The sequence below is a fragment of the Andrographis paniculata genome, unplaced genomic scaffold (genome assembly GCF_009805555.1).
Source record: "Andrographis paniculata isolate CXL003 unplaced genomic scaffold, ASM980555v1 Contig82END, whole genome shotgun sequence".
Taxonomy (NCBI): Eukaryota; Viridiplantae; Streptophyta; class Magnoliopsida; order Lamiales; family Acanthaceae; genus Andrographis; species Andrographis paniculata.
The window spans coordinates 1,652,691-1,796,869 of NW_026137620.1; the positions used below are offsets into that span (position 1 = coordinate 1,652,691).

General features: G+C 32.4%; 17 protein-coding genes, 2 long non-coding RNA genes and 1 pseudogene across 30 annotated transcripts; 12 read left to right on the top strand and 8 right to left on the bottom strand.

The window, feature by feature from the left end:
• Nucleotides 1–4,086: 4,086 nt before the first annotated feature.
• On the top strand, nt 4,087–7,539 carry LOC127241385 (alkaline/neutral invertase E, chloroplastic-like). 2 transcript variants are annotated; one of them, XM_051260406.1, is made up of 7 exons: nt 4,087–4,289; nt 4,820–5,529; nt 5,850–6,015; nt 6,096–6,307; nt 6,388–6,881; nt 6,981–7,029; nt 7,114–7,539. In XM_051260406.1, the coding sequence occupies exons 2-7, from the start codon at nt 4,831–4,833 to the stop codon at nt 7,438–7,440; spliced, it is 1,947 nt and encodes a 648-aa protein (XP_051116363.1). In that variant the 5' UTR covers nt 4,087–4,289; nt 4,820–4,830; the 3' UTR covers nt 7,441–7,539. The 2 variants fall into 2 exon arrangements, with proteins under 2 accessions (XP_051116363.1, XP_051116364.1); XM_051260407.1 differs by having other exon boundaries at nt 4,850–5,529.
• On the bottom strand, nt 7,305–9,688 carry LOC127241386 (pentatricopeptide repeat-containing protein At2g27610-like). The gene is made up of 2 exons (XM_051260408.1): nt 7,529–9,688; nt 7,305–7,436 (listed from the first exon to the last, which is right to left on the bottom strand). The coding sequence occupies exon 1, from the start codon at nt 9,482–9,484 to the stop codon at nt 7,550–7,552; it is 1,935 nt and encodes a 644-aa protein (XP_051116365.1). The 5' UTR covers nt 9,485–9,688; the 3' UTR covers nt 7,305–7,436; nt 7,529–7,549.
• A 1,404-nt stretch (nt 9,689–11,092) lies between these two features.
• Nucleotides 11,093–18,404, top strand: LOC127241214 (uncharacterized). Its single transcript, XM_051260145.1, has 3 exons — nt 11,093–11,334; nt 16,393–16,519; nt 16,860–18,404. Exons 1-3 carry the CDS (start codon nt 11,093–11,095, stop codon nt 18,402–18,404), a joined length of 1,914 nt encoding a protein of 637 aa, XP_051116102.1.
• A 2,935-nt stretch (nt 18,405–21,339) lies between these two features.
• On the bottom strand, nt 21,340–22,828 carry LOC127241215 (WRKY transcription factor WRKY62-like). Its single transcript, XM_051260146.1, has 3 exons — nt 22,533–22,828; nt 21,666–21,779; nt 21,340–21,475 (listed from the first exon to the last, which is right to left on the bottom strand). Exons 1-3 carry the CDS (start codon nt 22,826–22,828, stop codon nt 21,340–21,342), a joined length of 546 nt encoding a protein of 181 aa, XP_051116103.1.
• Nucleotides 22,829–24,281: 1,453 nt separating this feature from the next.
• On the top strand, nt 24,282–26,554 carry LOC127241216 (E3 ubiquitin-protein ligase WAV3-like). The gene is made up of 3 exons (XM_051260147.1): nt 24,282–24,292; nt 24,538–24,673; nt 25,013–26,554. The coding sequence occupies exons 1-3, from the start codon at nt 24,282–24,284 to the stop codon at nt 26,552–26,554; spliced, it is 1,689 nt and encodes a 562-aa protein (XP_051116104.1).
• Nucleotides 26,555–28,282: 1,728 nt separating this feature from the next.
• On the top strand, nt 28,283–32,393 carry LOC127241217 (probable E3 ubiquitin-protein ligase WAVH2). Its single transcript, XM_051260148.1, has 2 exons — nt 28,283–28,526; nt 30,874–32,393. The coding sequence occupies exons 1-2, from the start codon at nt 28,283–28,285 to the stop codon at nt 32,391–32,393; spliced, it is 1,764 nt and encodes a 587-aa protein (XP_051116105.1).
• A 2,649-nt stretch (nt 32,394–35,042) lies between these two features.
• LOC127241219 (probable E3 ubiquitin-protein ligase WAVH2) lies at nt 35,043–36,992 on the top strand. The gene is made up of 2 exons (XM_051260149.1): nt 35,043–35,093; nt 35,391–36,992. The coding sequence occupies exons 1-2, from the start codon at nt 35,043–35,045 to the stop codon at nt 36,990–36,992; spliced, it is 1,653 nt and encodes a 550-aa protein (XP_051116106.1).
• Nucleotides 36,993–49,427: 12,435 nt separating this feature from the next.
• On the top strand, nt 49,428–52,537 carry LOC127241194 (uncharacterized). Its single transcript, XM_051260125.1, has 4 exons — nt 49,428–49,827; nt 49,892–50,077; nt 50,473–50,598; nt 50,681–52,537. The coding sequence occupies exons 1-4, from the start codon at nt 49,687–49,689 to the stop codon at nt 52,535–52,537; spliced, it is 2,310 nt and encodes a 769-aa protein (XP_051116082.1). The 5' UTR covers nt 49,428–49,686.
• LOC127241197 (uncharacterized) lies at nt 50,298–53,334 on the bottom strand. 2 transcript variants are annotated; one of them, XR_007836489.1, is made up of 4 exons: nt 53,214–53,334; nt 52,922–53,083; nt 52,531–52,828; nt 50,298–52,443 (listed from the first exon to the last, which is right to left on the bottom strand). It is a non-coding gene; the product is annotated as an uncharacterized LOC127241197 (long non-coding RNA). The 2 variants fall into 2 exon arrangements; XR_007836490.1 differs by having other exon boundaries at nt 52,922–53,131; nt 53,214–53,283.
• On the top strand, nt 52,540–53,674 carry LOC127241195 (uncharacterized). Its single transcript, XM_051260126.1, has 2 exons — nt 52,540–53,067; nt 53,152–53,674. The coding sequence occupies exons 1-2, from the start codon at nt 52,540–52,542 to the stop codon at nt 53,458–53,460; spliced, it is 837 nt and encodes a 278-aa protein (XP_051116083.1). The 3' UTR covers nt 53,461–53,674.
• A 123-nt stretch (nt 53,675–53,797) lies between these two features.
• On the bottom strand, nt 53,798–59,103 carry LOC127241193 (uncharacterized). 4 transcript variants are annotated; one of them, XM_051260123.1, is made up of 8 exons: nt 58,828–59,103; nt 57,219–58,468; nt 56,338–56,456; nt 55,008–55,607; nt 54,622–54,928; nt 54,257–54,425; nt 54,078–54,177; nt 53,798–53,989 (listed from the first exon to the last, which is right to left on the bottom strand). In XM_051260123.1, the coding sequence occupies exons 2-8, from the start codon at nt 58,392–58,394 to the stop codon at nt 53,872–53,874; spliced, it is 2,589 nt and encodes an 862-aa protein (XP_051116080.1). In that variant the 5' UTR covers nt 58,395–58,468; nt 58,828–59,103; the 3' UTR covers nt 53,798–53,871. The 4 variants fall into 4 exon arrangements, with proteins under 4 accessions (XP_051116080.1, XP_051116081.1, XP_051116078.1 ...); XM_051260124.1 differs by having other exon boundaries at nt 54,257–54,422; nt 57,219–58,638; XM_051260121.1 differs by having other exon boundaries at nt 57,219–58,638.
• Nucleotides 59,104–72,432: 13,329 nt separating this feature from the next.
• On the bottom strand, nt 72,433–77,045 carry LOC127241544 (uncharacterized). Its single transcript, XM_051260664.1, has 6 exons — nt 76,676–77,045; nt 76,400–76,590; nt 75,930–75,975; nt 75,235–75,317; nt 75,035–75,151; nt 72,433–72,701 (listed from the first exon to the last, which is right to left on the bottom strand). Exons 1-6 carry the CDS (start codon nt 76,902–76,904, stop codon nt 72,630–72,632), a joined length of 738 nt encoding a protein of 245 aa, XP_051116621.1. The 5' UTR covers nt 76,905–77,045; the 3' UTR covers nt 72,433–72,629.
• Nucleotides 77,046–78,392: 1,347 nt separating this feature from the next.
• LOC127241155 (putative pentatricopeptide repeat-containing protein At5g37570) lies at nt 78,393–81,099 on the bottom strand. The gene has a single exon (XM_051260065.1). It carries the CDS (start codon nt 81,036–81,038, stop codon nt 79,368–79,370), a length of 1,671 nt encoding a protein of 556 aa, XP_051116022.1. The 5' UTR covers nt 81,039–81,099; the 3' UTR covers nt 78,393–79,367.
• A 3,980-nt stretch (nt 81,100–85,079) lies between these two features.
• LOC127241464 (uncharacterized) lies at nt 85,080–88,534 on the top strand. Of its 4 annotated transcripts, XR_007836535.1 has the most exons (5): nt 85,080–85,352; nt 85,533–85,574; nt 85,978–86,072; nt 86,160–87,725; nt 88,239–88,534. It is a non-coding gene; the product is annotated as an uncharacterized LOC127241464 (long non-coding RNA). The 4 variants fall into 4 exon arrangements; XR_007836533.1 differs by lacking the exon at nt 85,533–85,574 and having other exon boundaries at nt 85,081–85,352; XR_007836534.1 differs by lacking the exon at nt 85,978–86,072 and having other exon boundaries at nt 85,082–85,352.
• Nucleotides 88,535–95,080: 6,546 nt separating this feature from the next.
• On the top strand, nt 95,081–101,136 carry LOC127241314 (histone H2B-like). Its single transcript, XM_051260291.1, has 2 exons — nt 95,081–95,558; nt 100,528–101,136. Exons 1-2 carry the CDS (start codon nt 95,137–95,139, stop codon nt 100,955–100,957), a joined length of 852 nt encoding a protein of 283 aa, XP_051116248.1. The 5' UTR covers nt 95,081–95,136; the 3' UTR covers nt 100,958–101,136.
• Nucleotides 101,137–101,266: 130 nt separating this feature from the next.
• LOC127241313 (probable E3 ubiquitin-protein ligase WAVH2) lies at nt 101,267–105,801 on the top strand. Of its 2 annotated transcripts, none has more exons than XM_051260289.1 (3): nt 101,267–101,971; nt 103,171–103,284; nt 103,630–105,801. In XM_051260289.1, the coding sequence occupies exons 1-3, from the start codon at nt 101,969–101,971 to the stop codon at nt 105,196–105,198; spliced, it is 1,686 nt and encodes a 561-aa protein (XP_051116246.1). In that variant the 5' UTR covers nt 101,267–101,968; the 3' UTR covers nt 105,199–105,801. The 2 variants fall into 2 exon arrangements, with proteins under 2 accessions (XP_051116246.1, XP_051116247.1); XM_051260290.1 differs by having other exon boundaries at nt 103,179–103,284.
• Nucleotides 105,802–107,609: 1,808 nt separating this feature from the next.
• On the top strand, nt 107,610–109,678 carry LOC127241436 (uncharacterized). 3 transcript variants are annotated; one of them, XR_007836528.1, is made up of 4 exons: nt 107,610–108,073; nt 108,160–108,265; nt 108,410–108,628; nt 108,863–109,678. XR_007836528.1 is itself a non-coding variant. In XM_051260487.1 (3 exons), the coding sequence occupies exons 1-3, from the start codon at nt 108,040–108,042 to the stop codon at nt 108,617–108,619; spliced, it is 333 nt and encodes a 110-aa protein (XP_051116444.1). In that variant the 5' UTR covers nt 107,610–108,039; the 3' UTR covers nt 108,620–109,678. The 3 variants fall into 3 exon arrangements, 1 of the variants encoding a protein (XP_051116444.1); XR_007836527.1 differs by having other exon boundaries at nt 108,410–109,678; XM_051260487.1 differs by having other exon boundaries at nt 108,177–108,265; nt 108,410–109,678.
• Nucleotides 109,679–117,657: 7,979 nt separating this feature from the next.
• LOC127241220 (probable E3 ubiquitin-protein ligase WAVH2) lies at nt 117,658–119,406 on the bottom strand. Its single transcript, XM_051260150.1, has one exon. It carries the CDS (start codon nt 119,404–119,406, stop codon nt 117,658–117,660), a length of 1,749 nt encoding a protein of 582 aa, XP_051116107.1.
• A 16,182-nt stretch (nt 119,407–135,588) lies between these two features.
• On the top strand, nt 135,589–136,650 carry LOC127241221 (F-box/kelch-repeat protein At3g16580-like). Its single transcript, XM_051260151.1, has one exon. The coding sequence runs from the start codon at nt 135,589–135,591 to the stop codon at nt 136,648–136,650; it is 1,062 nt and encodes a 353-aa protein (XP_051116108.1).
• A 2,352-nt stretch (nt 136,651–139,002) lies between these two features.
• Nucleotides 139,003–140,627, bottom strand: LOC127241371 (protein ELC-like; annotated as a pseudogene).
• Nucleotides 140,628–144,179: the final 3,552 nt, after the last annotated feature.

The window sequence follows — 144,179 nt, forward strand, 5'->3', positions numbered from 1 at the left end:
AGATGTAATAAAATTGAAAATACTTTCAAACGGTTAAAATTACGCAAAAGTATATGCTTGCAAATATTACAGATATTTTCAGTTAATCGAAAATTTTTGTTCGAATACGACTCGCAGTTTCGGATATTTATTCGATTCGATTTGATTTGGATATCAAACACCAACATATTTGCAAATAAGTGAACTGTGTCCATCCGTAATTAATACGTACACGTATAACATTCTCATTACCGTATATATAATAAAAAAACCTGGGCAACAAACAAAAGACGCTTGTGTGCATATGAAAATAAGTAGGAAGTTACAATACGTTGAGCCATGTTCTAGAAATATGGTGCATACATCTTTAAAAATTCAGTAGTATTTTTTTTTTTAATTTTATTTTATTTTTATAAATATCACATCAAATATTAATTTATTTTTTTTTTACAATTTTTAATTTTTTCAAAAGTCCAAAATTTCTAAAACTATAGTCTTATTGTGTTGGGTACGAGATTTAAAAAATATTGATATTATATTGGTAGTTGATAAAAAGTAAGAATAAATGACTTTTTTGTCCTTGTGAGTATGTTAGTGTAAAAGTAGTGGCAATTGTGTAATAATGATGAAAAAAAGTAGGGATAGTTTTACGGTGATATGGTTATTTATGAAAATGAAACTATTGTTTTAGAACAAACAAAAATGGTAAATAAGACTATTGTATTAGGACGGATGGAGTATTATGTATTTGTAAGTTGTATTTTTTTTTTAATTTTTTTATATATATGTTGTAAATTTATATACAATGTGCTGTTTAATATTTTCTCCGTCCAATTTATGTTGTTTTAATGTATATTTGCATGATTGTTAATTAATTATTTTTTATTATAAATTGACAAATTTATTATTTATGGCAAGATATAAATTAAAAGTAATAAATAAATGAAATGTAAAAAAAAGTAAAATTTATGTTTTAAAAAAATAATACTAATGGTTGGACGACTCAAATAAAAAAATAAAATATTTCATCCATCTGCCTCTAAGGGTCACATTTACGTTTTGCTTAATTGTACTTCATATTAAAAATATTCTTATATTTGTGTATATATATATATTTTTTGTATAAATGACATTTTATTAGTATTATAAGACACTAATGAAAATATTTCTGTATTTTTTTTCTTAATTTATACTACTTTTTGATATAATAATTAATATTTAAAAATTTACATGCAAAAAGTAAATGAAACATTTATAATCGGCGAAGATAATATTAGTTTATGGACGAAAAAATATATGTACTATTGTACTATTATAACAATGTTGATTTTATTTAAACAGTTCCGTAACCGTCACATGATCACATTTATATTTTGCTTTATTATATTTAATATTAAAAATATTTTTATATTTTTATAATTTTTTTTACAAACGTTCTTCTATTAGTATTATAAGACATTGATAGAAATATTTTTGCAATTTTTCTTAATTTGTACTATATTTTGATATAATAATTAATATTTAAAGATTAATACACAAAATCTAAATGAGATCTTTAAAGCCGGACGAAGGTAGTATAAGTTTTATTTATTATCTAAATTTTCTAAAAAATATATTTTTGTAAGAGTATCGTTTATATTAAAAATAATACTTTCATATTAAATTATTTATTTTTTTAATGAATATATATTATATATTATGTGAATATATATATATGTATATATTTAATTGAAAAATATGTAAAAAATTTTTTTTTATGAAAACACACACTAATGTCTAAAACTTTTTATTTTTTTATTTTTTTACTTTTTATAATTATCATATTCAACATATATTTCATAAAAAAGATATCAAAATATATTTGTATTTTAATTTTGAGGTAATATAATTTTTTGAATGAGGGCATTAATATTTTCTACTTATACAAAATTGTGAAATTGTAAGTTAAATAAATTATTATTTTTAAGTAAATGTTATTATTTGTTTATGCAAAAGGATCATGTGTTGAATTTTTAATTTCAGCACTTGTGCTAAATGCTTTTAAAAATCTATCATCTCTAATTTATATAATTAAATAATATAATTAATATAAATATATATCAGTTGTTTTTAACTATTCAAAGTGTTGAAATTAGTAATTTAGCACATGAACCTTGTTGTTTACTGATATATTTTTACTGTCATAAAAAAATATTTATTTTTTTCATAAACAATATTATCAAATTTTTTAATAAAAATTATATTAAAAAATTATATTATTTTTAATATTTTTTATGAAAAGATAAAAATACAAGTTAAAAACTGTATCAAAACACTTGAGCCTATTTATTGGTAATAAAATAATTATTTATTTTTTCATATTTGAGTAATTTAGCTTTAAATACAAATTTGTTTAGTTGTAACAAAAATTTGTATTCATTCAATAATTATTTATTGATATGTTTTTCTTTTTTTTTTTTTTAGAAATATTACTAAAAATACAAAATATATATCTATATATACACAATGTATAATATATGTTAAAGAAATTAAGAATTTTATATAAAATATTATTTTTTAAATTACTTAACATAAAAATACATATATAAAATGTACTATTTAAATATTACTCCATCTGTTCTAAATAATTATGATATATATATTTTTGTTAGTTCAATAAATTTATACATAATTTATTTATAATAAATAATTTTATATATTTATAATTTTATTATTCCATATTATAATTTTATTGTTTAATGTTTAACAAATAATCCAATTTTCTAGTTATTTTTCTATTTATTATGTTGCTTATTTATTATTTTTAAAAATATTTTTTTATAATAATCTTTTTAATTTTTACCTATTTCACTCTTAAAATTAAAATACTACTTCCACTGTCAAAGTTCAAGACTAAATTTTTTATTTGCCATTTCAGTCCGAAGTCAAAACTTTTTATATATATTTTTTTAAATTATTAACTAAATACTAAAATACCTCTATTTTTTATTTTTTCACATTATTTTTATTTTAATATTAAAGGCCAAATAAATATTATACTACTTTATTAAATTTCATATCTATAAGATACTAATATTACTTAAATTCGCGCGCAAAAGTTGAATGCGAAACTTATCACCGGACAAAGAGAATATTATTCTTTAGTTTTCTTATCTAAACAATATGACATGAAGAGTTTCAACAAAAAGAATATTTAAGTATAATTGCTAATAAATAGTATAAAAAAAGAGTTTCTTTAGAGAAAAAAATTTGTGAATATTCTGAAGTAATGCAAATTTTAAAATAATAAAAAATTAATATTTAATATAATATTTTGTAAAAAAATATTATTTAATAAAATACTTTTGTTGCAATTCAATGTATTTGTTTTATTGTTTTTGTTTATTTCACGCAAAAGTATTATAGTCTATATATAAATATCAAAATAATTTTTTTTTTTTTAAAAATATATTTTTACTTATAAAAACAGAAATATAAATATAAAATTTATATTAATCAATAAAATACTACTCTCTCTCTCCGTTTTGCATAATTTGTCTATATTTTTTTATTTCGTCAGTCCACATTATTTATCCTTTCTATTTTCAAAAATATAATTATATACTATAATCATATTTAAACTTTGAATTTTATAATTTTTTTAATTTCAATTAAACTATTTAGTTATCTTAATATTAATTTATAATTATTTTTATTAATATATTTTTTAATTACTTATTAATTATATTTTACCTAAATTATCCTATTTACAAGGGTGTGTTTGTTTGGGGGATTGGATTGAATTTACATTATTCATTCAATTTTTTTCCCCAAAATCATCAAATTAAACACATATTTTTCATTTTTTATATTATACTAAAAATCAATTTTACATTCAAAATATCACGTCATCATCTATTTATATCACATCATACAGTTATTCAAATTAAAAATTTTTAATATTCAAACGAAACGGAGAAGATATTACTACAATAAAAGCAGTAATTTTTGAAAATATTGAAATAGTACCAAACAATAGAAGTAAATTTTAAAAATATATCGAAGTAGTACCTAACATTCGAAATTGTTTGTCTAAACCCGTTGCCGTATCGGAGCATTGGTGGACAAAAACAGAACCTTGGGATGGAAACTTCACGAATCTACTTTCGAAACGGCTTTTCTGTGATCGATGCATCACATGTCGTCGCATCGTATATGTACCGTCCACTGATCCCACCCACTTATTGGTCCTTTTCCTCAATCTTGACCGCCTTTCTTTCGATTATTTTGCATAATCCTCGTCTTCCCCAGGATCCCATCGCCATTGTTAGGTAAATTCTGATCTTGATTACGTCTCCCTCTCCGTTTTATGTATAATTCATTTATTGTTTGTTTTGATGACTTCGATGATATATCTGCTGTCTGAGAAATGGAATTCGCCGACGAAATTGTCTCTTAATTGCGATTAAAAGCTTCGGTGGATTGTGTGGTTGTGTTGGTGGATATGTTCCTCTAAGAATTTTGGTATTTCACAAACCCTAGAAGATATGATTGCGAAAAATTTGGGGAGTTTGTTCAATTGCAGGATAATTTGAGTGTTGTTCTGTGTATTCGTATGGGTCATTGTGTTCAAGTAACTCTAGACATCGATTTAATCCTTCCTAAACCTCGACGTCATTAATCTTCTCTCGATAGCTCCAATTTGATCAGTAGTTCAATTGCATCAGTTTATCGAATAGTTATATCATGTAGAAGTGTTGTTTTTGTTCATTTTCATCTCTACCCTATGATTTTCAAATTAGTCGAAAATCATTTCGAAGTGAGTTATTTTGAATTGCCTATGGTGCTGTTTGTAAAACAGGTATATTGCTAATGGCTGTTGCTGAAACAGTGATGCAAGTATGCAATGGGGCTGGACCCTGCCACATTAGTTGTAATCCTCGGCTAAAATTGCAGTCATCTTCTGTTTCGCGATCTTCTGTAATATGTAAAAGGAGACGAGCTGCGACTCGTTTCAAAGTTGTCGACAGATCATATCCTCAAAGTGATATTTATTGGTTTCCTAGAGCTTCCGGCATCAATTTTGACTCCGATCGCTATTTAGGAAGTTTCAAATGCAGCTGCCAAAGAGCCGAGAGCTCGAACAGGCTAGCTTCCGATGATGGGAGCCAGAATGAAAAATTATATGTGAATAAGGCGAAAGAGTACGGTACAGGAAATGGCGACATATTCAATGTTTTAGATTCGGAGGTCAGCAGAGAGTCCAGCTCAGGAAAGGAGGGGTGTTCGCCTAACGGTAATGTTGCAAAGCATGGAGCCAAACGAGAAACCAAGCAAAAGGACGGTTCCAAATCTGTCGAGGATGAAGCATGGGAGCTGCTGAAAGAATCCGTTGTATATTATTGCGGTAGTCCTGTGGGTACGATTGCTGCGCAGGACCTGACTAGTTCCAGTGTCCAGAACTACGATCAGGTCTTCATCCGCGATTTCATTCCTTCGGGAATTGCCTTTCTGCTTAAGGGGGAGTACGAGATCGTCCGTAACTTCATTCTTCACACTCTTCAGCTGCAGGTAAAACTCTCCCATTGTTTGTGCGTTTTAGTTTTTGGATTTGGATTTTTGAATAGTAAAAAGTTGAATTTGAATAGTTGCTTGATGTGAAATAAATATAGATTGATGTGATGTTTTGAATGTAAAATAAATTCGTAGTATAATATAAAAAAAAAAGTGATTGTTTGATATGATATTTTTTAAGGAAAAAAAAGAATTTGAATAGTAAAAACCTGTGGTAAAACCCACAAAAGAATACAACCTGATTGTTTAACAAAATGTGCCCGGGCATTGCAGCAATATGATCGCTGGAAAAGTTTTAACAATGGTTAGATTTGCAGAGCTGGGAGAAAACCATGGATTGCCATAGCCCCGGACAAGGGTTGATGCCGGCTAGTTTTAAGGTACGAACAGTGCCTCTTGATGGGGATGACTCGGCTACAGAGGAGGTACTCGACCCTGACTTTGGAGAAGCTGCGATTGGTCGTGTTGCGCCTGTTGATTCTGGTACCTTTGGATGTATTTTCATCGATCAAATATGATGCGTTGATCATTTTATATCGAATGTTTTTTGATGATAATTTCAGGGCTGTGGTGGATTATCTTGTTAAGGGCGTATGGAAAATGCTCGGGGGATCTGTCGGTTCAGGAACGAGTAGATGTTCAGACCGGAATCAAGATGATCCTTAGGCTATGCCTTGCCGATGGTTTCGATATGTTCCCTACGCTGCTCGTAACCGATGGCTCGTGCATGATAGATCGCCGGATGGGAATACACGGTCATCCTTTAGAGATTCAAGTAAGTCAGGACGAGTTATTTTACGTGACCTAATAACAAATTTATTACTTAGGTACTTGTTCGGGTGAATTTGACTGCAGGCACTGTTCTATTCTGCGTTACTATGTGCTCGGGAAATGCTTGCTCGGGAGGATGGATCAGCTGACCTTACCCGAGCATTGAACAATCGCCTCGTCGCGCTGTCATTTCATATCAGGGAATACTACTGGATTGACATGAAAAAACTCAACGAGATTTATCGTTACAAGACTGAAGAATACTCGTTCGATGCTGTTAACAAATTCAACATCTACCCCGACCAAATTCCTCCATGGTTAGTCGAATGGATGCCTAACAAAGGGGGCTATTTAATCGGAAACTTGCAGCCTGCGCATATGGACTTCCGGTTCTTCTCTCTCGGGAATTTGTGGTCCGTTGTCAGCAGCCTCGCGACGTTGGATCAGTCGCATGCCATATTGGATCTTGTCGAAGCGAAATGGCTCGATTTGGTAGCGGATATGCCGTTTAAACTTTGCTATCCGGCTCTCGAAGGCAAGGAGTGGCAGATCATAACCGGATTTGATCCCAAGAACACGTACGTTATTAAAAAGATCGATCATCCTTTAGCCATTCTTTAGCCCGTCAGTTGATCATTTGATACCGTGTTATAACTTTTTCGGATATCCTTCTGCAGGCCGTGGTCGTATCACAACGGGGGTTCCTGGCCGACTCTTCTTTGGCAGGTAAACATCGTTCCCGTATGATCTACCGAGCCATTGACATTGTCGAGTATTTTAAAATACGCGACCTCATTTGCTTCTGCGCAGCTCACCGTCGCTTGCATCAAGATGAACAGACCCGAGATCGCGGAAAAAGCTGTGGAGATTGCCGAGAAGCGAATATCAAAAGACAAATGGCCTGAATATTACGACTCCAAGAAGGCCCGATTCATCGGGAAGCAGTCTCGGCTATACCAGACCTGGTCTGTTGCGGGCTACCTCGTCGCGAAACTTCTCCTCGCCAACCAGAGTGCGGCCAATATGTTGATCACCGAAGAGGACTCCGAGCTCGTTAACGCCTTCTCTTGTGCTATCAGTTCGAGTCCGAGGAGAAAGCGCCGGCACAAGAGATCCGAGAAGACTTTTATCATCTAAGGATAATACGATTAACGTTTACGGAAAGGTTAGACAGCGATGTATAGATTGAATCGACTCAAATCCGAGTATGAATGATTAGAAATACCTCGTCCGTTCGATCTTCTCGTCAAGTCCAACTACACGCAGCCTCCTTTCCGAGTATCGATTCTCTGACTTGCGAGGCTTCGTTCCACATATTCGAATCGGCGTAAACCTTAGACAGCATGACTCGAGCAGATGCATCATTCGGATCTATGGTTAAAATTTTCTGAGCAGCGTATAAGCCCAACTCCAAGTCGTTATTAGCCACGCACCCGGATAAAAGAGATCGCCAGACGACGTTATTCATACCCACGGGAGAGTTCGTCATGAACTCGTAAGCTTCTCTCGTTCGACCTTTTCGCGACAACAAAGTGACGATACAAGCGACGTGATCTGCCCTCGGTTTGACGCCGAAGTCCTTCGCCATCGAACCGAAATGGGCCAATGCGCCCTCCAAATCTCCGGTATGTCCTAAGGCAGACAATACTCCGACGAACGTGACGTCGTTTGGTCTTACTCCATTCGTCACCATAGCACCATAGATTTCCAACGCTTCTTTCCCCGATCCGTACTGCGCGTAGGCGGTGATCATCGTATTCCACGATACGATATTCTTGTTGGGAAGGATGTCGAAGACTGTCCGAGCATCTTTCAATCGCCCGCACTTAGCGTACATATCGACGAGAGCGCTTCCGACTACGATGTTAGAATCCAATCCGGGCTTTACGACGCGGCAATGTGTTTGCTTCCCCCACGCTGCTGCGGGTAACTCGCCGCATACGTTCAACAGGCTCGAAAACGTGTAAACGTTGGGCTCGAATCCATCCGAAAACATGCTCCGAATCACCATAATCGCTGCTTCGTAGCGACTCAAGTTTACACATCCCGCTATCAAAGCATTCCAACTAACAATCTCGCGCGCATCCATACTGCGGAAAACTTCGAAAGAATCATCGAGACGATCAACTTTCGCATAAAAATCCAACACCGAGTTTGAAACAAAAGTGAACGAGTCGAATCCCGCCTTTACAATCGAGCAATGAAGCTGCATTCCACCTTCGACATCCTTCTCCTTCCCGAGCGCCCCAAGTGCAGAAACAAACGTCTGCTCGTTCGGTTTTAGTCCAAAACAATGCAACTCGCGGAAAAGACTAATTGCCTCCGCATTTTCCCCGAGATGGACACAACCTCCAATTAGAGCAGTCCAAGCCGTCACATTGATTCGATTCGCCTCGCGCAATGCCCTTTTCGCCAACTCCAAATCGCCACATCGACCGTAGAAATGAACCAAATTAGTGACAACGAATTGATCCATCTCGACTCCTAGCTTGACGGCGAGGCATTGAACTTGCATTCCGAAGTCTAAAAACTCCAATGCAGCGCAAGTGCCCAACACGGTCCCGTAGGAAAACTCGTTAACGCCGACACCCATTCTTAAAGACCTCAAGAAGATCCTCAAACCTTCCTCATTTTCCCCACAACGGACGTAGCTCGACATAAGGGACACCCAACTAACTGTGCCCGGATCATGTATGGTGTCGAACACTACCCGAGCCGACCTCAACAGCCCGCATTTTCCGTAGAAATTAACCAAGCAATTCTTTACAAAGTTATTAACAGCTTCCCCTGTCCTGTAGATTCTTCCATGGATCTCTTTCCCACATGCCAATGCCTCCATTTGAGCACAAGCTGAAATGGCAGCAACGTAGGTGTAATCATTGGGATCGATTCGGCTTTCGAGAACCATTGATCTGAAGCAATTCAAGGCTTCTTCTGAGATTCCAATTTGGGAATACGAAGAGATCAGGGACGTCCAAGATACGACGTTTCTCTCAGGCATTTGATCGAACACCTTCCGGGCATAGTCAATGCAGCCGATCTTCGAATACATTGCGAGTAAATGATTATCAGTTTGGACATCCGCCCGCCGCCCCGAAAGGATGATCTGAGCATGGATTGCTTTGCCATTGATGGTCGAATTCTTCTCCGAGAATCGTCGAAGGAGGCGGGACAGTGACATGGGGAAAATGGGTTCTTGTACATTCGTGGCAAGGCCTCACAAATCACAATATTTAACACTAACAATAAATTAATGGGCTAAAAAAACACAGTACACTTGGGTGCGTTTTCATTTTTTTATTTTAATTATTCTGGGATTTATATTTATATTTAAATAGTGATTATATTTATATGTAAAGAACCTAAAAAGAAAAAAAAATCAGAAAGAACCGAAACGTAATTAGGAGTGGGCGTTTGAATAGGGTAGTTCGGGTCCGACCTCACTCGATCGGGTTCGGATTAATTGGGTCGACGTTTGGTATCCAATCAAAAAGTTGGATCGGGTATCGGATATGAAATTTTGCACCCGAAATCCAATCGGGTATCTAATTTTCTTTTTATTTAAATAATGGATGTTGTAAATTTATATTTGTATGCTAAAATCCTTTTATATCACTATATATATTATACTTACACGAGAATTTATAAGGAGTATAATTCGTAAATAATTAATAATATATTATGGAAATTTCATAAAATGAAGACGAGATAAATAAAGACACAAGAATACAATAATTTAGTTACCATTTCGATCAAAATGATCTACGTCTGAGAGTGCTGTTAAATTAAAAATTTTACTATGATATACGCAGACACATTAAATTGAAAATACTTGATATTTATAACCTAGCAAACCGTAGGACCATACCAATTATATCTCGAAATCTAAGATTTAATATGAAAATCATATCCCTATAGTTTAGGATATAATCACGCTTCATATCCCAACAATTTCGCACTTGAAAACTGACATCTCTCACCTTCATATTTTACTTCATCCGCGATGACAGTGTCAAGCCTATTTCTTCACTCATCGAGGCCAATTGAGGTTGAAACCTCAATTCATCTAAGGTCATCACCTTAGGTTGTCTTTCAAAATTGTTCATAAATCGGATCACTACTCCCACTGCACGTGTTTTTCACCTCATAAAGGTATCAAAAGCATCGTATTTACGCTTAAAGATATATACCCATGCATTCCTTGTAGTGTTGTCAATGAACACAGTGTAGTACTGCGAATCTTCAAAGATCAATACAAGAGAGCCCGTATGGACCAACTCCAACTTTTCATTTTCCAGGTCTCTCGTACCTTTTAAGAACGCTACCTTTCGTTGCTTCCCAAAGATACAGTCCTCGCATACTCAAATATCGACTGACATGAGACTTGACAATCTTCCATTTGAAACGAGTTCCCTTATCCCCTTCTTACTCATGTGTTTGAGACGAGAATGACATAAATTTGTGTCATTATTTATGGCCACAGAATTGATTTTGTTTCGCATGCCTTTCGTCATGTAGAGAGTTTTATATCTTCTCCCTTTGAGCCATCATAATGGATCCCTGGGTTACCTTCCATGACCTAATTTTAAAAACTGTCTAGTAACCCGCCTCGTCCAATTGTCCAACAGAAATCAGATTCCGTTTCAAACCCGGGATAAGTCTCATGTCATTCAGTCTCCACTCCCTACTATTTGGTATTCTGATTCGAACAATTCCTTTACCTACAACTTTCAATGGTTTATCATCTGCAAGATAGACAGCACCAAAATTACTTACGGTATACGATTCTATGATTCTCAAATCACTACATGAGTGGAATGACGCTCCTGAATCCGAAATCTATAACTCCATTGGACTGCTGACGCTCGGAATCAGCACATCGGATATCTCCTCCGCAATGTTTGGCGAAACCCTTTTCCTTCCCTTGCCACATTGCACCGCTTATCAAAAGGACCCACTTCCTAACCTATCACAACTGTCGGGACCGACACAGCACCGCCAGGAGACATTCGACACAAGGCACCTCCACAGGTCACGAGGGATTCTCACAACCACAACCAATGTCCGATGCTTCCGAGTCCACCCTACCAACGAATAGATGTGATGTTTTTGTGGGATGAAATAATTGTCATCAATGTGATATTTATTTAAAAACAATTACTATTTATAAATAGTATCAAAATTTTTAAAAATACTATTTTTATTATTTTTGTCTCTTCCATTAAAATATATATATTTTCAAGTTTAGTAAAAATAATTATACATTAATACCAAAATATCTTTAATTTTTACTTAAATTACAAACGTACTATTACAAATATAATTATTTTAGACATAAAGTCAGTCGGCAAATATGTATAGATCTCTTAAACATTTTTATTAATTAATAAAATATTATTATTTTTAATCTACTATAAAACTCCAAAATAAATACTTTAGAGTGTGATAGAATATATGTACACATAATTAGTCCCTTAAGTTCGTCCATTCCTCCGCTTTCGCAATCGTATCTATTCTCCATCCCACATCCAGTAGCCCACGCTCCATCGACATTGGGGACCTAACTACCTAATCTGTCTTCCCTGGCCGAGGAGTGGCCAATCGCAAGCTCTAGTGGCCAAGGAAGGGAATGAGATGAGTGTGTTCACCGTAATAGGTGACGACGAATTTTTCCGCTTCCATTGCATGTTGTTCCACTTTCCGTCTCGCGGCACCAACCGACGAAATGCAATTTTTTTTTCTTTAAACAACAAACGATGATTTTAAGGTTTCATGTAATATAATGAATTTTATTACAACTTGTTAGATTTTCTAATGTTAAAAAAGAGATTCTTGATAAGGAGATCCTTTGATGGACTTTTGCCTGATTTTCCGCCATGCCCACGATTCGGCCATTAGTTTTTTCAAACTTTTCTCCACCACAATGTCTTGCTTGTGGGGTTTGTTGCAACATTCAAACATTACTTGAGCTCTTTATGCACTAAATGTTCACTCGTAATGATCAACTACTTAAGAGTATGTTTTGTCAAATTGTATTCGGAAGTTAGATTTAAAATTATTTATTTATTATAATAGATTTGATTTATAATATATTATACTCATTCTATCGTCAAAATTTTGTCAACTTTTATTTTTGTTGTATGTTTAATTTATATATACTTTATGGCGGAAGCTACGGTGCTGAATATTTAATGCTGAATAAATTCAGCACTGCGTCGAACAATATACAATGTGCTAACAAACAATATACATATTACTATTGGCAGCACATAAATATTAGTATAATACAAATACAATAATGAAGTAACAATAGATAATATAGTCTTACATAACACATCCATAATTTGATTTTAACACATGACACACTCTTATATAGCACATATTGTAATTATGAATAACATATATCTATATTACAAACAACATATGTTGTGTGTAATAAAGTCATATGCCATTTCTATTTATTTATTTAAGAGAAAATTAACAATATAAATATTTTTGTAATATTTAGAAAAAAAATAAATTCACGACTACAGCGTCAATTTCAACTGAAACGGTAGCCAAACACACTTAAAGTTATTACCTTTTTTTATGACGGTTGGGCTGCCGAGGATACAGCAGCCGGAATGATAGGCAGCCCTGCCGTGGCGGCAGGGGCATTATTCTGAAATTCAAAGTTATTTTCGGGAATTTGGACGGCTGTCAACGTCGGGGAAAAGTTCGGCTGCATTGTCACACCAAACTGATTTTGTTGAAATTGATCGAAATATTGCATACATGCCGGCAACGGCGGAAGCAATGAATATAATTGAATTGGCGGGAGTTCTTCAGCCCCCACCGGTGGCGGGGATCCAAGACACATTTCTTGATACGCTTGGCACCAGCTCGAGATAGTGTTGTCACTGACAAAAAAAATCGTCGTTGTTATTTTCAAAAACTTTTTTTTGATGAATAGTTGGTATAAGAATTTTGACAATAATCTGCCGGATTGTCATTGTGGTGTGTGGCAGCTCTGGCGCCATTCACCACCGCAAAAAGACTCCAATCATCACCATTCATGTTGAAGATCGTAAGATTTAATTTCAAGGAAAGTGAATTATAAATTATATATATTATGAGACAATAGAAATGATTATGAAAAGTTGTTCGAATATATAAAGAAATATTAGAGATACGAGTTGGTGGGGTTTGAATTCTTTTTGCCGTTTTAAAATTTAGATCAAATTTTATTTATACCTTCATATAAGATGATAAATATTTTTCTATCCATGAAAAATTGTATTCAATAAAACGATTCATTAATTAGATATTTTAAAGTTCAAAATATAAGACTTTATTTATGTATATAGTTTTGAAAGTTTTTGCACTATTTATGAACATAGATTTTTTTTTTTTTTTTTTTTGTTTTTAAATGTCACATCAAATATTTATTTACTCTAATCAAACATCACATTTATCAAATATCTAATTTTTTGCATTCTTAAAATTATTCAAAACTTCTAGCACTCTTGTTCCCATTGCTTCAATTTTTATTGAGATTTATTTATGAGTTAAAAATATATCCAATTGATATTGTAACAAACAAAAACGGGGAAAAAAAAATTGAATACATAGATATAGGAATATCTCGTGTGTGTGTGTGTGTTTTTTTTAATTAATATAATTTGTGAATGGTCATTTATAAAATTTACTTAATTGAAGAGATATGTTCGTAGATTTGTATTAACTTACACATATAGGGAAAGTTGTAATAAATATTTTGTATCTATAAATAATGATTATTTTTACTTTTTCAATTATCATCATAATAAAATATATTTTACAAGTGTTATTTTTTTGCAATTTTTATCATCCATAGCACAATTTCATTCGCACCGCATCGTCATCAACTTGATGCGCGACTAGATGACAAAAATCGCCAAAAAGTGACACATGTAAGATATATTTTATCAGAATGACAATTAAAAGACAAAAATAATTATCTAATTCCTAGCTTAAAAATTAATTAATTTTTTTTAGCATTTTGGCGTTTATGGACTCTAAACAACTTTTACAAAAAAATTCGCTGATTGGCCTGTACCTTGTTTGGATGAACCGTGCGAATTTCGTTCAATTTCTTGTCCAAAATTTGATTAATACTTTTTTTAGTGTTTAGAATTTTTAGGGTCCAAAATGACATCGGATCGACAAAAAAAATATTTATGGTTGGTTCGTTTGGTCGTTTTGAATGAACCTTGCAAATTTTGTCTAATTGCAGGTATACAAATGAGTTTATGTTTCATTTGGTCGTTTTTGATAAATTGTGCAGATTTCGTTCAATTTAGATTCTATAAATAAGTTTACATTTCTTTTATTTATTTATTTTATTTTTTTTTGCGTTCAGGGTATTTAGGGCCTTATACGGTCTCTGATGGACAAAACAATATGGCTGATTGGTTTATTTGGTCGTTTAGGATGAAACGTGTGAATTCCCTTCAATTTCAAGTTCAAAAATGGTTTTATATTGTTTTAGCATATACAAATTTTAAGGGTCCCCGAAAGACTTCGGGTAGACAAAACAATATTATTGGTTGATTTGTTTTGTTGTTTCGGGTTAACCGTGCAAGCTGTAATTCTGAATTTAAAGATAGATGTATTTATATATATATTTTATCATTTAGGATTTTAGGTCCTTAAATAATCTTGGATGGACAAAACAATATTGTTGGTTGGTTCATTTGGTTATTTCAGATGAATTATGCGAATTTTTCTCAAATTCCAAATTTAAAACATATTTATTTTTTTTAAAAAAAAAACTTCACCGTGAAAAATATATTCTATGTGTCAGGTTTCGCAATTTTCATCATCCGTAGCAAAGTCCCACTTCATACACGTGAGATTGTATCCGACGTGAACTAGACTCACAGCTAGATGACAAAAATTGCAAAAAAGTAACAACTGTTATATATATTTTGTCAAAATAACTATTAAAAAAAGAGTGAAAATTTTCTATTACCATTTTTCCAACATAGTATATGATACTTTATATGTTTTGATTTGTTTGGTGCCTCCGCCACAAATGTATTTATTTATTTTTTCATTTTTTAAAATAATATATTTTTATAATTCAACATATTTATAATTAATATATATTTTTAACATTTCTCACAAAAGGAGGTAGTAATAATATTTTATTTTTTTGTTATCCAAATTAACCGTGGGTTTTATAATCAGCCTTCTTAATAAGCCCACCAAATAATATCTTTTAATTTTAATTAAACAATAATTTTAAAAATAAAATGTAGATAGTTAGAGACAATTAATAGTAAATATTGTTTGTGAAAGTACTAATATAAAATATATGATTATTATTTTTTAATATACAATACCATGCAAAACAAATCATTCCATCACGATTTATCTACCTCAATTACTAGTTAGATAAGATATGGTGCTATATTTTCAATTTATGTACAATATTTGTGTTATATTTAAACATAAAGTTGCTTTGAATCCACACTACAAAAAAATAATAATATATTTTCTAACGGAATTCCGTCCCTAATGTTCACGTAACTAACGTAATTCCATTCTTGATTCCGTCTCTAATGTCATTAGTAACGAAAAAAAATAGATTTAGAGACAAAAAAATTTTTGTTACAAAAATAATTTTTTCTTGTAGTGCCAGTGCATGCATGCAAATGCGAAATAACATATAGTATTTTATTGGAACATTTAGTACGTGTTATATATAAATATTATTACACGCAATAAATAAATAATGTACATGCCAGTTACAAATTATTGTATATAGTATGTTTTGCAATATTTTGATAGGATAATCTTGTTTTTGGATAGTTTATTGAGATTTATTTATTGAGTTAAAAATATATCTAATTGGTATATTGTAACAAACTATAAAAGAAACTAAATACACAGAGATAAGAATATCTTATATGTTTAAATTTAATTAATATAATTTGTGAATGGTATGTTGTAACGAATGCTATAAAAGAAAAATCAAAAACAAAAAATAGTCAACAAATAAAATTATGTGATTTACCGACTGAGGCTTTAGCTATTTCAACGAGAGAATTAGAATAATTCTATTAGGGTTTCAGTGAAAGCCCTCTTCAAGAAGAGAGAAGAAAGACTGTACATTCACTCATTCACCGTTAAGCACAGAATCATCAAGAAAAGAATCACCCACTCACTCATGGAATTTACTGCTCGTCCACGCGTAAGTTCTCTTCCCTTAATTAATTAATCTCCATTTCTAATCACATCCATCTTTAATTTTACAAATTCATCACTGGACGTTTTATACTTCTTTTAATTTCATCGATCGATCTTGTATAAGTTTCAGTATGCTTTATTAATTCCCACATTTTGATTGCTAAATTTTGATCTGCTTCTTGATGTGTTGTGGAGGCGATCGAGGGATCCTTAAAATTTTTTGAAATTATATCTTTAGACTATGTTGATCTTATTCCGAAACATTGCCCAATTTTTCTTGTCGAAATGCTCGTTAAATTTTAGGCTTATATCGACGAACTTATTCGCTCTGTTATGCATTGTAGCATCCTGTCTATGACAACGACGAGCCGCTGCCCCTTAATCGCCGTCCTCTCATTCCATCGGCTTCCTTACCAAGGGTCCGTGTCGAGGGAATTCCCGATACCCCGGTAGTCATTTCATTTGAGCAGCCGAACTATTTTCTTATTAAGGTAACGGCGCCATCGATGTCAGAGTATGGCGAACACCCCCTCCGGCGAGCTCCTGTGGATCTTGTTATGGTGCTCGATTGTATGGTTAGCGAAGGCGGATTGGTAACTGTGGATCATCTCACAAGTGCTGTTGGATTCGTTATCGATCAAATGTGCCCCTGGGATAGGCTTTCGATTGTGTCGCCTTGCCCCGAAGAAGAGAGGAATAATTTTCCCCTGCGCAGAATGACCGATCAAGGAAAGGAAGATGCGAAAAAAGCTGTTGGTTCGTTTAACTTTGCGACTGATCAGACAGACGACGTCGCGGAAATTCTGTCAAGGGGAGCTCGGGTTCTTGAGAGAAGGCGCTGCCAGAATCAAGTCGCGTTCATTATACTCGTGTCTAATATAAAACAGTCGGATCCGGAGATGGATCGAGAACTGGCTGTAGCATACCTCGATGGACTACCGTTTTCGATCTATCCGTTCCGTCGCCAAGGAGCTATCGACAATTTCTTCAGTCCACCCGTATATCCTATTTACGCATTCGGCATTGGCTTAGACCACGAACCTATTTCGCTGCTCACGCTATCTTCACTAACAGGCGGAAATTATTCGTCGTTGGACACGCCCGAGATCCTGAAAGATGCGATCGCCTGTCGGATCGGAGCCCTCCTCAGCGTAGTCACGTTAGAATTTAGTCTAAGGATTGTTCGACTTATTTCTGGAGTTACGATTCGAGATGTCCACGCCGGAATCTACCATAAATTCATCAGCGGTATGGACAGATCGATAGCTGATATAAAAGTCGGGAGCCTCTCCGCAGACGAGGTGAAAGAATTTCTGATCAAAGTGACTCTCCCTACGCATCTGGAGTGGCGGCGGGAAGAACCGTGCTTAAACATTTCGTGGACATACAAAGATGCGGTGTCGTTTACGGGGAGGGAAGAGCAATTTTTTGACACACTAAGGGCGCATCGTCTGTTGCATCCGCTTCCTTCAAGAACAAACGCCGAAAGCGAGGCTGTTACGCGCCAAAAGATGTGTTCTTTTGGCTCGCGGTCGATTTGTGAATCTCTCTTATTGGCGGACAAAGGAGAGGTGGCGGCTGCAAGGAACTATCTGTTGGAGCGAATAGCGGCAATGTCCTTTCAGAAAAGTATCGAAAGTGACGACGCTTTGTGTCTGTGGCTCTTTGACGAGATGCGCGAAGTGGCGGGGAGAATGGCCGGGGGTTTGCAATCGTATAAATATGGCGGGCTAGCTTATGCCCTGTCGACTATGAGTTCATGCGATACACAGAGGATGACGACTATCGGAAGCCGAGTCCACGGCGCGGATGATATCCCGTTTCAACCGTACGGGACGCCGAATACGTTGGAGATGCTGAGGAGGTCGAGAGGAGGAGTACAAGGTTAGATCGATCGATCGATCAGCTATATGTAGACATAATTAGTCCCTTCCGCTTTTCTTCTGGCGGCACAACCACCGTAAACAATGCAACGAAAGTATATCCCACATGCCTTTTCATTTAAACAACAACCGAGGATTTTAAAGTTGGGAAAATTGCAAAAACTATGTCATAAGTATATCCCATTATCATTTTTGTTTTGTATTTATCTCGCTCGCAAAATATATCCTACATGTTTGCAAAAGTCGTTATTTATATCATTTAACCACGCGCGGCCAAAGGATAGATATAACGACTTTTACAAATATATAAGATATTTTACTAGCGAGATATATGACAAGAGTGATGACGAGGTATATGTGATATCATTTGATAGACTTTTTGTCCGACTTTGCGCCATACCTGCTATTCGGTCATTAGCTTTTCCAAACTTTCCTCTACCACAATGCCTTGCTTGTGGGGTTTGCAGCAACATTCAAACACTGCCTGAGGGAGGGGATCTTCAGTATCATCCCCTCCTTGTCCACACACACCTATGTATAGATACATGAGTGTGTATATATACCTATGTATCTATATATGGATGTGTGATGATGCTGAAAATGGAGCAGAGAGAGGTGATGCTTAGGATCCCCTCCCCTCTCTGAGTTCTTTATGCACTAAATATTCACTGGAAACAATCAACTGTTTAAGAGTATGTATTTTCATATTGTAGTTGGAAGTTAGATTAAAATTTATTTATTTAATTAGTATTTGATTTATAATATATTATACTTATTCTATGTGAAAATTATGTCAATTTTTATTTTAAAATAGTGGAACAATATCCAATGTGCTAACAAACAATACAATATTACTATTGACAACATATCATTTATATTAATATAATACAAATACAAACACATATGCAATAGTTGATTTTAGCACATGACACATTTTTATACAACATGCGTTGTAATTATGAACAAACAATACATGTTGTGTGTAATAAAGATATTTATTGTGTGTAATAAAAATATGTGTTATTTTTATATTTTACGTGCACTGATCCAAATTAGTATCGTAACCCTTCTCATAGTTTATTTATGGTAAAATATTTTATCAAATCACAATTTTATTACTTTTTACTCTAAAAAGTATTAAGTGTTTTATCCCTATTTTTTCTATTGACCTTATTAAATTTTTTTGTCATCTTTTTCATAAAATATTTATATACACTTGCGTTACTTTTTTTTTAATCTATTTTATTTTTGTTGGGACCTCCGTTTGCGGATATATGATTTAATAGTTGGGTTTCCGTAACCGTTTGCGCTTTTAGATGAGACAACTCATGCAATTTTATCCGATAGAGGAGTATATATGATTAAAAGTTCTAAATATGTATTTAAGTGTTTTTAAAAAAAATTATTTTAATAAAGTATATATGAATATTATTTTGTAAAAAAAAATAAAAAAATAATATAATAAAAATAAATAAAAAAACATATTTATATTTGATTAATATAAAATAATTTTAGAAAATGAGAAATTTGAATCTATATAAATATATTAAAATTTATAAATATATTTTCAAAATATATTTATATTTTGAAAATGAGGATGCGTGTTGGAGATGCTGCCGTTTCCTAACAGTTCAAGATTTCAGGTAAGACTGTTATTCAAACATCCAATAACTTTTATATTAAAATATTATTATTTTTTAGTACATGTACTTGGACAAACTGATGCAATTTTATCCAATTGAGGACTATATATGATTAAAAGTTTTAAAGATGTATTTAAGTGTTTTTAAAAATATTAATTGAATAAAATATATACAAATATTATTTTGTAAAAAAAAAATTATATAATAAAAATAAATACAAATATATTTATATTTGATTAATATAAAATAATTTTAGAAATTTTGAATCTATATAAATATATTTATCTATTTAAGAGAAAATAAAAAAAAATATACATAAAATTTTGTGTAGGTCCACATGTAATACATAGAAAAAAAATAAATTGCGACAATAGCGTCAATTTCAACTGAACTGGTAACTAAACATACTCAAAGTTATTACCTTTTTTTATGACGGTTGGGCTGCGGAGTATACGGCAGCCGGAAGTTGATAGGTAGCCCTGCGGTGGCGGCGGGGGCATTATTTTGAAATTCAAAGTTATTTTCGGAAATTTGGACGGTTGTCAACGTCAAGGCAAAGTTCGGCTGCATTGTCATGCCAAACTGATTTTGTTGGGATTGATCGTGATATTGCCTACACACCGGCAGCGGCGGCAATAGTGAAGAAAATTGAATTGGAGGGAGTTCTTCGGCCCCCAACTGTGGCGAGAGCCAAGGCACATTTCTTGATAGGCTTGGCACCACCTCGATCGAGATAGTGTAGTCATTGAAAAAATATTGTCGTTGTTAATTTTCAAAAATATTTTCCGCTGAATAGTTGGCATGAGAATTTTGACTAAAATCCGTCGGATCGTCATTGTGGTGTGTGGCAGCTCTAGCGCCATTCACCTCCGCAGAAAGACTCCAATAATCGCCGTTCATTTTGAAGATCGTAAAATTTAATTGCAAGGAAAGAGAACTATAAATTATATATTATGAGACAATGATAATGTTATGGACAAATGTTCGAATATATAGAAAAATACTAGAGATACCGGGTTGGTGGGGTTTGAATTCGTTTTGCCGTTTTAAAAATTAGATCAAATTTTATTTATACCTTCATAGAAGATGATAAACCATTTTCTACCCATTGGAGTATTTAATCAAATTCTTTTGGTGTTTGAATAAAATATATGCAATAATAATATTTTTATTAAATCTATAGAAATGGACAATTACTTAAATTTTAAATTTTTTATAAATACTATATAATAAAAATATAAAACTAAAATAATTAGGGAGTCCAGCGCCCTTGGGCCCCCACTAGCCACGCCGCCCCTCTAGAGGCCAAGGCGGGGAATAAGATGAGTGTGTTCACCGTAATAGGTGACGACGAATTTGTCCGCCTTCGTTGCATGTTGTTCCACTTTCCGTTTGGCAGCACAACCTCTGTAAGCAATGCAACGGAAGTATATCCTGCACGTTTGTTTAAAACAACAAATGACGATTTAAGGTTCCATGTAATGTACTCTCTCCGTTATAAAAAAATTGTGCTAATTTTCTTTGTTTTTTACAGACGAAATGAGCACAAATTTAGATGACAAGGGTAGTAATGAATTTTATTACAACTTGTTAGATAGCGCATTCTAATATTAAAAAAAGAGACCTTTGATGAGGAGATCCTTTGATGGACTTCTGCCCGACTTTCCGCCATGCCCACGATTCGGCCATTAGCTCTTCCAAACTTTTTTCCACCACAATGTCTTGCTTTTGGGGTTTGCTGTAACATCCAAACGCGGCCTTAGCTTTTTATGCACTAAATAGTCTCTTGAAACTTATTTAAGAGTGTGTTTTGTCAAATTGTAGTTGGAAGTTAGATTAATATTTTTTATTTAATTAAGATTTGATTTATGTAGTATACTAATGCTATATCTGAAATTATACTAGCTTTTATTATTATTTTTATTTATTTATTTATTTTATCTCCGTTAAACCAATATAGAATTTTATTTTTTTTATAGTAAAATAATTTATCAAATCACAATTTTATTGTTTTTTACTCTAAAAATTAATAACTATTTTTCCACTACTTTTTCTATCGACATTAATTTTAATTTTTATCAACTTCTTAGTACATTTTTACAATACATTTTATTTTTTATTTATCCCACTTTCATATTAAAGTATTATTAGTTTTTAGTATCCCTACTTGGACAAAGTGATGCAAATTTATCGGACGTGGGAGCCTATATGTTAAAAAATTTAAATATTTACTTAAGAATTTTTAAAAATATTATTTTAGTAAAATATACGAATATTATTTTGTAGAAAATTAAATTTTATATAATATAAATAAATAAAAATCTATTTATATTTGATTAATATAAAATAATTTTATAAGAACTTGAGGAGTTTCGAATCTATATAAATATATTTATTTATTAAAGATAAAATTAGAAATACAAAAAAATCAGGACTATAGTGTCAATTTCAACTAAACCGGTAACCAAACACACTCAAAACTAGTTATTACCTTGTTTGACGAAGGTTAGGCTGCGGAGGATACGGCTGCCAGAAGTTGATAGGCGGCCCTGCAGTGGCAGCAGCAGCGATGGCGGCGGGGGCATTATTATGAAATTCAAAATTATTTTCGGGAATTTGGACGGCTGCCAATGTCGGGGAAAAGTTTGGCTGCATTGTCATACCAAACTGGTTTTGTTGAAATTGATCGAAGTATTGCCTACACTCCGGCAATGGCGGGAGCAATGAAGATAATTGAAATGGTGGGAGTTCTTCGGCCGCCACCGGTGGCGGGGAGCCAAGACACATTTCTTGATACGCTTGGCACCAGCTCGAGATAGTGTTGTCACTGACAAAAAAATCGTCATTGTTATTTTCAAAAAAATTTTCCGATGAATAGTTGGCATGAGGATTTTGACTAAAATCCGTCGGATCGTTATTGTGGTGTGTGGCCGCTCTGGCCCCATTCACTACCGCAAAAAGACTCCAATCATCGCCATTCATTTTGAATATCGTAAAATTTAATTTCAAGGAAAGTGAATTATAAATTATATATATTATGAGACGATGAAATGATTATGGAAAAACGTTCGAATATATAGAGAAATATTAGAGATAGGGGTTGGTGGCGCTTGAAAGTTTTTTGCCGTTTTAAAATTTGGATCAAATTATATTTATACTTTCGGATAAGAGGATAAGACATTTTTTACCATGGAAAATTGTATTCAATAAAACGGCTGATAGATTACATATTTTAAGGTTCAAAATATAAGATTTGTTTATGTATATAGTTTTGAAAGTTTTTGCACTATTTATCAATTTAGAATTTTATTTTTAAAAAAATATCAAATATATATATATTTTTTTGTATTCTTAAAATCATTCAAAACTTATAACACTCTTTGTGTGATCATAATTTGTGAATTAATAAAATAATAATAATAATAATAATAATAATAATAATAATAATAATAATAATAATAACAAAAATAATGACGCGGCAAATCCTATGCTTCTCCCAATATATGTTTATATATATATATCTCAACATATGTTGTATTATAAGATAACATATGTCTGAATTATAGTATAATATAATATATAATATATTATAGATATGTATAAATATTGTCGATTATCCCCATAGCCTTGTCGATCCGATTAAATCAGCACCATACTGACTTCACATGTTCTAGCCCAATAATAATATATAGATTCTTGAATTTGTAATAACTTGGATATGGTTTGATGAAAATAATTATTCTCATTGCTTCAATTTTTATTGAGATTTATTTAGTTAGTTAAAAATATATCTAATTGGTATTGTAACAAACTAAAATAGAAATAAATTAAATACAGGGAGATACGAATATCTTATGTGTTGTTCTCTTTTAATAAATATAATTTGTGAATTGTCTTGCGACAAATGCTATAAAGAAAATCAAAAACATAAAATAGTCTGACAAAACAAAATTATGTGGTTCACTAAGTGAGGCATCGACTATTACTACAAGAGAATTAAAATAATCTTAGCAGAATTTCAGAATGCGAGCACAATTAAAGTTAGTCATAATAGATATTTAAGCTTCGAAATACCGAATTTCAGGGATTCCCACATGGTTATTGATAAAATTTTCTACTTAATTGAAGAGGCATATGTTCATAAACTAGCCGCTACCCGAAAGTGCACATTGGGTGAACCCTTGGTCGAATCTAATATCCTGTAAACTAAGTCCGACGAAAATGTCACACTAGGCGAACCATGTGTGGCAGGTGATCTGAGGGGTCGGGGGTTTGAACATTTGTTTGGCGGCTCCTCCCTAATGTATTTGTTTCTTAAATAACATTTTTATAATTCAAACATATTTAATTTACAATAGTTTTTTTTTTTTTAAAATAAAAGAAATCTTGATATATTTGTCACGTTAAATTAATTTCTCTACTTTTATTATTATTATCTTATATAAACAGTTGGATGAGCGTAGTATATATGATCAGTCTGATCGTTATTTGAACAGAATTAATCAAAGCGAAGTGAAAGCCCTTTCCAAGAAGATAGAAGATAGACTGTACATTCACTCATTCACAGTTAAGCACAGAATCATCAAGAAAAGAATCACCCACTCACTCATGGAATTTACTGCTCGTCCACTCGTAAGTTCCCTTCCCTTAATTAATTAATCTCCATTTCTAATCACATCCATCTTTAATTTTACAAATTCATCACTTGACGTTTTATACTTCTTTTAATTTCATCGATCGTTCTTGTATAAGTTTCAGTATGCTTAATTAATTCCCACATTTTGATTGCTAAATTTTGATCTGCTTCTTGATGTGTTGTGGAGGCGATCGAGAGAGCCTTAAATTTTTTCGAAATTATTTCCTTAGACTATGATGATCTTATTCCGAAACATTGCCCGATTTTTCTTGTTGAAATGCTCGTTAATATTAGGCTTATATCGACCAACTTATTCGCGTTGTTATGCATTGTAGCATCCTGTCTACGACAACGACGAGCCGCTGCCCCTTAATCTCCATCTTCCCATTCCATCGGCTTCCTTACCAAGGGTTCGTGTCGAGGGAATTCCCGATACCTCGATAGTCATTTCATCTGATCCGCCGAACTATTTTCTTATTAAGGTAACGGCGCCATCAATGTCAGAGTACGGCGAACACCCCCTCCGGCGAGCTCCTGTGGATCTTGTTATGGTGCTCGATTGTATGGTTAGCGAAGGCGGATTGGTAACTGTGGATCATCTCACAAGTGCTGTTGGATTCGTTATCGATCAAATGTGCCCCTGGGATAGGCTTTCGATTGTGTCGCCTTGCCCCGAAGAAGAGAGGAGTAATTTTCCCCTGCGCAGAATGACCGATCAAGGAAAGGAAGATGCGAAACGAGCTGTTGGTTCGTTTAACTTTGCGACTGATTATACAGACGACGTTGTGGAAATTCTGTCGAGGGGAGCTCGGGTTCTTGAGAGAAGGCGATGCCAGAATCAAGTCGCGTTCATTATACTCGTGTCTAATATAAAACAGTCGGAACCGGTGTTAGATCGACAACTGACTCTAGCATACCTCGATGAACTACCGTTTTCAATCTATCCGTTTAGTCCCCAAGGACCTATCGACGATTTCTTCCGTCGACCCGTATATCCTATTTACTCATTCGGCATTGGCTTAGACCACGAACCTTTTTCACTGCTCACGCTGTCTTCACTAACAGGCGGCAATTATTCGTCGTTGGACACGCCCGAGATCCTGAAAGATGCAATCGCCTGTCGAATCGGAGCCCTCCTCAGCGTAGTCACATTAGAATTTAGTCTAAGGATTGTCCGACTTATTTCTGGAGTTACGATTCGAGATGTCCACACCGGAAGCTACCATTATTTCATCGGCGGCATGGACAGATCGATAGCTGATATAAAAGTCGAGAGCCTCTCTGCGGACGAGGTGAAAGAATTTCTGATCGAAGTGGCTCTCCCTACGAATCTGGAGTGGCGACGGGAAGAACCGTGCCTAAACATTTCGTGGACGTACAAAGACGCGGTGTCGTTTACGGGGAGGGAAGAGCTATTTTGCGACACACTAAGGGTGCATCGACTATTGCATCCGCTTCCTTCAAGAACAAACGCCGAAAGCGATGAAGTTATGCGCCAAAAGACATGCTCTTTTGGCGTGCGGTCGATTTGTGAAGCTCTCGATATGGCGGAAAGAGGAGAGGTGGAGGCTGCAAGGAACTATCTGATGGAGCAAACAGTGGAAATGTCCTTTGAGAGAAGTATCGAAAGGGACGACACTTTGTGTCTGTGGCTGTTTGACGAGATGCGCGAAGTGACGGGGAGAATGGCCGGGGGTGTGCCATCGTATAATCTTGGCGGGCTAGCTTATGCGCTGTCGACTCTGAGTTCGTGCGAGACACAGAGGATGACGACTATCGGAAGTCGAGTCCACGGCGCGGATGCTATCCCGTTTCAGCCGTACGGGACGCCGAATATGTTGGAGATGCTGAGAAGGTCGAGAAGAGTACAAGGTTAGATCGATCGATCAGCACCCATTGCATCCACATTCGATTGTAGAACATATATGAACTTGTCGAAACGAAAAATTTTATGTTCCTTTATGTACTACTAATGATGCATAGGATATATAGACAAAGATTGAAAGATATTTTTGAAGCAGTGTTCTTTTTTTCTTTTTTTTTCACTATATAGACACTTGTGTCTATCGATTATAGATTGTCACTTGCTCCTATCATAGAAGTGTGATTTAAAGACTAAAGTCTCTCTTTTTTTTCTTTTTTTTTTTTTTTTTTTTTTTTTAATTATGTAGGAATTCGCCGCCGCTATCCGAAAATGCTTTGGGTAAACCCTAAACCTCCGGTCGAACCTAAACCCTAAACCCTAAATCCCCGGTCGAACCTAATACCCTGCAAACCAAGCCCGACGGAAAAGTCACACTAGGCGAACCATGTGTGACAGGTGACCTGACGCGGGACAAACTCAATGGTCTCTTTCTTCCTCGTATGTAAGATGTAACAATTATCTTTAATTACTCTTATTCCTGTATGTATTTTCTAGCATTTTTAAGTAGTTTAGTTGATCCATTGCAAAATATTATTTTTGTGTCGCATCCAAATCTATGCCTAATTTTCTTTTTTCTAATTGGTAAGTTTGAAATGCACTAGCTATCACTCATACTCACTCAATTCTAAAATAAAATAAAATCGAATATCAAGAGAAAATCCTATGTAAATGTCATTGTTCATGTTCTGACAAATTTAAATCATTCTGAATCAGATCAGTAAACACACAAAATTCAAGAACAAGAGAATCGAAAAATTAGAGGCGTTTTTGAGTTACTTTTTTCGCAGCTTTGAGACGAAATCTAGCAGAGGAAGGTACATAGTAAAGCTCAATATTCAGCACAGAGGCATAGACGAAGACTGAATTAGAGCCGTGGGAACTAACTTCGACTTCGAGAGAATGATCACAGACAAGCTTCGTACAATTTAGTATAATTTCAACTAATGTAAAATAGTATAAAATATATAATCTTATCGAGGCACTAACATTAGCATTGAACAATTTTTTATTATTATTTAAAAAAAAATAATTTTATAGCAAACTGTCGGGGTGGAAACTCAATACCACATTGAAAGTTGTGAAAAAAATCCATGAATTTATAAGTACACATGAACTTCACTAATATGAGATCTTTTGGAGTAAGTTCAAAAATAAATTTCTACGAGCTCAGCTCAAAGCAGATAATATCATACTAGTGTTGAGTTGGTTGTGGTGGTGGGCTCGCTCTTGTTACCTGCGGAGCTGCCTTGCGTCGAAAGTCTCATGGCATTGGTCGGTTGGACAGTTGGTCCCGTCCCGACAGTTGTGGTTTGGGGATGATTGTTGGCGTGGAAACCCAAGTACCACGTTGGAAGGTTTGAAGAAAATCTAACACCTTATGAAAGAATTTATGGTCGAAGCGACTCTCCGTAAGCACGCGTCATGGCGAAAAGAAACATGCCTAAGCGTTATCTTGACATACAAAGCCGCGGTGTCGTATACGGCGAGGGAATTAAAGCTATGTTGCGCCACACTATGGGTGCATCGACTATTATTTCTGCCTCATTTAATAGCAAGCGTCAAAAGTTAGGGAGTTAAGCACCTTTTTCGGTGCTCTGTCGATTCGCGATACTTTAGAGATCGCGGAAATTGGAGAGGTGTACCGTGCGAGGGACTATTTTTGTTGGAGAAAATATCGGAAATGGCCGACCATGAAAGCGTGGAAAGTGACGACAAGATGCGCAAAGTGGCGAGGAGAATGGCCGGGGGTTTGCCAACGTATAAATATGGCGGGCTAGCTTATGCTCTTTCGACTCTGAGTTCCTACGACATGCAGAGGATCACGACTACGGGAAGGCGAGTCCACGGCGCGGAAGATGTCCCGCTTCAGCCGTACGGGACGCCGAATGCGATGGAGATGTTGAGGATGTCGAGAACAGTACAAGGTTAGATCGATCAGCTGCCATTGCATCCACATTCAATTGTAGAACATATATGAACTTCTTACAACGAAATATTTTTTCAAGAATTTTAAGAATAGGTTGTATCGGACCATGTAAAGGATTATGTTGGTGAATATGGTTAGGGTGCTGAAGGATACTCCCTCTGTCTTGTAAATGTATGTTCGATTAAATACGAGTTTTAATAAAAGTGAGTAATAATTGTTAATTGTTCATTTTATAGTAAAACAAGTAAAAAAGTAAAAGAGTGTAATGAATTTTACTTGAAAATGAAAATATTTATTAATAACAATCCAAAAAAAATTGAGTATAAATTTATATTTACAATACAGACGAATAACATATAATTTATATTAATATAAATATTATATATTATATGAACTATATATATTTCAAGCGACTTAATCAAATTTATTTGTTTCGTTTAAATTTCTAAAGTAGAGTTGGTTGTGCTTGTGCATTTCAAATTCATAGATTTAAATATTTTAAATATTCTTTATATTGTATTATTTCAAATACTTTATGTAGATCCGTTAAAGATTTTAATAAGTATTTCAACAACAAAGTATTTTAAGTCAATTAGTTCAAAATTCTAAGTATTTCTAGTGTGTTCGTTTATGGGATTTTTTTCCAAACAAACACACTGCTACCTTCAAGAAGACTTACAAAGTATTTATGAGAAAACCTTTTTTCAAAAAAAAAAAAAAAAATTTAGGAAAAACAAAAGATGAATTCATTATCTAAGGGAAATGAATTCCAAATAATACAGATTGAGAAGAACAATATCATAAAAGCTTTAATTGGATCATTTTCAAAATATGGATTCTCGATATGACAACATAAAAACTTCTTCCAAGATTAGGAATATTTTTTTGCGTCGATTTCGATGGGTGTCGAGGTTTAGAGTGACGTGTCGACCTCTAAATTGAAGAGTGCTTACCATGGCCATTCGATGCATTGGGTTTGAGCCGAAACCAAGCCATCCCTCTGCAGTGAAAGTTTGAAGACGGGTTTAAAATTAATATTTAATATATTTATATATATATATATATATTAACTAATGAAAAGTAATAAATACTTACATATAGTTTAATGGTAAAATCTTTAAATTTTTTATAATTGATTGTGAGTTCAATTTTCATTTTTTTTTTTTTAAATTTCCATCCGTTGGGATAGTAAACAAGTGAAAGAGGAAGAAAAAATTGCTCCCATTGATTTAGTATCTCATGACCTTGTGCCATTTTGCCCCTTTCGAACCACGATAGCGCTGTTGCAATGGCCTTCGTTCACTCATTAATTAACTTAAAGACAAGTTATTTGAGTTTACGTACTCGTGGAATATAATTATAGTATATGACATTGCTAGAATAAAGGAAGTGACAAGTACTTAAATATCACTTGCTTAGTATATATATATATATATTTCTTGATGAATGTCATGTCAATGTACATATATACATTCTTCTTAGATGATTTGATTCCCAGCCTTAATTTCGATGAAACTTGTAAACCTCGTATTGAAGAATCTAATTAAGTAGTTTGGCATAGAGCAATGGATCTCGTGGTATGATATTATTTGCTTCGACCCCATAATCATTTCCTGAGCTTCTGATTACTCAAGTCCAGTTATGAAGAGCGTTGGGAGTGATCAGTGAGGATGAGAAAAGTTTAACTAACACTCTACATGATCACCAAGGCTGGTGACTTTTAACTCTTTCTTAGATTTTCAAAATTCTCAATTTTCTCCTAAATATTAATTATTAAGTAAGCGGTTATACATATAGGATGGAAAATATATCTTAATTTTTGATAAATTCTATATTAAATATCGAAAACCTCACTCTTTCACTCTCATATCATATCAACTGTATAATTACTTAAATTCTCCAAGAAAACTGCGCATTCACATGACCAGCATCAAGAAACATTCATGGCTTCGTCTTCTTCTTCAAATAATCCTTCTTCGTCTACTCAACCAGTAAGTTCTCTTCCTAAACTGATTGATTTGATTCGATATTACTTTCTAGCTACAATATCAGTATGCTTCCCACAACCTGTTCGTGTTTCCATATATATTTATTGGCTTTCCAGTGCATCTTGTTGGATACTTGAAATCATGTTGACGATCTTGATCTGATTCGAAAATGCCTCGTGATTCTTTAAATCTTGTTGGCATGATCGTATTGTGTACTAGTTTAATTCTTACAGTGCAATGAACCAAGCAGTGAGTGTTTTCTACATTATATTTTGCAGCAGAGAACAGACGATGACGAGCCCATTTTCTATCCTGATGACGAACCTCTGCCCTTAAATCAAGCATTTTTCATTCCAGGTTCTCGCGTACCCAGAGTTGCTGTTAAGGGCATTCCCGAGCGCCCCTTTGTCATTGCAACAGCTCCGCCAGAAAAATTTTATGTTCTTGTTCGGATAAAGGCACCATCAATGACCCAATATAGAGACCATCCCCTGCAGCGAGCTCCTATTGATCTTCTTATTGCGCTCGATTTTAGCGAAGGAATCGAAAAACCAGCATTGGATCATGTCAGAGATGCCCTGGCGTTCGTAATTGACAACTTAGAACCCTCCGACAGGCTTTCGATACTTTCATCTTGTGCCAGTCCTGAGAAAGTATTTCCCTTTCGCAGAATGTCCCAACAAGGGCAGGAAGCCGCAAAAGATACCGTTAACACACTCGTCTTCACAAAAGGTGCAACGAAGTTTGTCGATATTCTAACTGTTGCAGCTCTGGTTCTTGAGCAGAGACGATACCTGAATCCGGCGGCATTCATTATACTCTTGTCCGATAGGAGAGACACTACAAACACACTGCCGCTTGCCTTGGAGAATGTTCGAGAAATGGCTATAAGTGACCTTGAGGAATTACCGATTGCAGTCTATCCTCCCCGTGAATCTTCAGATTATATCAATAATTACTTTGAAACACCCGTATTTCCGGTGTACGCCTTTGGCATTGGTAAGCATCACGAGCCTTTTGCGCTGCACGAAGTATGTTCGGCAACAGGTGGCACCTACTCCTACTTGGAAAACTACGAGATTCTGCGAGATGCAATCGCCTGTCGCATCGGAGCTCTGCTCAGTGTAGTCACACTACAGTTTTGTTTAACGCTCACGCGAGGCACTGCTGGGGTTAATATTCTCGACATCCACTCCGGGGACTTCTATAACAACATTTGCGAAGAGGATAAATCGATAGGTGAAATCAAAGTAAGGCACCTTTTCGCTGATGAGACGAAAGAATTTCTTATCGCAGTGAGTCTCCCGGCGCGCAGGTTGAAGCCTAAGGAGGCATGCCTTGGTTTGGTCTGGACATACAAAGATTCTGTGCTGAATGATGGGAGAGAACACCTATATTGCGACACTGTCGACATTTATCGAACATTAATCGAGCCACATCCAATGTCAAACCGTGTACACAGCGACGTTATACGGACGAGGGCATGCCTCTATTTCTCGTTGCGCATTCACGACGCCATAAGGACCTACGAAACCAAAGGGTTCATTAAAGCGAGGGAATTTTTGCGCAACCAAATATCAGAAATTAAAGAAAGTGAAAGTGTTAGCAACGAAGACAAGCTGAGTATTTGGATGCTCATACAGATACAAGAAGTAGTAAGAACAATGTTGGAAGGCAGCCGTTCGTTTAAAAATGGAGGAATTGCTGTGGCGCTATCGACTCTGAGTTCGCACGACACGCAAACGACAACCATTTTGGGTAGCGAAGTCCCCGGCACTGTAGTTCACTTGTTTCAGCCCTACGGGACGCCCAATACCATGGCTATGGTGACGAAATCGATATTACAACTACATAGTTCCACTCGTGCACACCATTAAATGTTTCTAAGCATCGAATAGTATCCAACATCGTTTTTTGGTAAACACCTTAGCTTTCTCAAAACATTATGTCATGTTCATGGTTTTTGCAACCAAAATTGTTTGTTAAAACTGATTTTGAAATCTCCAAAGAGTTCTTTTCTTCAGGCGAATTAATCCTAAATTTAATATATATGGTCATGATATCGATTAAAATATTTCAACACTTGAAATCCAAGAAATTGAAATACCTACTCACCATTAGTAAAACCAAAATTGATAAAAAAATCCATAACTACAATATAAATTCAATCTTAAGGAATATTGAATGTTTCGGAAAACAAATAAATTTTAAGGAGTGTTTGTATAGAGGAGTAGGGATAAAGAAATATAAGTATCTTGGTTGGTTTGGTATTGGTTGATGCAAACAATTAAAAATAAAATAAAATATTTATCATTCCCTAATTTTATTTATTTTCTGTGGAGAGAGAAAAATAAAATTAAAAGAGTCTAGTATGTGTTTATTATTATTTTTTTTATATTTAATTTTTACAATTTAATTTATATTTATTTGCTATGTTTTTTAATTTTTATAATTTTTATATTATTCAAATCTCATATCTAAATATTACTAAAAAAAAACTATCAAACTATAAATATAACTAAAACATACAATAATATTTTCTTTATCCAATTTATCATTTTTAGTGATTGATTTATATTTTTCAACTAGCAATACAATATATTTTCTTTGTGCATTGTATTCTATTCTTTTTTTCTCAAGTGAATTAGCAAATAAAAATAAATTCTCATTCTCTATAAAATTCATTTTCTCTACCATTTTTTTTTCTATACCAAAGACATCTTTATCAAGTGGTTTGAGCTTCACCGTAAGATGAATATCTGCTCAAAGTTAATACTACCAAAAATCGCTTTTATCAGTAAAACTCGTATAGCTTGAACTGTATAGCTTATATTAACAGAATTACGTATGGTTTGACCCCGTTCGGATACGTAGGCACCCCATGTTGGGCACAATATTTTCTGTATAGAAAAAAAAAAAAAAAAAAAAAAACTTCAACGATATAATTTGTAACAGCAGAATTACATATGGCTTGATCCCGTTAGAATACGTAGACAACCCACTTTAGCAGCAGCCTTTGCTATATAAGAGAAAAAAAAAAACACTTCCAGAAATCGCTTTACCGCTACAGGCGGAGTAAAAGTCCAAATTTCATGCAAAATACATTTTTTGCAATGCTTTTATTATGACATTTGGATGTAACATCGTACTCTTGTAACAAATAATTTTTGCGAAGCCATTTTTGGTAACAAATAAGTCTGGTAAATGCGTCCTGGATGCATGTGTGATAGTTTTTTGTTATGGTATTTGTTATATAAAGTCATTTAAACCATTACAATAATGTATAATTTTTTGTTACGAAAAAGACTAAAAAAAAAGAAGAAAATCATTACAATAAGTGATTCTTGTTGGACTTTTATTTTTGTTACGACCCAGAAAATCTGCTATGTTTATGTTTTTTACTACGAAAAGAATAACCTGTCGCTATTTTTTTTTGCATAAATACTACAAAAAGAAATTTCAGGTAGAGCAAAGGGATCGGAAATGGAGCCGTTCAGTTACAAACAACGTCTTACATCACACAAGTACAACTAAGTCGCGGTAAACGTAATAGATTACTGTCCAAAGACAGACTAATTAACACACACATACCCATCAATCGACAACAACAAATTCAACTAAAACAATTATGTTTTGATAGACGTACAAGTGAGAGCAACAACCGATATCAACAACCAAGAGTGCAAAGCGGAAGTAAGTCCCTATTAGGAAACATGTCCTAGATTCCAGAAGCAAACGGTTGTGTTAGTCATAATAAGCATGACTAAGCAAACACTTCAATTCTAGAATCGAAGTTTGTAGCTATTACAAATCAGAAGCATTAAGGATGAACGAACGTGACTACAGATTGGAATCAAATAGGGAGCCATGGCGTGATGTATGAGCTAAATCTCGTCTTCAACCTATAAGTTTTTATTTTATTATGATTGTATTCATTTGATATTAACTCACAATTTATGAGGCTTAAGTCCCTTTTAGATATACAGAGATATATCATAAAGGGGGTTTTTTGGGGTTGAAATATTATCGTCCATTAAAATATTGTATGATTGTAACGATTCTAGTGGATTTCTCATTGTCCTTCTATTTTTTAGTTTCTGCACATAGGAAGCTCGCCTAATAAATTAATAGATTATTCAATATAGAATAACTTGATTGATAGTCCAAATAGTTACGTTTAACTCACAATTAGATTTTTAATAGGCCGCTCGTACCATAGAACGGACTCTCTCAAATACAGTACTTCGGACATACATGAAGTTAGCTGAAGATTCGTGGAATGACATAGGTTGTTGTTAGATTTTCAAAGGTCTCAGTTTTCTTTTAAATATTAATTGTAGTATTTTAAAGTAAAAGTAGCAAAATCGGTTATATATATAGAGGATGGAAAAGATATAGTAATTCTTTTTAGTATTTTGATAAATTCTCTATTAAATATCGAAAGCCTCACTTTTAACTGTATAAACAAACTGCTTGGCTTCTCCAAGAAAACTGTGCATTCACAAGAACAACATCAAGAAACATTCATGGCTTCTTCTTCTTCTTCTTCATCTAATCCTTCTTCGTCTAGTCAACCAGTAAGTTCTCTTCCTAAACAGATTGATTGGATTCTGTCCAAGTGTTTGGATATTAATTTATAGCTACCCTATCAGTATGCTTTCCACAAACTGTTCATGTTTCCATAATTTTCCTTTTTTTTTAGAAATGGTTTTCCAGTGCATCTTCTTGGAAACTTGAAATCTTGTTGACGATCTTGATCTGATTCGAAAATGCCACGTGATTTTGTAATCTTGTTGGATTGATTGTATTGTGTACTAGTTTAATTTATTTCATTGCAATGTACCAAAGCAGTGAGTTTTCTCTATATTTTGCAGCAGAGAACAGACGATGGCGAGCCCCTTTTCTATCCTGACGATGAGCCTCTGCCCTTCCATGAAGCATCTTTCATTCCAGCTTATGGCTTACCCAGAGTTACTGTTACCGACATTCCCGAGCGCCCCTTTGTCATTTCAACAGTTCCGCCGGAAAAATTTAATGTTCTTCTTCAGATAAAGGCACCATCATTGTTCCAATATGGAAACCATCCCCTGCAGCGCACTCCTATTGATCTTCTTATTGCGCTCGATTTTAGCGAAGGAATCGGACAATCAGCATTGGGTCATGTCAGGGATGCCCTGAGGTTCGTAATCGACAACTTAGGCCCCTCGGACAGGCTTTCGATACTTTCGTCCTCTGCCAGGCCTGAAAAGGTTTTTCCCCTGCGCACAATGTCCGAGCAAGGACAGAAAGCGGCAAAAGATGCCGTTAACAGACTTGTCTTTGCAAAAGCTGCACCTAATTTTGTCGATCTTCTTACAGTTGCAGCTCTGGTTCTTGATCAAAGACGGTATCTCAATCCAGTGGCATTCATTATACTCTTGTCCGATAGGAGAGACACTACAAGCACACTGCCGCTTGCCTTGGAGAGTACTCGAGAAATGGCTATATGCGACCTTGAGGAATTACCGTTTGCAGTCTATCCTCCTCGCTCTGACATCAATTATATAAATAGTTACTTTGAAGCACCCGTATATCCGGTCTACGCCTTTGGAATTGGTAAACATCACGAGCCTTTTGCGCTGCACGAAGTATGTTCGGCAACAGGTGGCACTTACTCCTACTTGGAAAACTATGCGATTCTGCGGGATGCGATCGCCTGTCGCATCGGAGCCCTGCTCAGTGTAGTCAAAATACAGTTTTGTTTAACACTCTTGCGAGGCACTGCTGGGGTTAATATTCTCGACATCTACTCCGGAGACTTCTATAGCAACATTTGCGAAGAGGATAAATCGATAGGTGAAATCAAATTAAGGCACCTTTTCGCTGATGAGACGAAAGAATTTCTTATCGAAGTGACTCTCCCGGAAAACAGCTTGGAGCTTAAGGAGACATGCCTTGATTTGATCTGGACATACAAAGATTCTGTGTGGAATGATGGGAAAACACAGCTATATTATGATCATGTCGACATTCATCGAACATTAATCGCCCCCCATCCCATGACAAACCTTGTTCACAAGGAGGTTATACGGACGAGGGCATGCCTCTATTGCTCGTTGCGCATTCACGACGCCATAAGGACCTACGAAACCAAAGGGTTCATCAAAGCGAGGGAATTTTTGCGCAACCAAATATCAGAAATTAAAGAAAGTGAAAGTGTTAGCAACGAAGACAAGCTGAGTGTTTGGATGCTGATACAGATACATGAAGTAGTAAGCACAATGTTGGAAGGCAGCCGTTCGTTTAAGAATGGAGGAATTGCTATGGCGCTATCGACTCTGAGTTCGCACGACACGCAAACGACAACCATTTCGGGTAACGAAGTCCCCGGCACTGAAGTTCACTTGTTCCAGCCCTACGGGACGCCCAATACTATGGCTATGGTGAGGAAATCGATATTACAACAACAACGTAGTTCCACTCGTTTACACCATTAGATATTTCTAACCATCGAATAGTATCCAACATGGCTTTTTTGTAAACACCTTAGCTTTCTCAAAACATTATATCATGTTCATGATTTCTGCTAGCCTTCCAAAAATATTTGTTAAAACTGATTTCAAAATCTCCAAAGATTTCTTTTACTGGTTAGTCTAGTTGAACCATACAATATTCAATATATCGGTGAATTAATCCAAGAAATTAAAACAATATAAATTCAATCATAAAGTATATATAAATAAAACTACTCACATATCAAATTGGAAAACAAAATAAATTTAGGGATAAGGATATCATTGAATGTTTCTTAACAATACTTTGAAACATATAATATTTTAACCTTTTTTTTTTTTTTTTTTTCTGTTATCGTTGTTTTTCATTTTAATTCATCAGTTGCCAATAACGTTAAAAATATTTTACTTAAATAAAATTCATCGAAGATCAAAATAATTTACAACAAAAATGCCTGAGTATATTCTTCTAAACCAATAGTATCAAACAAATTATAGATGAAATTGCTTTAATTGAACTGAAACAAATATCACTCCCTACACATGAAACTGGTGTCCTTCAATACGAATCGATCCTAACCTTTAGCTGGGCATACAAAGATGCAGTGACATATAGCGATACACAAGTTCAATATTGTCATATGGTCGACATATATCGACTACTATGTTTCACTACGAGAGCAACCAAGTTAAGAGACAGAGTATATGCCTCCTTGTTGCAGAAAGCATTAACAAAGCCGTTAGTTTTTTTTTTTTGTGTTTTCTTCTCCCCATGGGTAAAAGTGAGGTACATCCTAATTAATATCCTCCTGTATATCATTCCTTCTGTTTTTTGTACCCGTAAAAAAGTAAAACGTCATTTTATATTAATATAATACAAATATAATACAGTGTCGCGTAACCGTAATCGAACCAAAAGCCAAATGGCACAACAACCGTAATCGAACCAAAAGCCAAATGGCACAACACAGGAGAACGGCGTTCAACTCAATCAAATTGTATTGCAATTTTACATCAAATAGTAACCAAGTAGTCGATATTATTAAGTAAATCGTATTCCGAAGTTAATTTCAGCAATCATAGAAAAGAACAGAACACCACCTTAATTAATTTTCAACCTGCTCCACGCCATTCAATCGAATATTGAATTCATGGTAAGTTAAACACATCACAATATATAAAAATTACCAGAGAAACAAAATCGGATCATTTTCTTCCCAACAGAATATATAGATGAATGTATCGATGAAAGAAAGAATGAAGCAATCAAAATCAAATTAACGAAGCTAACAAAACAGTAGAAGTAGAGACAAAGAGAAGACGAAAACCTATTTTAGCTAGATGCCGCTGAAGATGAGATTATCCGAGCAAAGGATATTCACTCCTTGAATCATACGGCTTCAAAATCAGACTACTCTTTCCATCGATCAAATCATAGACTATAAAATGACTGTGAGAAATAAATATAAGCTCGCTATCATTGTCCGCCAAATGCATCTTGGAACACCGATGACACAACCTCACCCACGGAATCGTCAGGTCATCGAATTCCATCCATTCTTTATCAGTTTTCTTCAACACAACACGGCATGTATCGCTGCCAATACTGCCAAAGAGCATGCAGAATTGGCCGGGCGAAGAATCAAAAAAACAATATGGATTTCCAACTCTCGTCCCCGTGTTGTAACGAAATTTATAAAACTTTTCGTCCCTTGTGTTGAAGAAATTCATTTTAATATCATAAGTTTCAGATTCTCTTTCATCGTTGAACCTTTCTCTCAGACAGATCATATGGTCTTCGAAACGGATGTTTTTAATGTCATCTTCAATTTCTATCTCCACTATCCTTCTCAATTTGTTCCAACAACAGCTTATGTTGTCGAACACTGCGTATTGCTCTGCCTTCATATCCGCGACTACTATTTTATAATCCTTGGATATTTTATCGAAAGCGATGCCATATGTGAAATTATGCAGAGACGGAAGAGGGAATCCCAAATTAATATTCTTATATGCAAAACTATGCAGAGACAGAAAAGGGAATCCCAAATTAATATTCTTCCTGGCAGATGGATTCCAGAGGATAAGAGAACAGCGTCCACGAAAATGCGTAAGAGATGAGTATTATTAGGCCATCGTGGCGGCCAATTCCGAAGCAGCATCCGAGGTCATTGCGCAATGGCTTCAATCCATCGTCTTCCAGTTTAGAGAGGCGGAATGCATTCTCAAGATGGGACCAAAAAAGAAACATATTTGGTGAGGATGATGAATTCTTGAATTGATAGAAATGTGCTACGGCAAAGTTGCAATCTGTGATGGTGTGGTTCCATGAAGTGGAGACGGATTTGATGGGAAGTCGCGTGAGGATGAGCTCTAGAACATCTTGTGAAACTGATTCCATTCTATGAATAAGAGTGAGTGATTAAAATCACTCTGATGAATAAGAGTGAGCAATTAAAATCACTTGAATACTAATAATAGCATGAGGATGAGCTCTAGAACATCGCTTAAAACTGATTTCATTCTATGAATAAGAGTGAGTGACTAAAATCACTCGAATACTAATAATAGCGTGAGAATGAGCTCTAGAACATTCCATTCTATGAATAAGAGTGAGCGATTATACATATAACATCCAATTAAATTATTAAATTAATAATTAATATGTATTATGGTTATCTTTAGCATGAAATATATTGGCCTGGTCGAGGATTTTTCATTGATTTATTTTATTTCTTTGATATCAACTCTCTAAAATTAAAAATGTGTTGAGCCGTGAGCTAACAATGTCATAAATATTTTTTTTATTAAATATTACTCCCTCCGTCCTACATATCAGGTCAACGTTGCCGTTTCTAATTTTATTTGATTAAATACTTTAATCTCATTTTAAATTTTTTAATTTAATTTTTTTAATTTTAATTAAACTAATCGGTTATCTTAATTTATAATTATTCATATTATAGGATAATTATTTTCACTAATACATTTTTAATTATCTACTAATTACACCCCTCCTAAAAAAATACCGTGTCTACAGTGTAGCAGACACGGTATATGGGACGGAGGGAGTTTTTAATAGAGTAGTTTAATAATTACCTAAACAATTTTTTAACAATATTAAATTTTTTTCAGGGGTATTTGGTATAGAGAAAGAGAAATGAAGACATATAAATGATAATGTTTCAATATCTTTTGTTTGATTGAGACAGAGAATTTAATGTTGATAAATAAACTATTTCCTATTTTCATAGTTTTATTTCTCTGTTGCATGGAGAGAAATCGTGATAAATGAAATTGAGAGAATGCAGTATGGTTATATGTTTATTTATTTTGTTTCTTATATTTAACATTTACTATTTAATTTGTGTTTATTTGCTAATTTTTTATTTTTTTTATGATTTTTAATTTATTCAAATTTTTTAAGATATATCTAAATTATTATTATAATAAATTATCAAACTAAAAATACGATAATACTTTTTCTTATCTAATTTATCATTTTTTAGTGATCGATTTATTTTTTTCAACTAGCAATACAGTATATTCTTTTCTTTTTTATATGCATTGTATTTTTTTAAAAAAAAAAAAAAAATCATTCTTTACTAAATTTTTTTTTTTATTTTGCAATTTTATTTCTTTACAATTCTATTGTATGCACCAAATGCACACTTAGAACTATTTATAAAAACCTTGTATATTCAAATATTGTTTTTAGTTTTCAAATATTGTAATGATTATACTTTCTTAGAACTTAATAAAAATAAATAAAGTATATATAACAGTTTTTTCCCAACGTTTCTAATATTAACCATATTTTATATTATTGAAGATTTTGATGGTGATCAGTACTTAAATCAAATAATTCAAAATTGGTGTCATACTCGATTATGATGTAAATAGTTTATTTTAATATATAAAAATTATTGATTTGTTTGGTTTTTATTTGATTTTTTTCTTTGAATTTAAATTTAAATAATATATTGATACGATATTTTGTGAAAAAATAATACTCCCTCTGTCCCATTGAAAAATTGTCGTTTACTTTTTGCACGTGGATTTTTTTAGTATTAGTATTATATTGGGTTGTAGGTAAAAAAATAAAAATATTCCTACTAGTATTGTGTAATATAAAAGTAATGGTATTTGTGTATTATACTGTAAATTAGAAGAATATTTATTATTTTAAGTAGGTAGTACAATTACAAAAATGATAATCCTGTTTTGGGACTAACGGAAATTAAAAATGACAATATTTCAAGGAAGAAATATATTTTTTATCAAAAACTTTTAGACTCATTAATGTTGATTAGTATTTAAAATAGAAACCAAATCGAGTATGGATTTTGGGTTAATTTGATATAAATATATATTTACTGTGACGTTTAATTTGTTTAATTTTGAATAAAATTTTGTATTTAAATATAAATAAATATAAAATTTAATATTTTTATTTTTATGGTGTGAGGCTTCATATCGCGTAAACATATATCTTATTTATTTTTATTTAATATGTTGCATTAAAATTTATCTGATAAAATTTATATAGTATTAACATTTATTATGATATGTATTTATCTGCTATAATTTTATTGTTGAAAGAATATTGGAAAAAATATATTTTATAAATAATTATTAGTATGATAATTTTAAATATATATATATATAAAAGATTTATAAAATTTCAAAAATTAAGCATAATTAAAATAATTTATTCAATATTATCTGGATAACAATAGTTATGATTCCATTTTTTGTTGAAGCTTGTTTATGGTAGATTTTACGTGGATTCTAGATAACTCTATCTAATTATTATGTAGTAGGAGTATTACAAATCTATTTAATATTAATATAAAAATTGTTGGATAATCGGTTATTTTGCAATCAATTATTTTGTGAGTAAGAATGCACGGCCGGTGTACCAAATTAATATAATTAATTTGAAAGAATTATTTATTTTGCAGCAGAGAAGAGGAGATTTGATTCAAAAATGCCTTATGATTCTTTAAATCTTATTGAAATGGTTAGCTAGTTTAATTTCTTAGATTGCAATGAACCAAGCAGTGAACCTCTGCTCTTCTGTGAAGCATCTCATGTTTTCTACGTTCAAAATATCAAATCAACACATATTTATACCACATCAAACAACTATTCTAATTTTTCTTTTTACTATTCAAAAATTTCAAACCAAAAAATCAAACCCACACTAAATATTTTGGAGGTACCAACTTGATTAGGTTACACAGAGCACAACACAATGATTTTCACCCAAAAATATCTCAATAGCTTACATGTAAAAGTTTAAATCGATTTTTAGTTTTAAAATCATCAAATCATTCACATTGGCTCATTAAGTACTTTTCAGTTTTTATATTATACCAAAATTTTATACCAAAAAAATGGTTTTTTATTCAAAATTTTACATCAACACTTATTTATACCACATCAAACAACTATTCAAATTTTACATTTTATTATTCAAAAATTTCAAACCAAAAAATCAAACCCACAAACAAACACACACTAAATGTTTTGGAGTTACCAACTTGTTTAGGTCACATAAAGCACAAAAAAATATCTCAATAGCTGACATGTCAAAATTTAAATCGATTTTTAGTTTTTAAATCATCAAATCTTTCACATTGGCTCAATAATTACTTTTAAATTTTTATATCATACCAAAAAATAATTTTACATTAAAAATATCACATCAACACTTATTTATACCACATCAAACAACTATTCAAATTTTACTTTTTACTATTCAAAAATTTCAAACCAAAAAAATCAAACCCACAAACAAACACACACTACGTGTTTTGGAGGTACCAACTTGTTTAGGCCACACAGAGCACAACACAATGGTTTTCACCTAAAAATATCTCAATAGCATGTCAAAATTTAAATCGATTTTTAGCTTTTAAATCATCAAGTCTTTCACATTGGCTCAATAAATAATCTACAGTGAGAGAAGAAAGGAAAAAAATAGATTGAAGTGACTAGGAATAGAGAGAAAGGGGAAATAGAGATAACGATGAAGAGAAAGAAAAAGAAAAAAAAAAAAAAAATTAAAAAAGTCCTCACTTGCACGACTCATATTTTCATGTGCCTTTCTTTTCCTTCCTAGAAACGGAAGTTATTGTCTGATTTATTTTTCAGACAGGGGAAAAAATATCTCTGTCAACGATGGGAATCATCTTCCAAAAATAAAACACGCAATGACCTAAATTGCTAGGCCAAAAAATCGACAATCTCTCATGAAAGCTTACCAGCTTGGTTAGTAAGAATATATGCAATAATATAGAATAAAAATTGGCATGAATCCCACAAATAACTTTTTGACTCAAGTTTTTAAAAACAAACATATATACAATACTTTCGGGCAAATGTCATTTTTCTCTCATGGCTTGAAGAAGCTACCAACTGTAAGTAATATTCATTTTCTTGTCTGTAAAACTAGGTAATTGTGCCATTTTTCAATTAGCTTGAATGAAAAAAGGTCGGTGCAGAAGAGGAAGCTATTGATTCAACCGTCATTGCACATGCTATAAGGGTGCGTTTACTTTGAATAATTGGATTATAATACCTAAATTATTTATATAGATTAAATAATAATGAGATTAATAAATGTGATGTTTACTTTGTTTGATTAAATATAAAATAACATAAATTTTAGTATAAATATTACTTGAATAAATTAATCTTTCCAATTTATGTAGGATTAATTATTCTTAATTGGCCTATTAGTGTAGCGAAATTTAATCAATATGGAGTTTTAATACATTATAGTAAATATGTGATTAGTGTGTATAAAATAATACCATAGGTGCGTTTACTTTGAATGATTGTATTATAATAGCTATATTATTTCAATAAATTAATTAATATAACGTTTACTTTGCGTGATTAAATATTAGATAAAATTATATTATGTGTACTTTGTTTTTGTTTGATTATATGGTATGATTATTTCTTCTTACTCAAAATATTCTTAATAATGTTATTATTATTATTATTGTAATTATAATTTATTAGTTTTTTTTCTTCTAATTATAGCAGTATTATATATAATAATATTAAAAATTAATTGATTTATTGTCATGACATAATATGTATATATATAATTTGATATATTTTTATTATTTATTAAATATATTTAATTTTATCCTCAAAATTATAAATTAAGTTTTAGTAATATATTTTATAGCAGTTTTATCACTTTATATATTATTGATTAAAAATTAAAATATATTAGGTGTGTTTGTTTGGGGAATTTTTTCTCAAATACACTATTTATTCAATTTTCTTTCCCAAAAAAATATCAAATCAAATACTTATTTTTCATTTTTTATATTATACTAAAAATCAATTTTACATTTAAAACATCACATCAACACCTATTTATATCACATCATTCAACTATTCAAATTCAAAAGTTTTACTATTCAAATTTCAACTCAAAATCCCAACCCCAAACAAACACACCCATGATACACAAAAAAGTTGTTATTATATTTATATAAAGTGTTTGTAAGTGTTTAAAGATAAGGGTAGTTTAGATAATATGCTACGGATGATTAAATAATACCAGGGGTTAGATTGTATTGATAATCTTAAAAATTAGTATAGTTGTAACTGAGTTTTTAATTATACATTGATCTAATACATTAAAGTAAATATAATATTAAATCGGATTAAATAATATAATCCACCCCAATTTCATAAAGTAAACGCACCCTAAAAGTATAGCAACTTCGAATGTATTTTGTCTTCATATCTCACTCTTCTCTATCATGCCGGTCTCTCGTGCAAACATACCAAGGCACATCACTTTCCAAATTGGATCGAAGACACAGGTATATATAAAATTCGAGGTGTTTGTACGAGAGATTCACAATTATGTAAGTGAGTTTTACGCAATAAATAAACATATGGAGTTTCACGCAATAAATAAAATATGAAACATTTTTATATATTTTTATAAAAATACAAGAGGTGTTATATAATTAACTCAACTATGGGTAAATGAGCCATTTCAAAGGTTCACTATGTTTTGAGACACAAGTATATATAAAAATATTATAAATATATGAATAATATTAGAATATTTATGTTAAATTTTGTTTGATTGTATTTAAATTTAAATTTTTAAAATAAATGTTGGAATAGATATATTTTGATATAATATTTTATTAAAAAAAATAGTATATTTTTATTTGTGGTAAAACCAAACAAATCCAATAAATATTTTAAAATAATTATAAAAACTTTGTATTTATATATAATTATTAAATAAATATTTTTTTTTTCTTCTTTAAATGTGTATTCTTATAATCATCTTTTGATATCGTAAATTTGAACTCATGACATCACTGTGACGAATTCATTTCTACATTATTATACCATCTTTTAGGAAAGCTGATTCTGATAAGTTGCCGTTAGGATGGATAGGTACAATGATTTTAGGGTTTAGATATTAAGTGTGGGGTGGGTCAGGTTGGGTTGGGTTGGGTTGGGCTGGGTGGGTATGATCCAAATACGGGCACTACAAAAAAATAATTTATTTGTAACGGAATTCCGTCCCTAAAGTTCACGTAGCTAACGTAATTCCATTCCTATTTTCGTCTCTGATGTCATTAGTAACGGAAAAAATAAATTTAGAGACAAAAAAGTTTTGTTACAAAAATGAATTTTTCTTGTAGTGGGGTTTGTTTGTTTTTCTTTTTTTCGAATGGTGTTTTAGGATTTATAATTAATGATATTTATAAAGTGATATTTATGTAAATATATATAATATTGGATCAAAGTTTATATAAATAATATAATTTTTTGCTTAAAAAAAATGGCGTTTTTTATTGTATATAAGGCCATCTCTAATCCATCTTCATTTATCCAGTTTTAACTTTAAATATGTAGTTGATACAGTAATTTTACTTCAACTATAACTCCATTTTTTACTATTATTCTTCAAATATTCAATTTTTTCTATTATTTTAAACAACTTTTTATTTTTATAATTTAAAATAAAATTTTAAAAAATTTTAAAAAATAAAAATTAAATTTATAATTTTAAAAAAAAAAAAAATAGCGTGTAGCAAACTCTAGATTTGATGCTGGAAATGGCGCTGGATTGAAACAACTCGGCGACAAAAATGATGTTGAAACGCCAAATATGAAGCATGATTGAAGACGCTCTAAGTAACAAATGAAGAAAAATTGACTTAATTTGTAAACAATGTTTGGTTCACCCGTTGCATTGCTGATGTGTCACTTTCATAGCCATCCAATCTAAACTAACTTAGTTAAGCACACTAGCAAATACCATAGTTATAAGTTTTGTCGTATAAGTTGATGATATTATATTTTAATACAATATGGGTGTATTTCCTTTGGATGATTAGTGCGAAATAATATTATTTTATCCATCATAATCATATATTTACTATAATATATTAAAGTTTGATATTGATTAAAGTCCGCTACACTAATATACTTTATTCGTCTCAAAATATCAGTCTCATTTTATCATTTTCGTTCGTCTAAAAACAATAGTCTTATTTTCATTTTTGTAATTGTCTCCCAATTTTTTTACAAATTTATCCTCACTTTATCATAATAGTTACATAAAGTATAAACATTTCAGTCTTTTATAAACACTTTTACAACCACTATCAATATAATATTATTATTATTTAATTATCATCCTCATCTCAAATGTTTCTATTGTTTTGGGATGGATGAAATATTAATTAAGAATAATTAATCTTAACTAGATGGGTAAAATTAATTTATCCAAATAATATTTATGCTAAGATTAATGTTATCTTATATTTAATCAAATAAAATAAACATCATATCAATTAGTCTCCTGATTTATCTCATAGACATAATATAGGTATTAGACCAACACTCCATTCCACTTTTGCAGTTGCTACAGTAAAAATGCAGTTGATTTACAATAATTTTACTCCACCCATAAACTTCAATTTTACTCTAAAAAGTATATTTTCTGTATATTCTTCTTTTATATTATTTTATATAACTTTTCATATTTATAAATTACACCTCAACTTTAATTTATTTTTACATTAAATCCATACACATATAATTTATAAATTATTTAAAATTACATATATAAAAATTAACATTTATAATTAATAACTATTACAAATTAAATAATTTTAAATAAATAATTAAATTCTATCAAGACAAAAAAATAAAAATTATTACTTTTCAAACAGTAAAATTATATATCAATTTAAAAAATAAAATTATATATTACTTTCCAAAAACTAAAATTATATCACTTTTAAAAAATAAAATTATACATTATGTTTTAAAAAAAAATAAAATTACATACAACTTTTAAAATATAAAATTATATATCATCTACTAAAAAATTAAAATTATACAATATACCAAAAAAATACCAAAAATATAAAAAATACCAGTAAAGAACACTGTTGATTGCTGCAAAAATGAGGGAGGGGGGATTTGGGGGTGGTTGGAGCCGTTGATTGCTGCAAAAATGAGGGAGGGGGGATTTGGGCGTGGGTTGGAGCCCCTCCCCCCATTTTTGGTACAACCCACCGCATAAATGCAGTGGATTGGAGACGGTCTTATAATATAATCTTATAGATAGAACAGTCCATATGACACATTATTACTTATTTCAATACAAAGGATATATTCATGCGGCATACCTAAAATATAAACTATCATCACATTTTAACAATTCGCATTATATATTGTATTAACTAAAATATGTGCTATCAATCTATTATGTTTTTATGTAATGATTAAGGTTAATTAATATTGATTAATCTTTATTAATGCGGTGCTCTTAACTATTTTTAGAGATGGTAAAACTAGGCACAATTTAATCTTAATTTTGTATGAATATGAATATAATTTTATATATAAATATAATTTTCCCTAATTGCCCTAATTGCCATGCTTACATTTTTCCCTAATGAAAAATATGAATATAATTTTATATATAAATATAATTTTCATGCTTCTTGTTTAATACAGGGATAAGGTACATATTATACTCCTTCCGTTCAATGTATAATGTCGTATTTTTCATTTTCGTTCGTTTTATATATTATATCACTTTTATTTTTTAGAAAAATATTATGTATTTTAATTATATTTAAAATTTTATAATTTATAACTTTTTAATTTTTATTAAATTAATTAGTTATCTTTAACTTTAATCTAGGGTAAACTTATTATTTTAGTCCCGTAAGTTGAGCTTGTCGCAAAGTAGTCCCGTAAGTGAAAAATTTTCGCTGTTTTAGTCCTCCGGCGCCGGAGACGCCCGCGTGGCTCGCCGGAGGTGACGTGTCTGCCAGGTGTCCCGCCAGTTCAGCAACACCTGGCGAATACGTGGATTTTTTTAATTTTTTATTTCATTTTTTTATATATTTTTAAAACTTATTTTTAATTTTATTTGCATTTTTTTATTTTTTTTATTTGGTTCAAATAAAAAAAATTAATAAAATTGAAAAAAATGGAAAAAAATAAAATAAATCCACGTGTCCGCCAGGTGTCGCTGACCTGGCAGGACACCTGGCGGACACATCACCTCCGGCGAGCCACGCAAGCGTCTCCGGCGTCGGAGGACTAAAACAGCGAAAGATTTTTCACTTATGGGACTAGTTTGCGACAAGCTCCACTTACGGGAATAAAATGATAAAGGGTCCATTTACGGAACTAAAAATAAGTTTAACCCTTTAATCTATAATTATTTGTATTATATTGTAATTATTTTTAATTATTTATTAATCATATCATTACTAAATTTAGATGACAACAGCCACAATACTTGGGACAGGGCGAGAGTAATAAATTTTACATAAAAATATTTTATAAATTTATATTAAAATAGAGATTATGAAGATATAATTTTATTTTATTATTTTCCTTTGTTCTCTGTTGGAAGGCAGTGTAACAATTAACACACAACTCTAAGTTGCGAATACTAAATTACTCGTAAGATGAAGATGAACGTAAACAGAGAGAAGAAGATAAGAAGAAGACGACAATAAATTAAGTGTGTTGGCACAATGCAATCGAAGATGATGTCGAAAGTGTAGGAAAAAAAGGTGAAAGTGAAGCAAGAAAGTAAGGAAAAACAAGAAATTAATAATGATGAGTGGGTGATGGAGAATTGCAGTCAGTAGTTGTCGACAGGAAATTATTATCAATTCATTAATTCATTAATTGGGGGATCATGATCATGATCATGATGAAGAAGAAGAAGAAGAAAATGAAGACAGAGATTGAGAGAGAGAGAGAGAGAGAGAGAGAGAGAGAGAGAGAGAGGAGTAAGTGAGAGAGAGTGGCATGGCAGAGCAGGCAGAGAGACTCACTTTTGTCAATTACCAAACATTCTTTCCACCTGCTCTCTCTCTCTCTCTCTCTCTCTCTCTCTCTCTCCAACTGCCATTAGATGATGATATTATTGTGATATTGAAGGAGTTGTATGTTTGTTATAATTATATAATTATTTGGCAAAATTGTTTGTAAGTAATTTGCTTCTTTACATGTGCAACAATGCTGATTTGTTGCTATCAGCAGAATTATAGCCAATAAGATATACAAACAATATCCATCTATCTATCTTCTTCATTCCATATATGATCGAATCACTCAAAATAATTGTCTGTGAAATATGATGATGATCAGAGGAGGAGGAGACACGTTATTTAGGCTCAAGGGAGGAAGACACAGATCTTCATTATCCTCCTTCGATGGCTCTTCTTCTTCCACTGCCAAATTCGTCTTCTCTTTCTCCAACATTCACGCTCTCCAGGTTCCTTCCTTAGAATTTATTTATTATCTTCTTCACTACATGAATGAACGAAGGAATTTTGCAGGTGCCCAAAGGATGGGACAAGCTCGTGCTATCCATGGTCTCCGGAAAGACGACTCTCCGGAAAACCGGCAAGGCACCCGTCAAGAATGGCACTTGTCGATGGCCCGAAACACTCTCCGAATCCGTATGGATGTCCGACGGCGTCGCAGACCTCCACCAACACCTCATCAAGTTCATCATTTTGCCGGTGAGCCCACCCCCAAACTGTTTCATCAATCTTAATTACAGCTCTTAAACAAATCAAGTAGTTCGCCTTAACAAACAACTGCTCATGCATAGTTCAATTAAACTCTTGATAATATATTTATATATTAGTATATTACTATATAATTTACTAATAAATTTTGCTATTATGTATAATAGATTATTAATAAATAGAGTAAATATATTTAATTTATATATATATATATATAATTTAAGCCAATCTTTGACTTTGTGCGAGCCGAACTCGAACTTGAATTCTTAACCAACCGAATCTAACTGAATCTCTATACCAATATTAAGCTCGTTTGGCTCGTTTAACAGCTCCGATCTTAATCAGGATGTCAATTTCAGTTGATCTAACACATCCATCGTAAACAGGGATCTTCGAAACTCAGAGCCCTCGGCGAAGCCACACTCGATCTGGAAAACTTCCTGAGTTCTCAATCCCCGACTCAAGTATCGTTACCGTTGCAAAAATACCACCACAGCACCACCGTTCTACAAGTAAGCCGCCGCCGCCGTGCTCAAGCATTTCAATTCGACGCGCTGTGTTTTCAGTTTACGGAGAAATTTATATGTTCTTCAGGTTGAAGTTACCTGTCTTACACCAAAAGCGGATGTCCGGACATTACAGGAAGCACGTTTCTCAACGTTTGTTTCACGTTCCAGCTTTGACTCGACGACAGACGATTCTGTAGGCAGGCGTAGCCCGTCTTCGCAAAGCGGCAGCAACAATACAGCGACCAGAAGGCAAGACTCGATCGAATCCATCGAAGCTGCATCTTACACCTCTTATTCGGTGAAATCAGTTCGCTCGATCCAGGCATCGGACAAGTATGGCAAAATAGACTTTGGCGAATCATCGGTTACGACTGCTCCATCCTCGGAGACTTTCACTGAAGCCGATGATCCAGCAGTTCTAGAGCTCATCTCTGAAGCAAAAATGTGGGAACAGAACGCGCGTAAGCTATCGCTCGATTTGGAGACTTCGAGGAAGGAACTTTCTGCGTCGCAGGAAGATTGTCGAAAACTAACTCAAGAAGTCCATCGGCTGAAATCCCAGCTGGAAGAATCGCCGCCAAAAGGGAGCATGAGTCAATACTCGGAGATCCGGGGAATGGCGAGCAGCGATATACAGAAAGAGCTCGAGGACGAGGTGAGATTCCAAGTAGAGCAGAACGAGCATATGTCGATACAGCTCAAGAAAACGCAAGAGTCGAACATTGAGCTCATCGCCCTTCTTCGAGAGATGGAGGAAACGTTGGAGAAACAGAAGCTCGAGCTGGAAAGACTTGCAACGGATTCTAAAATCAATTTCCGGAATGAGGAGTCGGATGAAGTTAACGTTGTCGATCAAGTCTCCGATGAGCTTCTGAACCTGCAAGACTTATTGCAAACATCTCGCGGCAGAATTCTGTTTTTAGAAAGCTCGCTCGACGACAAGATCATAGAGATCGAGATCGAGCAAGATACCATGAATCTTGTTCTGAAGAGATGTCTCGACGGATACAGCCGTAGATTAGGTGAGCTCGATGCTGCCTTATCAAGAGCGATTAGCAAAGAAGATTTAAAAGAGTCGAAACACAATGACCATCAAGATCAGAGCAACGAGATCGAACTACTGAGCTTAACAGATTTTTCGGAACTAGAGACAGATTCTCGAGACAACAAACCAGCGATCGATGTACAATGCCCAAGGAATGAGGAACCCGACGACAACTCCATAGCAGGAAACGCCAATTCATACGAGATGGAAATCGATAATAAGGTGCCGAAGTATTGTCAAGAAACCATCGACGGGGATTTTACAATGAGCACCTCTGATTGTTCCAGCCATTCGGTAAGCGACGCTGTTCTTTACAACAGCAGCAGCAGCATGAGCTCCCGTGTTTCAGACAACATCGTTGAAGAAATCGGGACACAGTGGATGAAATATATTAGCGAACTCGAAGAAGAAAACTTATACTTAACGCAGCGGGTGTATGGCTTGGAAGCTCAGCTAAGATACCTGGTCGATGCAAAGGAATCGGGTTCGCTGGAGTTGAAGCATTCAGAGCACGAGATTATGCGCCTCCATGATCAAGTCAGAAGACTGCAAGAAGAAATCAAATCCCAGAAACTTGACGCGAAGCAGAAGGTGCAAGGAGCGGAGAAACGATGGTCCGAAGCTCAGGACGAGTGCGACCGCCTCAGCAAGCTGAATGTGAAGCTGCAGGCCACAACCGAATCCCTTGTCGACGAATGCAGGTTACAGCAAAAGCTCGTCGGGAAGATGAAGGAGCGGAAGCTGAAGTTGGAAGAGCGGTGTCTTTTCTTGGAGGGGGAAGCAAGAAAATATAAAGGCGTTCACTACAACAAATCAGAACACGAACTTCTTGTCAATGTGCTAGAATCGAATCTGAACTTGAACAAGCTCGACTGGGCGAAGAGAATTACCTGCTGAGAATGCAGTTGCAGAGAGTGCCGGAGCTGCAGAATGAAGTTTTGACACTGACGGTGTCGCGTAAAGAAGCAATGTCGGAAGCTCAGGTGCAGAAAGGATCATTCAAATCGTTATCAGAAGAATATGAGAAACTAAAACGGGAGCGAGTTGCTATGGTGGAGAAACTTTCTTACCAGCGCGAAGTGCAGTCGGAAGCAGAGCTTTGCAGGATGAAGAAAAATGCGTTGGAGGAGAAAGTCCTGAGGCTCGAAGGCGATCTGATGGCAAGAGACCAGGTATGTGTCCAGAAAGCTGAGATGAGACACGAGCTTAGTCGAATGCAGATATCAAATAGCCAACTCTTAATGAAAGTGAAGCAGCTCGAAGAGGTAAGAGAGCATTTACAGAGCAAGTTGCAGTTCTGCGAAGACGGGACTAGACAAAGTCATAGGAAATCGAATTCAGAGACTTGGTGTTCTGAGTATTATCGATCACAGACCAGCGACCCCACAAAGGTTCATAACCACAACAAAGTTCAGCGCGAACTTCAGGTCGTATTTTCACCTCCTGTATACATACATATATATATATGCATACATAGTATGTAAAATTTGACTGTTCATCGCCATGAACAGGAGCCAGAGTCAACACAGTTTCAAATAGAGGAAAAGGACTATGAATCGACAGATGGACTTACAATGAATGAGGCTGGCGAAGCTCAGAAGGCCGAGAGCATTTGTGAAGTGCGAGTTCAGGCAATTGTTTCGAAGGAAGCAGAATCCAGAGAAACAAGTGACGATGCAGAAGCCCAACAAAAGATATTGCTGCTTGAGGCAGAGCTTCAAGAAATACAGGATCGGTACCTGCAAATGAGCCTAAAATATGCACAAGCGGAGGCGCGGAGAGAAGGGCTTGTTATGAAGCTGAAAGCTCTGAGCACTTAGAGCTGCTTCAGTCTACAATAGTCGCTACACGATCTTATCGTTAATGTTAACTATTGCAACACTAGTTTCAAAGATTTCAATGTAAGAACCCCACTTCACATATACAACGTAATTTTGAGTCACAATTCGCACAAAATAAGTTAAAAAGGCACTTGGCGAAGAAAATAAGAGCAACAATAGAAAAAAGGGTGCATTCAACGGTTCAACCTTTCTATATTTCCCAGGAAAGAATAGATGTGTTAATTATTTACGAATGAATGAGGAAGAATTAGTGCCAATTGTACAATGCAAGGCAATCCACATGTACCCGGAAAATGGTGTAAGAAGACTAATAGTGCTATCGACAAGACATGGGGAGCTTCGGAGACCATCCGGTCTTTCCGAGCCGTTTATTGTATCCTACATGTGTTTTTACAGTATGGAATAAGCTCTAATCACCTCAACAATGGGTGCCCGGCACAATGGACACTTTCCGCCTCCACGCACCAACTCATTTGCACATTTGGAGCACGTACACATGTGTCCACATCTACCGAAAGAGAGAAAACAAAGATTCAACTACGAAAGAGACACAAGAATAAAAATACCATCTAGACTCACGTCGTTAGAAACAATACCTGTACAATAGGGAATCGATGTGATTGTCGCAGCAAACACAGCAGGTTCCCTTTCTAACGTGACCCCATTTCGATCCATCCTCAGATGTCTCAGCAATTCCTGCTTGCACAGGCACACATAAATCAATTCAAGTATGCTTAAAAAGGGAAAATGGCTAGCAACAATATTGCAAACAGACCTCGTTCGCCGGCTGAACGATTAAGTGCTGCTGAAACTTCCTGTCGAACTGACCGCTGGAGCTCCAATTGCATATCCATACAAGCTTCTAACATCCTTTGCATGTGATTCATACATTGCTGAAGTTTTGCGACATCGGCTCTAAGATCATTAACCATCTCCCACTCCTGCTACATATTGGCAAAAATTATTAAGTTACGAATAAACTGTGTGAAAATTCTCTGGCATATCGTCGCATAAATGCATATATGAACAAAACTAAACAGTTATTGTACATGTTGAACAGAAGTGAATGATCAATTTAATCTCAGCATTGGATTTCAAATGTGAGATTGTTGATCTGAATCATGAAAAAAATTAACTTACAAGTTCTGAGCGATGGACGTTGGGACGAGGCCATCCAGAGTGGTGCAAATCCTGATGCCAGAGGGGTTGTGGCGGAGGCACCGGAGGTGCAGGTAGCACAAGCGAAGGCCCACCGGTAGCATTGCGCTGATCCTCATTCTGCTGTTCATTTTGCTGGTCCTGATCCATTTCAGACGACGGTGGAAGTGGCAAGTTCCTGTGGAGATCCCAATCCATAGGAGCCCTCCCTCGCCTGTCGACATATGATTGAATCAATTGATCTAGGCTCTCACGGAAACCACTGCGAAGAAGATTAGATACACTCCTCCTGGGATACAAAAAATAATAATAATAAATTAGACAGAAACAGATGAGCAAGGCAAACCCAAAAGGAAGGGAACAGTAACCTGCTCACTAGCTCCCTGAGCTCCATACTGTAAACATTGTCGTCATCGGGTGGGTGGAACCTGGAAACTCTTCGATGAGGTACTGATCGCCGCATTCTTGGAGGATCTGAAGGTCCCTCTGGCCAATTAGCCACAGCTTCCTGAGAGCCATCGTCTTGCAAAACCTCATGAGCTTGCTGCAAACTTCGTTGCACTCTATTTTCAGACATCACCGCTTCTGAGGTCCAGACAAACACAGCATCTTCCTGCAGATTCTGATTGGTGCTGTCTGGTGTAGCGTGTCTCCGTCCATCAGAGTCATTATTTGTTGATTGTTGTCGGTTTGCACTCTCAACTTGAGTAACTTGGCCCTGCCAATGGCTTCCTTGATCAGATATGTTGTCTTGATTTTCTCTTTGAACAGCTGCAAAGCCACCTGTAATCCCCATCCGATCGGGCAATTGGACCCCAGTGTCCTGATTCTCATGTTGCACCTCATGGGAAGCATTCGAATCGCTAGGATCATTTCTAGAATCGTCGCTGCCGCTGTTAGATGAGGTCTCAGAATGGCTGCTCACTTGACCACGAAAAATGTTTTCCAGTCTGGAGCGAAATCCTTCCCTAGATAACCATCCACATAGAATCGTATAAATATTTATTATACATCATACAAATTGTGTTCAACTCTTCTCAGAAATCTATCAGAAAAAACACAACAAGGCACGGAAACATCGGTGTAACGTTCTCTCATATACATATAATATTATCTAAAATCTACTACTTGCTCAATTCTTACCCCTATTAAAATCAAATCTATCCATTTTACACCTCACAATACAACAATTGCCCGTATCCTATCACACCATTTAGTCAATATGTACTATTTCCGTACTATATATATATATATATAAACCATCAAATCAAGTCAAATGTTCTTGACTGCGATTCAACTAGAAAAATGAAGAAATTAAAAATACAGAAACCAATGTATTTTACTAACAAAACACTCATGCCAAACAAACCAAAGCAATGTTAAACATTGATCCCAAGAATAATCAAGAAAAACGCAAATGAACAGTTTGATATTGTTGAAATAGTAAAGTATACACATAAAATACCTCCTATGCTTTAGCCATTCAATGATAAGATTAACTTGAACAAGCATCGACTTATCATCCTTACAGTTTGAAACAAGTAATCCTTAAAAATCAAGACTATGATAATCCCTACCAGTCACTTAAACAATCATTAATTAATAGGGAAAGGCAAAATTAACCTAAACAGGAAGAAATATAAAATAAAGGAAAAGAAAGGTATTTTCAACTGAAATATAGCTTCTATATGCACATACCTTAGACCAGAGACGGTGTGTCGCTGCCTTAGTTGGTTTAGCTCACTCGCTGCCATTGAAGGAGGTCTCTCTTCCTCAACGGGTCTCTCATTTCTTAAAAATCTCCCTCTAAGTAGTGACTGAAAAATCATAAGATATTATCAATGTCTAAATGAAATCAATGAAGAAAAAAAAAAGAAGAAGAAGAAGAACTAGTTCAAGGTATTAGCTTAACCTATTAAGCAAATATTATAAAGTGGGAGATTAAAATCTTCAATTACCAATAAATTTTTAGTGAAAAGAAAATTTTGAATCATTACCAAAGGCATTTAAAACAAATAAATACTTGGAAGCTATTACTTGAATAACTGTTTAAAACATCTGAGAATTTCAGATGAATATAAGTGTTGCAATACCGAAATATGATAATATCAAAATGATTATACAGTCAAGGCTCAACCAAGAAAATAACGATTCACAGATGGGTGCACCTGTCAGAAATTCATTTTGCCGTATTTATACGCAGGAAGCAACCAGTTTGTGATCAGGTGATGAACAGAATATCATAATTTTAGATAAAAACATGGTTTGACAAAAGCATACCTTCCTAACTCGATATTGTGAACACATCCTCACTGAAAAAATTACACCATTCAGAAGACAAAATTCGACTAGAGAGAAGTGGGGCTTTAAGTAACATACATTCTAAAATGCTGACTTTCCTGTTAATATTCCTAGAAGTCGAGAACTCTCAAAGTGATTCATATAGTCATAGATTAATTACAGTTAGAACATCAAAAATAAATAAATAAATAATAGAACAGGCTGAAAAATCAAACATTCGACAATATCAATATCTAATAACTAATGCAATGGATTAAGCAAAAAAAAAAAAAGATCACCTGAATACGATTGCGGTGAGCAAAATCAGAAACAGCGCGATGTTCCAGTAATCCCTGGAGTTCACGTTGCCTTTCCCTTTCAACCCTTACAAGCAAATCAAGCAGCGCTTGTCGTCCTCGCAACCTCAACATGTCCCTGCGTATATGCTCCGGCTGACCTTCATCGTGATCAGCAGCAGAACCTTCATGAGCAAGATCGACTTGGCCTGTAGGCTCATTATCCCGCCCTTCTCTGCGCCCACCACGAGGCCCTCTCTGCTGACTTGTCATTTGCATCCATTCCCTCACAATTCTTACCCTCTCACGCTCGGTTTCCCCAAGCCATTCAGCTCTCGGACTATCATTCCTCTGCATGACATTAGAGGAAGTATCGCTAATTCCACTTTCCATCCACCCACGAACAATCTGGCTTACCCTTTCCCTCTCAATTTCTCCAATATCAGGTGATTGATCGCGACTGGAGTTTCTGTGCTCTCGATTCTCATTCTGTGGTTCACCCCGATCATGGGACCAAGTAGCGTAATCGTTCTCATTCTCACTCTCACTAGCATCGCCAAGACTACGACTATTCTCACCCTCCCGGCCTTCCAACATGTTTGTCGATGCATTTGTATTAGAATCCACACTTATCTGCTGCCTCAATCTATCTCTCACTCTCTCCCGCGCACGATTCAGTGCGTGCTCGTCTTCCAATTCCCGCCACATCTGCAAAATAGACGACGCTCGGGTGCTCAGCCTCTCCACATTTCCCTGGCGTCTCGAAGTCGGGGATTGTGACTCCCTCAAGAACGACGAATCAAGCATCGACACCGTGTGCAAGCCTGCGAGTGCCATCAACTCTGCCTCGCGATTCCTCCTCTCAATCGTGGTGATCATCTCCTGCGCCTGACGCGCAGCCCACCCACTCAAAATCCTCGAGTGGCGTCTCCTGGCTGCGGAAGACTCCGCCAGATCATCTCCTCCGAGCTCCGACCTCCTCCTCCTCCGGACAAGCTGCTCCCCTTCACCCTCCTCGTCCTCAGTCATACTTGTTCGAGGTGAACTACACGAAGCAAATGACATATAATCTTCATAATGCTCCCTCATCAGTTCCTCTAGCTCCCTCTCGAATTCGGATCGAGTAGGGCTACTGGGACTCTCCGGTTTCTGCTGCAGCTGTTGCCTAACATCAGCCATCCTTCACTCCCTACTCCTCCAATGGCTACCACTCCCACCTCCAAATACAGTCACCGGAACAAGCAAACATCGAACTGAACCCACAGCCAGAAACTTGTAAACCCCATTTTCCACTACAAAAATAATCAATCACGCAAAAGTCCAATCCCCGCACTCACAAATCAAACCAAACCCTAACCCTGACAGGCAGAAATCGACACCAAATAATCCAGCACAAAAGCCCTCTATCAAACCCTCGAAATCACTGTACGGACACATAATATCGCCTGATTAAACAAAATTATCCGATAATTCCACTTCCGTCGGACGACAAAACAGGAAAGAAATTAAGATCACAGAAACATAATTACACAGGAGGGAAACGAGGATCGCACGGCAACATCATACGACCTATATAGGAAATCACATAATTCATCGGTTAAATCAAACGTACCCTGAAAGCTGAAGCTGTATCTTCTTCGATTGCAGGTAGGCAATACGAATCTACGAAACAAAATCCAATCCTTTTTTGTCGAAATTAGAGTGTGTGTGGTGTGGTGCGGGTGTTGTCTGAGAGCTATGAATACAGTGGGGACTGGGGAGGAGCGGAGAGGAGAAGAGGGGCCAGAAGGAAAGGGAAGAAGATGGAGTTTATAAGCAAAGGGAAAGAGGCAGCCATTGTTATAATCATTTTCTTTTGCCCGGAAAAAGCCATTGGTCAAAAGAAAATGAAAATCAATCAATATTGCAGCAGGGTACTTTTCAACCACCACAGCTACGCTCCTTGTGCCTATACGTGTATGATGTACGTATGTAACGTATGCGTATATTTATATTTATATTTATATTATCCTTATATATTAGTAATATTTTGGTGTATTTCTCTTAGGGTGTGTTTGTTTGGAGGTTTAGATTTTGAATTGGGATTTGAATAGTAAAAATTTTGAATTTGAATAGTTGTATGATGTGATATAAATAGGTGATGATGCGATGTTTTGAATGTAAAATTGATTTTTAGTATAATATAAAAAATGAAAAATATGTGTTTGATTTGATGTTTTTGGGGAAAAAATTTTGGATGAATAGTGGAATTTTATCCAAATCCATCAAACGAACACACCCTAATGAGTTTGAAAAATTTTGATTTGAATTTGTTATTAAAATAATATTTAATGAAATATTTTTGTAAAAAAAATTATATATTTCTTTTTAAATTTTGGTTTAAATTTATTATGAAAATAATACTTGATAAAATATTTTGTAAAAAAATTATATATTTTTTTTTTTCAAAAAACTCAGAGTTCAAATAGAAAAATTTAAAAAAAATTTACTTAAAAAAACAAACCCAAAATTATTATAGAATGTAAACATTAAGAGCTGGTTGTTCATCTAATAATTTTTTTTTTCGTGGTTTCTTATAAATATTAGTATAAAAAAAAATAATATATATTATACATTATATATTTATAAAAATAATATTTCCTCATTTCCAATACAACAGTCTTATTTATTATTTTTTGTTCGTCCCAAAACAATAGTCTTATTTTCATAAATAATCGTATCACCGTAAAACTACCTTTACTTTTTTATTTTTATTAAAACCACGAGTTTTTACACTAATACACTAACAACAAAAAAGTCTTTTATTCGTACTTTTTACCGCCTACCAATATAATATCAATATTCTTTAAATCTCTTGTCAAACTCAATTAAAATTATATTTATAGAACAGAATGAGCAAATAATTTAATAAAAAATATTACTTTTTATATTATCATATAATTTTTTATACCAAGCATTAAAAGTAAAGTCATTTGAAAACACAAGTGAACACACCCAACAAAACTTAGCGTGTATGTTTTGTTCGAAAATAAAATTAAAAAAAAAAATGTTTGCTCACGCCACTAGCAATCTGATTTTATTGTTGAGTTTGAATTTTAAATTAATAAAATTTAAAATAAAATACTATAATTTATTATAATAAAAATAGATATTAATATGAATATCTACTAATTTTTAGTGAAATATAAAAATATATATATTTAACTTGATATTTTTATAAAAAATATAAACTTATGTTATATATATATGCTCAATTTTCTTATTTGTATGTAATACTCCGTCGCAATGTTGTCATTTGATTTTTGCGGTAATTGACATTAAAAATATCATTATATTTTAATAATTTACTCTAAAAATGTCATTGTACTAGTATTATAAGAGACTAATAAATATATTCTTATTTTTTTTTTCAATTTGTACTACGTCTTGATATAATAATTAATATTCAAATATCAACATGCAAAAAGTCAATGGCAACCTTGCAGCGGGACGGAGGGAGTATAAGTATTTTTGTTTCCTTTTTAATAAAACAAATCATGTTTTTTTAATCTTCGTCTTTTAAAATTATATTCACTTTTTTCTCAAATTTTTTTAAATAAAAATTATACCACTTTTTATATATTATTTTAAATATATAATTAAATTTTAGTGAATAGAGTATACAAATTAAAAATTAAATATTTGATTTGATTTTTTTTTAGATAAAAAAAAATAATAATGATAAATAGTAAAAAACAAATCAAATCATCCAAACAAACACATGAACCAATGGATATAAGTGATAAAAATAAGGTATACAACCAAACTCGCGACTATCAAATCATGTTCACCGTGTTTTTGTCTTGTAACATATCAGTTCCGTAGCAAATACCATCCTTAATGTAAAAATTTGCACCTCAAAATTTTTGATTTTTTTTATTTATCAATACATGTCTCAAACAATAGGCGTATACAAAACTACATTTTGTCCCCGTAAGGGATAACCTAGTGGTGTGAGGTGGACTTATGACCGTGAGATCATGGGTTCAAACCTCCGACACCTCCAGGTCACCTGCTACACATAGTTCGTCGATTGTGACTTATCTTGTCGGGCCTAGTTTGCAATGTATCAGGTTCGGTCGGGGGTTTACCAAGTGCGCACTTTCGGGTAGCGGTTGCAATTTTTACTTTATCAAAAAAAAAAAAAAAAAAACTACATCTCAAACTAGCGGTGAACAAAATATTCGAAATCCGAAAATCCAATCCGAAATTTAGAATTTGATTCAAATTTTCGGATTGGTTCGAAATGAATATTTGACAAATTTTGAATTTTTGGATTGGATTGGTATACTTAAAATCCGAACCAATTCGAAAAATAACATTTTAATATATTTTATCATATATGTTTAATATTTTATTAAAAATATTATATTTTAATATAAATAAAAAATCAAAATTATTAATTATATTTTAATGTATTTAATTTTTATATATTATATATTCTTAATATTATAAAACAATAATAAAATATAAAATAAATTCTAAAATTTTAAAAATAAAAAATAAAATAAAATTTCGGATTTTTTTTGTTTGATTCGAATTTTTTAGTTCGGATTTCAAATTTCAATTATTTCGGTTCAATTTGGATTGATTTTTTGAAAATTCAGATTTTTAGATCGTTATCTGAATCAAAATTCCGAATGTTTACCCATATTTTAAACTACAACTAGGCAATCATATTAAATCCACTAAAACACCATTATCATATAGTGTAATACTACCTTGGTTCTATAAAACTAGCACCGTTTGTCTTTTTGTCATTTTCTCTTAATATATACCACGTACTGTTATAATAATTAATATTTAAATATCAATATACAAAAAGTTTATGAAACTTTTTTTTATAGAACGAAGATAGTATAATAAAATCTTGCCGTTCCAAACAAATTATTGAGAGTTTATAATAATCATACATTCTTCAATCCAAAATATGAAAAGTGTCCAAAAATAAAAAATAAAAGCCAACAAACTGATTGCGCACCAAAATCCCATCACAATAGCATATATCCCGACAAGGGCCATTTTGGATTTATTCAAGGCCTGAGTAAAAAATAAATAATATGCTCTATAAATAAATAATTTTTTTTTCAAAATACTATCAACGACAAAAATAATAATAAATTTCACAAAAATAAAAATTATACTAATCATATATACAATAAATAAATACATGAGACCTAATTTTTTATACATATCTTGACTATTATAAAATTTGACAATATTTTGACAATTATCAAACCAATAACTTAATAATAATAACTACAAATTCTAAAGGTAAGGAATATAGAATTAATTTTAGAACAAATATAGTTAAAGTTGATTAGAATTAGAATTGGATTGACTAATTGTAGAAAAAAAAGAGATAAAATTTAAATTAAATTTTAATATATCTAATAATAATGGTGATGACTCCAAATATGAGCATATTCTTAGCTTGACAAAAATGTGTATTACTCGAATTTCTGTATAAAAACCATCAAAATAATTTGTAAACGGCATACATTATTGATCTATATCACTTGGCATGATCCAGAGTTTGTTGTTGAGATTATTAACGATTTTTGCCCTCTTAAGCGATAGTCTGATACCGGAAAAGTTAAGGCAGACGCCGCAAGCGACAGCCGCCTCCGCTCACAGCGCCCAAGTCACCTTCTAAAAATACTAAGGCATGAGAGGCAAGTGATATCCTCTCCTGCTTGCAAGCGACGGCCTAGACACCCACCGCTGCAGATCAAGTCCAGATTTCAACTAAGTGTTCCAACTGCAGCGGTACAGCCATTCCATTTCCAGCCAGCACAAGCGAGCCTAGCTGCGCTGATGCCCTCCAACTCTCCAGCAAGCGAGGAAGATCTGTGCCCTTAACCTTCAATGCAAGCGAAGCGGGCACCCTGAGAGTTATGGCCAGCAACTACTTCAACAGAACAACTACCAGCAACCGCCTAACTGCCCAGCGGTTAGAACCGCCCAGCAACTGCTTGCAACCGTCTCTTTGCACCTGCTATAAATAGGGCCAGATATCTTTATGTAGAGAGATCGATTTTTGGTGATTTTTGCATACTGTTAGTATTCGTCGTCTTCCTGTTTCAAAGAGCTCCAACCCTGTAAGGGAGTTCTCCACAGGAATGGCCAAGGGAGTAGGGGTTTTTCCTCTCCCTTGGCCAAGTCTTTACTGTTTTTTTAGATTAGATTACTGCTTTCGTTTACAGCTTTGTAGTTCTAATCTTTCACGCTTTCGTAGTATATAAAGAAATATCATTCACTTCTTCAAACTAAATTCTTTCACACTTTTTCACACTTATATAAATCAAGTTTAGAGAATTTCATTTCACTGGTTTAGAGCGATAGAAGAATTGATTATCTGAGCCTTGTTATGCGCCAAAAGCGGTCTCAAGGTAGTTCAATGTAGTTAAGTATGCAGGAGTCTTGTCGACCTGCTTAACTACTGTGCAAAATTCGATTTTGATTAAATAGTAGTAACACAGGGGTAAAGCCACTAATGAGGCAGATATTGGGAAAATTAATGGGACATAGGCAGGGGGTCTATTAGGTCACAGAGATTTCTAGTAACAGTAGGGTTTCTTTCTTATAATGTCTCGATTCTTGGTGTCATTGAAGTCTTGTTGTAAATCCCCCCAGGTCAAAAATTTCAGTGTTATGAGTTATTTACAATTTAGTTTATATAATTACAACATCTTCCTCCAACTATTTCCGTAATATACATATACTCTTCCAATAACACACCTACATCATTCGCTCACTACATCCAGGAAAATCTATCCATTTAGTAACGCACAGATCAGACACAACATCTCTCCTCCACTCTATTTCGCTCATATATATATATATACAATGTGCCGCTCGCTCATGTCCCGTTCATCTGGTAACCGCGATTCATCCATGTCCCGCTCATCTGGTCCCCACTTCCGCTCATGTCCCGATCATCTGGTTACCACTGGTACTTCACTTCCCGCCTTCGCTTCGCTCGCTTCCGCTCATCTCAATTTTTATTGCTTTATTTACCACTTTAGTAGTTAAACTTCGGATCCGCTGCAAGCGGATCCTTTTCTGCATTTTCGTCACTTTCTTCAAGATTTTCACCTTTGAAATTCATGACTTAAAATCCTTGTGTTCAACCTGGAAACTCACCAATAAAAAGAGTATAAATAATTGTGATAACTACTCAGGGTCTACAACCACAAAATTGCTATATCTGATCGCTTTCCTATAAAATCCTACTCACTAACTTTCGAATAAAATTCCTTGTGAATTTGTATAAAAATTACTGTAACAAATTTTAGTTATCAAATGGGCTTTAAAAATATTACGAAATCTAAAGGCGGAAAAGAGGAAATTAATTTTTTTTAAAAAAAATGATTAAAATTTAATTTTAGAATTAAAAAAAAATTAGATTGAACAGTTGAGAAAAATATAGGATAAGATCTAAATTAAATTTTAATATAACTAAAATTTAAAATTATGGACCCTCTTAAAGTAGAGACCCGCAATTGCTCAAATTGTTGTCGCTAAGAGTCAGCTCTGATCCAGACGAGCGTTGATCCTCTCCAGTTGCTCTATCTTGGCAAAGAAGAAGAATGAACTAGGCACACATAACTAAAATGGGAGATAAGGAGAAAATCGATCGAATTGACACATCACAGAGCAGAGACGACGTGGCTCCAGAAAAGGAGAAGAAAGAATTACGAGCCTACAGTGTAAGGGTAACTTGGAAATAAATAAATAGAATTAAAATGTTAGTCTAAAATGTTGGGATATGCATCATTTCAAAATTTAGTATTTTAGGTTCAATAATGTGACATCCCGGCCCACCTTACAGGCCAAGACAAGTCCTTCCAGTGCACTTCTTTCTTCACTCACGCGTTTTTTGAATAGGATTTTCGAAAAAAAAAAATTGTATATTATTGACATGAGTAGTATATTCAATCCATTTAACTTCTATTTAACCTTGAAGGTATTACATCATCCCCAACTCATCATTATTCATCTTTGAGAGTATCACAAATAAGCTATTTGGAAAAATTAATTTACCAAACATTTTTTAACTGGTCAAATAGTTAAAAATTGTTCAATAAATTAAAAGTTATTCAAAATGTTTCTCAAACACTCTCTAAGACGTTATTATGTTACAAAATTTATGTCATAAGTCATTGTTGTGTTTGGAGAATTTGATATCAAGATCTTATTAATTGTTTTTAATCTCTCTTCTCGTTGTTTAAGATTTATTCGTTTTCTCTCATTATTATAAATTAATTTCTACTTACAAGATATATGAGGTTGTCATAACTATCATTTATCTTCGCTACACACTATTTTGACACAATTTCCAGTGAATAAATATGCATAGCTTGATGGCTTACATGAGCTTTTTCATAAGATAGTCAACAAACTTACTTAAATACTTTAAGTGTGTAGAAAATTATGAATGCTAGCGAGACGGAGAAATGTGATATTGCACTATTTAATATCAAAAGTGAAGAAAAATTATCTTGAAACTAAGTTAAGAATAAAGCAAATAAAAGAAAATTAATTGAAGAATGAGCTTATTCTAGAGCAAACTGAAATTTTCGTATTATTAAGTTAGACAAAATATGAAAAAACTAAAAAAAAAAAATGAGAAAATAATGAAAATATAGACGTTGTAAAATGCAAATGAGTAGTGAGAAAATTTTATATAGACAGACAACTTTTAAAAACTTGCGATTAGAACTGCTCACAACTAACTAATAACTTGATTGAGAGTTGAAATTGTAGATTTGGATTTTAAATAATTATATGATGTGATATGAATATATGTTGATGTATTATTTTGAATTTAAATTTATTTTTTAGTATGTAATAATAAATAGTAAAATTTTGTCAAAATCCTTAAACCAAACACACTATACATTAATTGCAATATCAATTACATTGTTGTTTGTAAAATGGACATCGATGGGATGAATTGTGAAAAACAACGGAATACACTACAATTAGCAAAAGTAAATTGAGAAAAGTTGTAGTAATCAATCAAGCAGATAGTAAATGAGCATGCAAGTGATTAGAGCCACCAAATGAGTCAATAATTACAGTTAAGTGAATAGGGTAGCTATTTGTTCTTTTGACATAAATTGAATCTTTTTTAGAAACCAAACTAGTAAAGTATGAATCAATGATTGAGTATGAATTTAAGCGAGCTTTTTAGCAACCAACTTCTTGGGATAGCAAATAATTAAATGTGAGACAACAACTTGACCTTTTTAAAAAATACACCGTGAGCAAAAAAATCAAATAAAAATTCTTACTGTAAATTAATTAATTATTCTTGTCATTTTTATACTAAAATAAGCTTAATTTAAAATAAATAATGATTAAATGCATACTTAACAAAATATTTTGATTTAGTTAAATTGCACATAAAATATGGTTAAAAAATAATAAACTAATATGTTGATAAGTAAGATACAATAAGTGGATTACTTAAATAAATCAACATAAATAAGACCAACTTTTAAAATAAATATATCATAAAATATACAAAAATCAAAAGTTATCAAACCTCAATAAAACTCTTTTTTATGTATAAAACGTCACTAGTCGAGTGGAGGTTGAGGTAGAAGCCTCAACTTGTATATATCACGAAATAACTTGAAGTGTCATGTATAAAACAATGAAACATAAATCATTGGTATGACAATAAAACAAAACTATACAATAATTATAGATAAAAATTAAAGATACAATTGTTCAATCTTATCCAAAATGTGTCATAGAAATCCGAAACTCGAAAGACAATAAGTGTCAATAGTAATAATACCTTTGAGATGACTCGCAATGTTATGAGAATTGAAGGTCTATGTCCGTCTTGAGTTGCATGCTTGATTTGCAAGAAAATCAGTTGTACAATTATATTTTGTAGATATGTAAGATTTTCCACGTGATGTTCCAAAATTGATCTTGATCTTCATAAGATTTTTTTAAGAATCTAGTGAGTTGTGGAAAACAAAATCAAGTGGATGCTAACCATAGAGTTGGTTGCGATCCAAAGGGGATTGAGGCCACGTTCGCTTTCTATTGTTACTCCTTGCAATATTGCTTGAAGCTCAGCGAAAGTATTATTTGAAATTCTAATTGCATCATGAAAAACAATAATGATGGAGCTATAGTGATCTCGAATGATATTGCATGTGCCTGTAGGTTCCAGATTGTTTTTCAAAGCACCATCCATATTAAACTTTAACCAATCCGGACTCGGCTTTTCCTAAGGTTGTAATGCATTACGAGCACTGTATGCCATATTTTTCTAATCAAAGCAAATATGTTGAGAATTTGATGAAATAATTTTATTTTTTTTAAACAGTAACCAACGCCTAAATCACCACCATCGGATTTAGGGTTTCCGATGAGATTCATCATTAACGACAATCCGATCCAATCGAGAAAAAGCCTAATTTTTCATATCAGAACACACTCTTTACAAAAATCCCCTTCGATTTGATATCGTACACATCAATACATACATACAAACATATTTATATATATATGTTTGATGATTTCAATTTAATTGTCTGCATTTTTATCTTCAAATTTAGATTTGAATCAGCCCTTCAGCTCATGCCTCTCGTACCAGCAGACGAGTATCGCAATGCACCTCAAAAGAATATAGAATTATGCGTGCTATTTCTTCATCAAATTGTTGCAGTTCTCACCGAACGATCTTCAGCCTGTCGTCGCCGCCGCCCCGATGATTCGCTTTCTTTCTCGCTCTTAGCCATTACTTCAAAATAATTTGGACGTGTTAGTTGGAAAAGTTTTTAAACATGTGTGACATAATAAGATAAACTTTTAAATGACCCAAATGAAAATTTAGTTTGACAAAATCTTAATTGTAGCATCATTGGGAGTATGTTGTATCTTACTGCCAAACATACTAATATTTTTTACCATTGATATTTGCTCCCATTTTCAAGCCAATTTAAAGGAATCTCATTTGAGAAATGTGAAGCACACTATTTGCTATGTGCACAGAACATTCAATCTTCGTATTTTTTATTCTCAAATATTTTTACTTAAACTGATTGAATTTATTGATCTCAATTTAATTAGGTATTAGGATGATCGAAAAAAACATTGTTGAATAATATTTTTATCTTGGCAACAATCTCATTGGTAGTTTCTAAAAATCAAAATACTATTGTCTTATCTATGACAGAAACCGAATACATTACAATAGGATAAATGTGCTCAATTACTATAGATGCATCAAATATTTGAGGATTATGATTTAATTCGTGATCGATTTACCATATACTGTGACAATATAAGTGTTGTCAATACCTCCAAAAGTTTAATTCAATATGAGATAACAAATCAGATTAGTATACATTAACACTTCATTTGTGATTTGGTTGAAGATAACGAATGTGATCAGCAATATGTTGAGATTGTGCATAAACATGCATATATTCTTGCAAAGGCTCGACATTGATCGATTTGAATTATTGAGGTAAAGTTTGGATATGTTCATATTGTTCTAAAGAGAACAAGATTGTAGAAACAACCTTTTGGATATTATGTTTAAGATTTCATAACATTGAATTATGTATGACAAACAAAATGTAGAGGTGTAAAAAATTTAAACCTATTATCCCATGGTCAGGAGTTCACCCTACACCATGAGATCATTCTTTATGGGATGAGAAATTTGCATTTTAATGAGATACATTTTTGTCTAAGTTTTAATTGATGGCTGTTCATTATTATAATATTGTTCCAACATAATAGAAACAACAAATAATATAAGAATTGTAGAAGTTTTTTGTTATGAAGATCATTTTGATTGGAAACTAATGAAATTCATTGAATTTTATTCTCTTTTTAATATATAACATATCCCAAAAAATAAGTGATTAGAAAAAATAAAAAATAGACGAAATGGAGTTCGATGAGAATGTGAAAGTTAAAAATTAATAATGTTAATGGGATTCATTGCTCATGTTCCGAAGTTGATATACAAGTATGCATATCTTTTATTTAGTTTTGGGATATATAGCCAAAAGAGACTACTTTATGCTCTCACCCTCCTATTTGTATTTGTATTGTGTTATTTTTTATTTAAAATTATCTCATTTAAATAATTTATTTTTATTTATAGTTTAAATGATCTTCAATTAATTATCAATTGGCCCACATTCTTGTTTTTATTTATCAAAATATTATTTCATATTTTACTTTTAATTTCAATAGACTTAAGGGTATTTTACATGGTTTCACCGTATACAATTCACTTATTAATATAATATTAATATTTTTAAATTTCTTCTGCATAAAAAAATAAATTGGCATAATTTTTAATAAAGATGAATAATTATTATTTTTTATAATAAAAAAGAAATAATAATATATTTTTTACAAAAAAATAAAAGGAAGAATTTTTTATTTTTTTTAACCATTCAAAAAAAATATACATAAATTTAAATAACTAATTAAGTAATAATTAAGACTATATAGGTAGAACAGAATATATATATATATATATACATATAAAAAGACTAAAAAAATGTAATAAATAAAGAAGTAAACAATAATAGGCAAAAGGTAAATAAGTAGATTAGGAAATCCTAGGATCTAGAAAAAGGTATCATTAATAATTATGTCATTAGTCTATTTATGTCCCATTTGCTTTTACTAATTATCTTTCAACTTTTTTATTTTTAACAATATGTAAGGTTTGTTTGTTTAGTTAAATAATTTGAAGAGATATATTTTTTTATATAAAATTTAGAGAATTGCGTGAATAATATAAAAATAATAAATATATACCATATATTATTAATTTTTAGAAAATATATCTTTTAAGAAAATGTATTTTCTAAAAAAAAAAATACATTCATATTTCTAAATTGAAATCATTTTTTTTACTTTAATACTCTCTCCTTTCCTTAACAATCTATTCATTTTTCCATTTTGATCTGTTCCATAACAAAGTATCTATTTCTTTTTTTAGTAATTGTATTATCTACTTAACATTACAAATATCCTTTCAATTTACAATATATTACACAAACGTCATTATATTTCTATCATACAATACTAATAGGGTTAATTTAGTCTTTTTACCTTTATTTCTACTTTATCCCAGTATAATACTAATATTTTTAAAACTCCATGCAAAAAGCAAATCTATATATAAATATGGGACGGAGGAAATATCAGTTTACAAGTTATAATAGCATCATGCAAAAGAAAGGGATGGTATAATGATAATATCTTAATATTAAAGTTATTTCAAATAAATTGTAAATTACAATTATCCACTAAAATGCTTACTTTTAAAGATGCTATATTTTTAAAGAAAATTATGTACAAGGCTAGAAAGGTAAGTTCATTGTTTTTTTGGTAGGTTTCTAATCTAAGTTTTATTATTTATTAGGATTGTTCACTTAGTGTTAAAAATTTATAAGCAATTTTGGTTGTGTTCTTGTGTGATTTTAGACAAACTTTTACTATTCGAATTCTTCTTTTCCTCCGCAAGTTATGTAATAATTGTTTACACACATCATTTAATATTACATACTTTTTAATTTATACTAGTTAATATTACACTTGTTTATAAAAATATTATAATTATTTACTCATTTAATTTATTAAAAAAATAAAAATCGCCCCATTAATTTATTTTATATATTTTTCAAAATATTTTTATTTTATATTACAATAACTAATATAATATTATGTACAATTCAAATCAACATAAATTAGTGGGCGAATGAAGTAATATCTTATGTGTTTTAGTCGTTGACTTTTTTTTATATATTACTCTCTCAGTCTCAAATACCGTGTCTGCTACACTGTAGACACAGTATTTTAGGAGGGGTGTAATTAGTAGATAATTAAGAATATATTAGTGAAAATAATTATCTTATAATATAAATAATTATAAATTAAGATTAAGATAACTAATTAGTTTAATTAAAATTAAAAAAATAAAATTTAAAAATTTAAAATAAGATATTAAAGTGTGTAATCATTTCCCGAAAAAGGAAAGTGACCTGATATATGGGACAGACAGAAACGGCAACATGGACATGGTATTGGGACAGAGGGAGTAATAATTATTTTATTACGTATATTATTTTTCTTAGCTTGGGAAGAACATAATCCTACTTTTTAAAAATAATAGCATATACTTCGTATTTTTGGAGGATTTTTGGATAATTTGTCTTATAAAAAATTATATTGATAACATATATATTAATACTTTATGTTAAATTATTGCTTTTTGTTAATAGATAAAATATACTCGCTCCGTCCCGCGATGATGAACCCTTTTATTAGGGACACGGTTTTTAGTTTATGTAAATTAGTAAATTATTAATAATAAGTTATGATATTAATTTATTATTTTTTATATGAATAATATATTATTGGTATTTTAAAAAATTTTAAAATTATATCTCGAAAAAATATATACAATATGGATATCATTTTGTAGATAATAAAATTTTATATCATACAAATAAATAAATAAATATTATTTTATTTATCATTACCATTAATTAGTTTTATAAAAAATGAGAAATTTTAAATATAGATAAAAAAAATTATGTTAACTGAGGAGAGAGATAGAAATAAAGAATTTTGAGTAGATCTTACGTGTAAGATATTAAAAACTTAATTAAATTTATTTATATTTGTTAAATATATTTAAGATTAATAAAATTACCAAAGATGAAAAAAGAGTATCTATCTATCAACTTTATACATTTAGTGTTTTTGAATAAATTATTTTTTATGTTAAATAAATAGAATAGTAATAATAATATAAAAAATAATATTTTGCATTGCATTCAATCGCTAATTTTTTGCAAGTATTTAAAATATATATAATATGAATATATGTAATGTTTTTTACTCCCTCAATTCTGCATTAACATATACATCATTTTTTATTTTCATCTATCTCTCGCATGAATATATACATTTCCATTTTTAATAACGATAGACCCCACTTATTTTACAAATATTCATATTTTATCATCACATTATTACTTAAAAAAAAAAAAACAAAGACAAAATTATCTTTATACTATTTTATTTCTTAAACTTCACAGCAAAAAAGTAAATGTATACCTTAATGCCGAACTGAAGTATAATATTTATAGGAATTACAACAACAAAAAAATGAAATAAACAAACTCATTATATTAATGTGTGTACATTATTTTAATTTTTTTAATAATATTTACGAACCATCGTTCCAAGTGAACAACTTTAAGGGAATAACATACTTTCATATCCAACATAAAAACACAACGGAGACATAGCAAAGAACCTACAATAAATACAGTAGAGATTAACTGGTTGGATTCATTAATTCTTCTAGATCTCACCTGTCCCAAGAGGCTGCCTCGACGTGTCCCCGGAAGCCCAAGCTTGGTAATCCTTCACTAACTGAACAATAAACTCAATTAAATTAAATTAAATCGATAACATCATCATAAACATAAACAACTGAAACCAATCTACATTCTGTGCCCAAATGAATTAATAATATCATTCTACAACCTGCATTTGGTTTCTCTGCAAGATAATGAAAAGGACAGGGAGAGATAAATCGAATTCCGGATTGCATCATGATAGAAATAAATGTTCGATTCTACCCATTAAAACTATACTTGTGTTACAACAACAAAGCTATAAAATATAATCAAATTCTCCTCAAGTAACAAACACCAAAAAATTCACAGTATATTGAAACTTCAAGTTCATGGGAATCCCCTACAGAACCCTACTTATTTTCTATACAAAAGATCACTTCCAACAAATATTTTACCAATATATATATTCAAAGTAGATAAATATATACTCCCTCCATCCACTTAGAAGGTTAGACATATAAAATAATAGTATATTAATTATAGTGGGTAGGTAAAAGTAGTGTAATGACACTTTTGCCCTTACTTTTTTATGTAAAAGTAATGATATGATGTAAAGTAAGGGTATTTGTGGAAAAAAAATAGGGTATTTAATGAAATGTTAACTTTCTAATTGGAAAGTCCCAAAATAGAAATATGTAATCATTGTAACTGGAAGAAGGGAGTATTATTTTTTTATAATGCAGAAATCCGTAACCACTATTATTTGAGTGCGGAGCAATAGCCTACAAACCACCCCAGCCAAATAATCCTATATCTTTATTTTATTTAGTTTTATTTAACTTTTTCTATAGCAAATCACACGTGAGTTGCAGAATAAGACATCAAGAGTTTATCATTTAGATGAATGAGAAATGAACCAAACATGAAAACTATGCATCTATTCCTTGCGGCATATTAGTCCTTGATTAAAAATTTTCAATTGAAGTTTTAAAGCATTGCTATTAAAACCAAAATATCATCTAAAAGCATTAAACATTTTAAATGTTGCTATTTTGAACAAATTCATATTGGCAAATTCATCAATATGAATGCTATCAAATAGTCACTCTATAACACCTCCCATTATCAACAATTGGCTTATGTCCTTAAAGTAATGTATCCTCTTACTAGGTTCAAAAACAACACAATTTAAACAGAAAAATAAACACATTGAAAGAATGTGAATAGTATATAATAAAATACAGTATGATAAAGCCAGAAGATAAGGTATAGATGAACCAAGCATATCAACTCAAATTAAACATTTGGGATCAGGTGTTGACTAGTCCTAAACTATTGGATTAGCTTTCAATCTAAAGGCTAATATTTAGTCGAGGGTAAAACTGTAATTTTCCTGTATTTAAAAATAATAATAAATAAAATCTATGGGAAAATATATATAATTACAACAACACATTTGTTAGTACTTAGTTTGTCATATTTATAAATATTCACAACATATGGTTAGCATTCATTTAACGTCAAGTAACCATTTAGTCAACGATATCTATAAATACAGAAACGTGATTAGCATTCATTTAGGGTACTTTGATAAGGTAATTTATAATATTAGTTATCAATATATATATAAATACAAATAGTACATTGTTAAATTTAATCAACAATATATAAATACCGACAGCATATAATTAGAATTAATTTAGCGAAAGTAACTTCTAATATCTAGTTTAGCGATATATAAAATACACAAAATGCATCGTTGATATGTAGTCAACAACATATATATATACAAATAATACAATGTTAGCATTCACATCATAATTCGATAAAGTAATTTATAATAATATGTAGTCAGTCGCGTGCATATAAACACAACACATAGTAATCTATAATAACATGTTGGCACATCGTTAATATTTAACCAAAAATATATAAATATGAAGACAACACATAGTTGGCATTTATTCAACATACTTTGGTAAAGTAACTTATAATAGTTATTCAGCAATACATGGAGTAATACAAACAGCATATCGTTAATATTTAATCAACAATATATATACATACAAACAACATATTGTTAACATTAATTCAACAACCAAAAATATATACCTACAAGTGTTATTACCAAAATAACCTTATTATTTATTGACCTTACATTATGCCACTTGTCTAATTAGACTATGTTAGTTAACTCAATAGTGCTGATGTCCCAATTAAATAAATGTATACAGTATACACAAAATCTCAAGAAACTTTAAAGTCATGTAAATTATTTATTTTAGTTGTCAAATAAAGGTGCATATTAGGTGTGTTGAATTTTATCTAACTAGAAGATTACATTGAAGGATTAGTTAAGCTTGAAATAGGGAGCATCGTAAGTGTCACTATTGTTTGCTTAATTACCTGCGCCATAAATCGAGGGAGCATGGCTTTTAGTATCTGTCCAAGCACTTGGGATCCAGTAGCTTCAATGGCCTGAGCTGGAATTGCACGAAATGCAAAAGGAACTTCAATGCTGACCTGCACATCGTACCAACAGCAAGAGGTTAGAGAAAATTGTTTCATTATGGTCACGACTTCAAAAAAAAGTCAAATATCAATACCTCAATGACTGCATCAGACGTCAATGTTTGAATTGATGAATCACCCCTTCTGCCACCGCAAGTTATCTTATTCTCCATTAAAGCTGCATGCCCAGACCAAATCAGTATCAAAGGATTCCTGAAAAAACATTATTTAGTAAAATTCAGAGCCAAATGACACAAACTAAACCATGTTTCAAAGAGAAGCTAACTAATGCAATTCATAAGTCAGATATGTAGCAACTAACAGGATACTAAACACCATCCAAACATTCAGAATTCTCGTCATATTTTCATCCAACACAAGAGAAGCTCCATTATTTCCAGAGTCATAAATCATTCTTAATGTGGGGAAATGATATAACATTCGCACGTAAAGTGTGTTTACTGGGAGTAATTAAGTTGGATAGTAGTAGTATTATTTTATCCAACCTAATAGTCGGATGAGAGTAGTATTAATAAAAGTTTGGCATAAGAATACCATATTCAAGGATAATTATCCCTTCTACATGGTGGGATTACTTTATTGTAAAGTAACATTTGTGCTAAAATCCACTTTATCCTATATTTATCAAACAAAGTGTTGCAATTATTAGTCCCACAATTACATAGTCTATCAGAATGATCTTAACTATTATACTCCCATCTTAGAAAATAAACACAGCGCGAAGAAATTAACTTCATCAATAAAATATCCTTTAAGAAAAGAGACTAACCATCGAATTTGTCATTCTGCGCAACAACAATTGGGGAGCCCTCAAGCTGCAGTTAATATCACAAAATTTTAGTATCTTTACATATATTTTTAAAGTGTTCCGAAAATTTTTGATTGGTTTGAAAATAGTAAAAAGTGGAATATAAGTTTTTAAAAATGTGCTGGATGTGATTATTTGATCAGATAATGAGTTTTTAATATAATCTTTTAAATGAAAATTAGATTTTGAATGTAATGTTTTTTAGAGAGATAAATTTCGATGAATAGTGCAAAAACAGTTTTGAAAACATAATCAAACAAAACAATTTCGTTCGTTCAGTAAAGTGTGTTTGTGCTGGTGCAAGAAAAGCAACAGTCTAACTTCCACTAGCTTATAACGACGACAGCCAACAGGAATTCAAAAGCATCATCATAGAAAAAACCGGTAAAGAGCAAAAGCACATGGCAGAGTAGCAAAGACAGTGTCCATACCTTACAAGACAAGAGTTTAATACAGCAACCATTAGGCTGCTCCTCCACTCTCACCAACAAAACCGGACAAACCTCGAAAGTGAAAAACTTGAATCTATACACATAGCACTTGAAGGTATCGTCATCGACTCGCTCTATTCTCTCCGCATCCAGCACCGAGTATTGACTCGCCGGCAAGCTCATATACTCAACTAAATAAATGTACCAAGCATTAATACGGAAAACATAGGTGTAAAAAATATATTTCTCGTCTACAAAGACAAAACAATAAATTACTCAGCGGGCGCTGGAGCTGGCGGACGGAGACGGACTCAGTCCTGCGAGCGACAAAACGAGATTTGGGAGAGGAATCTGCGGAAATGCGGAGCGAGGATTTGGCGGAATCGTCTGAGGAAGAAGCTAGGTTGGAGAAGAGGGCGAAGTGCGGAGAATTGGAGATTGTGAAAGTGGTTCTAGGGTTTCTGAGGAGGGGGAAATGGAGGGGATTGGAGGTGAGAGACGACATTATTATCCAGCAGATGAGATGAGAGGAGAGGAGAGGAGAGGAGGGCGGGTGAAAAATGGATGATTGCAGGGTGGGGTGTGGTGTGGTGTGGCGCAGGATGAATCATCCACGAGAGAGATGACCGTACAGGATGTGTTGACAACGCTCACGTTAGCTGGAACATCACTGCACTGGCTAAAAAGCACCCTATTGCCACACTATGAATTTTATTGGCTGCTGGGCCTACCTGTCTGGGTCGGATTATAGTATATAAAATAAAAGATGCTGAAAATATACATATAATTGTAGTTGAATAGCAATGTCAATGGGTCGGGTCGACCCGAATACACATGACTGAATCCGAGATTCAAATATCCGGATTCGACTACATCTAAATCTGATTCGAACAATATCCGACAAGACTTGATAGAATCTGAAAATTATTTTACAATTCTTAAAATTTAATTTAAAATTGGACCCCAATCAGACATGTGTTAAAATTTATATATTTTATTCAAAAATATTATAATTAATTAATTAATTAACTAAAAATATATTTTTAATATAATTTATACTATTTAAAATTAATTTTTATATATATATAATTAATATATTAGTAATATATTGATCGGATCCGAATCCGAATAGGATCTACTTTTGGACTTGAGACCCGACCCAGATTCGACAAGGGAACACAATATCCAACCTGGACCCAACCCCAAATAACGGTCGGGGTTAGGTATCCGGTCTACCGGGATATATTGTCATCCCTAGAGTTGAAATTACTTTGAAATAAATGATAAATATAAATTTTTATTTACATTTAAATTGATAAAAATATATATATATATTAATTTTTAAATAAAATTATATGAAATGAAATTTTTATGAGAAGAAAAAAATATTGTTTTAGAATATATATATATATATATAATTCAAACATTAAAATTTAGAAAAAAATTGGAAGAACAAAAAAAGCACCAATTTTTTTTAAAAAAGTAAATAATAAATAATACTCCTTCCATCCAATTTTATATTCATCTCTTTGTAAATTGCAAAAGAAATGAGTATAAATGGAGTAGTATCTTTTTCGAGGATGAATATATATTCTTATATTTCAAATTTAAATTTACAATATTCAACGAACCGGATTATTTAATAAAATAAAGGTGAAATTCGAGTATAACATTGAATTTGATTTCTTGAGCTTCAAGTAATGAATGTCTAAATACCAAAAAATTAGCTAACTATCGTAAACATGTAATATAATTTTATTTTTTTTAGTTTATATAATAAAAAATCAAATATTGAACATTAAATATCTTACAGTGTGTTTGTGGGTGGGTTTTATTTTTGGATTTGAATTTTTGAATAATAAAAAAATAATAATTGAATTTAAATAGTTGTTTGACGTGATGTTTTAAATGTAAAAGTAATATAAAAAAATAATAATTATTTCATATAATATTTTTAAAAAAATAATAATAATAATAATAACAAAAAAGCCAGTAAAAATATTAAAATAATATGAATAATTATAAATAAATATAGTATTAATTTTTAAAATTACTAATTTAAGAGGATTTTTTCATCAAACCTATATAATCCGCCAAACGAACGGATTTGAAAACCTCAAAAACCAAAACCCGAACCCGAACCCGCCAAACTAACCTATCGTCGTTGCGGCTCCAAACTGAATTGGCGTTCAATCCTAAGGAGCAGTAAGTGAAGGCATGTAATGTATATGTATGCATACCGGCAGCCATGTCAATATGCCGACGACGACTCTTCTTCGCCGCCAACGCCAACAACTTTCTCTCCTCCTCGTATTCGACTGAAGTTTCTGATGTCCGGATACTCAACCTCAACTCAGGACCAAGTAGCAAAGTCGATCGACATTCTTTTTCTGTCTCGCCGGGCAGTCTGTCAAGCTTTCTACAACTTCAAGCCGGGTCGAGAAAAACAAATCAACAATCGTCAACTCGCTCTGCCCAATTCATGTGGTGATCATATCATCCTCCAACGCCAAATGTGCAGACCGGACCGACCACCTGCTCAAAATCCTCGAGCGACAGCCTCCAACCTGCCAGATCATCTCCATCAAGATCTGACTCAGCTGCTGTCCTTTGTCATCGTCATTCTCATTCGTAGGCGAACTACAGAGAGCAAAAGCGACGACTTGTAGTCTTCTTCATAATGTCATATTGATCGGCCATGTCTCCCTCCCTCACTCACTCCCACCAAAAAAACAGACATGAACAGAATCTGCAGCCAGAAACCTCACAAACCGATGCATAATATCGCCTGATTGACAGAACCAAAGATCTTCGAAAACCACCATTTCCAACAGGAATGAAAGATAAATCAAACATACCCCTGAAGTTGTATCTCGTCCGCTCGTCAATTGTAGCTTGGCATTGGCAATGCCAAAAATAAAAGAATGCACCGCCAGAGGAATCAGTCGGTGTGTGGGTATCTATCTGATCAGGTTGAGGTGGTCGGTTCAACATAACTATATCCCGGTACCTTCCTGACTCCTCGTTCGCTCATTTTATCCCTCACTCGCGATACGCTCAGCCATCTATCGGCTTCCGCATAAAGGCTGGACAAAAGCACGTAACTTCCTGCATTGCGAGGTTCAAGTTCGAATAATTTAGCAGCTACGACCTCGCCTAAGTCGATGTCACCGTGCATCCGGCACGCATTGAGAAGAGCGCCCCAAGCACCGGCATGCGACTCCACAGGGGTTGACTGTATCAGCTCGTAAGCCGGCTTTAGCCTTCCAGATTTCCCGAGAAGGTTAACCATGCAAGCATAGTGATCGGGTGACGGACTCATCAAGTATTTGTTCGTCATTAAGCTGAATAGACGGCATCCGTCGTCTACAAGGCCAGTATAGCAGCAAGCAGTCAGACCGACGGTGAAGGCCACGTTATCAGGCTGTATGCCTTCATCTATCATTCTGTCGAACAGATTTACTGCTTGAGGGCCACGTCCGTGAAGATATAATCCTTGTATCATCGAACAATATGAAATCAAATCGCGTCTAGGCATCTGCTCAAACAACAAAGTCGCCCTTTCAATATCCCCACACTTTATGTTCATATCGACAAGAGCTGCAGCGACGTGCGCACGCCGCATGTCAAAGGACCCCTTGCGCATATACGACACAATCCATTTCGCTAGCTCCGACGACCCCAATTGAGAACACGCGCACATCAAGCTCACCATTACAAATTCGTCGGGCTTTATGTTCATAGCCGTCATTTCCTTAAACACTGCCACTGCCTCGCCGGCCCTCCCATTCTGCACGTAGCCGGACATCAGCGCAGACCATGAAATCAAATCCTTCGAAGGCAACTCATCGAATAAGGACCGGGCTGCCGCCATATCCCCAGCCTTAGCATAGCCGTCGATCAAAGTGGTATAAGCCACAGCATTTTTTATAGGCATTTCTCCAAACAACTTCCGGGCATTCTTCAAATCACCCAACTTCACTAACCCTTTAATTACAGCGTTCCAAGTCGCCTCATTCCTCAGCGGCATTTCGCCGAACAGTTGCTTCGCCTCGTCAATAAGACCAACGTTCAAACACCCCGCCATCATCGCCGTCCAAGAAACCTCATTCTTCACAGGCATTCCGTCGAACACCTTCCGCGCACACTCAATCTCCGCACACTTGCCGTAAAAATCGATCAAACTAGACCCGACAAACACATCCCCCTCAGTCCCAGACCTCACTGCCAATCCATGAACAGCCATTCCCTCCCTCAGAGCCAAAGCATTACAGCAAGCCTTAATCAAAGACGGAAAAGTGTACTTATCGGGAACCACATTGGACCCCCTTCTCATCCTGCCAAAAAAGGAGAAAAATTCGCCGAGAGAATAGCTATCGCACTGGATTTTCATCAAAATATTCCATAGGTAAATATTGGGGGCGACGACACGATTGAAAACGCCGGCGGGATAGCAGGAATTGGCGGGATCAAGCGTCGTGCAAATGGAGATGAATTGAGCCATCAAGAAATGGTCTTGCTCGCAGCCCTTGCGGATGATGCGGGCGTGAATCTGGTTAAGATCCCTTACAGATTTGCAGGCTTTCAAGAGGGGCAACAGAGCAGATGACGAATGCCCCGAAACCGCAGGGAGGAGCATCGGAGATGCGCATTAGGAATTAGCCTTTCTTCGGAACAGAAGAAAAGCTTATTAGGGTTATGTGTTGTGATACAATTTAGAATTATTTTGAATTTGAGATGAATTTTGGGTTTGTTTTTACGTGTTTCGATTATTTGAATTTTACAATTTCAATATATATATATATATATATATATTAGATATATTTAATAAAATATTAAATTAAAATTATTTCAATACAAAAACTAAATATTTCCGTCAATACAAACTCAATCCAAGCTTGAGAGGGTTTGTTTGATTGTGATTTAAATAAATATTGTTAATTTTAATTTTTTTTAATTTAAATTATTGATTTTGATATATTATGAATATAAAATGATATTTAGATGAAGATTAGAGTGCTTTTCTTTGGGTTTGATTTGGCAAAATTTGGTTAGATGTTTTGTGAAATAAGATATATATATATATTAAAAAGTATGTTTTTATTATTTTTATCCATCTCATTGCATAAAAGTATTTTCTTTATTTTAGTAAAAAAATAATTATATTTTAATATTAAAATTTTTTATTTTTTTATATAAATTAAAAATATATATTACACATACAATTAATTCAAACATAAAGTACAAGCTACAAATATTTAAATTTCTTTACACTTTCATTCGTCAATCAAATATTATTATTTTTTAATTAATTATAAAATTTTAAAAAATAGATTGTTTTTGAAAAAGTAATTTTTTTCCTCAAAAATGCAAAAAATAAAAATTAAAAATTAAAGTTTAGGAAGTCAAATTCTTATAAATCAAATGATGAGATATCACTAGTTTAAGGGTTAAGTCCTAAGTTCGATTTTGGTCAGTAATATTGCGATCATACCTAAATTCTCACTCGATTAGGAAAATAGTTAATGGTTGTAGCTTAGCTATCGAAGTAAAGAAATATTGGTTGTAAAGTCATGTAAATCAATTATAATTAATTTATCCAACTAATTAATGAACTTGATTTTAGTAGATAAACAAAATTCATATTTCGAACCGAACATTCATACATATGCTGAGTTTGATTATCCTTAAAAATTTAATCATTTTTCCGTTTAATTTATTTTATATATTTGAGTGAATTTTATTTTTATACTACTCAGCAGCGTGGTAAATCAAAATTTCTTCGTTATATATATATATATATATTAGTCTAATTATAAATAAACAAGTGGTAAAATTGTTGTTACTGCTTCTTTGCGGCGGTGATCTTAGTTGTTATCACTACTGCATTTTGCATTTGGTCACGTATGAATTAATATTATTTTGAAGCCTTGCGATAAGCTAACAATTTTGGTATTGTTGCTGGAGAGCAGTATAATTTTTTTCTTTTATATATATTTGATTGTTTATTTCTATTTTTATTTTTGCCTAACAGATTATGTCTCGAATGGGTCGAATTGATCAATTAATTTTTAATTCAGAGATCAAAAGAATTACATGTCATTTGAGAAAAGAAGTTAGAGAGTAAAAAGCAGACACTTCTAATTCTGACGAGGTTGAAGAAACCAAAGAAGTTGAAGACACTACGATATATCAGATGATACAACAAAGAACTCTGAGGGAGCTAGCTCCAAGAACTCTAAGGGAGCTAGCTGCTTCCGATTTAATTCAACACTCTTTGTATATTACTTTTTTTGCTATAGCCAATAATACGACATTTGAATTTAAACCTAGACTGATATATTTAGTATTGTCTTTTCATGGCTTATCAGATGAGAAACCATACAAGCACTTACAAGAGTTCGATATGATGTACACAAACATGAAATTACTTGGATTCACTAAGGATCATATCAAACTTCAAGCTTTTTCATTCTCTTTTAAGGATGCAAAAGATTAGTTATTCAATTTTCCTATTGAAAATGTAACCACGTGGATGTATATGAAGCGCAAATTCTTTGAGAAATTATTTCCAATAGCCTGGGTTGAGAATTTGCGAAGGAGGATTTGCGGTATTAAGCAAGCATCAGGGAAATTATTATATGACTATTGAGATAGATTCAATAAATTAATTGTTTGATGCCCCCAATATTAGATTTCTGAATAACTTTTAATCTAATATTTATATGAAAGACTAACTTCTATTGAAATGAGGATCATCGATTATTATTAGTGGAGGCGACCTGATGAGCAAGACTCCAAAATAAGTTTGAGAATTGCTAAATGATATGACCAAGAAGTCTCAACACATTAAATCAAGGTATATCATGGGAGTTAAGAAAACTTTAGAAATAAGTTCTCCTATGCAACAACAATTAAATGAATTTACTATTTTTGTGAGAAAATATACTATAATAAATGCTCAAGGGAAGTCATGTGGAATTTATTCGACTGTTAAATATCCTATTAATGCTTTTTCCTACATTGATAAAAGGAGGTAGAAGTGAATGCTGCAAGTTATATACCAATAAGGACTTATAATCTTTATTCGTAAACGTTCAATTTGAGATGATAAAACAATCTCAATTTTCGATATAGAAATCAACAATCCAATATCAAGTAACAATTACTGGAATTTCAATTAATCAAAGATAGAATAGTTTTTATATGAAAGAATTAATAATTTCAACTATTTTAAATTTGTAAAATTATAATTATAATTTGAATAAAAATAAGTATATTAAAATAATTATAACGAAAAGGGCACCATTAGAAAATAAATAAAGAAATTATGATGTAAACATAACTATAAAAGTTTGTATTTATTAGCCTTTCCATTTCAGTTAGTCATTTGAAATGGTTAATTTACTAAAATAATGTGTGTTTGTTCGGGGATTGGATTGGATTTATATTATTCATTCAATTTTTTCTCTCCAAAAACATCAAATCAAATACATATTTTTATTTTTTATATTATACTAAAAATTAATTTTACATTCAAAACATTTCATCAACACCTATTTATATCACATTATACAACTATTCAAATTCAAAATTTTTACTGATCAAATCCCAACTCAAAATCCAAACCCCAAACAAACAAGTTTTTGATCGGATCAAACAAAATTGTTTAATAAATTAATAATTTATATATTTACCAAACATACACACATTGAGACACAGTCAAAATTGTTTATGATTCTTATGCGATTTGAAGGGTTCAGTTTGTTTAATGAAATAATTTTATAAAAAGAACATACCTGGAAATTTTACATTATAGTATTCATTTTCTTTCAAAATTTAGGATATTTTTTAAAAAAGTTAAATCATAATTCATATTAATTAATTTTTTGTTTCCACCTGTTGTGTGCAAACTTAAGTCTCACATTGGAAATTGTGAAAAAATTACACATCTTATAAGTCCCAAATGAATTCCACTAGTACGAAGCATTTTGAAAAATATCCAAAAATAAATCCGTGCGGTGAAGTGGACTAGGTACCTAGTAATTATGATTCCCCTAATATAATTATACTTTTTACTATTTTAGCATGTCATATTCAATTTTTTTTTTCTATCTTAATAGATGTAATTATATATTAATATCAAAATATTATTATTTTTTTAATACAATTCACAAATATAAATATATCACTACACATATTTAGTTATTTACTATAATACTATCAATCAAAGAGTAGAAAAATATCAAAACTTTTTGTCCACTTTACTAACTAATAAAATATTATTCTCTTCGCCCCATAACTATAATTTTATTTGTGTTAGACATTCAAAGAATAATTATATTATATTGATAATTGGTAATCAATATGAGTAAATTTTTTTTTTTTTATTTTACTTTGTGAGTAAATTAGTATAGAAAATAAATATTTGTATTTTTTTTATGACTGTGGAACCAGCAATTACTAACTAAAAGTGTGCACCGATAAGTTCCGACCCGAATTTAATAATTTGCAAATTATGCTAGATAAGACGAATCAAACTGTAGGCGAGATGACTATTTATGAAAATAAGATATTGTTCTGAGACAAAAATGGTAAATATTGGAAGAGAAGTACAATTTTGGTTTCCTTTCCGGTTTAACCTCCTTCTCGGAACCGTCGAACCGCCATCTCAGGCCTGCTGTTCGAAACCGGTTAGGCAAGTTCCCGACTTCACATTGCCTATAAAATAAAACGAAACCGGCACAGCGAAACCCTACTACGGAGGCGGCGCCGTTGCTTCTGACCACTTGGGATCTGCTCTCCGGCGGAATCTCTTGGCTGGATCGTGTTTCTATTCTTTCACTTTAACTCTCATTGACGATTATATCAACTGCTCTTTGTCAATTAAGGCTTCTGCTTTGAGTGTCTTCCGAAAATGGAGACTTTGGTTTGAAATACTCTAGCGAAACTGGTAAGTGGTCTCACTGCATCATACGTAGATGGCTAAGCAACATTATACATGTATTGTTTTTTATTTTTTTAATGATCAGCTGCTGGACGTTTTACCTTGAAAAGTTTTGGTTGAAGTTTATTTTGTTAGCGTACTGTTTCACCTTTAACATGTATGATTCATTGGTATTTGGTATTTCAGATGCCTTTGCAACAGAGTGAATACCCGAGAGAGTGTTAACAGGTTTCTGAAACAAGCTACTTTACTCATTTTAGAGAAGAAAGTGGAGTGAAAATGAGGAGTTATTTATTTAGGAAGCATTGTTGAAGAAGAACTTAGCTTTAGGGAATTTGCTGTCACGTATTAGCAGCTGTCGAATTGGATTATTTGTTGTCCCGAGTGTTTTTTTTCTTGCAAAACTGATACACCAAAGTTATGGGAGACATCCGTGAATTTATGTTTAGTTTTTTTTTTTTTTATTCATCTGATTAATTGAGGAGAAACTTCATCAAGTTAGATTTCAAGATGAAATGATTGTCAAACTTGAATTTTTTGTGGATGATATTGATCTGGCATAGAAACTTTCATGTTTGGATAAAAGATCTGAATTCAAGGCTTCATCCAGCATGTCTTCTATGTTGTGCAGACGATATCTGATGAATGCTATTATTAGGAATTTTGATGATAGTGAGGCAGCAATAGATGTAATTGCTTTCAATCTGACTGCTCAATTGTGTTGTGGTAATTGAATTGCGCTGCTTCGTTTTTTTCTGGTAAATAAACCTAGTCTAATGCTAACGTATCTTCTCTGTCAAATTGGTTGCGCAGGTCGGCACTGTTGGATAAAAGCAAATGGATCTAATATACTCAATTAAAAAGGTGAACTCAATTACATGTTTTCAAAACATCATTATTTCAGACTAGCAATCATTCTTGTTGTGTGTGCTGATGCTAATCTAGCTCCATTCATACATCATTGACTGATGCTTGGCCATGAAGTCCTTGTGGTGTGCACAGTTAATATTTCTTTTTACCTATATTTAATTAAGTTTATAAGTTAAAATTATTTACTTATGTCAATTATCAAACAAAATTTGTTTATTATTTTCTTTATGGAAAAAATAAATACATACATATAATTACTGGAACAATTATAATTTCTATAAGACATAAGTTTGTGTTATGGAGTAAGTACGGTAATGTTTACACTAGAACGGGGAGAAGGATTGTACTCACCTAGACTGATTGCGGCGCAGGATTAAACTAGATCCGCTCAAGACTCATAATTCTAGAACTAAATAGGAAATAAAACAATAAGAATAATAAGAAATAAAATAAAAATTAATGACGAATTCTTCGATCCTGTGCCACGATCAATCCTAGGTGAGTGCTATCCTTCTTCTCTCTTCTAGTGTAGACATGGCCTTGCTAACTCCATAACAGTTTGCATCAAGTATCAATGATATGTCACTACTGCTATAATCGTGGCTCTAGGAATAATGTTCGTCATGAACACCATGTGTCCATTGGCATCCATAACTACATGAGGAAAGAGTAAGGCAGATCCTTTTAGCCATTTGAATTGCCCAGCTTGCTCGCTGTTGGTAGTCTATGCCTGTGGCTTGGATATGACTGTCCCCTTGCTCATCTGACCCTATAAAGGATGGATGCACACACAATTACTGCACAAAATTTGAATTGTCGTGTTTCGAACTTTTTTTTTTTGGTTACCTTATACCCTATGTAAGTACTGAACATTTAGTTTGATAGTGAGAGAATTATCGAATCTATCCACCACAATCTCCAGGATGAAAAATTCATTTTAGTTAAATTGGTGGTAGGGTGAGAAAGGAATATGATGAATTGTGACAGGTACTGATGACAGGCTAGATTGTAGTCTTGGGTGCTTCTCCTGGTGCGTCCAACAGCTGTTGTGAATGTGCCGAGCATCTGAGCTGCAAATAGTCGTGTGATTACATTCCTAACTTTAGCTGATTCCTTTCCTTCCAAACTTTGATTAAATTTCATTACCAGTCGGTTACAGGGCTTGATGCGTGAAAGTACTGAATGCAAGGGATCGAAATTCATTTAGAAACGCATTTTATTTTCTCTTTCGCTATTCTTTCCCCTTTATCATTTACTTAGCTGTTTTGTAGTCATGGATTGTGCCGTGTGCCACATTGCTGGTCTTTTTTTGCACACTGACATTATGAATTTCCATTCTGTGGTTTGGATTGGCTCATGCATTTCTTGAGCTGGAAAATGAAATAGGAAACAATTGCTTGTGAAATAGGAGCACATCCGACAATGCGGAAACAAGTGCTTGTGTACAGAGGATCTTATGAGTGCCACACTGCAAATCCTCAAAGCTGTTTCATTCGCAATAGAACTCGGGTATGTATAAGAAACGATTGTCTTTTTTCACAAAATAATCTATGCTATTCATTGTACTTTATGTGCCAAGGGTTTGTCTAGTTTTGTTTTGAAATTGGAGTGATGATTTAGACTTTTGATTTAAATTGTATTTTGGTACGATGCTTTGTGAAAGGAAATATAATATTTTTATTAGAAACGGTGCATAATGAATAGTGAAATTTTTTATTTGAAATAAAAATCAAACACACCCCAAATTCTCTTGAATGTTGTAATGTAGTAGTTTATTCAGTAACTTTTTGGTGTATTTGAAGCCCATTTAAGTGAACTAATGGATGTGAAAGTGTTTACAGTTTACATCAAATTGATTCTTATTGCCACAGCTTGTATAGAACTTTAGTTAATCATGCTATGAAATGAACAAACATTTTCTCGGCTCATTCCTTCGCGGCATAGTTTCAAGGTGGCATCGATGAGGGCATATAGAATGGTAGTGCTGAAAAACTTGTGAATGGATTCATTTGTTTTTTGTAGGGACAAGTGAAGAACAAAGCTTAGTTCGACTATTCGGCCTTGACCATTACCTATGGTGCTCGGATCATCAGTCGAAGCTGAGTAGAGCCACAAGTCATAAGCTTTGTGATTTTATTTTTGAAGTGATTCAATGGCGACAAGGACCGACTTCCTGGGGATATGCCTAGTCGGAAGCCTTCCCGTTCCATGCATTGGTCTATTGGAAAGCCGGACACTCCGGATCGCTCATTTCACGAGAGTAGTACTAGGATGGTTGATTTCTTTGGTAAATTCTTGTGTTCCATTTTTTTTTTTTTTTTAAAAAAGGGTATATTCTATCTATTTTTGCAGTAATATATCATAGATATATATGATGACTATCCATTTTAAATTTATTACAGAATTTTATGGTATAATTTATATATTGATTAAATTAAAATTAAATTGATAAAAAGCAATACTATTCATTTGATACGATTTCTAATAAAAAGATGTTATTTTATTTCAGAAAATATCACACCATAAAAGAACAAAGCCAAGTGTTTCGTATTGTTTCAACTGTACCAACATTTTTCATATGGTTTTTATTTGCAATTTTTATGAATATTTTTATGGTAGATAATAAAATACATTTATAATTTTTTACTCCTCTTGTTAACTATACGAAAATTTAAGAAAATTATAATTGATAAAATATATATATATACTAGTAAAATTACAATACAAATAATTATAAATTAAAATTAAGATAATTAATTGATTTAATTAAAATTTAAAAAAAATTATAAAGTATGTAATATAAATAATTATAAATTAAAATTAAGATAATTAATTGATTTAATTAAGATTTAAAAAAATTATAAAGTATGCAATTTAAAATACTAGTAAAATGTATAATTATTTTTAAATAAATAGACAAATAATGCAAAATGGACAAAATAATAATAATAATAATAATAATAATTTAAATTGGACGAAGAAAGTATTATTTATAAAATAAATTTATATTAATCATAAAGGATATATATTTTTTTGTTCTAATATTTTAGAGATAAAATAAATATTTAGCTTTTCATCCATCTATTTGCAAGGGATATCTTTTTTATTTTGGATTGTCTATTTGCAAAAGTAATATTTTTTTATTTAGTAAATATATATATTTTTATATATATTATAAAAAAATACCTTTATCACATTACTTACATAAATATTATTTCATTATAAATAAATAAAGGTATAATTATCATTTCACATCAATAATACAAACTATTATTAATATATTTATTTGTTAATATACTTACCAAAAAATATATTTTTGCAAGTAGATTAAGATTGTATAATATTTTATACGAAAAATTAGTATTGAATGTAATACTCCATTTATTCCAATATAATATATGTATTTTATTATTTTTGTCTGTCAAAACAATAATATTGTTTGCAAAACTGATCATTTAGATCCCTAGTTTATAAAAAAAACTATCGTATTTTTATTATATTTATACAAATATCACTATTTTCTTTCTAACTCACTATAAAAATAAGATAAATTTGTCTTTTACTGTTTATTTTACACTTGCTCTTAATATAATATCATTATTCGTTATATTTACCAAAACAAACCAGCATAAATTATATAACACCCCATTGTATTTTAATAAAACATTCTATATTTTATTTATCGCGTGAAATTTCCTAGTTAAATGTAAAGTTTACACGAAACACCTTTCTTTATCTCAAACTGATGTTTGATTTTAAATAAAGATCTAAATTACGCAGGTTCTATACAAATAAAAAACGTAAAATATCATAAATAATTTTGTTGAATAAAATAAATAAATAATTAATTAATTAATCCTTCACTTTTTTTTTTGAGACAAATTGTTATCTTATTTTTACAAGAACTATAAAATTATTGATCAATTATTTATTTATTTATTTTATGCAAAAAAATATTTAAGATATTTTACGTTTTCTATTTGTATAAAATTTCCGTAATTTAAGTTTTTATTTAGAACCAAACATCATTTTTGGACAAAGAGAATGTTTTGTGTAAATTTTACATTAACACAACGGAGTTTCACGCAATAAATAAAACACAAAGTATTTTTATGCATTTTTATTAAAATACAATGACATATTATATAATTTATCCAACAAACAAACCTAATGTTGTATTAAGATGGGAGAAAGACATCCATTATCTTCCTAAGTATATCTATCTAATAATCTAATATATTGGGACATTATTAAATATATTTAGAACATACTCCGTCCATCAAGAATGAAGGTTACATTTTCTATTTTTGGTTGTCTATTTATCATAGTTATATGTTTTTTACTGCTCATTGCAAATATCATTTCAATTAAACTTATTTACACAAATATCGTTCTATTACAGATAAACTCACAAGAGTAAATTTGTCATTTAACCAAAAATATCACCAACTATCATTAAAATATAATATTTTTTAATATATGTGTTAAGAACAAATATAACTTTGTTACAAAATGAAGGGAGTATTGATTTATTTATGCTCACAAAACACTAAGAGACTGTTTGGTTCATGGATTTTTTTGTAGGATTGAGATTTCACGGTATGATTTATATGTGGTGAAATTTATTATATTTAAGATTTTGAATTATATCTTATGTTTGGTTGGTAAAATTATATGGAATTTATATTTCTCACATCTTGTTTATTTTTCATATGAGCCGAAGGATTTGGATTTTTATATTCTAAATGACATAATTGTTTAGGTTCGCGTAAACTCGATACCTGACCGGGCCCGACCTATTTATTTGAAGTTTAGTCCAATTATTTGAGTACTAGGTTTGGGTCCGAAGTCATATTCGGAGTAATATAATAATAAATAATAATATATCAACTATATATATAAATAATTTCTAAAAATATAATTATATTAAAAATATTTTTTTAATTTAACTTATTCATTATTTTATTATAATATTTTCTAATAAAATACATAAATTTTAATAAATGTTGTGCCAATACATGTGCAATTTTAAATTAAGATTTAAGAATTGTAAAGAAAAAATGGATTTTTCGGATCCATCCAGTCTTAGCGGGTATAGTTTCGGTCAAATCCGGTATAATCGAATCCAATTTGAGTATCGAATCTAACAATTTATTCGGGACTGAATCCGACTCATTGTCATCCTTATAATTTTATAATTCAAATAAAATTTATAATAAATAATAATTTTAAACAATGAATTTATTAATTTATTTTTTTAAAAAAATATTGTAACATAAAAAATAATATAAATTTAATTAAATAATAATTAAGTTTAAAATTATTTAATTTGTATTTTATAAAAATATAATATTTTTTCTTTTATAAGACGATATAAAAGTAAAAATTAAAATTACAAAAATGAGATTTAAAAGTAACAGGGTACCCCCATTGCAAAAAGATCCTTTATTTATAGGATTTTGAATCCTTTTTTTAAATCTCTATCATTTTAAATTCCATTTTTTTTTTTTTATCAAATATAAATTTCATGTGATTTTAAAATCCAAATCTCATGGAATCTCGTTAAATCCTTAAACCAAACAACCCTTAAAGGTAGGTAATAATTTGATGCGGAATATGAAAACTCATGTTTCCGATGCTTGAAAAGATTGGATAAGTGGTACACAAAGTAAAACTTCCTAAAATACGTCTCCATTCACTGGATATTCTACATAAGATTGTTGACACAATTTTACAGTGACATCCATCATCTAAGGGTGTTTTTGTTTGAAGGATTTTGGTGGATTTTTACTATTCATCCAATTTTTTTCCCCCAAAAACATCAAATCAAACATCTATTTTTCATTTTTTATATTATACCAAAAATCAATTTTACATTCAAAACATCACATCAAACCCTATTTATATCACATCATACAACTGTTCAAATTCAAAATTTTTACTATTCAAATCCCAACTCAAAATCCAAACCTCCAAACAAACACACCCTAAGCTGAAATAAGTCGGCATGGGCCTTACCGGGCGTATGTATGGATTGACATGCGACAAGGCGGCATAATAAATTTTGACTGATAGAGTAATACGCCACAAAAATTTACTACCATCGACAAAGTATTTGGTCAAGTGGCCTAGATTGCTCTGATCCAATACAAGTTGGGAGTTAGCCATGAACTTACGACAATTCGAAGACATTATTTTAGAATTCGATACATAGAGGACAATGTCTAACTTAAGTGGAAGAGAATGTCTAAGACTGAAACTATAATCTAGAGAAGCCGGGAGAAAGGGCCGAATTGCGGAGGTTATTGGAAATTTTGGAACATTCGGAAGTATTCTCTCAGGGAACTAAATGGGGATGGCAATGGACCCGAGACCCGAATTGGATCCGATTATACCCGGATCCGACTATACCCGGACCCGACCCGAATAATACCCGACAAGACCCGATGGACCCGACAGACCGAAAATTGTTTTTTTAATTTTTAAAATTTAACTTAAAATTGGACCCGAACCCGGATCCAGACCCGACATATATTAAAATTTATATATTTTATTCAAAAATTTTATAGTAAAATAATAAAAAATAAATAAATAAAACTAAAAATATATTTTTAATATAATTTTTATTATTAAAAATTAATTTTTTCATATATATAATTAATATATTAGTCGGGTCCGGGTCCGGGTAGGATCCACCATTGGACCCGAGACCCGACCCGGAAATGTTAAGGGTACACAATACCCAACTCAGACCCGGACCCGATGCCTGTATAATTGGATCCAATCCTAAATAAATGGGTCGGATCTGGGTCGAATCTCGGGTCTACCCGGACCCATTGCCATCGCTAGAACTAAAACCCCTTGACTAAGTCGATAATTATTCAGTAGTATCATATAATAGAATTTAAGTTTGTGATGGATAGATTTGGATCCGACCAATCCATCTTATCTATAAATAGGAAATTCGCATTGTTTATAAATCATCAATTAAAATCGCATTGTTTATAAATTATCAATTAGTGAGAATGATACACTTAACTATACAAAGAACATATAGATTTTTTATCCACATAATTATATTATATTTGTTAAAATATATTTAGAAAATATATATTATATTTATGATAGTTATCTTATTTAATTTATAGGATTCTTGCATTATTTAGATAATTTGTATGTGATTATAAATATGTTCGAATCCTTATGATTGAAATAGAGAATTTCATTTTCTTATTCTAACAATATTAATAATATTATATTTCTATTAATTAACAAAAAAATATATTTTACTAAAGTGAATGTAAAATATATAATGTAGGATTGTTCTTTTATGATTCCAAATCAAAATTAAAATTATTTATTTTGTACAATTTTTAATAAAGATATACTTCTTCCGCTTTACTTTCGACACAATAATTTAAGAGGGATATAATTAATAAATAATTAAGAATGTATTAATTTAAAATAATTATTGTATAATAAAAAAATATACATTAAGATTAAAGTGTATAATTCATTTAAAAAAATGACAAAATAAGTGAGAAATACAAAAAATAAAAAAATAGACATGGTAAGTGGAGTGGGAGTACTATTTTTATCTCACAATATATTACATCAAAATACTATTTAAAAAAATAAAATTAAATTAACACTCAATTTCAAATCAATTTCAAAATACAACCAAATAAACATTTAGTATCACTTATTTAATCTAGTATAAGGAAGATTCAATTGGATCACAAATATTTAAAATAATAATAATAATAAATCAAATATATATATTTTTTTTAATATAATATTAAAAATTAATTTATATTTAAAATACTATATCAATATTTAAATCCTAAACCCTAAGTCCATTTCTGACCCATCAATTTTATTTATTCAATTTTAACTTCAAATATGGAATTGCTACGGTAATTTTACTTCAACCATAACTAAATTTTTCACTATTATTCTTCTAATATTCAATTTTTCCTATTATTTTAAATAAATTTTTACTTTTATAATTTAAAATAAAATTTTGAAAAATTTTAAAAAATAAAAATTAAATTTTAAAAATTAATTTCTTTTTTAAAAAAATATAACACCACCAAGTTTTTTACGTTGAATTTGGCGTGGGTTGGCAAAGGCGCTGGGTTGGGAGATGCACTAAAGCCCTCCATCCTTTGACCGGCTAGCCTAGCAAAAAAAGATATATTTATTTTTATTACATCGGATAAATATTTTAATTTGAAATTTGTTATTCATAATTTAAATTCAAGCCTCAACTCTCAAACTTTAAACAATATAAAATTTTGTTAAATTTAAATTTAAAAACTGAATCTGCTAGAATAATAAAAATTTAAATATGAATAGTTATTTAATATTATAAAAATAAATATTTAATTTAATATTTTTAAAAGATAATAATAATAATAATAATAATAATAGTGGGAGTTTAGGTTAAAACCCACGATCAAAGAGAGTTGGAGCTCCAGTTAATAATATATGCTTATATTTTTTTAATTTCAATTATTTTTTCAAAAAATTCTAAATTTGAATCTATTTCGTATACAAATGTACATTTGAATTATTAGTATTTTAATTTTAATTTTTTTTACATAAAAATATAAAAATTCGTATCGGATAAAAATTGATCGGGTAAATAAATCCTAAGAAATCTCCAAAAATCTACAATAAACCACAACTTCAGTTTCATCTTAATAAAGAAAACCGCAGGAGGGGGCAATCATGTGCCTAAATCTGTACCGTCCAAAATTAATCCAATCAACGGCTACTGTTCACAATCCGTGAGACTCCACACTAACCAATTAAAAAACATATCAAACCTCTTTAAATATCACCTCAAATTCACTTCCTCTCATCTCGAACCAATCTCTCTGATTTTCGTCTACCCTACCCTAGAAAGAATCGCAAAATGGCTCCCAAAGGAGATAAGAAGCCGGCAGAGAAGAAGCCCGCCGCCGAGAAGGCTCCAGCGGCGGAGAAGAAGCCCAAGGCCGGGAAGAAGCTGCCGAAGGAAGCCTCCGCCACCGCCGGAGACAAGAAGAAGAAGCGGACCAAGAAGAGCGTGGAAACCTACAAGATCTACATCTTCAAGGTTCTTAAGCAGGTCCATCCCGACATCGGCATTTCCAGCAAGGCTATGGGCATAATGAACAGTTTCATCAATGATATCTTCGAGAAACTGGCGCAGGAGGCGTCGCGGCTTGCGCGCTACAACAAGAAGCCGACGATCACCTCCCGCGAGATTCAGACCGCCGTGAGGCTGGTGTTGCCCGGAGAGTTGGCCAAGCACGCCGTTTCTGAGGGAACTAAGGCGGTCACCAAGTTCACAAGCTCTTGATTGCTTTTCTAGGGTTTCATAAAAATTCCCCAATTTGGCTTTTGGGGTAACTGCATTTGCTTTAGAATTTACTGAGTTTTCTATTCTGAATGTACAAATGGTGTCTATTACACATTGTGTTGGTCTGTATAGATGATGCAGTGTGAGTTCTATCGATGATTATTAGATTGCGAATTACTACTTAGAATGAAGCTTGATATTTGCTTGGCCCTTTTCTTTTATCCTTTCACTCATAGCCAGTTGCACAATTTTAATCTCCTCAATTACATTTATAGATGTGTGAAATTGTGTTGTTTATTCCCCATTCTTGATTGTTAATGATGCTTTAAGGATGATCATCTGGAATTGAGAGTTGTCTATTTAGCAAATTTCTGCTTTGATGTAGTTTTGTTTGGGAGAATTATGGGGTTTCAAATCTATCATCTCATTCTTTACCCTGTTTGAGGGTTATTGATAACGTGGTGTTTGTTTTTAGTTGATGTGGTCTTTAATTGGAAGCTTCTGTTTCTATTTTGGTATGTAACTACTGCCCTAGTTTGATTTCTTTTTAACTGAACAATGGCTTAGGGATATCCTTTTATTCTTGATAAAGTATTAGGAAAGATGTGAGATTTGAGCTTTTGTAGTTATCCTGTTTATAATTTAGAAAGTTCTTGGGTGTCATTAGTTGCTAAATGTTTAGGATGCGATGCCAGTGGTTTCGATGAAATGACAAGTGGAGGCTAATGGCATCCAATCTTGTAGGGTTTGATGTATTCATGAGATATTTGTACAATATCTTGTTGGGTAATGGTTCAAAGTGCTCCAATTTTTGGTTCTTGGGTGTCATTTGTAACTTGTTATTGTTAGGATGCACAATGCATATGAAAGGGGTTTAGATGCAAAGATAGTCCAGAAGTTGCTTGCTTCTGGCATTGGATATATATTCTTGATTTTCTTTACATGAAGTTTACTTTCTTGTTGCTTTCTTGGTCAGGTGCTCCAGTTTAGTTTTGATTTGTGGACTTACCAATGCTGTTCGTTTGCATGAATTGCTTGAGATGTGTATATATATGCTATGTATATCTACAGAGTACGCTGATGATGGTTTATTATTTATATATGCACATTTTCTGCTATAGGCTGAGACTAGGGGTTTGTTTAGATAAGAGTTTTCGGAGGTTTTTTAAAATTTGGAAGTTCAGAAAAAGTAAAAAGTTAGTATTGAATTTGATGTTTTGCGAGAGAAAAAGTGTATTTGATGTGATATTTTTTTTCAAAATGAATAGTGTTAAATGAATGAAAGTGTGCTGCGTAGTTTTGGCATCTTCTTTTTGTTATCGGAAGAAAAGTTGTTTCTCATATGTAGAGCTGTTAAACGAGCCGAGCGAGCTCGAGTATTGGTTGTTCGAGCTCGACTCGAACTTGTTAACGGTACAGGCTTGGCTCGACTCGTTAAGAATTCGAGCCAATATAGTGCCTCGAGCTCGGCTAGTTAGGTTCAAATTCAAGCTCGAGCTCGGCTCGTAAAGCTTGAACTCGAATACCGTGTCTGCTTGCTACACTGTAGACACGTAGATAATTAAGAATGTATTAGTGAAAATAATTATTCTATAATATAAATAATTAACTAATTAGTTTAATTATAAATTAAAAATTAAAATTAGTTTAATCATTTTTCAAAAACGGAAAGTGACATAGAATGAGGGATGGAGGGAGTATATTTTCTAATATATAAATTAAATAAATTTAATTTTATTCCTAATTTTCTATAATAAAATATTTAAATTTTAATAATAAATATAAATTTTGATATAAAAAATTATACTCACTCTGTCCCGGTTAAGATGACAATTTTGCATATCATTTTGTAGAGAATAAAATTTTATATAATATAAATAAATAAATAAAATAATTTTATTTATTTATTTATAATTAACTTAAAACTAATTTTATTATAAATAAAAAGTTTTAAATATAGATAAAAATATTTATTTATTGAGGAGAGAGATAGAAATAAAAGGGTTTTGAGTGGGTCTATGTGTAAGAGGTTAAAATTTAATTAAATTGATTTATATCTGTTAAATATGTTTAATGAATAAAGGGGTCATCTTTAATGAGACGGATAAAAAAGAAAAAGGGGTCATCTGTCGCGGGACGGAGGAAGTATATATTATATTAATATATAAATAATATAAATATATTATTACTAATGAGCTCAATTGAGCTACTCGCGTGCCGAGCTCGAGCTCGGCTCGTTTATCTCTATAAACGAGCCGAGTCGAACTGTTAACGAGCCGAGTCGAACTTGGCTCGCTAGCTACTCGATTCGTTTAACAGTTCTACTCATATGCACATATGTTGTGGTATGCATTTACATGATTTATTTTTTAATTTCCGGTTCTTTTATTTTACTGTTACGGGGGAGTGGAGGGATAAAGTACACTAAGGGTGTGTTTGTTTGGGAGATTAGATTTTAAATCCACTATTCATCCCCTTTTTTCCCCCAAAAATATCAAATCAAACACCTATTTTTTATTTTTTATATTATACTAAAAATCAATTTTATATTCAAAACATCACATCAACACATATTTATATCGCATCTTCCAACAATTCAAATTCAAAATTTTTACTATTTAAATCCCAACTCAAAATCCAAACCCTCAAACAAACACACCCTAAGGAAATGTTTCAGTTTGATATTAAAATGATATATGATGAGATGTTTTACGGGAAAAAAAAAATAAAGTACATATTTTTTTTGAAAATCTAGAGTCCAAAATAGCAAGGATGCTCTTTGTTAATAAGTATACTACTATTGGTTATATTAAAAATTTTAAATTAGAATAGTTGTACGATATGATATAAATACGTATTGATATGATGTTTAAATTTGAATTTTGAGTTAGAATTTGAATAGTGAAAATTTTGAATTAGAATAGTTATATGATGTGATATAAATAGATGATAATGTGATATTTTGAACGTAAAACTTAATGTTTGATGTGATATTTTTTTTGGAAAATTTTTTGAATGAACAGTGACAAACACACCCATAGGGTGTCAAAATTAAACTTGACAACTCATTCAACTTGAAAATTTTTAGATTAAGGTTTGGGTATTTCAAATTTGGTAAAAATTGGATTGATTCAAATGTGAAAAAAAAAAAATGGGTTTGGATTTCAGGCCGATTTAATAACTTGAAATATAAAAATAAAAATCAGGTCAAATTTTGAATTGATCAAAAAGTATTTTTTTGCTAATTATTATTTTAATTTATAATATTTATATTATATTAACTGTAAAATAATATAAAAAATTAAGGGTGCGTTTGACAATTAGCGGTTAGCGGATTCAATTAGTTGGTTTGACTAGCTGATTCAATTAGCGGTTTTGTATTAAAGTGTTTGATAAAACAAGTTTGACATTATGTGTTTATATATAAAATGACTATTAAGGACATGTTATTTTTTTAAAATATTTAATTTTTTTTCTTTGGTTTGAGATTTATGAGAATTTTTGTTATTAATTATTGAAAATTATAAAAATAATAATTTTTTTATTGAAATTATGTAAAATATAAAATAATAAATATTTCGTATATATATTTTTTATTATGTTAATTATTGTTTTAATATATATAAATAAATTAATAACTTTTGTTTTTTCTATTGATTTAGTTTTAAAAATTTATATATTTTACAAATAAAATAAATTATATGTAATAATTAATAATAGTAATTATTTTATATTTAAAAAAATAAAAATATAATTTAATAAATTAAATATATTAAAAATAATTAATAAATACGACTATAAAAATATATATATATATAATAAATAATTAAGTTTTAAAGGTAAATAGGGAATAACCAAACACCTAAATTAGTTTTTTGATAGGTGAAACAGCTAAAAACTCTTCAAAAAGCTGTTTCACAAACACTCTCTAAGTTAAAAATGAATATTTTTAGGTAAACTTAATTTTTTAAAAAAATTTTTGGATCTGTTTCGTATTGGGTTTGTTCGGTTTTTAGATAATCTTAAACTAAATCAGATTGATCTGTATCCAATCCAAACAAATGTGTCGTGTTTCGATCCAAAATAAATTTCGTATTCGGATCAGATTCGAATTGACAATTTTTTGTTCACTTAAGCTTCAACCGGGACCCAAAAACCCGAAATTATACTTCTTAAAATATGAGATGGGAAAACAGCCTCGAGGCTTGTTAGAGCAACAACACCAATGGCTCTTTTGAGAAAACCTCCAAAATCCAACGTTTCAAGATTTTTTTGAAATAAATTGATTTTTTGAAATATTTATTGAAACTAAAATTTAAATAATCAAACGTAATTTTATTTAAAAATAATACTAATATAAAATATAAAATATATCAATTAAATTAATTATTAATATCAATTCTAATAATTTAAGATTAATTAATTTAAATATAGTTATTTAAATATTTTATAGAAAATAGAGTCTATTGGTGCAACAGTTTTTTGAATTATAATTCTAAAAAATAATTAAAAATTTTACATTTTTTATGCCACAATACAAAAAATAAATTAAAAAAAATTAAATATTTAATTTAAAATAATATATTTTATATTTATTGTATACAAAAATAAATTAATCTAATATTGGGTAACCACCAAATAAATACAATATCCCGCCAAATATATGTGTATATAAACCGCGCGCGAAATGAAAATTTTTAACTCTCAATTAGAAAGCCCTTGATCCAAACAAACAATCTTCATGTAATCTGAACCGTCAGATTGAAAGGTTAATCAACGGACTACATCAAGGATCCGCGTTCAGTCGGTTCAGCCAATGAAACGTGATGGCTAAGCTCTATATATATCCAACCCCACAGCGGTTACTTATTCAGCAATTCATTCCTCTCCAACGCAACCTTTCGTAAGTCTTCGCTGTCGATTGTACTTTCCTTACCTTTCATCGAAAATGGCACCAAAGGCGGATAAGAAACCGGCGGAGAAGAAGCCAGCGGCGGAGAAGGCTCCGGCGGCGGAAAAGGCTCCTGCGGAGAAGAAGCCCAAGGCTGGGAAGAAGCTTCCCAAGGACGCTGGTGCTGCCGGCGTGGACAAGAAGAAGAAGCGGACGAAGAAGAGCGTGGAGACTTACAAGATCTACATCTTCAAGGTGCTGAAGCAGGTGCACCCTGATATTGGGATCTCGAGCAAGGCTATGGGGATTATGAACAGCTTCATCAACGACATCTTCGAGAAGCTTGCGCAGGAGGCGTCGCGGCTTGCGCGCTACAACAAGAAGCCGACGATAACTTCTCGGGAGATCCAGACGGCGGTGAGGCTTGTGTTACCTGGAGAATTGGCGAAGCACGCGGTTTCTGAGGGGACGAAGGCGGTTACCAAATTTACTAGCTCTTGAATCCTTGTATGGGAAGGTTTGGCTTGTGTTTATGTTGAATTAGAGGGTTAGGGTTTTCGGATTATTGTAGAGGATAATGGGTTTTTTCTGATGGATGCAGTTACTGTTAATTTGGGGGATTTATAGATATGCTTTGATTTTGTCAATTGAATGATAAATCTATGAATTTGCTTCAATAATTTGGTTGGTGATTTGAGAATTGTTTCATTACCTGCTGCAATTGGGTTAATATCAATCTTTATATCTTGATTTCAACTGTTGTTGCAGTTGAATTTTGTGATTGAATTTGAAAGTGGGATTCTTTATCCCATGGCTGAATGATATATATATTTGTACGATGGGTTTTCAAGAATCCCTAGAAGGCTTAAATGGTGATTGATTACAAGCCAAACATAGAAATACATTTGACCTGTTGCTTCAATGGAACTGGTTTAACTATACCAGTGTCTTTCTTATATGCATCTTGTATATGAACTTAGAGGAGTAACCTGGCTTGTGTTCTTCTGTGAGACATTGTAGCATATGCTGTATTTGTGTGTTTTTATGTTATCTATATATATATATATATATATATATGATTGTGTAGCTAGAAGTTGTATCCTTGTTCTTGGTAAGTGCTTGTGCCTCATGTATTTGGACTTCCTCTGTTTCATCTGCTGCTATTTATTTTGACACTTATGTTAGGATTTTCCTTGAGAAAAACTGTACTTGTATGATCTTGGGTGCTTATGTAAGTGATGAGTAAGATAATAAGTGAAAATTTTGATGTATTTCAACATGATTTTTTTATAAATAGTGTGGAAATAATATTGAAAATGTAAATGAACATTGCCACATTTTGTGCTTGTCTGGTTTTTTACCACAACTTTGTTGTTAGGAGCAAAGAGTTTGGTGGTGCCATGGGCCTCAAGCAATTGAGGAATTGTCTAAAAGTGAATGCCACAACAAACAGAAAATTGAAACTGGTTTGAGCACAATACAACAAATAGAACTCTTACAGCTCCATATCCTATGGTACAACTTCTATAAATCCCTCCATTCAAAAGACTACAGTTTTACCAATCTATTACACATTCAGACACAATTTTATTCCGATGGATGACTAAAAGCTAACAATTCATTGGCAATATCCAAACTTATATAATCCACACTATAAGTTCTAGTTACTTCAAACTCAAAGGGCCTTGGAGGCATCCGTGGTTCTGAGTCACTTTCAAGCATCTCTATTATTTTGTTTCAATGCTCTCATTTGTATGCATCACAATGCAACAATAACAAGCTTCTTCATTATTGTGGTTTCTTCTTCGGTTATTTCATGTACTTGTATATCATTTCCCGCAATAACTGTTTAGACACCCATATTGGGAAGCACATTTGGCTCATGTCATCAGTAATGGGATTCAAATTCTTCCGTCTACTCGCCATTTCCATCAACATCATTCCGAAACTATAGACATCAGCCTTGTACGAGATACGACCCATGTTTCTGTAGAACATCTCGGGTGCCATGTATCCCATAGTTCCTCTTGTCTATTTCTACGTAAACAAGGGAAAGTATTTATATCCCCTACAAATTACATGAGCAACATTGCGAGGGATTGAATTTCCCTCGCAATTTGTGACAGATTTTGTGATGAATAGAAATTCTTGGCAAATCTAAAATTAAAATCCTTAGCCCTTTGCATCTCTCACTCACATAAACACAACATACTCCCATATTTTTTGCTCTTTTGACGAATGGAAATGGTTCGGCGGCAGTGTCAGACATCTAAGGGGTGTGGTTAGGGTCTTTTTTCCTTATAAATTTCCCATGGCAATGGTGGTGGCGACTGCGTTGCCTAAGACTGCCGGCTTCATGTGAATAAGCTACATTGAGTTGATATTTATATGATGGATATGTTCGGTTTCTATTGAGTTATGTTGATTTTGTTATTACTGGATACCTTTGTTTGGATTATGAAATTGGAATGAGTGAAATTTACATTTGTAATATCATCTCATATACATTGTAAGTTTGAAATTGGTTGGACATGTATTGAGAAAATCGATAATATATTTGAGCAAAGGGGTTCTGTTTAAGTTGCAAGGGAATTTTCTAGTGAAATATTTCCTCGCAATGCTTTGGAAATGATAGTATAATAATTCTCTCTGGAAATGTATATATATTCTGTTAGCTTTCTTTAAACCAAAAATTCATAACCAAATCTTAACAGAGAAATAGAATCCACAGCCACCAAACCCCCCAGTTCATACCGATATCCATGGCTTCTTCACCACGTCGTCGATCAAGTTCAAGAGATTCAATAATCGAAAGATCTGAAAATTATGTGAGTTCTCTTTTCCACTTCTTAACTTCTGCTACAAATCCATGTGCTTGAATCGAACATATCCACCATATTTTTCGAGTTCCTGCTCCTCTCATCTTTGAAGTTTCTTGTTTTACATTTCTCATAACTGTGTGTCTTTCTGTTCTGTTGATTAAATTCCATTCCAGAACTTGTTTATGTTTAAAATCATATTTGAGGAATGCCACAGGATCATATACGAGATTTAAATTAAATTTAGTTCCAAGTATCGATCAACGATCTTGAATTTTCATTCTATTTTACAATGTATTTGGCGATCTTGTAGGTTTTTTGTTTATAATGAGTTTATGCTTATTGTGTTAATAGGGAAGAAGCAGTAGTCCCAGAGACGACAATCGAATCTTTAGGGACGACGATCCTGTGGATTTTTCTGTTTTCGAAAGCGCCGATGAAGTATTTTTCAACGGGGCGATTCCCTTAACCATACCAAAGATTGCTCTCAAGATCATACCAGAGGAGCCGTTGGTTTCTCCAGATGTATTGGGCTCAAGAATCAACGTCCTCCTCAGGCTTATAGCACCTTCCATGTCGAGTTATCCTGACATTTGTGCAACTCCGACTGTCGACATAGTTATGGTGATTGAGGTGACTAGAAACCTTAGCGATGCCAATTTAGGTCATCTGAAGCGTGTTGTTGAGTTTGTTATAGACAACTTAGGCGAACGGGACCGGCTCTCCATAGTCTACTTCGGCACCTTTGCCAAGCGAATATTACCCCTGACTTTGATGAATGAAGTCGGCAGGGACGTAGCCAGGTTTGCTCTTTCACTTATGGATGCTCAAGGTTGGACTAACATCGTGCAAGGCCTAACGATGGGGGCCCGGGTTCTTGAAGACAGATATTACATGAATTGGACTACGGGCATTATTTTCTTGTCGAGCGGAAGAGACAATTGTTACTGCAGCGTGCAAGATCGAGATTCAGGGAATGGGAGGAAGCCCGAGTATCTGAATCTATTGCCTATCTCAATCTGTCGACAAAGGATGAGACCCGGCGATCCTGAACCTCCTTTTCCTGTATATGCGTTTGGACTTGGTTTAGAACATGATCCGATTGCACTGCACGCTATAGCTTCATCATCCGGTGGGACGTACTCATTTGTCGAGTCCTACGATGCCTTACAAGGCGCTGTTGCGAGGTGCCTTCGAGGAATCCGCAACACTGTCGCTCAAAATTGTATTCTAAGGTTTGCGACAACAGAGCAGCTGCAGGTTGTAGCAATCTTTTCAGGAAGGCATCCGAAGCATCTTGTTACAGACCGTGGCGAAATCTACATCCCGGACATATATGCCGACGAGGTAAAGGATTTCCTCGTCACACTGGAAAACAAGAGAGCGAAAAAAATGAATATATGCAGAGAAGTGAATGCATTTTATAAGTACGACGACATAGTATCTAAGAAGCGAATACGGCTGTGTTGTTCGAGGAGCATCTTCCGGCCAAAGATTCACTACATCAAACACTATGTACCGTATTTGACACTTATTCAACAGAGGGATCGTCTGTGCGTCGCCGAGGCCATTGCAACAGCACTGTCGTGGTTCGAAAGGGGCGAAATGGCGCAAGGTCAAGAGATACTAAATCAATGGGAGCAGAATATTGTTAAGAGTAAAGAGACACTGATGGAGTGGAGACTAAGTCTTGCTGCAAAGCACATCCTGTCTAATGATACGCTGTACGAATGGCTTTTAGAAGACATAAAAGAAATAAGAGCAAGAACCGAGAGTCGGGAGGGGTATGAGAACGGTGGACGAAACTACGCCCTCTCGTTTTTGAGCTGTCATAATGTTCAGAGGGCCACGACTAGAAGTCGAAAACTTCCGGGGGCTGTTTCTGCTAACGCCTATCTAGCTCCCGATGTTGCTTATAAATAATGAAGTCCACCTCGGCACAGCGACAGCAGCTTTAACCGTCTATAGATGACAGCACGGCGCCGTGGTTTTGCATATAAAGGGACTTAGCTCGTGTAGTTGTAATTGACATCTTCGACCTCGACTTGGACAGATTTTAGTTTTAGTTTGGGAATTTTGATTGGTTCGTACTTCCTTTATTTTGTAACGAGAATAGCGACCACTGCTGGGTGAAATAGTCATTTACATCATCTAATATAGTATAAGAGTTCATTCCAAAAAAATTCGAGTCCCAAATTCTCCTAACAAATTTGATAACAGTGCGGGTTGACATTTCAATATTCAAAGGAGAGAAGTACATCTAGTGGCTGCTCGAACCACATGTCGGGTGTCAAATCTCTCTTCGAAGAACTTGATGAAATGCAACAAGCTAGGAGTGGTTCTCGACTTGGAGATGGAAAAGAAATGCACGTGGAAGGAAAACGAACAATTTCCATCAACACAATACAAATACAAGGTGATGTTAGACATCTCCGCAACGTGCAATTTATCCCAACCTTAGCCCGTAATATGCTAAGTTTCGGACAATTGATGTCAAGTGGGTATTATATTGTGTTTGACAATGTAGTATTATTTATCCATTATTGGGGACAAGCAGTCCAGTCCAATCAAATTATTGCAACTGTGTCTCTAGATGACACAAGACAGATTAATTGTTTCCATTGGTTGCTGTTTTCTCGTCTTAAAAAAATTGATTAATTAGGTTTGGTCATCAATTAAGTAAGCCATTCTCTGCTTCATCTGGGGCAGATCTCCATTCTCTAACACCACCATCATTTCTTTCTCAACTTTTCACTGTGAAGAAGAAGCAAAGGTGGAAGGAATTGGAGGAGAAGATCTTGCCCACAAAGAGGAAAGATGGTCGGGAAAATAAAAGAATATATATATATATAAATATATACAAAGATATTGGAAATTTAAGACTAATTTATGTTATACATATAATTACAAAGTAGAATAAATTTTTTTAAAGCTTCTTTAAAATAAAGATTATACATGTATATTAATTATAAAAAAATTTGAAAGATGTATGATATATGTTCCGAGCAGATTTTGCAAGTCCGAGAACCTGTCTCGCCAGACCTTCAAAATATTATAGGCCCTAAAACTCATCCTGTCTTAGCCCCAAAACCCGTCTGCTTCAATCTTCCGAGTTTAGGGTCAATTCAAAAAATCCGCCTTATTTTGTAAATTATATTTTGTAAATACGAGAATTCAGATAAAATATAATTAACAAATTATTAATAAGAGTGTCAGTAAAAATAATTATTGTATAATAAAAAATTGTTATAAATTATTAAAAATTGTTATAAATTATTAAAATGATTAAATAGTTTAATTAAAATTAAAAAAATTACAAAATATGAATTTAAAAATAGAATTAAAGTGTATAGTCATATTTTAGGAAAAAAAAAAAAGAGATAAATTATATGGAACAAATTGAAAAAAAAAAAAAAAAAAAAGATGTAGTCTACTGGTGAAGCCCTCGACCACTTACCTTTAGGTCGGGGTTCAAGATAAAAAATTTAATCTTATAAATATATAATTATAGAAATATATAATATTAATTTTAATAATTACGGGGATGCGCAATATGCCCAGGATATACCATGCAGTATGAGAGAAGTACGCTAAACACATACTTGAGCCAAGACATGTGTTGTCAGTGTTGTCAGTCGCCCGTATAGGATAGAGTTCGTACATATGGGACGGACTATGACCGAGAACTTGAGGTAGAAATGTCAGTCCATGACAAAACTCAACTTGGTAACATCGGCAAAATAAAATTAACTCGGATGACAAAACCAGCCATACTGGCTACGTAGGAAACTAAAACAGGAGGCGGCGGCCGAAAAACGGACGTGCCCACATGTGCGGCCAAAACGGCAGCGGCGAAAAACCTTCTTCCTCCGCAATTCACGTCAGCGGCGCGAGAGGGTGGCATGGCGGCGGCTAGGGTTTTGGATTTATAAAATTGGGCTTTGATACTATATTAAAATTTGGAAAAAAATTATGAAATTATATGATATCCAAAAATAAAAAAAAATACAAGAGGATATATACTAATGAAGTGGAGCCTAACTAAGATAGATAAGTTCTCTTTTTGGTTTGATTTAAATTTGTTTGGTTTCGTCCTTCATTTTCTAATCAAAGAAAGAGAAGTGTTGTTGAAATTAATTGAGTAGACATCAATTCATTTGTATTTTGCATTTGGGCTTGATATATAGGGACTGATTGTTTGGTTAAATTTCAGAAATTATAGTTTGCTTTCTAACAAACAATTTTGGAAGACTTGCAAAAACCAATGAATGTGACTTAATGTTTTGAGAAATCTAAGGTGCTTACAAGAAAGGGATATTGGATAGTATCGGATGGTTAGAAATATCTAATGGTGTGCACGAGTGGAACTACATTGTCGTCGTTGTTGTTGTCGTGGTTGTTGTCCTAATCTCGACTTCCCCAGCATTTCCATAGTATTGCGAGTCCCATATGGCTGAAACGGGTGATCTTCAGAGCCGGGGACTTGGCTACCCGAAGTGGTTGTAGTTTGCGTGTCGCACGAACTCATAGTCGATAGAGCTATAGCAAATCCACCATTTTTAAACAAATTCCAACCTCCCATCATTCTTGTTACTATTTCTTTTATCTGTTTCAGCATCCAAAGACTCAGCTTGTCGCCGTTGCCGACACTTTCACTTTCATTAATTTCTGCTAATTGGTTCTGCAAAAAGTCCCTCGCTTTAATGAACCCTTTGGTTTCGTAGGTCCTTATGGCGTCGTGAATGCGCAACGAGCAATAGAGGCATGCCCTCGTCCGTACAACCTCCTTGTGAACAAGGTTTGTCATGGGATGGGGGGCGATTAATGTTCGATGAATGTCGACATGATCATAATATAGCTGTGTTTTCCCATCATTCCACACAGAATCTTTGTATGTCCAGATCAAATCAAGGCATGTCTCCTTAAGCTCCAAGCTGTTTTCCGGGAGAGTCACTTCGATAAGAAATTCTTTCGTCTCATCAGCGAAAAGGTGCCTTAATTTGATTTCACCTATCGATTTATCCTCTTCGCAAATGTTACTATAGAAGTCTCCGGAGTAGATGTCGAGAATATTAACCCCAGCAGTGCCTCGCAAGAGCGTTAAACAAAACTGTATTTTGACTACACTGAGCAGGGCTCCGATGCGACAGGCGATGGCATCCCGCAGAATCGCGTAGCTTTCCAAGTAGGAGTAAGTGCCGCCTGTTGCCGAACACACTGCGTGCAGCGCAAAAGGGTCGTGCTGTGTACCAATGCCAAAGGCGTAGACCGGATATACGGGTGCTTCAAAGTAACTATTTATATACTCTACGTCATAGCGAGGAGGATAGACTGCAAGCGGTAATTCCTCAAGGTAACTTAGTTCCTTTTCTCGATTAATCTCCAAGGCAAGAGGCCGTGTGTTTCTAGTGTCTTTCCTATCGGACAAGAGTATAATGAATGCCACTGGATTGAGATACCGTCTTTGATCAAGAACCAGAGCTGCAACAGTAAGAAGATCAACAAAATTAGTTGCAGCTTTTGCAAAGACAAGTCTGTTAACGGCATCTTTTGCCGCTTTCTGTCCTTGCTCGGACATTGTGCGCAGGGGAGAAACCTTTTCAGGCCTGGCAGAGGACGAAAGTATCGAAAGCCTGTCCGAGGGGCCTAAGTTGTCGATTACAAAGCCCAGGGCATTTCTGACATGATCCCATGCTCGTTGTCCGAGGTCTTGGCTAAAATCGAGCGCAATAAGAAGATCAATAGGAGTGCGCTGCAGGGGATGGTTTCTATATTGGAACAATGATGGTGCCTCTATCTGAACAAGAACATTAAATTTTTCTGGCGGAACTGTTGAAATGACAAAGGGGCGCTCGGGAATGTCGGTAACAGTAACTCTGGGTAAGCCATAAGCTGGAATGAAAGATGCTTCATGGAAGGGCAGAGGTTCATCGTCAGGATAGAAAAGGGGCTCGACATAATCGCCTCTTTTCTGCTGCAAAATATAATGCAGAAAACACTCACTGCTTGGTTCATTGCAATGTAAGAAATTAAACTAGTACGCAATACGAACATTTCAACAAGATTTAAAGAATCATGAGGCATTTTCGAATCAGATCAAGATCGTCAACAAGATTTCAAGTATCCAACAAGATGCCCTGGAAAGCCAATCAATATATATGGAAACACGAACAGGTTGTGGGAAGCATACTGATATTGTAGCTATAAAGTAATATCGAATCAAATCAATCAGTTTAGGAAGATAACTTACTGGTTGCGTAGACGAAGAAGGATTCTTTGAAGAAGAAGACGAAGCCATGAATGTTTCTTGATGCTGGTCTTGTGAATGCGCAATTTTCTTGGAGAATTTAAGTAATTATACAGTTGATATGATATGAGAGTGAAAGAGTGAGGTTTTCGATATTTAATATAGAATTTATCAAAAATTAAGATATATTTTCCATCCTATATGTATAACCGCTTACTTAATAATTAATATTTAGGAGAAAATTGAGAATTTTACAAATCTAAGAAAGAGTTAAAAGTCACCAGCCTTGGTGATCATGTAGAGTGTTAGTTAAACTTTTCTCATCCTCACTGATCACTCCCAACGCTCTTCATAACTGGACTTGAGTAATCAAAAGCTCAGGAAATGATTATGGGGTCGAAGCAAATAATATCATACCACGAGATCCATTGCTCTATGCCAAACTACTTAATTAGATTCTTCAATGTGAGGTTTACAAGTTTCATCGAAATTAAGGCTGGGAATCAAATCATCTAAGAAGAATGTATATATGTACATTGACATGAAATTCATCAAGAAACATACATATATTATAATTATATTCCACGTAAACTCAAATAAATTGTCATTTTGGGTGTGTTTACTTGTGTGATTTGGGGCGTGTTTGACAATTAGCTGATAATTGTTAGCTGTTAGCTGATTCAATTGGCTGGTTTGACTAGTTGATTCGATTAGCTGTTTGTATTAAAATGTTTGGAAAAACAACTGTTTGATATTAACTGTTTATACATAAAATGACAATTGAGAACATTTCTATTTTATTCTTGTTTCTAATATTTCAATTATATTCTTTTGAGTTTAGAATATTTAAATTTTTTTGTTATTAGTTATTGAAACTTGTAAATAAAAGTGTTATAAAAGTATTTATTTTTATTACAGTTAGATTTAAAAAATAATATATTTTTATTAAAATATATAAATAGTTTTTTTTTTATTGAAAATGATGTAAAATATAAAATAATAAATTTTTCGTGTATATATTTATTATGTTAGTTATCGATTAGTTCATTATATTTATAATTTTCAATAAATTTAATTTATTTAATTTATTTTTAGTATAAAATTTATATAATGTAATTTTAATAAAAAATAAATTATTAATATTTATATTTTTTATTTTATGTTGATTTTAATAAATTTATATATTTTACAATTAAAATAATTTTTATATAAAAATTAATTATTTTAAATTTATAAAAGTAAAATTATAATATAATAAAATATTCTAATATAATTAATAAATAATCAAAATATATTTATTTGTGTAAAATAAAATGTATAATAAATTTTTAAGGGAGAAATAAAAATTTTTTTACAGAAAAAACTATTTTATAACGCTGGGTAAGTTAACTTTTCAGAAATTAGCTTTTTGGATCCAAAAAACTATTCCAAAAAGCTAATTTACCAAACACCTAAATTAGCTTTTTGACTAGTCAAACAGCTAAAAACTGTTCAATAAGCTAAAAGCTCTTCAAAAAGCTATTTGCCAAACATCCCATTGATTTTATGTTTTTCTGTTCTAATATTTTTGTTCCCAAAAAAAATATAACAATCAAACACCTATTTTTTATTTATTATGTTATACTGAAATTAAATTTTATATTCAAAATATCACATCAATACATATTTATATCACATCAACTAATTATTTCAATTCAAAATTTTACTAAATCAATGAGAACAAAATATTGCTAAGAGGAAAGAGATACTGATGGAGTGGAGACTAAGTCCTACAACAAAGCATTGGACTTAGTTTTCCCTTGAACATATCCAAACTTTTTTTTTTGTTCTAAAAAACAATATGCGCTTCGTCCCAATTCAAAGTATTGCATATGTAAATCAAATCCAAGTCCACTGCAACCATGGAGTTCACATTGACCAGAGCCGGCTATTAGAACGTTGACCAGACTAGCTTCTTCGATCATTATGATATGTTTGTAATATTTTTCCAAAGCTTATTTATGTCACTACAACCTCGAAGAATTCACAAACTGAACCGAACCATATGAGGTGTGGTGTAGGCAGGGTAACTGATGCTGCCTCTTTTTTGATAGCCATGGGAGGTCACATTCAATAGAGCATAAGCTCGTCCGAATCTCTCCTACAATTGCATATATACTTCCCAATAGCTTCGCTACCTCGCACATCTCACTGTAAAAATCCATAGGCTCGGAGGATTCAATTTGTTGTGACATATGTTCTTGCCTTGGTAACAGAACATTTTGATCTTTACAGATGATGATCACTGTGAAGAAGGCACACATCGATGTAATGCGGTCATAAGCTTGAAAAATTATTACAAACGTATCCGAATGATCGAAGAAGCTAGTCCAATTCATAGGTACCATATAATCCTTCCTTAGTGAATTCAGGTTAATTGGATGAATATATATGATGTGTCCAGTGGGTTCTTGATTTTTTACAAGTTTCTTGCTTCATGTTTGATGTGATGATTATGGAATAGTGACCGTTTCATCATATTTTATTATTTTAAGAATAAAAATAACGTAAGTGATGATCTGGTGGTGAAGTTATAGTTTCAAACCCCGACGCTTTAGTTTGTGGCAGAAATCTAAAACACTATATTTGTACTCACTAATATGGTAATTTTTTATATAAATTAAAAATTTGTGATATATTTTTTAGAATTATTTGTTGGAGTTCATAGTAGTTTTTTCAAATAATTTATTTGAAATTTTTTTGAAAAATTCTAAGAAAAATATTTTAATTTTTTTCCAAAAACTTGTCACAAACCATAACGACAATCAATGATTTTATTATTTTATTTTAAGATATTGACGAAAATATATAAATTAAAGAAAAAGAATCTTTATTATAGGAGTGTTTTATTACAAGATATCGTTGCTAGCATCAATGACAATCTTTAAGGAATAAAACATTTGTAAAGTTGCATATGGCTTAGCCTTTCTCAAAAAATATTCTAACCAGCTGGGCTGCTGAAGAAGAGATTTTCCAAATATACCATCGAAGAAGGACACTCAATCGCAATCGCAATCGGGCTTTAAAATCAGTTTACTTTTTCTTTCAATCAAGTTATAGACTATAGAAGGTCCTTCACAGCGATCAAATATAAGCTCTCTATGGTCGTCGGTCAAGTATATCTTAAACTCGAGAGCCGAATTCGAACACAAGACCGCCTTCCTCGATTCCGGCATGTCGAAGAAATCCTCGTACCGCTCCCAATAATATCTGATCGGACGCGTCATCCACGGAATCGAAAGTTCATCAAACTCCATCAATTTGACGCCATCTTTTTTCTTCAACACAACTCGACAGTTGCCGCTGCTACAATCGACAAGGAAAATGCAAAATTGTAAATAGTTTTATAAAACTTGTCATCCCTTGGGTTGAAGAAATACATTTCAATATCAATACTATCTGTTTCTTTTCGGGCTTTCGGCCAATTGCCCAAATTGACCATATGGCCATCCCATGGGAAACTTTTAAAGTCATCTCCGGATGTTATCTCCACCTTTTTCAACATGCTCCAATCCCGGCTTGTGTTGTTAAACACTGAGTACTGTTTCATATCCTGATCAGTGACTACTCTTTGACGACGGATCAAAACCAATGCCGCATATGAAATCACGAAAAGACGGAGAAGGGAAGCCCAATTTTGTACGTATTTTGGCAGAATGATTCCAGACTTCGATTAAGTAGTTTCTATGGGAAGGCGAAGCTGTGAGTGCTAGTCCATCACATGCGCTCCTGATGTAGCCCAAGCATCTCAAGATCAAACAATGGCTCCAATTCATCCCTCTCCACTGTAAAGAGGCGTAATACTTGCTCACAATAGGACCAAACAAGCAACGTTTTTAGATAGGAGGGCGACGATGAATTTTTGGAGTGATGGAGATGTGCCAAGGCAAAGTCCCTGTCGGTGATGGTGTGGATCCACGCTTTGGAGACGGATTGGAATCGAACGAGAGATTTCACTGGAAGTCTTGCGAGGATCAGCTCTACGACTTTGGCATTGGCGATGACAAAGTTCCTATTGGCGGCTTGGATCCATGATTTGGAGACCGATTTGAATCGAACTAGAGACTTGATTGGAAGTCTCGTGAGGATGAGCTCTACAGCATCGAATTCATTTGATGAACGATGTCCATCGACGCGGTACTATTCATCGTGGTGAGGATGAGCTCTAAAACATCAGCCAAAACTAATTCAATTGATGAATGAATGGTATGTATATATATATATATATATATACTTATGTTCTTGGGTAATGGAAAGAAAGGAATAGAATGACTCAAATACTATCTTCCATAAATAAATACTCAATCCAATGGTATATAAATATTTGTCTACTATATTATAATATCTTATAATAAATTAATTATATTCTATACTAAAATTAATAATGAAATGGTCAAATATTTATCTAATGTATTATTATTATTAGGAAATAAATCAATTTTGGTTTTAACACAATCAAAATTTAAATTTTGTTTTCATTGCAAATAATTTTGATTGATTTTGGTCTCCCCATTAAAAAAATAACAAAAGTTGCTGACGTAGATGTAAATGAGTTGACGTAGAAGCTGACATGGAAACAAAGTAATCCTTAATATGATTAAATGTATCAATTTTAGTTTAAATATAAAAATTTATTATATTGTTTAAGACTCAAATATAAGTTATTTAATACGTGGATAAGATCAAATCTAAATATAAATCTATTAAATTTAAAATCGAATAGGTAAAATATCTCAACAAAAGCTATAATTAATTTTAAATAGATTTTATTCTACAAAATATTTGAAAATTTTCTAAACTATGTTTATAAATGTTAAATCATCTACTACAGTGTATCATTAAAATTCTTCAAATTTGATATCTCAATCATATATTTTAAATTTTTATTTTAACTTAAATATAATATATAAATTAATAATTAAAATAAAAATATTTAAATTTTAATTTAAATGAATAAATTAATTATTTTTATTTTTATTTTATTTAATAATTTAATAACAATAATAATAGAGGAACAAACTGTAACTTAGATTATAAAACTATTTTTATTTTTTTCAAAAATATTTTTTTAAGTGCTTCTAAAAAAAACAGTTTTAAGGAGTGTATTCAAGCACAATATGTAAATTTTATTGGACTTTTAAAATATTGTATTCAATACCACAAATCGAGGTTGTTGAACACTGCCGGGAGTGTTTTTGTTTTGATAAATGGAATATTGATATCACTACAAGAAAAATTCATTTTTGTAACAAAACTTTTTTGTCTCTAAATCTATTTTTTCCGTAACTAATGACATCAGAGACGAAAATAGGAATGGAATTACGTTAGCTACGTGAACTTTAGGGACGGAATTTCGTTACAAATAAATTATTTTTTTGTAGTGTATGTTGATGTTATATTTGTTGTGAGCCGAGGAATGGTAAAATGCTAACACAGTTCGGCATTTTTTATCAGTCAACTTTATATTACTTAATTCAAACTAATGCCTTTTATATATATATATATATATATATATGCATAAGATTATTGTTTAATCAACTAAACCATTTATTTTATTTTATTTTTTACTTTAAGCAATAATGTCTTCTCAAAACAATAGAGCATGAATGTATCATACATTGGTTCGAGGAATAAAATATTTATTTTTTAATAATCATATAAATTTATATTTATTTATCAAAGTAATAAACAAGCTCAAAATCAAATAATTAATAGATGTATAAAATATATTTATTTCAGCAACTCCAACAAATCAAGAAGCACTTAAGATTAAGATTAAATTAATTTGAATCGAAGAGATTTAGTTTGTTAGATTTGAAATTAAAAGTTGATTGAAGAGATTTAATCTGTTAGATTTGAAATTAAAAGTTGCAATATTTCAATCGGAAAATTTTGAGATTTAAATCTAGGTGCATTTTTAATTTTTTGTTTTTAAATATAAAGTTCAGAGTTTATTAAACAAAACTATCTTCACAGTTCTGAGGTAACAAAAAATATGCAGTAACAAATTATTTTCCGCAGAATTCTATAAATTAAGCTCCCAATATTTTATTTGCTCGTTGCTTTGTTTTATCCTTGTACGAATTTCGTGTATTTTCCCTAAAATTCGAGTGTTGCGTTGTTTTATTCTCGTACGAATTTCGTGTTATCGATAGAGTCGAAATATCGTATAAGAAAAGCGAATCGACGCGACTAAAAGTATATCCAAGACCGTATATATCTACGAAATTTGATTTCTTATTTTCTATATTGAATATTGCATCGTTCAACTAAAGTAACTAGGAGATTTTGAAATCAGCTAGCAAAAATCATGAACATGACACAATGTTTTGAGAAAGCTAAGGTGTTTACAAAAAAGTGATGTTGGGTACTACTGGATGCTTAGAAACGTCTAATGATGTGCTCGTGTGGAACTACATTGTTGTTGTTCTAATATCGATTTCTTTAGCATACCCATAGTCTTGGGCGTTCCGTAGGGCTGAAACAAGTGAACTTCAGAGCCGGGGACTTTGCTACCCGAAGTGGTGGTTGTTTGCGTGTCGCACGAACTCAGAGTCGATAGAGCAATAGCAATAGCAATTCCCCCATTTTTAAACCAACGCCTGCTTTCCCTCATTGTTTTTACTATTTCTCGTATCTGCTCGAGCATCCACAGATTCAGCTTGTCGCCATTTCTGACACTTTCACTTCCATCAATTTCTGATAATCGCTTGATCAAAAATTCCTTCGCTGTAATGAACTCTTTGGTTTCGTAGGTCCTTATGGTCTCGTGAATGCCCAACGAACCGTAGACGCATGTCCTCATCCGGCTAACGTCCTTGTGAACAAGGTTTGACGTGCGACTAATGTTCGATGAATGTCAACATAATCACAAGATAGCTTTTGTCTCCCATCATTCATATTTTTGCTAATGAAAATAAGTTGTATTACTAGTTGAAAAATATAAATCAATCACTAAAAATGATAAATTGGATAAGAAAAATATTATTGTATGTTTTAGTTATATTTTTAATTTGATAGTTTATTTTAATAATATTTATATATGATATTTTTATGAGATTTGAATAATATAAAAACTATAAATAATTAAATAATAGTAAAAAAATAGCAAATAAATATAAATTAAATCATAAAAGTTAAATACAAATAAAAAATAAACACATACTATATTCTTTTAATTTTATTTCTCTCTTTACACAAAAAATAAATGAAATTGGAGAATGATAAATAATTTTTTATTATTATTTTTTTTTTCTAATTGTTCACGTCAACCAATACCAAACCAACGAAGATACTTCTATTTCTTTATTGTTGGATTAAAAATCCAATTGTGGGTTAAATGTAACTATTTGGGCTATCAGTCAGATTAAGCCTATATTAAGTGATCTATTAATTTATTGGGCTTAAATGTATCTAGTAAGTGCGGGCCTCCAATGTACAGAAACCCGGTAACTTATTAATTGGGTGATGAGACCAATTAATAATAAGGGATATAAATAGGGTTGTGATGCCAGGTCTAGACGCAACAACCATTACGTTCCATATCTCATCGTGGGAGTAACGGCAGAAACCCTAGCGGTTTTCTCAGGAGGGGTTGCGCCATAGACTTGAAGAACACAAAACCCTCAATTATTAGCATATTCGTATTCGACTATACTAATGGAATAAGGTTAGATTTATTTTGCTTTATTTTTATCTCAATTATGGCAACACGGTAGATCCTGGGCTAAGGGTTAAATTCTTGATAAATCCCAACATTTATCCCTACTCCTCTATACTGGAAAACATTCAATATTCCTTAAGATTAAATTTATGTTGTAGTTATGGATTTTTATCAATTTTGGTTTACTAATGGTGAGTAGGTATTTCAATTTCTTGGATTTCTAAGTGTTGAAATATTTTAATTGATATCATGACCATGTATATTAAATTTAGGATTAATTCGCCTGAAGAAAAGAACTCTTTGGAGATTTCAAAATCAGTTTTAACAAACAATTTGGGTTGCAAAAACCATGAACATGACATAATATTTTGAGAAAGCTAAGATGTTTACAAAAAAAAAAAGATGATGGATACTATTGGATGCTTAGAAACATCTAATGGTGTGCACGAGTGGAACTACTTTGTTGTTGTTGTTCTTGTTCTGGTTGTTGTTGTTGTTGTAATAATGTCGATTTCCTCACCATAGCCATAGTATTGGGCGTCCCGTAGGGCTGAAACAAGTGAACTTCAGTGCCGGGGACTTGGCTACCCGAAATGGTTGTCGTTTGCGTGTCGTGCGAACTCAGAGTCGATAGCGCCATAGCAATTCCTCCATTTTTAAACGAACGGCTGCCTTCCATCATTGTTTCTACTACTTCTTCTATCTGCATGAGCATCCAAACACTCAGCTTGTCGCGGTTGCTGACACTTTCACTCTCATTAATTTCTGCTAATTGGTTCTCCAAAAACTCCCTCGCTTTAATGAACCCTTCGGTTTCGTAGGTCCTTATGGCGTCGTGAATGCGCAACGAGCAATCAAGGCATTCCCTCGTCCGTATAACGTCGCTGTGGACACGGTCTGACATTGTATGTGGCACGATGAATGTTCGATGAATGTTGACAGCGTCGTAATATAGGTGTTCTCTCCCATCATTCACCACAGAATCTTTGTATGTCCAGACCAAACCAAGGCATGGCTCCTCAGGCTTCATCCTGCGCGCCGCGAGACTCACTTCGATAAGAAATTCTTTCGTCTCATCAGCGAAAAGGTGCCTTACTTTGATTTCACCTGTCGAGGTATCCTCTTTGCGATTGTTGTTATAGAAGTCCCCGGAGTGGATGTCGAGAATATTAACCCCAGTAGTGCCTCGCGTGAGCGTTAAACAAAACTGTAGTGCGACTACACTGAGCAGGGCTCCGATGCGACAGGCGATTGCATCGTGCAGAATCTCGTAGTTTTCCAAGTAGGAGTAAGTGCCACCTGTTGCCAAACATACTTCGTGCAGCGCAAAAGGCTCGTGATGTTTACCAATGCCAAAGGCGTAGACCGGAAATACGGGTGTTTCAAAGTAATTATTGATATAATCCGAAGATTCACGGGGAGGATAGACTGCAAATGGTAATTCCTCAAAGTCGCTTATAGCCATTTCTCGAGTACTCTCCAAGGCAAGCGGCACTGTGCTTGTAGTGTTGTCTCTCCTATTGGACAAGAGTATAATGAATGCCGCCGGATTCAGATACTGTCTCTGCTCAAGAACCAGAGCTGCAACATTTAGAAAATAGACAAAATTCGTTGCACCTTTTGTGAAGACGAGTGTGTTAACTGTATCTTTTGCGGCTTCCTGCCCTTGTTGGGACATTCTGCGAAAGGGAAATACTTTCTCAGGACTGGCACAAGATGAAACTATCGAAAGCCTGTCGGAGGGTCCTAAGTTGTCTATTACGAACCCCAGGGCATCTCTGACATGATCCAATGCTGGTTTTTTGATTCCTTCGCTAAAATCGAGCGCAATAAGAAGATCAATAGGAGCTCGCTGCAGGGGATGGTCCCTATATTGGGTCATTGATGGTGCCTTTATCCGAACAAGAACATAAAATTTTTCGGGCGGAGATGTTGCAATGACAAAGGGGCGCTCGGGAATGCCCTTAACAGCAACTCTGGGTATGCGAGAACCTGGAATGAAAAATGCTTGATTGAAGGGCAGAGGTTCGTCATCAGGATACAAAATGGGCTCGTCATTGTCTGTTCTCTGCTGCAAAATATAATGCAGAAAACACTCACTGCTTGGGTTCATTGCAATGTAAGAAATTAAACTAGTACGCAATACGATCATTTCAACAAGATTTAAAGAATCACGAGGCATTTTCGAATCAGATCAAGATCGTCAACAAGATTTCAAGTATCCAACAAGATGCCCTGGAAAGCCAATCAATATATATGGAAACACGAACAGGTTGTGGGAAGCATACTGATATTGTAGCTATAAAGTAATATCGAATCAAATCAATCAGTTTAGGAAGATAACTTACTGGTTGAGTAGACGAAGAAGGATTCTTTGAAGAAGAAGACGAAGCCATGAATGTTTCTTGATGCTGGTCTTGTGAATGCGCAGTTTTCTTGGAGAATTTAAGTAATTATACAGTTGATATGATATGAGAGTGAAAGAGTGAGGTTTTCGATATTTAATATAGAATTTATCAAAAATTAAGATATATTTTCCATCCTATATGTATAACCGCTTACTTAATAATTAATATTTAGGAGAAAACTGAGAATTTTAAAAATCTAACAAAAAGTCACCAGCCTTGGTGATCATGTAGAGTGTTAGTTAAACTTTTCTCATCCTCACTGATCACTCCCAACGCTCTTCATAACTGGACTTGAGTAATCAAAAGCTCAGGAAATGATTATGGGGTCGAAGCAAATAATATCATACGACAGAGATCCATTGCTCTATGCCAAACTACTTAATTAGATTCTTCAATATGAGGTTTACAAGTTTCATCGAAATTAAGGCTGGGAATCAAATCATTTAATAAGAATGTATATATGTACATTGACATGAAATTCATCAAGAAACATACATATATACACTAAGCAAGTGATATTTAAGTACTTGTCACTTCCTTTATTCTAGCAATGTCATATACTCTAATTATATTCCACGCGTACGTAAACTCAAATAACTTGTCTTTAAGTTAATTAATGAGTGAACGAAGGCCCTTGCAACAGCGCTATCGTGGTTCGAAAGGGGCAAAATGGCACAAGGTCATGAGATACTAAATCAATGGGAGCAATTTGTTCTTCCTCTTTCACTTGTTTACCATCCCAACGGATGGAAATTTTAAAAAAAAAATGAAAATTGAACTCACAATCAATTATAAAAAATTTTAAGATTTTACCATTAAACTATATGTAAGTATTTATTACTTTTCATTAGTTAATATATATATATATATAAATATATTACATATTAATTTTAAACCCGTCTTCGAACTTTCACTGGGGAGGGATGGCTTGGTTTCAGCTCAAACCCAGTGTATCGAATGGCCATGGTAAGCACTCTTGAATTTAGAGGTCGATGCATCACTCTAAACCTCGACACCCATTGAAATTGACACAAAAAAATATTCCTAATCTTGGAAGAAATTTTTATGTTGTCATATCGAGAATCCATATTTTGAAAATGATCCAATTAAAGCTTTTATGATATTGTTCTTCTCAATCTGTATTATTTGGAATTCATTTCCCTTAGATAATGAATTCATCTTTTGTTTTTCCTAATTTTTTTTTTTCTGAAAAAGGTTTTCTCATAAATACTTTGTAAGTCTTCTTGAAGGAAGCAGTGTGTTTGTTTGGAAAAAAACCCCATAAACGAACACACTAGAAATACTTCGAATTTTGAACTAATTAACTTAAAATACTTTGTTGTTGAAATACTTATTAAAATCTATAAGTCTACATAAAGTATTTGAAACTAGTCGGGTTGCCGTGCTACGCGCGGCGTCGTTTTAAATTTTATTAAATCATTAAAATTATTTTTTATTATTAAATAAATAACTTTTTAATATAAAAATCATTTGAATAAATTAAAATATTTTATACGATTAACATTTAGTATTCTAAATATTGGATATTGATAGATTTGATCGATTAAATATAGATATTATAAAAATAAGTTTACATACTCTCTCCGTTCTATTGAAAGGTTGTCGTTTATTTTTTTAATATAAATTTTTTAATATTAGTATCATATTAAGTTGTAGTAAAAAATATAAAAATACTTATTAATGACATTTGTGTAATATATTGTAAGTTAGAATGATATTAATTAAGTTAGATATGCAGTGGCCACAACAAAAGTAAAAGTATATAGTAAATAAGATAATACAATATAAAGAATATTTAAAATATTTAAATCTATGAATTTGAAATGCACAAGGACAACCAACTCTACTTTAGAAATTTAAACGAAACAAATAAATTTGATTAAGTCGCTTGAAATATATATAGTTCATATAATATATAATATTTATATTAATATAAATTATATGTTATTCGGCTGTATTGCATTAAAAGATTAGATATTTGATGTATTATCAATACAATTAACAATTATTACTCACTTTTATTAAAACTCGTGCTCGATGAAACAAGCACATATTTGCATGACGGAGGGAGTCAGCACCCTAACCCGCACCAAATTTATGTGTTTAAGTTGTGCATGTTCACCAACATAATCCTTTACATGGTCCTATACAACTTATTCTTAAAATTCTTGAAAAAATATCATCGTTGTAAGAAGTTCATATATGTTCTACAATTGAATGTGGATGCAATGGCAGCTGATCGATCTAACCTTGTACTGTTCTCGACATCCTCAACATCTCCATCGTATTCGAAGTCCCGTACGGCTGAAGCGGGACATCTTCCGCGCCGTGGACTCGCCTTCCCGTAGTCGTGATCCTCTGCGTGTCGTAGGAACTCAGAGTCGAAAGAGCATAAGCTAGCCCGCCATATTTATACGTCGGCAAACCCCCGGCCATTCTCCTCGCCACTTCGCGCATCTCGTCAAAGAGCCACAGACACAAAGAGTCGTCGCTTTCCACGCTTTCATGATCGGCCATTTCCGATATTTTCTCCAACAAATAGTCCCTCGCACCGAGCACCTCTCCAATTTCCGCGATCTCTAAAGCCTTGCATGTCTTTTGGCGCTTAACTCCCTCGCTTTCGACGCTTGTTATGAAATGAGGCGGAAATAATAGTCATTGTACCCATAGTGTGTCGCAATATAGCTCTTCCCTCCCCATATACGACACCGCGTCTTTGTATGTCCGGATAACGCTTAGGCACGTTTCTTTTCGCCACGACGCGTGCTTAGGGAGAGTCACTTCGACCATAAATTCTTTCACCTCATCGGCAAAGAGACTCCCGACTTTTATATCAACTGTAGATCTGTCCGCTTCGCCGATGGCAGAATGGTAGCTTCCGGCGTAGACATTTCGAATCGTAAGTCCAGGAACAGCTCGGATAAACATTAGACTAAATTCTAACGTGACTACGCTGAGCAGGGCTCCGATGCGACATGCGATTGCATCTTTCAGGATCTCAGAGGTGTCCATCGACGAATAAGTGCCGCCTGTTAGTGAAGATAGCGCGTGCAGCGCCAAAGGTTCGTGGCCTAGACCAATGCCGAATGAGTAAACAGGAAATACGGTTCGACGGAAGAAATTTTCGATAACTCCTCTGTATTTGAATGGTTAGATCGAAAGTGGTAGTTCATCGAGGTATTCTAGCGCCTCTTCTCGATCAGTCGTCGCTTGCGACTGTTTTCTATTAGACACGAGTATAATGAACGCCACTGTATTCCGGCATTGCCTGCTCTCAAGAACCCGAGCTGCCATCGTCAGAATTTCCACGGCGTCAGTTGTTGCATCAGTCGCAAAGTTAAACGAACCAACAGCTCGTTTCGCATCTTCCTTTCCTTGATCAGTCATTCTGCGCAACGGAAAAACTTTCCTCGCTTTTTTGGGGCAAGACGACACAATCGAAAGCCTATCCGCAGGGCACATATGATCGATAACAAATTCAACTGTACTTGTGAGATGATCCACAGTTACCAATCCGTCGCCTTCACTAACAATACAATCGAGCACCATAACAAGATCGACAGGAGCTCGCCGGAGGGGGCGTTCGCCATACTCGGACATCAATGGCGCCTTTACCTTAACAAGAAAATTGAACTTTTCCGGCGGATCAGAAGAAATGACTACCGAACTCTCGGGAGTTCCCTCGACATTGACCCTTGGTAAGCAAGCCGATGGAATGGGAGGACGTCGATTAATGGGCAGCGGCTCCTCGTCGCCATAGACAGGATGCTACAATATGTAACAGCGCGAATAAGTTCGTCGATATATGCCTAAGATTAATGAGCATTTCGACAAGAAAAATCAGGCAATGTTTTCGGTATAAGATCAAGATATATAGTCGAACAAATTTTCGAAAATTTTGTAGGATCACTCGATGGCCTCCACAGCACATCAAGAAGTCGATGAAAATTTAGCAATCAAGATATTAATCAAGTTGTGGGAATTAATTAAGCAGATTGAAAGTCTGAAACTTATACAAGATGGATCGAAAGAAGTATAAAACGTCAAGTGAATTTGTAAAAGATTTAATTAGAAATTGAAATTGATTAGGCGAAGAAAACTTACAAGTGGACGAGCTGTAAATTCCATGAGTGGGTGATTCTTGATTATTTTGTGCTTAATCGTGTATAAGTGAATGTATAGCCTATCTTCTTCGAGTGGGCTTTCAGATCGTTTTGATTAATTTTGTTCAAATAAGATCAGACTTATCATAACTACGCTCATCCAACTGTTTATATACGATAATAATAATAATAATAATAATAATAATAATAATAATAATAATAATAATAATAATAATTAATGACCGTCTCATCTAAAAGCTCGAACTTTTAGAAAAACGTAGTCATTAATCATATATTCGCAAACTGGGGTCTCTAACACGCCCCTCAGGTGCAAATAGAGTCTGCGAAATTTGCTCATGAGTATGCCATAAATGGGGACGAGCGGGACTTGAACTATAATAATAATTATAAAACCTATTTTAATTGCCGAAAGCTGTAAGAAAATTTAATATTTACATCATATGTAGCAATATTGATGACTTGTACATTGCACATACATTTGTCTAGGTATTTTCTATCCCAATTCTTCGGGGAAGATTTGTAGATAGATTTTAACGTGCCAAATATATCAAGAAATGAAAAAAAAAAAAAAAAAAAAAAAAAACTGAAATCTATAAGATTTAAGATTTATGCAATGCAATGCATGACAGTGATGAAGAAGAAAAAGAATACTACGTTGTGATATTGGGCTGCGGATCCGTATTGATTCAATCAAATTAACATGCTGCTGACTTGATCGGGTCAGCATATCACATAATTAAAGTTAATCGGCATTAATTATTATCTCTGTCATTTCAAATCTATGCTCACTTTCTTTTTTATATTGTCATTAAAAAAAATATTTTCGTTTCTTTTTTAAGTAAAAAATTATTACACTTTTGTACTTTTTTTTTTTTACTGTAAAAGAAAAAGTAATAATTATTATTCACTTTTATTAAAACACATATCCGGTCAAATGAGCATACATTTGCATGACGAAAGAAATATATACTATCGTAGTATATTCGTAATATAACATATCATATGTTATAAATTAGCATATGATATTTTATAATACATCGTATACTGAATTATGCAATCACAAGCAAATTATAGTGTTGCATTCAATCATGGTTTTAGTTGTGAGACTAATACAATAACTTGATTGTAGGTTAATTACTGTCTAGGCAATCCATAAATACTAAATATAAAAAATGCATTAATTAAAATAGATGGTTTAATTGGGTGTGAATCAATTAATTACGGCTCTATTTAGACGACACATTTTTTCTCATTTGACACTATTCATTTTTCAAAAAACATCGTATCAAATACATTTTTTCTCTCACAAAACATCAAATCAAATACTAACTTTCTACTTTTCTTTTTTTTTTCAAACTTTCAAAATTTAAAAAACCTCTGTCTAAACAAACCCGTAGATTTGATTATGATTAAGCTCGTTTAATACTTCTACTATCCTCTGCACAACTTAATTGTTTTTCTAGAACAAAGATTGTTATGGAAATTCCCAAGAAATCAAGATGAAACAACAAGGACAAAAGAACACAAGAATTTGGTAACCCAGTTCAATCACAATGATCTACGTCTGGGAGTGCTGCCAAGTCAGGAATTTTACTATAAAGTACGCAGGCACATGTTAAAGTGAAAATACATGGATATTTATAGCCTAAGCCTTTGACAATAATATCCAAATCATATCTCTAAAATCTAAAATATAATATTCAAATCATATCCCTAGATTTTAGGATATAATCAGGCTTCATATCCCAACAATCTCCCACTTGAAGACTGATTTCATCTTCCACTTCAACATACCTCATCCAATTTCCACTCCCCACCATTCGGTGTTCTAATTCGAATCATTCATTTACCTACAATTTTCAGTGTCTCATCATCTCCAAGATAGACAACACCAAAATTACCTGTGGTATAGGATTCTATGATTCTCGAATCACTGCATGAGTGGAATGACGCTCGACCAAAATCCATGACTCCATTGGACTGCTGACGCTCAGAATCAGCGCATCGGATATCTCCTCCGTTGCGTTTGCTGAACCCTGATCCTTCTCCGGCGCCCTACACTGTCGTTTCAAGTGCCCCTTGCAGTTCCAATATACCACCTGACTTGCATCTTCATTGTCCTTATTCTTCGGCTTCAACTTTGACCATTCTTGATCTTCACCCTTTCCTTTTGCCTCAAATCTAAATTCAGTCGAGACATTCTCCCAAAGGGTTAGTCGAACCGCACTCATCGTCTTCCTGTCGATCTTCTTGTATTCGGCTTCATCCATGTCTTCGAATTTCTCCTTCAATACCACATCTAGATCTTTACCATACATGTAATCTTCTATCTGCATATTTCAGAAATCGAAGTTCATACCATCGAATACCTTGACAACATGACGATCACCCATCTTGACTCCCACAAACAAACCAAGGTTCACTTGATATGAGAGCACATCGGATATCTCCTCCGCTGCTTTTTCCGAAACCCTTATCCTTCCCTGCCAACCTTGCACCGCCTATCACAAAGGGACTCGCTGCCTGACCTACCAGTCGGGACCGACCCAACACCGCCAGGAGACTTTCGACACAAGGCACCTCCGCAGGTCACAAGGGATTCCCACAACGATCCAACGTCCGATTCCTCTCAATCCACCCTATCAACGAACTAGGCTCTGATACCACTTGTTACGGAAATTCCCAGGAAATCAAGATGAAACAACAAGGACAAAAGAACACAAGAATTTGATAACCCAGTTCGATCACGATGATCTACGTCTGGGGGCGCTGCCAAGCCAGGAATTTTACTATAAAGTACGCAGACACATGTTAAAGTGAAAATACATGGATATTTATAGCCTAAGCCTTTGACAATAATATCCAAATTATATCTCTAAAATCTAAAATATAATATTCAAATCATATCCCTAGATTTTAGGATATAATCAGGCTTCATATCCCAACAAAGATTGAACAACTTTTTTCTAATTTTTTTTTTAAAAAAAAAAAGAAAAAAGAATGAACAACATTATTCTGATAAAAAAATAAAAATAAGAACATATGACTCATGCATATAATATTATAGGAATGTTTTCTAGAAGTGAAAAAAGGGACAAGCAAAACATAGGAGAAGCGTTACAGGGCTGATTTGAAAAAACAATCACTATACTGATTTCTCAAATCAGCATACGTAAAATATACAAACAGCTAATGTCTTTATTACATACAACATGTGTTGTTCCTAATAAAAGTATGTGTTGTTAGTTCATAATTACAGCGTGTGTGCGATAGAAGAGTGTGTCATGTGCTAAAATCAACTACTTCATGTGTTGAGCGAGACTATATCATGCGATCTTAGTTCATATATTGTATTTGTATTATATTAATATAAATAATATGGTGTCAATAATAATACCCTGTTGTTATTAGCTTATTGTATGCTCTTCTTCAGCATCGTGCTTAATTTTAAATTCAACATTGTAGCTGCAACCAAAATATTACGACATCCTATTTATAACTGGAATGTACGTAATTTCTTCATTGTGTGTAATATTTATATATAACACGTACTATATGTTCCAAAAAAATATACATTGTTCGAATGTATTGTATATTGAAATATAATAATCTTATATTTTTTAAAAAACTACTTTTACATACTATATTTACGCTGTCATATATGTCACATGTTCCATATACAATTATTTTATTTTTAAGATTATTGTTAATTAAAATTAAAAGATATCAATTGGTGGGCTTAAGGAGGCTCATTGCTAAAAATAACAAGCAAAAATGGTAATAGGAATTCGAAATGTTAAATGAGTGACTTAAAAATCTACTGTGATTTCGTAAATTTTGAAGTCAATTAAATTTCCAAATAAAGTAGAATTTTTTTTTTAAAAAAAAAAATTATTATTATACCTCCTTGTGAGAGAAATGTTAAAAAAAAATATGTTACTAAAATTTTGTTAAATCACAAATATATTTTAATTTTAGCACACCATAATACAATAAATAAATTATACAACACAATACATTATATAATCTACACCGCAAACGTTAATATAGCATATAACATAACACATTATATAATTGCATATACCATAATATATGTTGATTTTATCACAAAATATGACTCACACAACACATATTTCTATATAACAAATATATGTATATTTTATCACAACACATATTTCTATATAACAAATATATGTATATTTTATCACAACACATATTTCTATATTATACAACACATGGTTCGTCCAATGTGATTTTCCCGGACATGTGTCTCTTCAATTAAGTAGAGTATTTTATCAATGACCATTGACAAATTATATTTATTATATATTTAAAAAAAAAACACTCAAGATATTTTTATCTCTATGTATTCAAAAAAAAAAATCCATTTAAGTTTGTTAAAATATCAATTAGATAGATTTTTTTAACTCATAAATAAATGTCAATAAAAAAAGATGCAATGGGAATAATAATTATTATTTCACAAATTATGATCATACAAGACTTCAACCTGTGACATGAGAAGTTTAGATAAGAGTGGTAGAAGTTTTGAATGATTTGAATAATACAAAAAATTAGATATTTGATGTGATATTTTATTCGAATAAATACATATTTGATGTGATTTTTTTTTAAAAAAAATAAATAACTAAAAAAATCTATATTGATAAAAATAGTGCACAAACTTTCAAAGCTATCTACATAAACAAAGTCATATATTTGAACCATAAAATATGTAATCGAGCAGTCGTTTTATTGTATACAATTTTCCATGGATAGAAAATGTCTTATCCTCTTATTTGAAGGTATAAATATAATTTGATCCAAATTTTAAAATGGCAAAAAACTTTCAAACCCCACCAACCCGTATCGCTAATATTTCTCTATATATCCGAACATTTTTTCATAATCATTTCATCGTCTCATAATATACATAATTTATAATTAATTTATTTTCTTTGAAATTAAATCTTACCATCTTCAACATGAATAGTGATGATTGGAGTCTTTTTGCCGTGGTGAATGGAGCCAGAGCTGCCACACACCACAATAACAATCCCGCGGATTTTAGTCAAAATCCTCGTACCAACTACTCATCAGAAAATGTTTTTGATAATAAAAATGACGATTTTTATGTCAGTGACAACACTCTCTCGAGCTGGTGCCAAGCGTATCAAGAAATGTGTCTTGGATCCCCGCCACCGGTGGGGGCTGAAGAACTCCCGCCAATTCAATTATCTTCATTCCTGCCGCCATTGCCGGAGTGTAGGCAATAATTCGATCAATTTCAACAAAACCAGTTTGGTATTACAATGCAGCCGAACTTTTCCCCGACGTTGACAGCCGTCGAAATTCCCCAAAATAACTTTGAATTTCAGAATAATGCCCGTCCGCCACCGCAGCTGCTGCCACCAGGGGCGGATATATGTGGGGCAATGGGGGCTCCAGCCCCCCCTCCTCAAATCCCATCCCCTTATAATTTTTAATATTTTATTTTTATTTTATAATATATAATATAAAAAATAAAAATTAAATTAAAAAATTACAAAAAGTTGATAGAATATTTATATGAAAATTTAAATTTTGAATAATAAAAAAATTTATATTATAATAATTTTTTGATAATATAAAAATAGATATGAACAAAAAATAATAAATAATAATTAAAAAAAAAATTCAAAAATTTCTCAACCAAATACACAGGAAATTATATTTTTAACAGTTTTTTTTTTTTAATAAATGTTTTTATTATTTATCAATTTCATATAATATAAAATTCATCTTGTAATATGCAGTTGTCAATGTAGATTGATATTTTACAAGATTTTTAAAATATGATAACTTCATTGATAAAATTATTGAATAACAAATAGATGATGATCGTTTCAAAATTTTAAAAATTAAACCCCCCTTTCATCTTGTCTGGCTCCGCCTCTGGCTGCCACTGCAGGGCTGCCTATCAACTTCTGGCAGCCGAATCCTCCGCAGCCCAACCTTCGTCAAACAAGGTAATAAGTAACTTTGAGTGTGTTTGGTTACCGTTTTAGTTGAATCATTTTTCTGTATTTCTAATTTTTTTCTTTAATAAATAAATATATTTATATAGATTCAAAACTCCTCATGTTTTTATTAAATTATTTTATATTAATCAAATATAAATATATTTTTATTTATTTGTATTATATAAAATTTAATTTTTACAAAATAATATTTGTAGATTTTACTAAAATAATATTTTTTAAAAATACTTAAATAAATATTTGAATTTTTTAACATATAGGCTCTCACGTCCAATAAATTGCATCACAATAAAAAGTAAAGTAAGGGTGTGTTTGTTTGGGGGATTGGATTTTGAGTTGGGATTTGAATAGTAAAAATTTTGAATTTGAATAGTTTATGATGTGATATAAATAGGTGTTGATGTGATGTTTTGAATGTAAAATTAATTTTTAATATAATATAAAAAATAAAAAATAGGTGTTTGATTTGATGTTTTTGGGAGAAAAGTTTTAGATGAATAATAGGATTTTGTCTAAATTCTACAAACGAACACACCGTAAGTGTATTCTGAAAATTTATTAAAAAGTTGATAAAAACAAAAACAATAATGTCAATATAAAAAGTAGCGAAAAAATAGTTATTATATATTAAAGTAAAAAACAATAACACTGTGATTTGATAAAATACTATAAAAAATTAAAACTATATATAAGTTTAACGGATAACAAAAATAAAAGCTAATATAATTTCGGATATAGCATGAGTAAACTACAAGCTATAGTTTAATAATGTATAATTAATTTAAAATGTACTACTTAATTGGTTCAATATCAATATATCTATTTTATTATTATAATGTATTTATCTTTATATTTTTATTATATATATTATTATATTTTCTACTTTATATTTATCATTATCGAAATTTATTAGTTTTAACCGTCTTTTCAATCATAATTAATATATAAAATAGGAATAAAATTTATTTTAAAATATTAATTTCTTTATCTCAAAATATTATAAAAATAAATCATTCTTTTAAATAATAAATTTTAATCTAACTTCCAACTACAATTTGACAAAACACACTCTTAAATAATTTTCAAGAGAATATTTAGTGCATAAAAAGCTAAGGCGTTGTTTGGATGTTACAGCAAACCCCAAAAGCAAGACATTGTGGTGGAAAAATTTTTGGAAGAGCTAATGGCCGAATCGTGGGCATGGCGGAAAGTCGGGCAGAAGTCCATCAAAGGATCTCCTCATCAAAGGTCGTAAAAAACAAAGAAAATTAGCACAAATTTTTATGACGGAAGAAGTATATTACATGAAACCTTAAATCGTCATTTGTTGTTTTAAATAAACGTTCAGGATATACTTCCGTTGCATTGCTTACAGGGGTTGTGCTGCCAAACGGAAAGTGGAACAACATGCAACGGAGGCAGACAAATTCGTCGTCACCTATTACGGTGAACACGCTCATCTTATTCCCTACCTTGGCCACTGGAGGGGCGGCATGGCTAGCGGGGAGCGTAAGGGCACTGGACCTCTATATTATTTTAGTTTTATATTTTTATTATATAGTATTTATAAAAATTAACTAATTTAAATAATTTTGTCCACTCCTATAAATTTAATAAATATATTATTATTGCATGTATTTTATTCAAACACCAAAAAAAATGATTCAAATACTTCAAATATATAAAAATATCTAAAAAAACATACAGCAAAAGAAAAACTAACTAAAAAGTTGTTTGTAAATACTAGTGGGCTATTTGTGGCTTAAAATCAACCCTATTTTTTTTTTATAATTTAAAATTTATATGAGACAAAGTTAATATATATAATAATATATATTATTAATGTGTATTTTTGTATATAATATTAAATAGATTTGTAATACTCCTACACAATAATTAGATAGATTTATCTAGAATCCTCGAAAAATCTACCAATAACAAACTTAAACAAAAAAAAAAAATAGAATCATAACTATTGTTGTCGAGATAACATTGAATAAATTATATTAATTAAAGCCAAATTTTTTAAGTTTTATAAATTCTTTTATATATGTATTTTTTAATTTATTATAATACTAATAATTATTTATAAAATTATAGAGGATAAATACATATCATAATATATGTTAATTATTATATAAATTTTATTAGATAAATTTTAATGCAACATATTAAATACAAATAAATAAGATATTTCCTCTGTTCCACTTACTATGTGCACCTTTTCATATTTATGTCCCACTTATTCTGTTATTTTTTTTTTAAAAAATATTATATATTTTAATGTTATTTTAAAAATTTTAATTTAAATATTTTTTAATTTTAATTATAGTAATTAGTTATCTTCATCTTAATTTAAAATTATTTTTATTAAATAATTTATTTTACTAATATACTCTTAATTATTTACTAATTATTTAGAGTAAATAAGACACGATACCTGGGATGAACGAAATATATATTTATGCCGAAAGGAGCCTCACACCATATAAAAAATATATATATATTTACTTATACTATTTATTAATAATACTTTATTTTTTCTCGCTAAAAATATTAAATTATATATTTATTTATATTTAAATATAAGGTTTTATTCAAAATTAAGCATTACGATAAATATATATATATTTATATTATATTAACTAAAACTTTAATTTAAAATTTACTACCAAAACGCCAAAATAATGTTTGTTTAAAGAATTTTGGAGAATTTTTACTATTTATAAAAAAATGTTTAGAAAAATATCAAATACTTATTTTTTTATATTATATTAAAAATTAATTATGTATTCAAAATATCATATCAATATTTATTTATATTATATCATAAAACTATTTTAATTTAAATTTTTTAAAATCCTAAACCCATACTAACACACCCTAACTAAACTCTATGGTGTGTTTGGTTTGTATTTTAAATATTTATCAGCATTATTAGTCTATATAAGTTTTATATAAAGATATACTTTCTCAGTCTAGCTACAATATTTTTTTTTAATAGTTTCATTTATGGTGATACCTTTTTATTTTTAATAAATTTATTTATCTTAAACTCACTTATCAAATATAAATCAATTTAATTAAATTTTTAATTTTCTACCCTTATCATCCACTTAAAACTTTATTATTTATATACTTCTTTAATAAATAAATATTTTTATTTATATTTAGAACTTCTCGTTTTTTCATAAATCAGTTTTAAGTTAATTATAAAAAAATCAATATATTTTTTTATTTATTTGTATCATATAAATTTATTATCTGCAAAATGATACTCATATTATATATAGTTGGACACGAGATTTAAAAATATTGATATTATATTGATAGTTGGTAAAAAATATGAATAAAATATTCTTTTGCCCTTGTGAGTGTATTAGTGTAAAAAGTAATGACATTTGTGTAATAATAATGAAAATATAGGGATAATTTGATGGTGAGATGAGTATTTATGTAAATGAGATTATTATTTTAGGACGGACAAAAATAATAAACAAGACTATTGTATTGAAACGGGGGAGTATATACTAACTTTCTCCCTAACCCTAATTCTAAATCATATCGGTTAAGATTTTATTCATATAAAAAATTGTTATTATTTTAATAAACTTTTCGAAATAATTACTCCAAATTTTCCTCGATTAGGCCGATTATATTAATTATTAGTTTAATAATTTAATTGGATGTTATATATATATATGCATATAATATTGTATTTAATGATATATAGAAATATATCTAATTTAATACTCTTTCCGTCTACACACAAAATAAATATTTATTTTTGATGCGATATTTAAAAAATAATAGTATTTTAATTATAGTGGGTAAATAAAAGTAGTAAAATGACATCTTTGCTCTTGTTTTTTTGTGTAAAAATAATAATGTGATGTAAAGTAAGGATATTTATGGAAAAAAGTGAGGTATTTAATGAAATATTTATTTTGTAATTGGACGTTTCAAAATAAAAATATGTATGCTTTCTAGCCGGACGAACAGAGTGTATTTTTATAACTAATATTAGATAGATTTTGTAAGATAACTTTTAATAGTATACCGTACTTATTTTAATATATATATATAAGAATTTCCGTACTTATTTTAATATATATATATATATATAAGAATTACGATTACATAATATTAATATTTGTTTATTTTGCAAATTTTTTGGACAATTGTTATAAAAATACAGAAATATAGATATGCTTCTTCATATATTAGTGGTGTATCATTAATTTTGTGGGCTGGATAACATTACCTACATTTAGGGTGTATTTGTATGTTGGATATATGTATTTTTTTATATTTAATATTTAAAAAATTATATTAATAATATAAAAAATAATACTTTATATTAAATATAATTTTTTTAAAATTAATAAAATATATATTATATTGTTTTGGTAATATTTATAGGGACTAATGAAAAGATATAGGTAAACACTAGGAGTGGCAAAACTAAGCCCAATCCGGCGCGAAAGAATTGTGATTGGATCTCCAAAAAAGTCTCAACAATTTTTGGGCCGTGTCTGACCCAACACGTTAATGAACCGGGTCGTGTCTGATTCAATCCGATTTTTTAAAAATAATATTTAAATATTAATATATTTATATATATGTTTGGTTACGTTTAATTCTCCACTTGTGATCTTTCACATTTTATCATTATACTCTTCCACCCAACAAAATATTATATTTTTTATTTTTTTAATATTATGTGTGTATATATATATTTATATTTTTATTAGGGTTTTATGAAGATATAATATTTTATTTGGACATACTACTACAAATACATCTATTTATTTATAATAATTAATTTTATTTATATTTAAATATATTACTAGTGATATTTTAAATTAATTATTAATTTAAATTTATTTGATTGGTGTATTAATTTTGTATTTTTATCCGTAATATAAAAAACAATATTTTATATTAAATTATTGTATTTTAAATGTATAAATTATATATTATATACTTTGTATAAATCTATATATTATATTTTTTAATATTAATCGAAAATCGTATTAAATTTTTTTATTAGAACACATGCAATTTGGTAAAAAAGATACATATAGTTCAAAAAAATAGATATATGTAAAGCTTAATTTATCACAATAAAATTTTTTAAAATTAATCGAAAACTGTATTAAAATATATTATTAGAACACACTCAATTTGGTAAAAAAGATAAATATAGTTCAAAAAAATAGATGTACTTAAAGTCTAATTTATCACAATAATTTTTCTTAACATTAATCGAAAATTGCATTAAAATATTTTATTAGAACACGCTCAATTTGGTAAAAAAAATAAATATAGTTCAAAAAAATAGATATAATTTGGTAAAAAGAATAAATATAGTTCAAAAAAATAGATATATGTAAAGTTTAATTTATCACAATAAATAAAATTCGAGGATAATTATGATATTTAAAATATAAAAATCTAAATTTTTTAATTAATCTGCAAAACAAACTAGATTTGACAAATATAAATCCAAACATATGATATGATACGATTTCAAAATCCTAAATACAATACGTAAAATCCTAATAACATAAATAAAGTCCCCATGAACAAAAGATTATATTTATATATATATATTGGGATATGATTTAGATATTATATTCTACATATGATTTGGATATTATTGGCATAACTTATCTATAAATATCTATGCGCCTCCGTACTTTATAGTAAAATTTCTAAGTTGACAGTTCTTGTCTTTTTTTGTCTCTTCTTGATTTCCTAAAATTTAAGTAACAATATATATAGTAGAATGGAATCAGTTTCACTCGATATTCTAGAACTCATCTTGGCACGACTTCCCGTCAAGTCTCTCCTTCGTTTCAAAAGCGTCTCCGCATCATGGAACGATATCATCTCAGATAAGGACTTTGCCATAGCACATTTCCGTCAATCCAAGAATTCATCGTCATCGTTCTATCAACATATGTTTCTTTTTTTGTCCCGTCCTGAGAAGGCATTCCGTCTCTCCAAATTGGAAGACGATGGATTGAAGCCATTGAGCAATGACCTCGAATACTGCTCGGATCCAGGCTGCCACCTCGAGATAGGGCAATGCTGCGATGGCCTAATACTCGTCTCTTCCAATATTCATGGACACTATTCTATTATCCTCTGGAATCCATCTGCCAGGAAGAATATTAATTTGGGATTCCCTTTTCAGTCTCCGTGTAATTTTGCATATGGCATCACTTTCGATAAAATGTCGAAGGATTACAAAATAGTAGTCGCCGATATGAAGGCAAAGCAATACGCAGTGTTCGACAACATAAGCCATCGTTGGAAAGAATTGAGAAGTATAGTGGAGATAACAATCGAAGATGACATTAAAAACTTCCGTTTGGATGACCATATGATCTGTTTGAGTAAAAGGGTTAAAGATCAAAGAGAATCTGAAACTTATGATATTGAAATGATCTTCTTCGACACAAGGGACGACAAGTTTTATAAATTTCGTTACAACACAGGGGCGAGCGTTGAAAATACATATTGTCTTGTCGATTGTTCGCCCAGCCAATTTTGCATGATCATTGGTGATATTGACAGTGATACATGCCGTGTTATGGTGAAGAAAACCGATAAAGAATGGATGGAATTTGATGGCCTGCGGATTCCGTGGGTGATGTTGTGCGAATGGCGTTGCAAGATGTACCTGAACGACAATGGTAGCGAGCTAATAGTTATTTCTCACGGACATTTTATAGTCTATAATTTGATCGAAGGAAAGAGTAGTATGATTTTGAAGCCGGACGATTCAATTGGTGAATATCCTTTGCTCGGATATTCGGATAATCTCTTCTTCAGCGGCTTCTAGCTAAAATAGGTTTTTGTTTTTGTTTTTACTTGTACTGTTTTGTTAGCTTGGCTAATTTGATTCGATTTATTCATCTATATATTCTGTTGGGAAGAAAATGATCCGATTTTTTTTTTTTTTTGGTAATTTTTATGTATTGTGATATGATAACTTACCATGAATTGAATATTAGATTGATTGATTGGTTTGGAGCAAGTTGAAAATTAATTAAGGTGCTGTTATGTTCTTTTTTATGATTGCTGAAATTAACTTGGAATATGATTTACTTAATAATATCAACTACTTAGTTACTGTTTGATGTAAAATTGCAATACAATCTGATTGAGTTGAACGCCATTTGACTTTTGGTTCAATTACGGTTATGCAAGCGACTCTATATATTATATTTGTATTATATTAATTTAAATTCATGTCTGTACATTTTTAGTACCTCACTTTTACTCATGGGGAAAAAACTAAGAGTTTGTTTCTTTTATCAAAAATCCTATGTCTTTACTGGAGCTAGCAAAAATTGATCCGACTCGACAACGTATACGGGTTGACACGAATCCGACACGATAGTAAACGGGTCAGGTTAGGGTTGAAGCTCAACTCGAACCCGACACTACAACCTGATTATAATATATTAATATTAATTAATATATTTATTATATATGTAAAATAATCATAATTTAATAATTTTCTCGTAAATTAATTTAAACTAAGTTCAATTAAAAATAATTCAACCTAATTTAGGCTCAAACCAATAAAAACTAACATAACAAAAAATTATTTAATTTGAATTATGTATACGAGTCAACCCGAACCTGACACGATAATAAACGGGTCAACATGAACCCAACACGATCATAAACGGGTCAGGTTAGGATTGAGTAATTTAACTCGTTTAAAGGGTTCAACCCGACACGAATCGACCTATTGTCGGCTCTAGTTTTTATTATTTGGACTCTGCAGTTTTTCGAGAAAAAATACACTATTTTCTCACACAAAACATCACATCATACATTATTTTAATATCAAACTTAAACCAAAATTTTTCCCAACCCATGAAAAAAAAAACATACCCTAACTCTTTTGAATCGAGTCACCAAATTGTATCTCTTTTTATGTGTACTTTTCTACCTTGATTTTCTCAATTTCGCAACAGACAACATACAAGGGCCACATGATGCTAACAATTCATACATATGCCTGAAATCAAATATGGCAAAAGCTGTATTCCGGATTTATTCGGATTTGAGGCAGCCTGGTGCTGAAGGAAGCATCGTTTTATAGCGCCTTTGCTCGAGAATTTTCACCCCAATCCTTTGGCTATCCGTCAAATTGGTTTAATTTCCGGGAACAAGCCGGCCAAGAGCTAATCGAGCATTCATTTATCCCTTTTTGTATCATTACAAGCAGGGGCAGTACTCTTCTCCTACAAAAGGGACCAAACTATAGAAAACCAATACCTCGGGACACACTATTTCACTCGATCCAAGATCGCAATGTCTATAACAGTAATGACAAGGTCTACCAGATGAAAACTTGAAAATAGGGTCCTCGCTCGCAGCTGGACCAGAACATTATCCCTTAAAACGTACCTGCATTTTGAAGATTTCCATCAGTCGCACAAAGGGGTAGAGATTCGAGTACCAAGCTAAGGGTGCTCGCAATGGAATACAGCCTGCGCCTGCGTTTTGCATAAAAAAAATATGATGACTAACAATTAACAGTGTTAAAATAGAGCTAACTAAGGACTTGATAGAACAAGAACAAATCCGTAGTCATTATTGTTCATAATTCAGCTCTACAATTAATACTTCTCTTGTTATGTCAATCAAGGCTATATACAATATAATATGATGAAATTAATGTTCTACGCGCTGAGGAACAAAGGATCTTAGATCAAGAAAACGCTGCGAAAGCTGGATGGGGTCATCAGATACACAACTACACTACACTATGTGTTCCATACATACAAGTTAGTGAAAAATGTCCGAACAGCAGGTCATGAAACATCTGCGACTTGGATCCCTTCATTAGGCCTTTACCTTAAACACAAGTACACTATTACGTCTTAACTCTGCTACGCTGCTAGCTAAGGCAATTTCATTTTATGATTTCCCCGTAAATTCTAACAACCAACCATTGAAATAAAGTCATAGAAGAAACTAGCTACTTAGGCACAAAACGATCATTTCAATTCAAAGTAATAATAATATGCATTCCAGCATGTTCTCATACTACGCTATCAAATTACCCGCACAAATCAATCAACCTTCCTAGCCAAAGCATACATCAAGTATGAGCAGACCCAGTGAACAATGTCCATGAAAAAAACACTATCTGCCGTATAATCATAAATAGACATAATGAAATCCTTGCGGGGCAGCCAAAGAACACAGATATAATTGTGCACCAAATACAAGTAATTTCTTATACCCACTGTGCTGTACAATCATAACAAAAATTGCTATACCACGCTGTTCAATAATCAAAAATTGCCGATAATGGCTACAATCCGAAGAAAGTGGTTCTTCAAAACAACATACCAACACCACGGCTATAGATCCATTAATCCAAATAACCTATAAACTCATTGAGACAAAAATACAGAACTGTATCAACTTTCATAATGCCCAATGTGAAGCTGTGCGAACAAAAACCTTTCAAACCTTATCCTCAATTTCTTCACGCTTAATGTGTTGTTTGGACAATAAAATGAAAACCCCTGCCAGAGAACACAAATGTTATCGATCCCGAAAAATATGATTCACAAAATCAGAATGAAGAAGAACAATATTCATTTATCACCAAAACCGCACAAAAACAAAACAATATCACAATAAAGAATATACATACAACCTCGTCAGAATGCATAGTGGGAAGGCGGCGCCCTGGAAGCCATGCTAGCAACCTGAGCCTGCATTTGGATGGCCCTAACTTTGGATGCCGTGGCACGATGGAAAAACTGCTCTCGTGCCAAAAGCCGCACATTCCTCAAGTACTGATCGAATGGCACTGCTCCTTCCTGCACAGCCTTGTCCAAAGCATATATGGTATCCTCCACTGCCAAATCCGACGCCGTGCAATCCAACATTTGCTTGGACAGAGCATCACAGGGCTCAAAGCATTCGTCAATGTCGATGTTGCTGACATCGTTACCCCCCAATTTCGATTCGTTTTCCCTTATCCATCCCTCCAGAACATCGCTGTTCATCAAAACCATTTGCAGCTGCTGCTCGAGTGCTTCCTTCTCATCCTGCATTTCCTTCAATCCTTTGGTTAAATCCTCCTCGCGTTTTCTCAGCACTGCCTGCGTCGCGAAGAGCCCTTCCATTTCCCCTCCCTAGTCTTCCTCATGTTCTTAATATCACCATTCAAACTCTCCACGAGCTTATTCATGGCGTTTTTTTTATAAACCTCAGCCGGATCGTCCATTACTCTACCACTTCCATACGGCGGCGGTGGGGTCGGGGAAGGGGGGTAGTCTCTCGGGGGGATTGCCGGCCGCGCCGGAGTCGATCCAACGGAAGAATTGGCATTGGCATTCCCGTAGTTTTGATTCAAATTAGGGTTTGACGGGTTACGCTGGGAATACAGGGGCGGATCGCGGGCGAAGAAATGGCTCAAATTCCTGGCCAATTCGACCAAATTGGAGGCCGGGAAGACCCACGAATGAAGGTAAGGAACGGAGACGACGCCGTTGGGGGAGACGAAGGGGTGGGGGCGCTTGATGATCATGTCGCGGGTTGGATTGACGAAGACGAGGGGGGCGTGGCGGGGGTAGGACTCCATGAGCCAGATGATGACGGGGATATTGTATGTGACGCCTTGGAAAGTCATGGGGACGGTGCCGTCGGCCTGTAGGAGGTTGACTGTGCGGCCATCGTTGTGGGTGAAGACGGCGGTCTTGGGTTGCAGGGAAGGGTAGGCTTCGGTGAGGTACAACAAGTGTTGCCGGATGTGCCACTTCATGTCCTCATAGAACTCCTCGTTTTTTATAAATCAGTTTTAATATAATTATAAATAAATCAATATATTTTTTATTTATTTGTATCATATAAATTTATTATCTGCAAAATGATACTCATATTATATATAGTTGGACACGAGATTTAAAAATATTGATATTATATTGATAGTTGGTAAAAAATATGAATAAAATATTCTTTTGCCCTTGTGAGTGTATTAGTGTAAAAAGTAATGACATTTGTGTAATAATAATGAAAATATAGGGATAATTTGATGGTGAGATGAGTATTTATGTAAATGAGATTATTATTTTCGGACGGACAAAAATAATAAACAACACTATTATATTGAAACGGGGGAGTATATACTATCTTTCTCCCTAACCCTAATTCTAAATCATATCGGTTAAGATTTTATTCATATAAAAAATTGTTATTATTTTAATAAACTTTTCGAAATAATTACTCCAAATTTTCCTCGATTAGGTTAATTATTAGTTTAATAATTTAATTGGATGTTATATATATATATATGCATATAATATTGTATTTAATGATATATAGAAATATATCTAATTTAATACTCTTTCCGTCTACACACAAAATAAATATTTACTTTTGATGCGATATTTAAAAAATAATATTATTTTAATTATAGTGGGTAAATAAAAGTAGTAAAATGACATCTTTGCTCTTGTTTTTTTGTGTAAAAATAATAATGTGATGTAAAGTAAGGGTATTTATGAAAAAAAGTGAGGTATTTAATGAAATATTTATTTTGTAATTGGACGTTTCAAAATAAAAATATGTATGCTTTCTACCTGGACGAATAGAGTGTATTTTTATAACTAATATTAGATAGATTTTGTACGATAACTTTTAATAGTATACCGTACTTATTTTAATATATATATATATATAAGAATTTCCGTACTTATTTTAATATATATATATATATAAGAATTACGAATACATAATATTAATATTTGTTTATTTTGCAAATTTTTTGGACAATTGTTATAAAAATACAGAAATATAGATATGCTTCTTCATATATTAGTGGTGTATCATTAATTTTGTGTGCTGGATAACATTACTTACATTTAGGGTGTATTTGTATGTTGGATATATGTATTTTTTTTATATTTAATATTTAAAAAATTATATTAATAATATAAAAAATAATACTTTATATTAAATATAATTTTTTTAAAATTAATAAAATATATATTATATTGTTTTGGTAATATTTATAGGGACTAATGAAAAGATATAGGTAAACACTAGGAGTGGCAAAACTAAGCCCAATCCGGCGCGAAAGAATTGTGATTGGATCTCCAAAAAAGTCTCAACAATTTTTGGGCCGTGTCTGGCCCAACACGTTAATGAACCGGATCGTGTCTGATTCAGTCCGATTTTTTAAAAATAATATTTAAATATTAATATATTTATATATATGTTTGGTTACGTTTAATTCTCCACTTGTGATCTTTCACATTTTATCATCATACTCTTCCACCCAACAAAATATAATATTTTTTATTTTTTTAATATTATGTGTGTATATATATATTTATATTTTTATTAGGGTTTTATGAAGATATAATATTTTATTTGAACATACTACTACAAATACATCTATTTATTTATAATAATTAATTTTATTTATATTTAAATATATTACTAGTGATATTTTAAATTAATTATTAATTTAAATTTATTTGATTGGTGTATTAATTTTGTATTTTTTATCCGTAATATAAAAAACAATATTTTATATTAAATTATTGTATTTTAAATGTATAAATTATATATTATATACTTTGTATAAACCTATATATTATATTTTTTAATATTAATCGAAAATCGTATTAAATTTTTTTATTAGAACACATGCAATTTGGTAAAAAAGATACATATAGTTCAAAAAAATAGATATATGTAAAGCTTAATTTATCACAATAAAATTTTTTAAAATTAATCGAAACTGTATTAAAATATATTATTAGAACACACTCAATTTGGTAAAAAAGATAAATATAGTTCAAAAAAATAGATGTACTTAAAGTCTAATTTATCACAATAAATTTTTTTAACATTAATCGAAAATTGCATTAAAATATTTTATTAGAACACGCTCAATTTGGTAAAAAAAATAAATATAGTTCAAAAAAATAGATATAATTTGGTAAAAAGAATAAATATAGTTCAAAAAAATAGATATATGTAAAGTTTAATTTATCACAATAAATAAAATTCGAGGATAATTATGATATTTAATATATAAAAATCTAAATTTTTTAATTAATTTGCAAAACAAACTAGATTTGACAAATATAAATCCAAACATATGATATGATACGATTTCAAAATCCTAAATACAATACGTAAAATCCTAATAACATAAATAAAGTCTCCATGAACAAAACATTATATTTATATATATATATTGGGATATGATTTAGATATTATATTCTACATATGATTTGGATATTATTGGCATAACTTATCTATAAATATCTATGTGCCTCCGTACTTTATAGTAAAATTTCTAAGTTGACAGTTCTTGTCTTTTTTTGTCTCTTCTTGATTTCCTAAAATTTAAGTAACAATATATATAGTAGAATGGAATCAGTTTCACTCGATGTTCTAGAACTCATCTTGGCACGACTTCCCGTCAAGTCTCTCCTTCGTTTCAAAAGCGTCTCCGCATCATGGAACGATATCATCTCAGATAAGGACTTTGCCATAGCACATTTCCGTCAATCCAAGAATTCATCGTCATCGTTCTATCAACATATGTTTCTTTTTTTGTCCCGTCCTGAGAAGGCATTCCGTCTCTCCAAATTGGAAGACGATGGATTGAAGCCATTGAGCAATGACCTCGAATACTGCTCGGATCCAGGCTGCCACCTCGAGATAGGGCAATGCTGCGATGGCCTAATACTCGTCTCTTCCAATATTCATGGACACTATTCTATTATCCTCTGGAATCCATCTGCCAGGAAGAATATTAATTTGGGATTCCCTTTTCAGTCTCCGTGTAATTTTGCATATGGCATCACTTTCGATAAAATGTCGAAGGATTACAAAATAGTAGTCGCCGATATGAAGGCAAAGCAATACGCAGTGTTCGACAACATAAGCCATCGTTGGAAAGAATTGAGAAGTATAGTGGAGATAACAATCGAAGATGACATTAAAAACTTCCGTTTGGATGACCATATGATCTGTTTGAGTAAAAGGGTTAAAGATCAAAGAGAATCTGAAACTTATGATATTGAAATGATCTTCTTCGACACAAGGGACGACAAGTTTTATAAATTTCGTTACAACACAGGGGCGAGCGTTGAAAATACATATTGTCTTGTCGATTGTTCGCCCAGCCAATTTTGCATGATCATTGGTGATATTGACAGTGATACATGCCGTGTTATGGTGAAGAAAACCGATAAAGAATGGATGGAATTTGATGGCCTGCGGATTCCGTGGGTGATGTTGTGCGAATGGCGTTGCAAGATGTACCTGAACGACAATGGTAGCGAGCTAATAGTTATTTCTCACGGACATTTT

Coding starts and splice junctions, on each gene's coding strand:
- LOC127241219 (XM_051260149.1), top strand. CDS start 35,043: ATGGCTTCTTCTTCTTCTTCTTCATCTAATCCTTCTTCGTCTAGTCAA. Junction 35,094..35,390: donor CTTCTTCGTCTAGTCAACCA/GTAAGTTCTCTT, acceptor TATATTTTGCAG/CAGAGAACAGACGATGGCGA.
- LOC127241313 (XM_051260289.1), top strand. Junction 103,285..103,629: donor TCGAAAGATCTGAAAATTAT/GTGAGTTCTCTT, acceptor TTGTGTTAATAG/GGAAGAAGCAGTAGTCCCAG.
- LOC127241195 (XM_051260126.1), top strand. CDS start 52,540: ATGCAGTTGCAGAGAGTGCCGGAGCTGCAGAATGAAGTTTTGACACTG. Junction 53,068..53,151: donor AAGTTCAGCGCGAACTTCAG/GTCGTATTTTCA, acceptor CGCCATGAACAG/GAGCCAGAGTCAACACAGTT.
- LOC127241386 (XM_051260408.1), bottom strand. CDS start 9,484: ATGTCACTGTCCCGCCTCCTTCGACGATTCTCGGAGAAGAATTCGACC.
- LOC127241215 (XM_051260146.1), bottom strand. CDS start 22,828: ATGTGTCTTGGCTCCCCGCCACCGGTGGCGGCCGAAGAACTCCCACCA. Junction 21,780..22,532: donor CCTAACCTTCGTCAAACAAG/GTAATAACTAGT, acceptor TGGATGTTACAG/CAAACCCCAAAAGCAAGACA. Junction 21,476..21,665: donor AAAGGATCTCCTCATCAAAG/GTCTCTTTTTTT, acceptor ACAAACGTGCAG/GATATACTTCCGTTGCATTG.
- LOC127241544 (XM_051260664.1), bottom strand. CDS start 76,904: ATGTCGTCTCTCACCTCCAATCCCCTCCATTTCCCCCTCCTCAGAAAC. Junction 75,976..76,399: donor TTAAACTCTTGTCTTGTAAG/GTATGGACACTG, acceptor TATTAACTGCAG/CTTGAGGGCTCCCCAATTGT. Junction 72,702..75,034: donor TCCCTCGATTTATGGCGCAG/GTAATTAAGCAA, acceptor TTTATTGTTCAG/TTAGTGAAGGATTACCAAGC.
- LOC127241193 (XM_051260123.1), bottom strand. CDS start 58,394: ATGGCTGATGTTAGGCAACAGCTGCAGCAGAAACCGGAGAGTCCCAGT. Junction 56,457..57,218: donor CTCACCGCAATCGTATTCAG/GTGATCTTTTTT, acceptor ATGATTTTTCAG/TCACTACTTAGAGGGAGATT. Junction 55,608..56,337: donor CACACCGTCTCTGGTCTAAG/GTATGTGCATAT, acceptor ATGGTTATCTAG/GGAAGGATTTCGCTCCAGAC.
- LOC127241436 (XM_051260487.1), top strand. CDS start 108,040: ATGCCCTCGTCCGTACAACCTCCTTGTGAACAAG. Junction 108,074..108,176: donor ACAACCTCCTTGTGAACAAG/GTTTGTCATGGG, acceptor TTGTATGTCCAG/ATCAAATCAAGGCATGTCTC. Junction 108,266..108,409: donor TTCGTCTCATCAGCGAAAAG/GTGCCTTAATTT, acceptor TACACTGAGCAG/GGCTCCGATGCGACAGGCGA.
- LOC127241217 (XM_051260148.1), top strand. CDS start 28,283: ATGGCCGACCATGAAAGCGTGGAAAGTGACGACAAGATGCGCAAAGTG. Junction 28,527..30,873: donor GATGTCGAGAACAGTACAAG/GTTAGATCGATC, acceptor TTTTCATTCCAG/GTTCTCGCGTACCCAGAGTT.
- LOC127241216 (XM_051260147.1), top strand. Junction 24,674..25,012: donor AATTTACTGCTCGTCCACTC/GTAAGTTCCCTT, acceptor TATGCATTGTAG/CATCCTGTCTACGACAACGA.
- LOC127241314 (XM_051260291.1), top strand. CDS start 95,137: ATGGCTCCCAAAGGAGATAAGAAGCCGGCAGAGAAGAAGCCCGCCGCC. Junction 95,559..100,527: donor GCGGTCACCAAGTTCACAAG/CTCTTGATTGCT, acceptor GGCACCAAAGGC/GGATAAGAAACCGGCGGAGA.
- LOC127241194 (XM_051260125.1), top strand. CDS start 49,687: ATGATGATGATCAGAGGAGGAGGAGACACGTTATTTAGGCTCAAGGGA. Junction 49,828..49,891: donor CCAACATTCACGCTCTCCAG/GTTCCTTCCTTA, acceptor GGAATTTTGCAG/GTGCCCAAAGGATGGGACAA. Junction 50,078..50,472: donor TCAAGTTCATCATTTTGCCG/GTGAGCCCACCC, acceptor CATCGTAAACAG/GGATCTTCGAAACTCAGAGC.
- LOC127241221 (XM_051260151.1), top strand. CDS start 135,589: ATGGAATCAGTTTCACTCGATATTCTAGAACTCATCTTGGCACGACTT.
- LOC127241385 (XM_051260406.1), top strand. CDS start 4,831: ATGGCTGTTGCTGAAACAGTGATGCAAGTATGCAATGGGGCTGGACCC. Junction 6,016..6,095: donor TGTTGCGCCTGTTGATTCTG/GTACCTTTGGAT, acceptor TGATAATTTCAG/GGCTGTGGTGGATTATCTTG. Junction 6,308..6,387: donor GTCATCCTTTAGAGATTCAA/GTAAGTCAGGAC, acceptor ATTTGACTGCAG/GCACTGTTCTATTCTGCGTT.
- LOC127241220 (XM_051260150.1), bottom strand. CDS start 119,406: ATGCCTCGTGATTCTTTAAATCTTGTTGAAATGATCGTATTGCGTACT.
- LOC127241155 (XM_051260065.1), bottom strand. CDS start 81,038: ATGCTCCTCCCTGCGGTTTCGGGGCATTCGTCATCTGCTCTGTTGCCC.
- LOC127241214 (XM_051260145.1), top strand. CDS start 11,093: ATGATTCTCAAATCACTACATGAGTGGAATGACGCTCCTGAATCCGAA. Junction 11,335..16,392: donor GACACAAGGCACCTCCACAG/GTCACGAGGGAT, acceptor TAATTCTATTAG/GGTTTCAGTGAAAGCCCTCT. Junction 16,520..16,859: donor AATTTACTGCTCGTCCACGC/GTAAGTTCTCTT, acceptor TATGCATTGTAG/CATCCTGTCTATGACAACGA.